Here is a 144179-nt window from a genome sequence, read left to right as displayed (position 1 = left end):
GCCCCCAGTCTGGGACTCACCTCTCAGCTACCACCCCCACGCTGATTGATGATGTCACTTCCGCCCCCATCATGGCCACTCCCACAACCACTTCAATCCCTCACAATTCCTCATGCATCACACCTGACATCACTTCTGCCCTCACATCATCGCTGATACCACACACTCAGTGATTTCCGCCACCCCTACTGCCATGATCACCACCACTTCCGCCCCCACCAGCGCCACTCACCTGCATTCTGCTGACACGGCCCCCACAGACCCCACTGTCACTATACCCACTCCCCAGAACCCCGAGGGCAACATCACCCCTGCACATGCCTCCACCCCCATTCCCCCCACCATCACACCCACTCCAGGTACTGGCTCCGCCCCCACTCCCAGCTCCACACCCACACCAGATCCCAGCTCCCGGCCCTGCCGAGTTTTCACCATCCCCCCAGACCTCCCCCTCACTGAGGACGAACGATCAGTCCTCAGCAAAGGACTCACCTTCATCCCCCTCCGTCCACGCATCAATGAATTTAATACACGACGTGACGCTGAACAATTCTTCCGTCGCCTCCGCCTCCGAGTTTACTTTCACAATCAGGACTCCCGCCCACCTTCCGAGGACCCCTTCGCCCACCTCCAACACACTGCATCCACCTGGACACCCCGCGCTGGCCTATTACCTGCCCTTGACCTCTTCATTTCCAACTGCCGCCGGGACATTAACCGCCTCAACCTGTCGTCCCCCCTCCCCCACTCCAACCTCTCACCCTCACAACGCGCAGCCCTCCAATCCCTCTGCTCCAATCCCAACCTCACCATTAAGCCAGCGGATAAAGGGGGTGTAGTGGTAGTCTGGCGCACTGACCTCTACACCGCTGAAGCCAAACGTCAACTCGAGGACACCTCTTCCTACTACCCCCTCGACCATGACCCCACCCCCCATCACCAAACCATCATCTCCCAGACCATACAGAATCTCATCACCTCAGGAGATCTCCCACCCACAGCTTCCAACCTCATAGTCCGGGAACCCCGCACTGCCCGGTTCCTCCTCCTTCCCAAGATCCACAAGCCTGACCACCCTGGCCGATCTATTGTCTCAGCATGCTCCTGCCCCACTGAACTCATCTCGACCTACCTCGAAACTGTCCTATCCCCCCTAGTCCAGGAACTCCCCACATACGTTCGAGACACCACCCATGCCCTCCACCTCCTCCAAGACCTCAGTTTCCTTGGCCCCCAATGCCTCATCTTTACCATGGATATCCAATCTCTCTACACCTCCCTCCGCCATGACCAGGGCCTCCAAGCCCTCCGTTTTTTCCTCTCCAGACGTCCCCAACGGTACCCTTCCACCGACACTCTCATTCGTTTGGCTGAACTGGTCCTCACCCTTAACAATTTCTCCTTTGAATCCTCCCACTTCCTCCAGACCAAAGGGGTAGCCATGGGCACACATATGGGCCCCAGCTATGCCTGTCTCTTTGTTGGCTACGTAGAACAGTTGATCTTCCATAATTACACCGGCACCACTCCCCACCTCTTCCTCCGCTACATTGATGACTGTATTGGTGCCACCTCGTGCTCCCGCGAGGAGGTTGAGCAATTCATCAACTTCACCAACACATTCTACCCTGACCTTAAATTTACCTGGACCATCTCTGACAACTCCCTCCCCTTCCTGGACCTCTCCATCTCCATTAATGATGACCAACTTGACACAGACATTTTTTACAAACTCACCGACTCCCACAGCTACCTGGATTACACCTCTTCCCACCTTACCTCTTGCAAAAATGCCATCCCGTATTCCCAATTCCTCCGCCTCCGCCGGATCTGCTCCCAGGAGGACCAGTTCCACCACAGAACACACCAGATGGCCTCCTTCTTTAGAGAATGCAACTTCCCTTCCCACGTGGCTAAAGATGCCCTCCAACGCATCTCGTCTACATCTCGCACCTCCGCCCTCAGACCCCACCCCTCCAACCGTAACAAGGACAGAACGCCCCTGGTGCTCACCTTCCACCCTGCCAACCTTCGCATAAACCAAATCATCCGCCGACATTTCCGCCACCTCCAAACAGACCCCACCACCAGGGATACATTTCCTTCCCCACCCCTTTCCGCCTTCCGCAAAGACCGTTCCCTCTGCGACTATCTGGTTAGGTCCACGCCCCCAAACAACCCACCCTCCACTCCTGGCACTTTCCTCTGCCACCGCAGGAACTGTAAAACCTGTGCCCGTACCTCCTCCCTCACCTCTATCCAAGGCCCTAAAGGAGCCTTCCACATCCATCAAAGTTTTACCTGCACATCCACCAATATCATTTATTGTATCCGTTACTCCCGATGCGGTCTCCTCTACATTGGGGAGACTGGGCGCCTCCTAGCAGAGCGCTTTAGGGAACATCTCCGAGACACCCGCACCAATCAACCACACCGCCCCGTGGCCCAACATTTCAACTCCCCCTCCTACTCTGCCGAGGACATGGAGGTCCTGGGCCTCCTTCACCGCCGCTCCCTCACCACCAGACGCCTGGAGGAAGAACGCTTCATCTTCCGCCTCGGAACACTTCAACCCCAGGGCATCAATGTGGACTTCAACAGTTTCCTCATTTCCCCTTCCCTGACCTCACCCTAGTTCTAAACTTCCAGCTCAGCACTGTCCCCATGACTTGTCCGGACTTGTCCCAGCTGCCTATCTCCTTTTCCACCTATCCACTCGACCCTCTCCTCCCTGACCTATCACCTTCATCCCCTCCCCCACTCACCCATTGTACTCTATGCTACTTTTTCCCCACCCTCACCCTCCTCTAGCTTATCTCTCCACGCTTCAGGCTCACTGCCTTTATTCCTGATGAAGGGCATTTGCCCGAAACATTGATTTCGAAGCTACTTAGATGCTACCTGAACTGCTGTGCTCTTCCAGCACCTCTAATCCAGAATCTGGTTTCCAGCATCTGTTGTCATTGTTTTTACCTCCCCTCTCAGTGTCAGCCCCCAGTCTTGCACTCCCGACCCTGTGACAGCCCCCAGTCTGGGTCTCCCCTCTCATTGACAGCCCCCAGTCTGGGACTCCCCTCCCAGCGACAGCCCCCAGTCTGGGACTCCCCTCCCCGTGACAGTCTCCAGTCTGGGACTCCCCTCCCAGTCACAGGCCCAGTCTGGAACTCCCCTCCCAGTGACAGCCCCCAGTCTGGGACTCCCCTCCCTGTGACAGTCTCCAGTCTCAGACTCCCCTCCCAGTCACAGGCCCAGTCTGGAACTCCCCTCCCAGTGACAGTCTCCGGTCTGGGACACCCCTCCCAGTGACGGCCCCCAGTCTGGGACTGCCCTCCCTGTGACAGTCCCCGGTCTGGGACTCCCCTCCCAGTGACATCCCACATTCTGGGACGACACTCTCTGTGAGAGACCCCAGTCTGGGACTCACTCCCAGTGACAGCCCCTAGTCTGGGACTCTCCTCCCACCGACAGCCCCCAGTCTGGGACTGCCCTCCCAGTGACCGCCCCCAGTCTGCTACTCTTCTCCCAGTGACAGTCTCCAGTCTGGGACTCCCCTCCCAGTGACAGTCTCCAATCTGGGACTCCCCTCCCAGTGACAGTCTCCAGTCTGGGACTCCCCTCCCAGTGACAGTCTCCAATCTGGGACTCCCCTCCCAGTGACAGCCCCCAGTCTGGGAAACCACTCCCATTGACAGCCCCCAGTCTGGGACTCCCCTCCCAGTGACAGCCCCCAGTCTGGGACACCCCTCCCTGTGACAGAACCCAGTCTGGGACACCCCTCCCTGTGACAGCCCCCAGTCTGGGACACCCCTCCCTGTGACAGAACCCAGTCTGGGACACCCCTCCCTGTGACAGCCCCCAGTCTGGGACACCCCTCCCTGTGACAGAAACCAGTCTGGGACTCCTCTCTGAATGACAACGCCCAGTCTGGGACTCCCCTCCCAGTGACAGCCCCCAGGCCAGGACACCCCTCCCAGTGACAGTCCCCAGTCTGGGACACCCCTCCCAGTGACATCCCACATTCTGGGACGACACTCCCAGTGACAGCCCCCAGTCTAGGACTACCTCCCAGTGACAGCCCCCAGTCTGGGACTCCCCTCTCAGTGTCAGCCCCCAGTCTGGGACTCCCCTCTCAGTGACAGCCCCCAGTCTGGGACTCCCCTCCCAGTGACAGCCCCCAATCTGGGACTCCCCTCTCAGTGACAGCCCCCAGTCTGGGACTCCCCTCTCAGTGTCAGCCCCCAGTCTGGGACTCCCCTCCCTGTGACAGCCCCCAGTCTTGGACTCCCCTCCCAGTGACAGCCCCCAGTCTGTGACTCCCCTCCCTGTGACAGTCTCTAGTCTGGGACTCCCCTCCCAATGACAAGCCCAGTCTGGGACTCCCCTGCCCACGACAGCCCCCAGTTTGGGACTCCCCTCCCAGTGACAGGGTCCGGTCTGGGACACCACTCCCAGTGACAGCCCCCAATCTGGTACTCCCCTCCCAGTGACAGCCCCCAGTCTGAGACTCCCCTCCCAGTGACAGTCTCCAGTCCGGGACTCTCCTCTAAGTGACAGTCTCCAGTCTGGGATTCACCTCCCTGGAACAGCTCCCAGTCTGGGACTCGCCTCCCTTTGACAGATTCCAGTCTGGGACACCCCTCCCTGTGACAGGCTCCAGTCTGGGACTCCCCTCCCAGTGACAGCTACCAGTCTGGGACTCCCCTCCCACTGACCGACCCCAAACTGGGACTCCCCTCCCAGTGACATCCCACATTCTGGGACGACACTCCCTGTGAGAGACCCCAATCTGGGACTCCCCTCTCAGTGTCAGCCCCCAGTCTGGGTCTCCCCACCCTGTGACAGTCTCCAGCCCGGGACCCCCCTCCTTGTGACAGCTCCCAGTCTGGGTCTCCCCTCCCAGAGACAGTCTCCAGTCTGGGATTCCCCTCCCAGTGACAGTCTCCAGTCTGGGACTCCCCTCCCTGCGACCACGCCCAGTCTGGGACTCCCTTCCCAGTGACAGTCTCCAGTCTGTGTCTCCTCTCCTTGTGACAGCCCACTTTCTGAGACTCCCCTCCCTGTGACAGTCTCCAGTCTGGGACTCCCTTCCCAGTGACAGCCCCCAGTCTGTGTCTCCCCTCCCTGTGACAGTCTCCAGTCTGGGACTCCCCTCCTCACGACATCCTCCCATCTTGGAGATGTCCCTCTATTACCCTCTGAGTATCTTTAAAGTTAGAAGTTTGAAAACTGACACTTAGCCAAAAAAGGAGATTTAGCCTTTTATTTCTGACTCTAAATGAACAAACAAATACACCCTTATCTTTAGAGCAGTTCTTTGTGCGAGGAGACGCTGAATGAGGGAATGGGGTGAGCAAGTGGGTGAAGAGATGTGAGGAGATGGGTAAGGGGTGATGGGCTGAAGGGCAAACATAGTCCTGAGATTTAGTTTGAATTAATCCCTACTTATAATTCCCTTTAAACAAAGGTACCTTCCTTGAAGTGCAGACTGGACAAAGCATCCATTACATTTGACAGTAACACACTGGGGTCGGTAAAGACTCTCTGAAAGAGCATTGAGTCTTTCTGTAGTGCTCACATTCAATCATCACCCCACTCATGAGTCTAGTCTGACCATCAGCACTTCAGCAGTTAACCCAGTGCTCTCCCCACAGCATCACACAGCCACCCTCCCACTGGGTATCTCTGAGGGTGAGCAACAAAGCAGGGGCTTGTGTGAAAGGGGTGGGACACTGGAAGGGGATTGACTCTTTGGTGGTTTTTAAACTCAGTGCAGTTCAGTTCGAGGAGGTCTCTTTCTCAGTCAGAAGATTGTTTCTGCCCTATTTAAGACTTGCTCAATAAGCATGGCTGATTGTCCAACAGGGCAACAATTCTGCTGTCTTGAAGGTGGTATCTTTTGGTCAAAACCTCAAGTCTGTCCTCTCAAGCAGCCATTACAGATCATAAAAGATGGAGTTCATTGTTTATTTTATATGCTCAATTTGCCACACAACCTGGGGTGTTAATTTTCATTTATAGCTCTTTACAATGCCTGTGCAATCACAAAGTCTTCTCAGTGCGCCTCTAGGAGTTGTCACAGTGGCTCAGTGGTTAGCACTGCTGCCTTACAGCACCCGGGTCCCAGGTTCAATTCCAGCCTTGAGCGACTCTCTGTGTGGAGTTTGCACATTCTGTCTGTGTGAATGTGCTTCGGTTTGCTCCCACAGTCCAAAGATGTGCAGGTTTGGTGAATTGACCATGCTAAATTGCCCATAGTGATAGGTGCTGTAGTCAGGGGCAAATGTCGAGAAATGGGTTTGGGTTGGATATTCTTCAGAGGGTCGGTGTGGACTTGTTGGGTTGAAGGGCCTGTCCACACACTGTGGGGAATTCTAATTCTAATATCAGTTTCTGGTAGCTCTGTGTCAGCTTCCACATCCAGGTTTAACCAGTCAAGGGCAGCAACCTGACTTGAAATAATTGAAGCCAACTGTGCAGTTTGAAAATGAAGAGTGGAGTACTCCTCAGTCCCCGAGTGAATAGTTATTTCCCATTTAACAAAAGATCTGATCAAAATTACCTTGCTATTTGTGGGAGTGTGTTGTCCACCAAGTGACAGAGGCATTTCTTAAATGACATGACAGCAACATTGTATTGTAATGTCCTGAGGATATGAGAATATAAATGCAAGCTGTCTCTTTTTTGAGCTGGTCCAGTTGCTCACTTTCTATCAGGCTACCTTAGTTAAAACCATTCCCTGAAAACATTAACTCTCCGTCTGTAATTCACACAACTGTCTGTACCATCCCACTCAACAAACAACCGCAAATGGCAAAAATCAGAAACAAAAACAGAAACTGCTGGGAAAGCTCAGCATGTCTGGCAGCATCTGTGGAGAGAAAGCAGGGTTAACATTTCAGGTCCAGTGACCCTTCTTCAGAACTGATAGCAGTTAGGAAAAGGTTGGAAAAAGTCCTCACCTGCCATCCCACCAGCACCTACATCCAGAGGATCATTGCTGGCACCTCCAGTGGGATGCCCCCACCTGACCCTTTCTCCCCTCCCCTCCCCTCCCCTCCCTTGTCAGCCTTCCGCAGGGACCATTCCCCCCGGGACACGTGATCCACTCTATCTTCATTCCCACTCATCCCCACGCCTGCACTGCACCCTCCCCTGCAACTGCCCACTTACTTCCTCCATCCTCACGATCCTAGACCCTAGACACACCTTCCAAGTGAAGCAACAACATACCTGCACTGCACTCAATCCAGACTACTGTATTCACTGCTCACAATGTGATCTCCTCTACATTGGAGAAATGAAGCATAGACTTTGTGACCGCATTGCAGAGGACATTGAACATAGAACAGTTCAAGTCCTTTGGCCCACGTTGTCTTGATAAGCACTCATCTTCATCTAAGATCGACCTAACCTACACTCAATTTACTGCCGTCCATGCGCTTGTCCAGCAGTCACTTTAATGTCCCTAATGTCTCTGACTCTACTACCATGCATTCCACGCATCCACCACTTTCTGTGGAAAGAACCTATCTCTGATATCTCCCTCAGACCTTTGTCCAGTCACCTTAAAATTATGACCCCTCATGATAGCCATTTCTGTCCTAGGGAAAAGTTTCTGGCTATCTACTCTATCCATGTCTCTCATTATCTTGTACACCTCTACCAAGTTATCTCTCTTCCTTCTTCTCTCAGTGTGAAAAGCCCTAGCTCACTCAACCCCTCTTCATAAGACAAACCCTCCAATCCAGGCAGCATCCTGGTAAATCTCCTCTCCACCCTTTCTAACGCATCTACATCCTTCCTATAACGAGGTGACCAGAACTGGACACAATATTCCAATTGCAATCGAACCAGGGCTCTATAGAGCTGCTGTAAAAGCTTGCAGCTCTTAAACTTAATCCCCTTCTTAATAACCTTATCAACTTATGTGGCAACTTTGAGGGATCTATATGCTTGGACTCCAAGATCCCTCTGTTCCCCCACACTGCCAAGAACCCTGTCTTTAACCCTGTACTCAAATTTGACCTTCCAAAATGAATCACTTCACATTTATCCAGGTTGAACTCCATCTGCCACTCCTCAGCCCAGCTCTGCATCCTGTCAATGTCTTGCTGTAGCCTGCAACAGCCCTCAACACTATCTACAACACCACTGACCTTTGTGTCATCAGCAAAGTTACTAACCCACCCTTCCACTTCTTCATCCAAGTCATTTATAAAAACTACAAAGAGCAGGGGCCCAAGAACAGATCCCTGCGGGACACCACTGGTCACTGACCTCCAAGCGGAATACCTTCCATCCACTACCACTCTCTGTCTTTTTGCAGCCAGCCAATTCTGTATCCAGACAACCAAATGTCCCTGTATCCCATACCTCCTAACTTTCTGAATGAGCCTACCATGGGGAACCTTATCAAATGTCTGACTGAAATCCATATACACCACATCCACTGCCCGACCTTTGTCACATCCTCAAAGAACTCAATAAGGCTTGTGAGGCATGACCTACCCCTCACAAAGCCACACTGACTATCTCTAATCAAACTGTTTTTCCAAATAGTCATAAATTCTATCTCTCAGAATCCTATCCAGTACCTTGTTTACTACAGATGTAAGACTGACTGGTCTGTAATTCCCAGGGATTTCCCTATTCCTTTCTTAAACAGAGGAACAACATTCGCCTCCCTGCAATCATCCGGTACTGCTCCTGTGGAGAGTGAGGATGCAAAGATCATCGCCACAGGTGCAGCAATCTCATTCCTGGATTCCTGTAGTAACCTTGGATATATCTGGCCTGGCCCTGGGGACTTCCCAGAATTTCCAGCACACCCACTTTCTCAATGTCAATCTGGTCAAGGCCATTAACCTGATCCACAGTGTTCTCACTATGAACAAGGTCCCTCTCTCTAGTGAATACTGAAGCAAAAAACTCATTTAGGATCTCCCCTACCTCTTCAGACTCCAGGCACAAGTTCCCTCCACTATCCCTGATTGGTCCTACCCTCCCTCTGATCATTCTCTTATTCCTCATGTAAGTGTAGAACGCCTTTGGGATTTCTCTAATCCTTCCTGCCAAGACTTTATCGTGCTCCCTCCTAGTTCTCCTCAGTCCGTTTTTGACTTCTTTCCTAGCTACCTTGCAATCCTCTCAAGCTGTGCCAGATCCTTGCTTCCTCAACCTTAAGTAAGTTTCCTTCTTCCTCTTGACAAGAAGCTCGTCTTTGCTTGTCATCCAAGGCTCCTTCACCTTCCCACTCCTTGCCTGTCTCAGTGGGACAAAGTTATCCAACATTCGCAACAAGTGTTCCTTAACTAGCCTCCACATTTCTGTTGTACACTTCCCGTAGAACAGAACAGCTATGTTCTCTCTCAAAAAAGACCCTGAGCTTCCAGTTGCCTGCCACTTACCCTGTTCCCTGGCCAACATCTCTGACTCAGACTTGCTGCAGTGCTCCAGCAAGGCTCAGTGCAATCTGGAAGAGCCACACCTCATTCTCTACTTGGGGACCCTGCAGCCTTCTGGACTCAATATCAAGTTCAACAACCTTAGTGCTTGAGGCACCTTCTGCCATGTCCTTACCCCAACCTCCACACACCAGGCCTTGTCATCACATGATTTGGAGATGCCGATGTTGGACTGGGGTGTACAAAGTTAAAAATCACACAACACCAGGTTATGGTCCAACAGGTTTAAATGGAAACACTAGCTTTCGAAGTGCCGCTCCTTCATCCGGTGGTTATCAACTATTAACCTGGTTGGACTATAACCTGGTGTTGTGTGATTTTTAACTTTGTCATCACATGGTCTGCAAATACACAGACCCTGTTGTTAGCCAATAATAGCTCCCATTAGCAGCTATTCATTCCCCCAGATTGAACTTTAACCACGCCTGTGTGTGAACAACTGCTTTTCTCTCTCTTTGGGCTCTCCCTCTACCTATTGTTTACCCTCCCCATTCTCCATCTTCTGCATATGCACCAATCTTTTCCTAACTACGACCAGTTCTGAAGAAGGTTACACAACCCAAAACATTAACTCCGCTTTCTCTCCACAGGTGCTGCCAGGCCTGCTGAGTTTTTCCAACAATTTCTGTTTTTGTACCATCACAGTCTCCTCATAGAATCCCTACAGTGTGGGAACAGGAACTTGGCCCAACAAGTCCACACTGACCCTCTGAGGAGTATCCCACCCAAGGGAGAAAGCACAAACTCCACACAGCCCGAGGCTGGAATTGAACCCGGGCCCCTGGTGCTATGAGGCAGCAGTGGTAACCTCTGAGCCACAGTGCCGCCCCAACATATTTTAAAACCGGTAAACATTTTACGGGTTCCATGTCAACAGTGAGTGGCACAGAATTTCCACATTCTAACCATTCCCTTCAAAAAAGTAACCCTCTTCACACCCACTCAGTGCACAGTTAAATCCCCATCTCATTTTTCGATGTTGCTTACATATGCTGCTAACTAATTCAAAACATTTGAATGAATCTATGTTTAGTTAATTGCCAGACAAACCAGAGTTTTGATAAGGAAAAATCTTTTCACACAGTGGCATGTTACGCTCTGTATCGTACTATTAGAGAGGAAGGTGCAGATTTATCACTGGCTTTTGAAAAGGAATTGGATAAATAATTGGAAAGGAAACATTTCAGGGCGATGGTTAATGGAGACCAATTGGTTAGCTTTTTCCAAGGGACAACACAAGGGCCAAGTGGCCTCCTTTCTTGCTATAATATTCACAATGGCAAGTGTTGGGATCTCCATTGCTGATTGGTTGGTTAGAGTCATAGACACACACAGCATAGAAACAGACCCTTCAGTCCAACTCGTCCAAGCCAACCAGATACCCTAAACTTATCTAGTCCCATTGTTGTGGTTCTGTTCGCCGAGCTGGGAAATTGTCTTGCAAACGTTTCGTCCCCTGTCTAGGTGACATCCTCAGTGCTTGGGAGCCTCCTGTGAAGCGCTTCTGTGCTGTTTTCTCCGGCATTTATAGTGGCCTGTCTCTGCCGCTTCCGGTTGTCAGTTCGAGCTGTCCACTGTAGTGGCCGGTATATTGGGTCGAGGTCGATGTGTTTATCTAGTCCCATTTGCTAGCATTTGGCCCATGTCCCTATTCATATACCGATATAGATGTCTTTTAAATGTTGTTATTGTACCAGCCTCCACACTTCCTTTGGCAGCTTATTCCATTTACCCTCTGTGTGAAAACTTGCCTCTTAGGTCCCTTTTAAAAATTTCCCCTCTCATCCTTAACCTTTAGTCTTGGATACCCCTTGGGATGCTATGATTTGAAACTTACCCTGGGAAAAAGATCTTGACTATTTACTCTATCCATGCCCCTGATGATTTTATAAACCTCTATAAGGTCACCCCTCAGTCTCCAACATACCAGGGAAAATAGCTCATCTATTCAACCTCTCCCTATCATTCAAATCCTCCAACCCTGGCAGCATCCTTCTAAGGGCTGCACGGTGGCTCAGTGGTTAGCACTGCTGCCTTGCAGCGCCAGGGGCCCAGGTTCAATCCCAGCCTCGGGCGACTGTCTGCATGGAGTTTGCACATTCTCCCTGTGTCTGTGCTGGTTTTCTCTGGGTGCTCTGCTTTCCTTCTAAAGATGCGCTGGTCTGGTGAATTGGCTATGCTAAATTGCCCACTGAGGTCACGGAATGGGTCTGGGTGGGTTACTCTTTGGAGGTTCGGTGTGGACTTCTTGGGCTGAAGGGCCTGTTTCCGCACTGAATCTGATCTTTTCTGAACCCTTTCAAGTGTTCCCAACATCTTTCTTGTAGGACGGAGACTGGGATTGAACACAGTAAAATGAAGCTGATGGAGCAAAGCCAACTGGTCAGTACACAGTAACTGACCACTGCCTTCCAGTGAACTCTGCACTCTGAGCAGCCAGAGACTGTTGTGCAAAACCTGTGCCCACACCTCCTCCCTCATCTCCATCCAAGGCCCTAAAGGAGCCTTCCACATCCATCAAAGTTTTACCTGCACATCCACCAATATCATTTATTGTACCCGTCGCTCGCGATGCGGTCTCCTCTACATTGGGGAGACTGGGCACCTCCTAGCAGAGCGCTTTAGGGAACATCTCCAGGACACCCGCACCAATCAATCCCACCGCCCCGTGGCCCAACATTTCAACTCCCCCTCCCACTCTGCCGAGGACATGGAGGTCCTGGGCCTCCTTCACCGCCGCTCCCTCACCACCCGACGCCTGGAGGAAGAACACCTCATCTTCCGCCTCGGAACACTTCAACCCCAGGGCATCAATGTGGACTTCAACAGCTTCCTCATTTCCCCTCTTCCCCACCTTACCCCAGCTCCAAACTTCCAGCTCAGCACTGTCCACCTATCCACTCCACCCTCTCCTCCCTGACCTATCACCTTCATCCCCTCCCCCACTCACCTATTGTACTCTATGCTACTTTCTCCCTACTCACACCCTCCTCTCACTTATCTCTCCACCCTTCAGGCGCACTGCCTTTATTCCTGATGAAGGGCTTTTGCCCGAAACATCGATTTCGAAGCTCCTTGGATGCTGCCTGAACTGCTGTGCTCTTCCAGCACCACTAATCCAGAATCTGGTTTCCAGCATCTGCAGTCATTGTTTTTATACTGTTATGTGAAGCAAGGATTGCTGCTAGAGAGCTACAGTGAAATCTACACTCCATATCTGAATCAGTTCTGAGCAGTCTTTTAGTTACTGTGTACACATCAAGGTTAAGGTGTTATAAAGTGTAATTGTTGTATTCAGGTAACAAGGCTTGTATGTCCTCTCCTGGGATAGGCATTAGAATTTATCCAGTTTTACACCTCATTAAATTCCTGCCATGACTGCAGAGCCTGAAGGTAAGATTAGAAGGGATTATCGCATTCACTTGTTACACAGCACATAGAGCAGGAAAATTTCCACTATCATCCTTCATCTTATTGTTCAGCTGCGATCTTGAAAAACTAGCCAATGGAACGAGAATAAAGATGGGATTTGGAACAGTGTCTCGATTAACTGTTAGACTCTTGGATCAGAGAGTCATCTCAGTCTATCTTAGGATCTGAAACACAATTCACCATCATTGAGTCTTCTCCCTCTTCCTTGTGCACCTTATGAACAGTACGACCCATCTAAAAGATTCACTGCTGTTATCTGCTTCTTCCAGACCTTTCAAACCTGTGACCATTTCCATTCCGAAGGACAAGGGCAGCAGAAATACCACCTCCTGAAAGATCATCTCCAAGCAATTTGCCATTCTCACTCATAATTACATTGCTGTTCCTTTAGTGTTACTGGGTCAACATCCTGGAAATCTGTCCCTCACAGCTCTGCGCATGTCCCTACATTTTAAATACTGCAACAGTTCAAGAAGGCAGCATCCCTCCCCCCGCCCCTACACAGGTGAATGAAGGATGTGAAGTGAAGGTTAGCTCAGACAGTAACAATCATGCCCTGTGAAACAGGAAAGAGAAACTGAATCTGGGGGAAGCCTGCAATGTGTAAGTGTCGTTAAAATCTACCCAACTGTTTATCATCTCTCCATGGGTGAAGTGATGCACATTTTTAATTTAGCACTCATCCTCTCATTCACCCACTGAATACAAACATCGCCTGTAGATTGATTAATGTTACTGATGAGCACTGCAACAGTTTAACAGTTGAACAGGAGCTGGATGCATGTGGGTGTTGTTGCAGAGTCTCTGGACACAGCAGGCTGTGTTGTGCTGGCTGTGGAAGTTTGTACATCAATATATACAAGTTAGGGCCTGCAGGCCGACAGAAGCAGCATCTCCTTGTGCACTGTTACACAGAGAACTGCAGTTATGATAAGGCCCAATTACGAGTCTAAGTATAAGCACATGCACATCTGTATGTGTTTGTGTATGTGCATATGTGTGTGTGTTCCATGCAAGTATGTGTGAATGTGCGTGTGTGCATGTGTGTATGTGCATGTTAGTGTGTTTGCTTATGTACATGCATACATGTGTAAACCAATCAGTGCCTTTTGCATGCATGTACGCACATGCGTGTGTGTGTGTGCGCGCATGTGCACAGACATGCAGAATGTGAGGATGTGACTGAGCTTGACCCTGATGGCCCACAACCATTTAATTTACAGAGTCACAGACTCATAGAAATATACAGCACAAAAACAGACTTTTGGGTCCAACTTATCCATGCCGACCAGATATAGAGTCATAGAGATGTACAGCATGGAAACAGACCCTTCGGTCCAACCCCGTCCATGCCGACCAGAAATCCCAACACAATCTAGTCCCACCTGCCAGCACCTGGCCCATATCCCTCCAAACCCTTCCTATTCATATACCCATCCAAATGCCTCTTAAATGTTGCAATTGTACCAGCCTCCACCACTTCCTCTGGCGGCTCATTCCATACACGTACCACACTCTGCATGAAAAAGTTGCCCCATAGGTCTCTTTTATATCTTTCCCCTCTCACCCTAAACCTATGCCCTCTTGTTCTGGACTCCCCAATCCCAGGAAAAAGACTTTGTCTATTTATCTTATCCATGCCCCTCATAATTTTGTAAACCTCTATAAGGTCACCCCTCAGCCTCCGATGCTCCAGGGAAAACAGCCCCAGCCTGTTCAGCCTCTCCCTGTAGCTAAAATCCTCCAACCCTGGCAACATCCTTGTAACTCCTTTCTGAACCATTTCAAGTTTCACAACATCTTTCCGATAGGAAGGAAACCAGAATTGCACGTTATATTCTAACAGTGGTCTAACCAATGTCCTGTACAGCCGCAACGTGACCTCCCAACTCCTGTACTCAATACTCTGACCAATAAAGGAAAGCATACCAAACACCTTCTTCACTATCCTATCTACCTGCAACTCCACTTTCAAGGAGCTATGAACCTGCACTCCAAGGTCTCTTTGTTCACCAACACTCCCTAGGACCTTACCATTAAGTATAGAATCCTGCTAAGATTGCTTTCCCAAAACGCAGCACCTCGCATTTATCTGAATTAAACTCCATCTGCCACCTCTCAGCCCATTGGCCCATCTGGTCCAGATCCTGTCGTAATCTGAGGTAACCTTCTTCGCTGTCCACTACACCTCCAATTTTGATGTCATCTGCAAACTTACTAACTGTACCTCTTATGCTCGCATCCAAATCATTTATGTAAAGGACAAAAAGTAGAGGACCCAGCACCGATCCTTGTGGCACTCCACTGGTTACAGGCCTCCAGTCTGAAAAAAAACCCTCCACCACCACCCTCTGTCTTCTACCTTTGAGCCAGTTCTGTATCCAAATGGCTAGTTCTCCCTGTATTCCATGAGATCTAACCTTGCTAATCAGTCTCCCATGGGGAACCTTGTTGAACGCCTTACTGAAGTCCATATAGATCACATCTACTGCTCTGCCCTCATCAATCCTCTTTGTTACTTCTTCAAAAAGCTCAATCAAGTTTGTGAGGCATGATTTCACACACACAAAGCCATGTTAACTATCCCTAATCAGTCCTTGTCTTCCAAATATATGTACATCCTATCCCTCAGGATCCCTCCAACAACTTGCCCACCACCGAGGTCAGGCTCACCGGTCTATAGTTCCCTGGCTTGTCTTTACCGCCCTTCTTAAACAGTGGCACCATGTTTGCCATCCTCCAGTCTTCCGGCACCTTATCTGTGACTATCGACGAGGCCAGCAATCACCCCTCCAGCTTCCCATAGAGTTCTCGGGTACGCCTGATCAGTTCCTGGGGATTTATTCACCTTTACCCTTTTCAAAACATCCAGCACTTCCTCCTCTGTAATTTGGACATTTCACAAGGTGTCACCATCTATTTCCCTACATTCCATATCTTCCATATTCTTTTCCACAGTAAATACTGATGCAAAATATTCATTTCATATCTCCCCCATTTTCTGTGGCTCCACACAAAGGCCGCCTTGCTGATCTTTGAGGGGCCCTATTCTCTCCCTAGTTGCCCTTTTGTCCTTAATGTATTTGTAAAAACCCTTTGGATTCTGTTTGCCAAAGCTATCTCATGTCCCCTTTTTGCCCTCCTGATTTCCCTCTTAAGTATACTCCTACTTCCTTTATACTCTTCTGAGGATTCGCTCGATCTATCCTGTCTATACCTGATATATGCTTCCTTCTTTTTCTTAACCAAACCCTCAATTTCTTTAGTCATCCAACATTCCCTATACCTACCAGCCTTCCCTTTCACCCTGACAGGAATATACTTTCTCTGGATTCTTGTTATCTCATTTCTGAAGACTTCCCATTTTCCAGCCGTCCCTTTACCTGCGAACATCTGCCTCCAATCAGCTTTTGAAACTTCTTGCCTAATACCTTCAAAATTGGCCTTTCTCCAATTTAGAACTTCAACTTTTAGATCTGGTCTATCCTTTTCCATCACGATTTTAAAACAAATAGAATTATGGTCACTGGCCCCAAAGTGCTCCCCCACTGACACCTCAGTCACCTACCCTGCCTTATTTCCCAAGAGTAGGTCAAGTATCCTAACCTAATCTAGTCCCATTTGCCGGCACCCAGCCCATATCCCTCTCAACCCTTCTTATTCATATACCCATCCAGATGCCTTTTAAATGTTGTCATTGCACCAGCCTCCACCACATCCTCTGGTAGCTCATTCCATACATATACCACCCTCTGCGTGAAAAAGTTGCCCCTTAGGTCCTTTTAAAGTCTTTCTCCTCTCACCCTAAACGTATGCCCTCTAGTTTTGGATTCCCCTACCCTGGAAAAAGGAGCTTGGCTATTTTTCCTTTCCATGCCCCTCATGATTTTTAAAAACCTCGATATGGTCACCCCTCAGCCTCTGACACTCCAGAGAAAACAGCCCCAACTTATTCAGCCTTGCGTTATAGCTCAAACCCTCCAACTCATGTAAATTTTTTCTAAACCCTTTCAAGCCTCACAACTTGATTGTATTCATTGGAGACTGGTCATTTAGCGAGTGTCAGAGGAGGACCCAGCAGAATTCACCCGAAGAAAGTAGATAACGCTTCAGGAGAATGGGTTTCAAACTTAGGACAAAGATACACAACATTGTAGCAGGCAGTCACTTTCTAGGGAGGGTACAATTTGAACTGATCCTGACTTAGTGGCTTATGTTTCTTTCCTCTTACAACAAGGACTCAAATCCTTTGATTAAATGTGTGTCTGTTCCTGACCTCAAATGAGAAGTGACGTGTCAAAAATACAAATAACAAGACTGAGCAAGTCAGGCAGAACCTATTAATAACAGACACCACAAATGAAGGCTTCAGGATTTCTCGAAGCAATTTAAATCTTGTCCACATGCTCACAGCAATTTCTGCTGTCGGTTTATGGTCTGAGTTGTTGTAGTCAAGTTAAGAGGCAACACTGGGCAGGGTGGAGGGTCAGGTCGAGGCTGTTAGATGCTGATCTGCTTCACAATCCCCCCAAATTGGGGTCTCACACCGTTCAAACCTGTCACTTGGGGTTCATGGAAACTTACGGACTGTGCAGAGCTATCACTCTGGTCAGCGTGTAGCCATTCTGACAAGGCAACGGCATCACCCAAAGACAGAGAGAGAAAACACAGCAGTAGAAATAGGCCATTCAGCCCATCAAGCCTCAGTGCAATGGTCAACTCCACATTGAGAAAGAGAGAGAGCGAGACAGCACTAGGTTCACACTGAGACAGAGAGAGACAGAGCAAGGGGTTCACACTGAGACAGGGAGAGAGACAGCAATGGGTTCACATTGAGACAGAGAGAGACAGAGCAAGGGGTTCACATTGAGACAGAGAGAGACAGAGCAATGGGTTCACACTGAGACAGAGAGAGACAGAGCAAGGGGTTCACATTGAGACAGAGAGAGACAGAGCAATGGGTTCACATTGAGACAGAGAGAGACACAGCAATGGGTTCACACTGAGAGAGAGAGAGACAGAGCAGTGGGTTCACCCTGAGACAGAGAGAGAGACACACAGCAATGGGATCACACTGACACAGAGAGAGAGAGACAGCAATGGGTTCACACTGAGAGAGAGAGAGACACATGCAATGGGTTCACACTGAGACAGAGACAGAAAGAGCAATATGTTCACACTGACACAGAGAGAGACACAGCAATGGGTTCACACTGAGACAGAGAGAGACACAGCAATGGGTTCACACTGAGACAGAGAGACACAGCAATGGGCTCACACTGACACAGAGAGAGACACAGCAATGGGTTCACAGTGAGACAGAGAGAGAGACAGCAATGGGTTCACACTGAGACAGAGAGAGAGAGACAGCAATGGGTTCACACTGAGACAGAGAGAGACACAGCAATAGGTTCACACTGACACAGAGAGAGACACAGCAATGGGTTCACACGAACACAGAGAGAGACAGCAATGAGTTCACACTGAGACAGAGAGAGACAGAGCAATGGATTCACACTGAGACAGAGAGAGACAGAGCAATGGGTTCACATTTAGACAGAGAGAGACACAGGAATGGGTTCACACTGAGACAGAGAGAGACTTAGCAATTGGTTCACACTGAGACAGAGAGAGACACAGCAATGGGTTCACACTGACACAGAGAGAGAGACAGCAATGGGTTCACACTGAGACAGAGAGAGAGACAGCAATGGGTTCACCTTGAGACAGAGAGAGACAGAGCAATGTGTTCACACTGAGACAGAGAGAGAGACACAGCGATGGGTTCACACTGAGACACAGAGAGAGAGACAGCAATGGGTTCACAATGAGACAGAGAGAGACAAAGCAATGGGTTCACACTGAGACCGAGAGAGAGAGACAAAGTATTGGGTTCACACTGACACAGAGAGAGAAACAGCATTGAGTTCACCCTGAGACAGAGAGAGACACAGCAATGGGTTCACATTGAGACAGACAGAGAGAGACACAGCAAAGGGTTCACACTGAGACAGAGAGAGACACAGCAATGGGTTCACTTGGAGACAGAGAGAGAGACACAGCAATGGGTTCACACTGAGAGAGAGAGAGAGACAGAGCAGTGGGTTCACCCTGAGACAGAGAGAGAGACACACAGCAATGGGATCACACTGACACAGAGAGAGAGAGAGACAGCAATGGGTTCACACTGAGAGAGAGAGAGACACATGCAATGGGTTCACACTGAGACAGAGACAGAAAGAGCAATATGTTCACACTGACACAGAGAGAGACACAGCAATGGGTTCACACTGAGACAGAGAGAGACACAGCAATGGGTTCACACTGAGACAGAGAGACACAGCAATGGGCTCACACTGACACAGAGAGAGACACAGCAATGGGTTCACAGTGAGACAGAGAGAGAGACAGCAATGGGTTCACACTGAGACAGAGAGAGAGAGACAGCAATGGGTTCACACTGAGACAGAGAGAGACACAGCAATAGGTTCACACTGACACAGAGAGAGACACAGCAATGGGTTCACACGAACACAGAGAGAGACAGCAATGAGTTCACACTGAGACAGAGAGAGACAGAGCAATGGATTCACACTGAGACAGAGAGAGACAGAGCAATGGGTTCACATTTAGACAGAGAGAGACACAGGAATGGGTTCACACTGAGACAGAGAGAGACTTAGCAATTGGTTCACACTGAGACAGAGAGAGACACAGCAATGGGTTCACACTGACACAGAGAGAGAGACAGCAATGGGTTCACACTGAGACAGAGAGAGAGACAGCAATGGGTTCACCTTGAGACAGAGAGAGACAGAGCAATGTGTTCACACTGAGACAGAGAGAGAGACACAGCGATGGGTTCACACTGAGACACAGAGAGAGAGACAGCAATGGGTTCACAATGAGACAGAGAGAGACAAAGCAATGGGTTCACACTGAGACCGAGAGAGAGAGACAAAGTATTGGGTTCACACTGACACAGAGAGAGAAACAGCATTGAGTTCACACTGAGACAGAGAGAGAGACAGCAATGGGTTCACACTGAGACAGAGAGAGACACAGCAAAGGGTTCACACTGAGACAGAGAGAGACACAGCAATGTGTTCACACTGAGACAGAGAGAGACACAGCAATGGGTTCACACTGAGACAGAGTGAGAGGCAGCAATGGGTTCACACTGAGACAGAGAGAGACACAGCAATGGGTTCACACTGAGACAGAGAGAGACACAGCAATGTGTTCACACTGAGACAGAGAGAGACACAGCAATGGGTTCACACTGAGACAGAGTGAGAGGCAGCAATGGGTTCACACTGAGACAGAGAGAGGGACACAGCAATGGGTTTACACTGACACAGAGAGAGACACAGCAATGGGTTCAAACTGAGACAGAGAGACAGACAGCAATGGGTTCACACTGAGACAGAGAGAGACACAGCAATGGGTTCACACTGAGACAGAGAGAGAGACAGCAATGGGTTCACACTGAGACAGAGTGAGAGACGCAGCAATTGGTTCACACTGAGACAGAGTGAGAGGCAGCAATGGGTTCACACTGAGACAGAGAGAGGGACACAGCAATGGGTTTACACTGACACAGAGAGACACAACAATGGGTTCAGATTGAGACAGAGAGAGACACAGCAATGGGTTCACACTGAGACAGAGAGACAGCAATGGGTTCACACTGAGACAGAGAGAGAGACAGCAATATGTTCACACTGACACAGAGAGAGACACAGCAATGGGTTCACACTGAGACAGAGAGAGACACAGCAATGGGTTCACACTGAGACAGAGAGAGAGACAGCAATGGGTTCACAGTGAGACAGAGAGAGACACAGCAATAGGTTCACACTGAGACAGAGAGACACAGCAATGAGTTCACAATGAGACAGAGAGAGACACAGCAATGGGTTCACACTGAGACAGAGAGAGACACAGCAATGGGTTCACACTGAGACAGAGAGAGAGACAGCAATGGGTTCACACTGAGACAGAGAGAGACACAGCAATGGGTTCACACTGAGACAGAGAGAGAGACAGCAATGGGCTTACACTGAGACAGAGAGAGACACAGCTATTGGTTAACACTGAGACAGAGAGAGAGAGACAGCAATGCGTTCACACTCAATCAGAGAGAGAGACAGTAATGGGTTCACACTGAGACAGAGAGAGAAACATCAATGGGTTCACACTGACACAGAGAGACACAGCAATGGGTTCACACTGAGACAGAGAGAGACAGCAATGGGTTCACACTGAGACAGAGAGAGACACAGCAATGGGCTCACACTGAGACATAGAGAGACACAGCAATGTGTTCACACTGTGACAGAGACACAGCAATGGGTTCACACTGAGACAGAGTGAGAGGCAGCAATGGGTTCACACTGAGACAGAGAGAGACACAGCAATGGGTTTACACTGACACAGAGAGAGACACAGCAATGGGTTCACACTGAGACAGAGAGAGAGACAGCAATGGGTTCACACTGAGACAGAGAGAGACACAGCAATGGGTTCACACTGAGACAGAGAGAGAGACAGCAATGGGTTCACACTGAGACAGAGAGAGACAACAATGGGTTCACACTGAGACAGAGAGAGACAGCAATGGGTTCACACTGAGACAGAGAGAGAGACAGCAATGGGTTCACCTTGAGACGGCGTGAGAGGCAGCAATGGGTTCACACTGAGACAGAGAGAGAGACAGAAATGGGTTCACACTGAGACAGAGAGAGACACAGCAATGGGTTCACACTGAGACAGAGAGAGACACAGCAATGGGTTCACACTGAGACAGAGAGAGACACAGCAATGGGTTTACACTGACACAGAGAGAGACACAGCAATGGGTTCACACTGAGACAGGGAGAGAGAAAGTAATGGGCTCACACTGAGACAGAGAGAGAGACAGCAATGGGCTCACACTGAGACAGAGAGAGACACAGCAATGGGCTTACACTGAGACAGAGAGAGACACAGCAGTTGGTTCACACTGAGACAGAGAGAGACACAGCAATGGGTTCACACTGAGACAGAGAGAGACACAGCAATGGGTTCACACTGAGACAGAGTGAGAGGCAGCAATGGGTTCACACTGAGACAGAGAGAGGGACACAGCAATGGGTTTACACTGACACAGAGAGAGACACAGCAATGGGTTCAAACTGAGACAGAGAGACAGACAGCAATGGGTTCACACTGAGACAGAGAGAGACACAGCAATGGGTTCACACTGAGACAGAGAGAGAGACAGCAATGGGTTCACACTGAGACAGAGTGAGAGACGCAGCAATTGGTTCACACTGAGACAGAGTGAGAGGCAGCAATGGGTTCACACTGAGACAGAGAGAGGGACACAGCAATGGGTTTACACTGACACAGAGAGAGACACAGCAATGGGTTCAGATTGAGACAGAGAGAGACACAGCAATGGGTTCACACTGAGACAGAGAGACAGCAATGGGTTCACACTGAGACAGAGAGAGAGACAGCAATGGGTTCACACTGAGACAGAGAGAGACACAGCAATGGGTTCACACTGAGACAGAGAGAGACACAGCAATGTGTTCACACTGAGACAGAGAGAGACACAGCAATGGGTTCACACTGAGACAGAGTGAGAGGCAGCAATGGGTTCACACTGAGACAGAGAGAGACACAGCAATGGGTTCACACTGAGACAGAGAGAGACACAGCAATGTGTTCACACTGAGACAGAGAGAGACACAGCAATGGGTTCACACTGAGACAGAGTGAGAGGCAGCAATGGGTTCACACTGAGACAGAGAGAGGGACACAGCAATGGGTTTACACTGACACAGAGAGAGACACAGCAATGGGTTCAAACTGAGACAGAGAGACAGACAGCAATGGGTTCACACTGAGACAGAGAGAGACACAGCAATGGGTTCACACTGAGACAGAGAGAGAGACAGCAATGGGTTCACACTGAGACAGAGAGAGAGACAGCAATGGGTTCACCTTGAGACAGAGAGAGACAGAGCAATGTGTTCACACTGAGACAGAGAGAGAGACACAGCGATGGGTTCACACTGAGACACAGAGAGAGAGACAGCAATGGGTTCACAATGAGACAGAGAGAGACAAAGCAATGGGTTCACACTGAGACCGAGAGAGAGAGACAAAGTATTGGGTTCACACTGACACAGAGAGAGAAACAGCATTGAGTTCACACTGAGACAGAGAGAGAGACAGCAATGGGTTCACACTGAGACAGAGAGAGACACAGCAATGGGTTCACACTGAGACAGAGAGAGACACAGCAATGTGTTCACACTGAGACAGAGAGAGACACAGCAATGGGTTCACACTGAGACAGAGTGAGAGGCAGCAATGGGTTCACACTGAGACAGAGAGAGACACAGCAATGGGTTCACACTGAGACAGAGAGAGACACAGCAATGTGTTCACACTGAGACAGAGAGAGACACAGCAATGGGTTCACACTGAGACAGAGTGAGAGGCAGCAATGGGTTCACACTGAGACAGAGAGAGGGACACAGCAATGGGTTTACACTGACACAGAGAGAGACACAGCAATGGGTTCAAACTGAGACAGAGAGACAGACAGCAATGGGTTCACACTGAGACAGAGAGAGACACAGCAATGGGTTCACACTGAGACAGAGAGAGAGACAGCAATGGGTTCACACTGAGACAGAGTGAGAGACGCAGCAATTGGTTCACACTGAGACAGAGTGAGAGGCAGCAATGGGTTCACACTGAGACAGAGAGAGGGACACAGCAATGGGTTTACACTGACACAGAGAGACACAACAATGGGTTCAGATTGAGACAGAGAGAGACACAGCAATGGGTTCACACTGAGACAGAGAGACAGCAATGGGTTCACACTGAGACAGAGAGAGAGACAGCAATATGTTCACACTGACACAGAGAGAGACACAGCAATGGGTTCACACTGAGACAGAGAGAGACACAGCAATGGGTTCACACTGAGACAGAGAGAGAGACAGCAATGGGTTCACAGTGAGACAGAGAGAGACACAGCAATAGGTTCACACTGAGACAGAGAGACACAGCAATGAGTTCACAATGAGACAGAGAGAGACACAGCAATGGGTTCACACTGAGACAGAGAGAGACACAGCAATGGGTTCACACTGAGACAGAGAGAGAGACAGCAATGGGTTCACACTGAGACAGAGAGAGACACAGCAATGGGTTCACACTGAGACAGAGAGAGAGACAGCAATGGGCTTACACTGAGACAGAGAGAGACACAGCTATTGGTTAACACTGAGACAGAGAGAGAGAGACAGCAATGCGTTCACACTCAATCAGAGAGAGAGACAGTAATGGGTTCACACTGAGACAGAGAGAGAAACATCAATGGGTTCACACTGACACAGAGAGACACAGCAATGGGTTCACACTGAGACAGAGAGAGACAGCAATGGGTTCACACTGAGACAGAGAGAGACACAGCAATGGGCTCACACTGAGACATAGAGAGACACAGCAATGTGTTCACACTGTGACAGAGACACAGCAATGGGTTCACACTGAGACAGAGTGAGAGGCAGCAATGGGTTCACACTGAGACAGAGAGAGACACAGCAATGGGTTTACACTGACACAGAGAGAGACACAGCAATGGGTTCACACTGAGACAGAGAGAGAGACAGCAATGGGTTCACACTGAGACAGAGAGAGACACAGCAATGGGTTCACACTGAGACAGAGAGAGAGACAGCAATGGGTTCACACTGAGACAGAGAGAGACAACAATGGGTTCACACTGAGACAGAGAGAGACAGCAATGGGTTCACACTGAGACAGAGAGAGAGACAGCAATGGGTTCACCTTGAGACGGCGTGAGAGGCAGCAATGGGTTCACACTGAGACAGAGAGAGAGACAGAAATGGGTTCACACTGAGACAGAGAGAGACACAGCAATGGGTTCACACTGAGACAGAGAGAGACACAGCAATGGGTTCACACTGAGACAGAGAGAGACACAGCAATGGGTTTACACTGACACAGAGAGAGACACAGCAATGGGTTCACACTGAGACAGGGAGAGAGAAAGTAATGGGCTCACACTGAGACAGAGAGAGAGACAGCAATGGGCTCACACTGAGACAGAGAGAGACACAGCAATGGGCTTACACTGAGACAGAGAGAGACACAGCAGTTGGTTCACACTGAGACAGAGAGAGACACAGCAATGGGTTCACACTGAGACAGAGAGAGACACAGCAATGGGTTCACACTGAGACAGAGTGAGAGGCAGCAATGGGTTCACACTGAGACAGAGAGAGGGACACAGCAATGGGTTTACACTGACACAGAGAGAGACACAGCAATGGGTTCAAACTGAGACAGAGAGACAGACAGCAATGGGTTCACACTGAGACAGAGAGAGACACAGCAATGGGTTCACACTGAGACAGAGAGAGAGACAGCAATGGGTTCACACTGAGACAGAGTGAGAGACGCAGCAATTGGTTCACACTGAGACAGAGTGAGAGGCAGCAATGGGTTCACACTGAGACAGAGAGAGGGACACAGCAATGGGTTTACACTGACACAGAGAGAGACACAGCAATGGGTTCAGATTGAGACAGAGAGAGACACAGCAATGGGTTCACACTGAGACAGAGAGACAGCAATGGGTTCACACTGAGACAGAGAGAGAGACAGCAATGGGTTCACACTGAGACAGAGAGAGAGACAGCAATGGGTTCACACTGAGACAGAGAGAGACACAGCAATGTGTTCACACTGAGACAGAGAGAGACACAGCAATGGGTTCACACTGAGACAGAGTGAGAGGCAGCAATGGGTTCACACTGAGACAGAGAGAGACACAGCAATGGGTTCACACTGAGACAGAGAGAGACACAGCAATGTGTTCACACTGAGACAGAGAGAGACACAGCAATGGGTTCACACTGAGACAGAGTGAGAGGCAGCAATGGGTTCACACTGAGACAGAGAGAGGGACACAGCAATGGGTTTACACTGACACAGAGAGAGACACAGCAATGGGTTCAAACTGAGACAGAGAGACAGACAGCAATGGGTTCACACTGAGACAGAGAGAGACACAGCAATGGGTTCACACTGAGACAGAGAGAGAGACAGCAATGGGTTCACACTGAGACAGAGTGAGAGACGCAGCAATTGGTTCACACTGAGACAGAGTGAGAGGCAGCAATGGGTTCACACTGAGACAGAGAGAGGGACACAGCAATGGGTTTACACTGACACAGAGAGACACAGCAATGGGTTCACACTGAGACAGAGAGAGAGACAGCAATGGGTTCACAGTGAGACAGAGAGAGACACAGCAATAGGTTCACACTGAGACAGAGAGACACAGCAATGGGTTCACACTGAGACAGAGAGAGACACAGCAATGGGTTCACACTGAGACAGAGAGAGAGACAGCAATGGGTTCACACTGAGACAGAGAGAGACACAGCAATGGGTTCACACTGAGACAGAGAGAGAGACAGCAATGGGCTTACACTGAGACAGAGAGAGACACAGCTATTGGTTAACACTGAGACAGAGAGAGAGAGACAGCAATGCGTTCACACTCAATCAGAGAGAGAGACAGTAATGGGTTCACACTGAGACAGAGAGAGAAACATCAATGGGTTCACACTGACAGAGAGACACAGCAATGGGTTCACACTGAGACAGAGAGAGACAGCAATGGGTTCACACTGAGACAGAGAGAGACACAGCAATGGGCTCACACTGAGACAGAGAGAGACACAGCAATGTGTTCACACTGTGACAGAGACACAGCAATGGGTTCACACTGAGACAGAGTGAGAGGCAGCAATGGGTTCACACTGAGACAGAGAGAGACACAGCAATGGGTTTACACTGACACAGAGAGAGACACAGCAATGGGTTCACACTGAGACAGAGAGAGAGACAGCAATGGGTTCACACTGAGACAGAGAGAGACAGCAATGGGTTCACACTGAGACAGAGAGAGAGACAGCAATGGGTTCACCTTGAGACGGCGTGAGAGGCAGCAATGGGTTCACACTGAGACAGAGAGAGAGACACAGCAATGGTTTCACACAGAGACAGAGAGAGAGACAGAAATGGGTTCACACTGAGACAGAGAGAGACACAGCAATGGGTTCACACTGAGACAGAGAGAGAGACAGCAATGGGTTCACACTGAGACAGAGAGAGACAGCAATGGGTTCACACTGAGACAGAGAGAGAGACAGCAATGGGTTCACCTTGAGACGGCGTGAGAGGCAGCAATGGGTTCACACTGAGACAGAGAGAGAGACACAGCAATGGTTTCACACAGAGACAGAGAGAGAGACAGAAATGGGTTCACACTGAGACAGAGAGAGACACAGCAATGGGTTCACACTGAGACAGAGAGAGAGACACAGCAATGGTTTCACACAGAGACAGAGAGAGAGACAGAAATGGGTTCACACTGAGACAGAGAGAGACACAGCAATGGGTTCACACTGAGACAGAGAGAGACACAGCAATGGGTTCACACTGAGACAGAGAGAGACACAGCAATGGGTTTACACTGACACAGAGAGAGACACAGCAATGGGTTCACACTGAGACAGGGAGAGAGAAAGTAATGGGCTCACACTGAGACAGAGAGAGAGACAGCAATGGGCTCACACTGAGACAGAGAGAGACACAGCAATGGGCTTACACTGAGACAGAGAGAGACACAGCAGTTGGTTCACACTGAGACAGAGAGAGACACAGCAATGGGTTCACACTGAGACAGAGAGAGAGACAGCAATGTGTTCACACTGAGACAGAGAGAGACAGCAATGGGTTCACACTGAGACAGAGAGAGACACAGCAATGGGTTCACACTGAGACAGAGAGAGACACAGCAATGGGTTCACACTGAGACAGAGAGAGAGACAGCAATGTGTTCACACTGAGACAGAGAGAGACAGCAATGGGTTCACAATGAGACAGAGAGAGACACAGCAGTTGGTTCACACTGAGACAGAGAGAGATACAGCAATGGGTTCACACTGAGACAGAGAGAGACACAGCAATGGGCTTACACTGAGACAGAGAGAGACACAGCAATGGGTTCACACTGAGACAGAGAGAGAGAGACAGCAATGTGTTCACACTGAGACAGAGAGAGACAGCAATGGGTTCACACTGAGACAGAGAGAGATACAGCAATGGGTTCACACTGAGACAGAGAGAGACACAGCAATGGGCTTACACTGAGACAGAGAGAGACACAGCAATGGGTTCACACTGAGACAGAGAGAGAGAGACAGCAATGTGTTCACACTGAGACAGAGAGAGACAGCAATGGGTTCACAATGAGACAGAGTGAGAGACAGCAATGGGTTCACACTGAGACAGAGAGAGACAGCAATGGGTTCACAATGAGACAGAGAGAGATAGACTCAGCAATGGAAATCCTTTGTCAAGATTGAAAATTGATTGTAGGTTCCATCAATGGAAGTTTACTGATTGTTATGTCCTTGCCTGTTCGCTCATTAACATTCAGCAGATATTGTACCAGGAGTTGGAAGCACACCTACACCTTGTACAATATCCATTTTTGTCCCATGCTCCGGGCTGCAGGTTCCTACCATGGATTGGGGGAATAAAAATCAGGATCATTTCTGGGATCCAAGCAGGATGTGTTGGAAAGGGGGAAGAAGCTCAGAGGAGGGGAGTTATTTACTGGGAAATTGACAGGGTGCTCCCCCACTGGCAGGGACAGCAGGCACAATCTGCAACACAAGGACAGACAGAGGCTCCATCTTGTGGAGAAGGGACTTCAAAACTGAGGTGCCAACCATTCCAAATCCTAAAGCAAACAGTACATTAAAGTTGTGTGTCTGAGTGTGTGTGTGCACGTGTGCACGCATGTATGTGTGTGTCAGACAGTGAGTGTCGTGTATTTGAGTGTGCTTATGCGTGTGAGCATATCTTGTGCACGTGTCTGTGCATGCTTGAGTGTGTGTGCATTTCTGTGTGTGAGTGAATGTGCCTGTTTGTGTGTGCGTCTGTTCTTGAGTGAGTGTGTTTATGTGTCTGTGTGTGAGTGTGTCTGTGTATTTGAGTCTGTTGCATGTCTGTGTGTGTGTCTGTGTTTGTGTGTGTATCCATGTGTGAGTGAGTGTGCCCATGTGTAAGTGCATGTGTCTGTTTGAGTGAGTGTGTTTGTGTGTGTGTGTCTGTGTGTGAGTGTGACTGTGTCCATATATAAGTGCATGTGTATGTTTGAGTGAGTGTGTATGTGTTTGTGTGTGTGTCTGAGTGTGTGTGTCTGAGTGTGTGTGTGTGTGAATGGGTATGTGACTGTGTTTAAGTGAGTGTGTGGATGTGTGTATGTGTTTCTGTGTACTTGAGTGCCTGAGTGTGTATGTCTGTGTTTGTGAGTGCGTGTTTCTATTTGTGTGTGTATGTTTATGTGTGTGTGCAAGTATGTATGTGCAGCTGTGTTTCTGTGTCTGTGCATGTGTGGCTCTGTGTGTGTTTGTGTCTGCATGTGAGTAGGTGTGTCTATGTATGTGTGAGAGAGAGAGAATATTTATGTGTGTGAGTGTACGTGTGAGCATGTGAAACCGAGGTGTCACATTTTATACCTTGGATTGGACCCAGAGGTGGCAGCCATTCCCAGCAAACAGAAGGTTGGGAATGGGATGTTCTCTGATTGCTCTGGGAGCACCAACTCATTGCTCCATGATTTGCTGCCCATGACCATGACTTTTGCCTCTCCCAGGCAGGAACTGCCCCTCCCAAGAGATGCCAGAAGAGATATTGGAAATGGTAGCCAATGCTGGGACTACTATAAACACCCAAGAGGGTTGAGCTGAGTGGGATCAATCAAGCCAGGCAGACAAGACTGAGGGAAGGGTGTGTAATCAATAAGAAGGCAGGTAGAATGAGAAGAGTTGTTGCCACCTTCATGCAGGTATAGACTGACCAAGCAGACAGATGCAACTTAGGACAATGATGTGTAAAAGGATGCACTTTGGTAGGAAGAATGATGAGAGGCATTGGTAAAAGACGGTGCAAGACTAGAGAGACCAGAGGTTGAGTGTGCATCAATCCTTGTAAGTGTCAGAGAGTCGGACAGCACAGAAACAGACCCTCAGTCCAACCAGTCCATGCCGACCATAAACCCAAACCAAGCCAGTCCCACCTGGCTGCGTTTGGCCCGTATCCTTCCAAATCTTTCTTATTCATGTACTTATCCAAACGCCTTTTAAGTTTTGTAAATGTATCCACACCCATCACTTTCTCTGACAATTTATTCCACACACGAACCTCTCTCTTCTGTGAATAGGTTGCCCCTCGTGTCTTTTTTGAAACTTTCTTCTCTCACCCTAAAAATATGCCCTTAGTCTTGAACTCTTCAGCCCCAGGGAAAAGACTTTTAACTATTTACCCTATCCATGCCCCTCAAGATTTTGTAAACCTCTATAAAGGTCACCCCTCAGCCTTTGACGCTCCAGGGAAAACAGCCCCAGCCTGTTCAGTCTCTCCCTACAGCATGATCTCCATACAAATCATGGTGGGAATCTGGAACTTTCTCCCATAAGATGATGTGAATCAACTGGAGATTTCAAGACCAAGCTAAATAGTTGAGTACAGATATCCTGGAATATTGAATAAAGATGGATCAATAAACTTGACATTCAGGTCAGCCATGATCTAATTGAAAGGTAGAACAGATGTGAGGTATTGAATATAATTTTACTATACCTGAACATATCCTTCAGAAATGTACCGATGATCCTTAACTGTGAGGTGGATGTTTCCCCTCAGTAGGGAGGCAAAGACTCTTTTTAATTGGTATAGAAATGACCATGAAGAGGCCATTATAAAGGTCTTACTGATGAAGGACTGTTGCCCGAAATGTTGATTCTCCCGCTCCTCGGATGCTGCCTGACCTGTTGTGCTTTTCCAGCACCACACTCTCGACTCTTATCTCCACCATCTGCAGTCCTCACTTTGTCCCATCATAAAGGCTTCTCAATGCACAGATATTAGCCAAGTAGCAGTCAGTGTAATGTCTTCAGATTTTTATTTTCTCTGAGCTCTCCCACTGTCTTTCTTCCCCTCTCTTCTGTCTCTCTCTCTCTCTCTCTCTCGTCCCTCTGACTTCTCTATTATGCCCCATCCTCTTTTCTTTGTCTCTTCCAGCTTCACTATGTGGCATGAAAAAGACTAACCAAGCTTTATTTCTTACTTATCCTATTATAGGATATGGGTCGGGATTAATTCATGGGGTAACCCTTCTCCGTTTGCCGATGGGAAGGTCATAGTGAGCTGCCTTCCTGACTGCATTTGAGTGACATAATAGGCCATTGGGAATCAACCACATTGCTGTGGGTCTGGAGTCACATGTAGTCCACCATATAAAGATGGCAGATCACTAGTCCAGTAACAAAAACATCTCACGAGGGGCATAGATAAGGTGAATGGCCAGAGTCTTTCTCTTAGGGTGGGAGAGTTCAAAACAACAGGGTTTTAAGGTGAGTGGAGAGAGATTTAAAAGGGACCTGAGGGGCAACCTTTTCACACAGGGGGTGGCTCGTATGTGGGATGAACTACCAGAGCAAGTGGTAGATGCAGGTACAGTTACAACATTGTAAAGACATTTGGATAGGTACGTGAATATGAAAGGTTTAAAGGGATAGGAGCCAAACACAGGCAAATAGAATTAGTTCACGTTGGGAACCTTGGTTGGCATGGACGATTTGGGCCGAAGGGTCTATTTCCATGCCAAGACTCTATGACACTGTGACAAGGGAGCACAGTCTCAGGATACATGATGGGCCATGCATAACTGGACAGGAGATGTCTCTTCACTCAGAGAGTGGTGAAACTGTGGAATTCTCGATCATAGAAGGCGGGTGGAGGCCAGGTTACTGAATATTTTAAAGAAAGAACTAGAGTTTTAGAGGCTAAAGGTATCAAGGGATAAACGGTGTGAGTTAGAGGATCATTGATGATCACGATGAACAGCGGAGCAGGCTTTTCGGTCGAACAGCTTCCTCCTGCTATTATTTTCTGTGATTATATCTGTCTATGAATCAGTTTATAACCGAATGGAACTCACAACCAGGAACAAACACAAGCCAAAGGCAGAGAGTGAATTGTCTATGTCACATAGGCCTTTTTTGGTCACTCAGGATTTACCCTGGTGTGGGGACTAGGTGCATTGATTTTCTTGTGCCATATATAAATGACTTGGCTTTAGCTAGAAGGAATGCAATTTTGGCAAAGCAGTAAATAAGGCAGAAGAGAGCAACATTGGACATAGACTGTTGAAATATGCACAGGACAGATGCAAGTTGTTGGAGGGAATAAAACCTTGAAAACTGGGAAATGTTCACACTGGTCCTAACTGGAGTATTACTTTTGGGTTTACAAGTCCATGTGGAACTAGATGGCCTTATTTCCAAGCTAGCTGGCATCTTCTGATTGGCTGATCAGCTCTTGGCAGCGAGCTTTTCTTTCATTTTGGGAAGACCCTTCTGCTGCCCTGTCAAATGCCTGACTTGAACAAAATGCACTGGACGTCGTGGAAAGAGGGAATGTAGTCGTTGAGTCATACAGCATGGAAACAAGCCCTTCGGCCCAATTTATCCATGCTGACCAGGATTCCCAAACTGACCTAGTTCCATTTGCCTGTGCTTGGCCCAAATCCATCTAAACCTTTCCTATTCATGTATCTATCCCTCTAAATCTCTCCTATTCATGTACCAATGGATGTGGAAGTTGCCTCAAACCCCCAGTTTTGTGCCATTCAGAGAAATGTTAGATTTTCCTATTTCTCTCTCTCTCTCTCTCTCTAACTTCTCCCCTCTCCTTATTTCAATTTCACATTCTCCAAATGTCTTTTCCCCCCTCTGATTTTCATTGTCTGTTTCTGTGTCACCTTCTCATTACTGGCCCTCCCAAGTTAAAGGCAATAAGCTCTGTCTTTCTGTTTGATTATCTGCAGGAACTCTCTGTCATTGAGTCATAAGAAACCCTTATTTCCTAAAATAGCCTGCGACAGGTAAAAGATGTGTCAGTCAGGCTCTGAATGTGGGAGTTCAGCTTGCTTTGCACCGGGGTAATGGGCAGACCATCTGAACTGCCATTCACTCTCTCCCCACATCAATCAGGGCAAACCATGAGGAGAATTAAAAATCAACAATAAACAAAAAAGATGTGAAGACTAAGGCCGCTGTAGCCTCACTCAGAATATTTTAAATAAACAAAGTGTTTGATGAAGGAAGCAGAAAGAAAATCCATTCATATTCTGAGCTGGTCTCAGGCTTGGAGTGTTGCTGTTAATTGGCCCGATTGTTTAAACACATCGCCATTCAGACATGAAGAAGCCAGTGAAACTTCTCTTTTAATGAAACAAATCACTTTTTCAGACATCTCACATTTTGATCCCACAAGCTTCTGGCAGGCGATCGATCAGTGCAGAGAAATGAAAGCGTTTGTGTTCATGAAGTGCCTTCCACATTCTCAGGATGACCCTGAAAGCTTCACGGCCTGTGAAGCACTTTTCGAAATGCCGTCTCTGGCATTCTGTATTCATCAAACTCACACAATCTGCAAAGGAAAAGACAACCTACAGCTCATGATTTTGTAATTTGTGAGTACCTCTTTCCTTCTGCTGCTCCAGCTCAGAATGCTTCGTTCTCCTGAACACAAAGTGGTAATGTCCAAAGCTATTGAAGCGCAGGCCTTATTCCCACTGGAGCAGCACCATGGCGGCCAATCAGCAGTGGGCTGTTCCAGTTGCTAATAGTGCTTCTGGTATAGCAACAGCCTCAGGTAATAGTCAGGAGGGGCACTGAAGAATAATGATCTATGTATTGGGGCAGGAATGGATTTGGATGCGAAGGAGGGTTACTGGAGAAATGGGAATGCCTTGAAAAGGGAGGGACAAGGATCTCAGGGCTGTTCCTGAAGCTAAAAGTAGGAAGGGTTGAGAGGGATATGGGCCAAATGCTAGCAAACGGGACTAGATTAATTTAGGGTATGTGGTCAGCATGGACATGTAGGACCAAAGGGTCTGTGTCCATGCTGTACATCTCCATGACTCAATGATTCCAATTTATAGGGCAGAGTTAGGAGTGTGCGTGTGAGGGAGCTGAAGCATATTTCTGCTCTGTAAGGTACGTCCCTTTTTAACTGGGCAATTCCAGGCTCAGAACCAAAGACTTTGGGACAGTTATAAATGACTTCACCCAGAGAATGGTGAGCTTATGGAGTTGTCTGTGCAGAAAAACAGTTGACAACAAAATATTGAAGAAGGAGTTTGATGACAGTTCTGAAGTCTGAAAGGGGTCAAAGGGCTTGGCAAGAAAGCCGGAATAGGGTATGAGTTGGATGGTCAGCCATGATCGCATTGAATAGCAGAGCAGGCTTGAAGGACTGAATGGCCTACTCCTGCTCACAAGCTCGTTTCACTGAAGTTAAACTTTCCAGGTTGTTTTTCCCTTAGCCCTAGCTGCAGTGAGCAACTGAACTGCTTTTGACTTTTCACTAAGTTCCCAACATTGTGCAGTTCAATCTCCTTCTCTAGAGTACATACGGATGTCAGCACTCCTAACATGGAATCTGTCCCTGTATCTGAGTCTTCCTCCACTTAGACTGCTTTTCAGTGAATTGTCCTGAGAGACCCTATGAAAGCTTTCCAATGACTGGAAAGTCCTCTGGAAATCACCTGTTTGGGCATCACCGTGGCTCGGTGTCACAGCACCAGGGACCTGGGTTCAATTCCAGCCTCAGGGGTGGAGTTAACACATTGTCCCTGTGTCTGCGTGGTTTTCCTCCAGGTGCTCCAGTTTCCTCCCACAATCCAAACATGTACAGGTTAGGAGTATTGGCCATGCTGAAATCTTCTGTCATGTCCAGGGGATGTGGAGATTAGGCAGGTTAGCCACGGGAACTGCTAGGTTATGGGAATAGTTTGGGACTGTGGGTCTGGGTAGATGCTCTTCAAAGGTCAGTGAGATTCAATGGGCAGAACAGCCTTGATGTTTCTATGAACGCCTGCCCCTACAGAACTGAATGTCAGCATCTAGCAACTCGCTTGTTGTGAAATGTCACATCCTCACAGGATTGCGGAAATGGTTTGAATTGTCAAGGTCAAAGGTCAATTGGGGATGGACAATGAATGGTGGCCTTACATCCCAGGGAAGAGCGAAGAAACATCCTCTATGAACCTACATGTGCTTCTCCTCAACATCAGTGATCCTAAACTCAGAGTGGAGGGGATATATGGTCATGGGTAGGTTGATATGGGACACTGAGGGACAATGGCTAATTCTACAGGCACTGCCCCTCATTGTCTGTACCTCTGAAGCTCACGAGGAGAGCAGATGGGGGTCATGTCCAGTTGGCATTATGAGGTGTACGGTCAGTGCATTTCGATGTTACATGCAATGGGACTCATGGACTATGTGATTATTATGGTCTGTTAAAGGTGGTGTCTGTGCAACCTGGCTGCTTGCTCAGCTGTGTTCCTGGTAACTGCAGTTTTTCTGTCTCTGTGGACAGATTCCCATCTGTTTCACATCACCCTGCTGTTTGATGCAAGTTTGACTTTCAAAGGAGAGCAGTGTGAATGAAAAAGCAATGTTGATGGGGCAACGGGGAATATGTTCAATTGATGCACAACTCTTAAATGCACTTAAATTCAGCTCAGATTTGAGAGTGTTTCCCATTGAGAAACAGTTCCACTGAACTGGAGACCTGAATGAATAAAATATCACTGAACAAATCTTTTCCTTGCATCCTCTAAAGATTTTCAGATCATTTGAAATGATTGAATAACACAGACTGAATGTACTAACCTCCCCAACTTGCAAGTTGTCTTTCAGTTGAATTAATGCTCCTCCTACAGCTTTCCCCTGTCTACCACAGTCTCCAGCCAGACTGGCACAGCTTGTTCCTGCAGATTATTCAGGACCAACTCCAGTCTGCAGGCTTCTGTTTGTTTACTACAGACCGGTACCCCAACTCCATTAACTACCCTGTACCCAATTCTCTATGGTCTTCTACTTAACTCAGTCTTCAACCCATTTCCCTGTCCCCAACCACCTCACTCCCAGTCACCTATACACCCCACCCTCCTCTCCCATTCCCTCACCCTCAACCACTCTCTCCCACTCTCCTCTATACACTACTCTGTTGTATTCACTCCAATTTACACCCGCACCCCATAATGCTCTCTCCTGTAAAACCCTCAGTCCATCAGAAATAGGAATAGGACTAGGTCATTTGGCCCCCCCAGGACTGCTCCTCTATTCAAAAGGGGTATGGCTGATCCAATATACCTCACATTCACTTCCTCACACTTTCCCGTGAGCCTTTATTCCCTGAGTGAACAAGAATGTATCTAGCTCAGCCTTAAATATACACAGGGACTCTGCCCCCACACCTCTCTGTGATAAGGAGTTCCAAAGACTCACAACCCTCTGAGAGAAGAAATTCATCCTCATCGCAGTCTTAAATGCTTGCCCCTTTATTCTGAGACAATGCCCTCAGGTCCTAGATTCTCCCATGAGGGGGAAACATCCTCTCAGCATTTACCCTGTCAAGCTCTATAGGAATCCCTATATGTTTCAATGAGATCACCTCTCATTCACCAATGAGTAGTGTCCCACCCTTTGCCAATAAGACAATCCCTCTCACCTCAGGATCATTCCCATGAACCTCCTCTGAGTTGCCTCCAATGAAATGAATTCTTTCCTTAAATAAGGGACCAAACTGCTCATGGTACTCCAGTACTCCAGTACTCACCAGCACCTTGTACATTTGGAATAAGACTTGCCCACTCTTATACTCCAACCCCCTTGAAATAAGGGCCAATATTCAATCAGCCTTCCTGATTACCGGTAACATCTGTGTGCTAGCTTTCTGTGTTTCACGTACAGATATCTCCAAGTTCCTTTGCGTTGCAGCTTTTTGCAGTTTCTCTCCGTCTAAATACTACTGACCATAAGACCATAAGTCCTGAGAGAGTCTCAGCTGAGGCTATTACCAGACAAGTCTAATCCCAGTCAAGACCTTGGCTTGTGGGAGATCATATTTTAGTTTGGTTTTAAGGAAGTGTGACTTGCTGAAAGATAAGTGCACAATGAACATAGAGCATAGAAAAGTACAGCACAGAACAGGCCCTTTGGCCCACGATGTTGTGCCGAGGTTTAATCTTAATGTAAAATATAGTAACTTAACCTACACACCCCTCAATTCACTGCTATCTATGTGCATGTCTAGCAGCCACTTAAATGTCCCCAATGACTCTGCTTCCACCACCACAGCTGGCAACGCATTCCATGCATTCACAACTCTCTGTGAAAAGAATCTACCTCTGGTATCTCCTTTATACCTTTCACCTAATACCTTCAAACTATGACCCCTCATACAAGTCAATTCTGCCTCTATTCCTGATGAAGCGCTTTTGCCCAAAACGTCAATTTTACTGCTCCTCGGATGCTGCCTGAACTGCTGTGCTTTTCCAGCACCACTCTAATCTAGCCTGGAGAAAGAACACCTCCTCTTCCACCTCGGAACACTTCAACCTCAAAGTGGATTTCACCAACTTCCTCATTTCCCCTCCCACACCTTACCCCAGTTCCAACCTTCCAGCTCAGCACCGCCCTCATGACCTGTCAATCTTCCTTCCCACCTATCTGCTCCACCCTCCTCTCCGACCTACTACCTTCATCCCCACTCCATCCACCTACTCCACTCCAAGCTACCTTCTCCCCAGCCCCACCCTCCTCCCATTTATCTTTCCACCCCCAGGGCGCTCAGCCCTGATGAAGGGCTTTTGCCTGAAACGTTGATTTTCCTGCTCCTTGGATGCTGCCTGACCTGCTGTGCTTTTCTAGCACCAGAGTCCTGCCTTAAGTGCATCAGTCAGCCAGAGGTTGAATGTACTGCCCTCCATGTACCCTGCCACTGTTTGAAAACCTGCAGACGTGAGTAAATGGCAAGCATAGCACCTCCCACCATGCCAACCAATGTTATACACCACCCTCCCCTTCCTACAATTCCTCGGGGTGGAGTGTAAACCTTCAACCACAATCAGTGGAGCACCCATTGAGATGTGATACCACTCGAACCTCAAAGTGTTGCCTGTCCTCGCTGAATCAAGGCTGTGAAGCGCCCCCCCCCACCAATAATTACTCGCTCTTGGATGTGTGCACCACTGTCCCTGTTCCCTCCAAATGGTCACACCTTCCCTTGTCCAGCCTGGTTAGGAACACAGTGCCCACTGAGTGGTTTTATCGTGGAGTTCTCAGCTCCTTGAACAGCAGATGTTCTGGGGAACCTGGGTATCCCAATCCCAGGGCCTGAGCAGGGATTTATCAGGATTCCACTCAAAATCCCCCTCCCCTGACCAGTGTCAACAAGCCATCACCACAGGGCCAGAGAGATCCCAGCCCTGTACTGGGCAAGTGCTGCAAATTTTCAAACACGACCAACACCAGCCCACCCACACTGAGAGAGCCCACCCACACTGAGAGAGCTCACCCACACTGAGGGAGCATACCCACACTGAGAGAGCTCACCCACGCTGAGAGAGCTCACCCACGCTGAGAGAGCTCACCCACACTGAGGGAGCTCACCCACACTGAGGGAGCTCACCCACACTGAGGGAGCCCACCCACGCCAAGAGAGCTCACCCACACTGAGGGAGCTCACCCACACTGAGAGAGCTCACCCACACTGAGGGAGCCCACCCACACTGAGAGAGCTCACCCACACTGAGGGAGCTCACCCACACTGAGAGAGCTCACCCACACTGAGAGAGCTCACCCACGCTGAGAGAGCTCACCCACACTGAGGGAGCTCACCCACACTGAGGGAGCCCACCCACACCGAGAGAGCTCACCCACACTGAGGGAGCTCACCCACACCGAGAGAGCTCACCCACGCTGAGGGAGCCCACCCACACTGAGGGAGCTCACCAACACTGAGGGAGCCCACCCACACCGAGAGAGCTCACCCACACTGAGGGAGCTCACCCACACCGAGAGAGCTCACCCACACTGAGGGAACTCACCCACACTGAGGGAGCTCACCCACACTGAGAGAGCTCACCCACGCTGAGGGAGCCCACCCACACTGAGGGAGCTCACCCACACTGAGGGAGCCCACCCACACCGAGAGAGCTCACCCACACTGAGGGAGCTCACCCACACTGAGGGAGATCACACACACTGAGAGAGTTCACCAACACTGAGAGAGCTCACCCACACTGAGGGAGCCCACCCACACCGAGGGAGCTCACCCACACTGAGGGAACTCACCCACACCGAGAGAGCTCACCCACACTGAGGGAGCTCACCCACACTGAGGGAGCCCACCCACACTGAGGGAGCTCATCCACACCGAGAGAGCTCACCCACACCGAGAGAGCTCACCCACACCGAGAAGCTCACCCACACCGAGAGAGCTCACCCACACTGAGAGAGCTCACCCACACTGAGGGAGCCCACCCACACTGAGGGAGCTCACCCACACTGAGAGAGCTCACCCACACTGAGGGAGCTCACCCACACTGAGGGAGCTCACCCACACCGAGGGAGCCCACCCACACTGAGGGAGCTCACCCACACCGAGAGAGCTCACCCACACTGAGGGAGCTCACCCACACTGAGGGAGCTCACCCACACCGAGGGAGCCCACCCACACTGAGGGAGCTCACCCACACTGAGGGAGCTCACCCACACCGAGGGAGCCCACCCACACCGAGGGAGCTCACCCACACTGAGGGAGCTCACCCACACCGAGGGAGCCCACCCACACTGAGGGAGCTCACCCACACTGAGGGAGCTCACCCACACCGAGGGAGCCCACCCACACTGAGGGAGCTCACCCACACTGAGGGAGCTCACCCACACCGAGGGAGCCCACCCACACTGAGGGAGCTCACCCACACTGAGGGAGCCCACCCACACTGAGGGAGTTCACCCACACTGAGGGAGCCCACCCACACTGAGGGAGCTCACCCACACTGAGGGAGCCCACCCACACCGAGAGAGCTCACCCACACCGAGAGAGCTCACCCTCACTGAGGGAGCTCACCCACACTGAGGGAGCTCACCCACACCGAGAGAGCTCACCCACGCTGAGAGAGCTCACCCACGCTGAGAGAGCTCACCCACACTGAGGGAGCTCACCCACGCTGAGAGAGCTCACCCATACCGAGGGAGCCCACCCACACTGAGGGAGCCCACCCACACTGAGGGAGCTCACCCACACCGAGGGAGCCCACCCACACTGAGGGAGCTCACCCGCACTGAGGGAGCTCACCCACACTGAGAGAGCTCACCCACACTGAGAGAGCTCACCCACACTGAGGGAGCTCACCCACACCGAGACAGCTCACCCACACTGAGGAAGCTCACCCACACTGAGGGAGCTCACCCACACTGAGGGAGCCCACCCACACTGTGGGAGCTCACCCACACCGAGAGAGCTCACCCACACCGAGAGAGCTCACCCACACTGAGGGAGCTCACCCACACTGAGAGAGCTCACCCACACTGAGGGAGCTCACCCACACCGAGGGAGCCCACCCACACTGAGGGAGCTCACCCACACTGAGGGAGCTCACCCACGCTGAGAGAGCTCACCCATACCGAGGGAGCCCACCCAACCTGAGGGAGCCCACCCACACTGAGGGAGCCCACCCACACTGTGGGAGCTCACCCACACCGAGACAGCTCACCCACACTGAGGGAGCTCACCCACACTGAGGGAGCCCACCCACACTGAGGGAGCTCACCCACACCGAGAGAGCTCACCCACACCGAGAGAGCTCACCCACACTGAGGGAGCTCACCCACACTGAGAGAGCTCACCCACACTGAGGGAGCTCACCCACACTGAGAGAGCTCACCCACACTGTGGGAGCTCACCCACACTGAGAGAGCTCACCCACACTGAGGGAGCTCACCCACACTGAGGGAGCTCACCCACACTGAGGGGCTCACCCACACCGAGGGAGCCCACCCACACTGAGGGAACTCACCCACACCGAGAGAGCTCACCCACACTGAGGGAGCTCACCCACACTGAGGGAGCTCACCCACACCGAGAGAGCTCACCCACACTTAGGGAGCCCACCCACACTGAGGGAGCTCACCCACACTGAGGGAGCTCACCCACACTGAGAGAGCTCACCCACACCGAGAGAGTTCACCCACACCGAGAGGGTTCACCCACACTGAGGGAGCTCACCCACACTGAGGGAGCTCACCCACACTGAGAGAGTTCACCCACACTGAGGGAGCTCACCCACACCGAGAGAGTTCACCCACACTGAGGGAGCTCACCCACACTGAGGGAGCCCACCCACACTGAGAGAGCTCACCCACACTGAGGGAGCTCACCCACACCGAGAGAGCTCACCCACACCGAGAGAGCTCACCCACACCGAGAGCTCACCCACACTGAGGGTGCTCACCCACACTGAGGGAGCTCACCCACACTGAGGGAGCCCACCCACACTGAGGGAGCTCACCCACACCGAGAGAGCTCACCCACACTGAGGGAGCTCACCCACACTGAGAGAGCTCACCCACGCTGAGGGAGCTCACCCACACCGAGAGAGCTCACCCACACTGAGAGAGCTCACCCACACTGAGGGAGCTCACCCACACTGAGGGAGCTCACCCACACCGAGAGAGCTCACCCACACTGAGAGAGCTCACCCACACTGAGGGAGCTCACCCACACTGAGAGAGCTCACCCACACTGAGAGAGCTCACCCACACTGAGGGAGCTCACCCACACCGAGAGAGCTCACCCACACTGAGAGAGCTCACCCACACTGAGGGAGCTCACCCACACTGAGAGAGCTCACCCACACTGAGGGAGCTCACCCACACTGAGGGAGCCCACCCACACTGTGGGAGCTCACCCACACCGAGAGAGCTCACTCACACCGAGAGAGCTCACCCACACTGAGGGAGCTCACCCACACTGAGAGAGCTCACCCACACTGAGGGAGCTCACCCACACTGAGAGAGCTCACCCACACTGTGGGAGCTCACCCACACTGAGAGAGCTCACCCACACTGAGGGAGCTCACCCACACTGAGGGAGCTCACCAACACTGAGGGGCTCATCCACACCGAGGGAGCCCACCCACACTGAGGGAACTCACCCACACCGAGAGAGCTCACCCACACTGAGGGAGCTCACCCACACTGAGGGAGCTCACCCACACCGAGAGAGCTCACCCACACTTAGGGAGCCCACCCACACTGAGGGAGCTCACCCACACTGAGGGAGCTCACCCACACTGAGAGAGCTCACCCACACCGAGAGAGTTCACCCACACCGAGAGAGTTCACCCACACTGAGGGAGCTCACCCACACTGAGGGAGCTCACCCACACTGAGAGAGTTCACCCACACTGAGGGAGCTCACCCACACCGAGAGAGTTCACCCACACTGAGGGAGCTCACCCACACTGAGGGAGCCCACCCACACTGAGAGAGCTCACCCACACTGAGGGAGCTCACCCACACCGAGAGAGCTCACCCACACCGAGAGAGCTCACCCACACCGAGAGAGCTCACCCACACTGAGGGAGCTCACCCGCACTGAGAGAGCTCACCCACACTGAGGGATCTCACCCACACTGAGAGAGCTCACCCACACTGAGGGAGCCCACCCACACTGAGGGAGCTCACCCACACTGAGGGAGCCCACCCACACTGAGGGAGCCCACCCACACTGAGAGAGCTCACCCGCACTGAGGGAGCTCACCCACACCGAGAGTGCTCACCCACACTGAGGGAGCTCACCCACACCGAGGGAGCCCACCCACACTGAGGGAGCTCACCCACACTGAGGGAGCTCACCCACGCTGAGAGAGCTCACCCATACCGAGGGAGCCCACCCAACCTGAGGGAGCCCACCCACACTGAGGGAGCTCACCCACACCGAGGGAGCCCACCCACACTGAGGGAGCTCACCCGCACTGAGGGAGCTCACCCACACTGAGAGAGCTCACCCACACTGAGGGAGCTCACCCCCACCGAGGGAGCCCACCCACACCGAGGGAGCTCACCCCCACCGAGGGAGCCCACCCACACTGAGGGAGCCCACCCACACTGAGGGAGCTCACCCACACCGAGGGAGCCCACCCACGCTGAGGGAGCTCACCCACACTGAGGGAGCTCACCCACGCTGAGAGAGCTCACCCATACCGAGGGAGCCCACCCAACCTGAGGGAGCCCACCCACACTGAGGGAGCTCACCCACACCGAGGGAGCCCACCCACACTGAGGGAGCTCACCTGCACTGAGGGAGCCCACCCACACTGAGGGAGCCCACCCACACTGAGGGAGCTCACCCACACCGAGGGAGCCCACCCACGCTGAGGGAGCTCACCCACACTGAGGGAGCCCACCCCATTCACTACCCCTCCCCACTCACACCCCTCCCCAATCAGTCTGCCTCCTCTCACACTCCCCCTCCCCACTCTCTCCCCCTCCATTCACACCCCCTTCCCACTCACTAACCCCCACTCACTCACCCTCCCCTCTCACTGACCCTCCTCATTCATTCCCTCTCTCCACTCACACCCTCTCCCGACTCACTAAACCCCACTCACTCCCTCTCATCACTCACTGACCCTCCCCAGTCACGGACCCTCCCCAACCACTCTCCCGCTCCCTATACACTCCCTCCTCCATTCACTGACCCTCTCCACTTCCTCCCCGTCCTGCACACTCCCCTTCGTACTTTACTCCCCCTCCCCACTCATATCACTTCCACACCCACCTCTCTCCCCACTGTTATGGACCAGGCCAGTCCATTTCTAAACATTTGCAGAAGGTATCCCCAGACCCTAACGTTTCTGGTTGTTGTAAGTAGGTGGAAAGTGTATGGACCAGGAGTGATACAGCTGGCCCAACCACTTGGTTTTAAACAAAGCAGAATTTATTTATACACAAACAAAGGAGAGCAGAACATAGAATAACATAACTGATCTGAAAACCCAATCAACTCTATTGCAACGTAATGATGCTGTTCCAAATACTTCTAATAGCCCCTGCAGCCCCCTCCCCCAGGCAGAAAAGGTAAAACCAAACCCAGGTTCTTACAGGAGAGATGTCAGAGAGCGAGAGAGGATCAGCATGGATCTGTTTGGGTCCCACAGCTTCTCAGGGTTCCCAGTTAAAACCTCAGCAGCAGCTGCAAACAAACCAGCTTGCTAAAACCAAACCAAACCAGAGAAAAGCTGAGCTGGGAGAACTGGCCACTCCTCTTTCAATGTACAAGTGTTTTTTTTTAAACTCAAACGCCTTTTTCCTGAGGCAGTATCTGTTAGTGATAATTAAACTGGCCCTAAAACACATCCAAACCAGACACATTTGAACCTGTGTATTTATGACCCTTCTCAAAAATAAACCAAGGGGAGTATAACCTTGTCAAGAGAGTCACATCGTCACAGCACTCACTCCCTGTCCCCACTCACTGACTCCCCCCAATCACATTCCCTCCCCACTAATTGACCCTCCCCATTTACAGCCCCTCTCCACTCACTGCCCCCCTCCACTCACTCCCTCACTACTCACTCTCCATCTCCATTCACTGACCTCCTGACCCTTCCTCCTTCTTAATGACCCCCTCATTCCCCCTTGGCTCTTCCTCAAAACTGTCATTGGGAAACAAGGATTGGGAGGTATTGTCCCGCCCAGTGGAAGGTTTGGTGAAGGGGAGGCATTTACTCAGACAGGAGGCTGGCCTGTGGACTCCCTTTCACCTTCCTAATGATGCCTCATTTACCCCTGTCCAGGAGTGACTCGAAGGTAGATTTACTGGTTCTGTTACCACAAGGATGGCACTTGCTGTTCCAAAGTCTGAGAAGCCAACCCTGTTAGAGTTGCCTGTGGATTTTCAGGAAGGGGCCCCTCATTTAAAGGGACCTGGAATTGGGAAGGAAAAGTAGCCTGAGAGCCAACCTCTTGGTGTGGCCAGAGTCTGCCAATCCTCACCCTGTGATCTCCCTCCAAGCATCACTCACCTGTGGCCTGCTTCCCTCAGTACCCTGAGTATCGAATTGGTGTTCTACTAGAATCACAGAATTCTCACAACTAAGAAGGAGGCCATTCTACCCATTGTGCCTATACTGGTGCCATTATCTCCAGCCTTCCCCCGTATACCTGCACAGGGGGATCTCTAGAGGCCGGTACGCTGGCTCAGTGGTTAGCACTGCTGCCTCACAGCACCAGGGACCTGAGTTTGATTCCTGCCTCGGGCAACTGTCTGTGTGGCATTTGGACATTCTCCCCGTGTCTGTGTGGGATTCCTCTGGGTGCTCCGGTTTCCTCCCACAATCCAAAAGATGTGCAGGTTAGTGAATTACCCATGCTAAATTGCCCATAGTGTTAGGTGTAAATATAGGATAGGGGAATGAGGCTGGGTGGGTTACGTTTCGGAGGGTCAGTGTTGACTTGTTGGGCCAAATGGCCTGCTTCCTCACTGTAGGTAATCTCACCTAATAATCCTCCAATGCCCTCTTAAATGATGTATTACCAGTTGTTGCCACCACATTCCCAGTGGCACTGGCGAGCAATGAAGGCCTCTGACTGACTGGCAGGTGTTACGCCTGCCCCTGGGGTCCTAAATCCAGGGGATAGCCCACTGTTCCCTAATTAATTGTGTTTAATTCAAAAGGGCCTTCTCAAAAAGAGGCACCATGGAGATTTTACCAGCTCTCCAGGCAGTGGACAAGACTTCCAGTGTCGCCATTACGTATTGCCCAGGAACCAGGAAGCAGCATTACCTCAATGGGATGAATGGTCTGCTCCTGCTCCTAGCACGATCAGATCATCCTTCCAAAGGTAGACAGTCTGTGACTAAAGGTCCAGAACATCACAAATGAAAGAAGAAGTCATTCTCACTGAATTATTAAAACAGGCCCCGACAGTATTTAATGATCATTGACACCACCACTAGGAAGTAAAGAAATGTACCAGGAGTAAATGACTCACAAAGAAAGCTCCACATAGTGGACATTAGAAGCTGTACTGAACCCGAGGATCCACTTAAACTAAAATCTATCACCGCCAACTTAGAAGATTCCAGAGTCAAGTGGTCGGTGCTAGGCAACTAGAAAAGTCAGAATAATCTTAAAGCCAAATAAGACTTGGCTGGTGCACTCACACATCATCAGCATCAGATCAAAGCTCTTCTGTTCCTTGCTGTCAGAGTAAATGGAAGTCACGTTCAGTCATCTAGCTTGATCACAGACATTTCTTCATCAGCACCAAAGCACTGAGTGTCAGCCTCGATATGTCTCTGGGAAATTTGCGCAGATACATTTCTGTCGGATTTAATCTAGGCCATTTGCCACTGCAACTGACATGTTGTCCTCAACATTGAAGGTGGGTTTGATTCCTCTTGGCACCTTATAAGCAGGTTTCCCAGGTTCCTCAGCCTGCAGAGAATGGAACAATGTGTTCACTGACGGCCACCAATACATTGACCCCAAATCTACATTATCCACAACCAAGAGAAGTGGCAGCGACAATGAGAAATTCAGCAGCAGAACATTGGGCCTTGTTGACATCTGACTGAAACCACCCATTGTTCCTGGAGGTTCTCCTCTGACTTCCTTTGTCTATGGCCAACCATTTCTTTAAGACAGTAAGAAATCGGAACAGGAGTAGACCATTCAGCCCATCAAGCCTGCTTCACTATCCAGTAGAATCACAGCTGATCGGACATTCTTCGATCCACTTTACTGTGTTTTCCTTGTAATGTTTAACTCCGTCTCTCCTGCCACTTTCTCCCACAATTACAGCTCATGGACTTGGTTTTCAGTAAGAGTAAGATTATTCGTTCAGCTGTTTCTGCTGCTTGCTCCTCCTTCCTCGTTCTGACCTGCCCCTACCCCAGTGCACACTCTCTATCTACAATACACTTCTCTTGTTCCTACGTCATCTTCCTTCATATCCACTCAAGTCTTATCTCAGACACCTCACCTATTCCTAGCCCAAACCCTAACCTTAACCCATGTCAGCCACCTCATGTATTCCTAGCCCTAGCCCTAACTCTAATCCTTAATGCCATTTCCACCAACTTGCTGAAAAATTAACTTCTTTTCCTGGCAATCACGTTAGCAAACATTTTCAATGACTCCTGCTCCTCATATACCTATATCTTCTGTAATATGTAGACACAAGACTGTAATGTGCATACACAGAACTGTAATAAGTAGGCACAGGGCTGCAATATGTAGACACAAGTCTGTAACATGTAGACAGCGGGCTGTAATATGTCGACACTGGACTGCAATATGTAGACAGCAGGCTGTAATATATTGACAGTGGGCTATAATATGTAGACAGCGGGCTGTAATATGTAGACACAGGACTGTAATATGTAGGCACAGGGCTGTGATATGTTGACACAGGGCTGTAATATGTAGACACGGGACTGTAATGTGTAGACATAGGACTGTAATATTTAGACACAGGGCTGTAATATGTAGACACAGGACTGTAATATGCACACACAGAAATGTAATAAGTAGGCACAGGGTTGCAACATGTAGACACAGGTCTGTAACATGTAGAAAGCGGGCTGTAATATGTATACACAGGACTGTAATATGTCAACACTGGGCTGCAATATGTAGACAGCAGGCTGTAATATGTAGACAGCAGGCTGTAATATGTAGACAGCGGGTTGTAATGTGTAGACACAGGTCTGTAACATGTAGACAGCGGGCTGTAATATGTAGACACAGGACTGTAATATGTCGACACTGGACTGCAATATGTAGAGAGCAGGCTGTAATATGTAGACAGTGGGCTGTAATATGTAGACAGCGGGCTGTAATATGTAGACACAGGACTGTAATATGTAGACAGTGGGCTGTAATATGTAGACACAGGACTGTAAAATATAGACACTGGACTGCAATAAATAGACAGCAGGCTGTAATATGTAGACACAGGGCTGTAATATGTAGACAGCGGGCTGTAATATGTCGACACAGGACTGTAATATGTAGACACTGGACTGCAATAAGTAGACAGCAGGCTGTAATATGTAAACACAGGGCTGTAATATGTAGACACGGGGCTGTAATATGTAGACAGTGAGCTGTAATATGTAGAAACAGGGCTGTAATATGTAGACACTGGACTGCAATAAGTAGACAGCAGGCTGTAATATGTAGACACAGGGCTGTAATATGTAGACAGCAGGCTTTAATGTGTAGACACAGGACTGTAATATGTAGACACAGGGCTGTAATATGTAGATGCAGGATTGTGATATGTAGACACAGGGCTGTAATATGTAGACACAGGACTGAAATATGTAGACGTAGGACTGTAATGTGTAGACACAGGAATGTGATATGTAGACATGGGGCTGTAATATGTGGACACAGGGCTGTAGTATGTAGACACAGGACTGTAATATGTAGACACAGGACTGTAATATGTAGATGCAGGATTATGATATGTAGACACAGGACTGTAACGTGTAGATGCAGGACTGTAATATGTAGACACAGGGCTGTAATATGTGGACACAGAACTGTAGTATGTAGACACAGGACTGTAATAAGTAGACACAGGACTGTAATGTGTAGACGCAGGACTGTGATATGTAGACACAGGAGTGTGATATGTAGACACAGGGCTGTAATATGCAGACACAGGGCTGTGATATATAGACACAGGACTGTAATATGTAGGCGCAGGGCTGTAATATGTGGACACAGGGCTGTAAGATGTAGACACAGGACTGTAATATGTAGACACAGGACTGTAATATGCAGACACAGGACTGTAATATGTAGACACAGGGCTGTAAGATGTAGACACACGACTGTAATATGTAGACACAGGGCTTTAATATGTAAATACAGGACTGTAATATGTGGACACAGGGTTGTAATATGTAGACACTGGACTGTAATATGTAGGCACAGGGCTGTAATATGTAGACACAGTGCTGTAATATGTAGACACAGGACTGTAATATGTGGACACAGGCCTGTAATATGTGGACACAGGGCTGTAAGATGTAGACAGAGGACTGTAATATGTAGACACAGGGCTGTAATATGTAGACACAGGACTGTAATATGGAGACACAGGGCTGTAATATGTAGACACAGGACTGTAATATGGAGACACAGGGCTGTAATATGGTGTGATTTTGAATCAAAGCAAGATACGGCAGACTGACTTCAATTTTTCATCAATGTAAGTACAGACCAAAATGCTCTCATTTTGCATCAAATGAAGGTTAACATTTAATAATTGAGGATTTATTGCTCTTATACTTATTTTTTGTTGGCCAAAGGTTCTGAGATTCCAGTTGTCTTGGGTTTGCTATTGTTAAGACTCACTCCCCATGTTAACATTAAAACAGACCTGCTCCCAAAATGTATTGAAGGTTAGGTCCTGGTTCCTGGACTTGGTTTCCAACTATTGGAGTTTTGAAAAGGGCTTACTCTTGGTGATATCTCCTTCTTTCGTTCTGATAATGCAATAGAGCCCCCTCACGTTTACGCTGGTAAGAGCAACTCCCAATTATACTTTTAACACAGGCACTACTTACCAAAGTTGACATTGACAATTATTCAATAAATGTCTTCATTTCCTTCTGTTCACAAAACTAAACGCAAGAATCATTTATGACTCTAAATTGTCAGATGGAAGAGATTAAATGGTAACACCAGAATTGCCCCAATTCAATAGACTAATCAACACCTCAACCATCTAACCCTTTACACACACATTCATAATAACTGGGTATGATTGCATCATGCTTGCACTTAAAACATAGCTCTGTCATCCACACAGCCTATACCAGCACCCTGTAGACACACAACAATCTGCACACAGCAAGTTTAATGTAATATAAATTTCACAAGGGATTTTGTTTCCCAGGAACTTTGCCAAACAAGGTTTGTCAGAAAGCCTCTTGAAGAGAACATAGGATGATGGAACAAAACCCCTGTGTGTGAGACAGGTCTTAAGCAACATGATGGCTCACAGCACCAGGAACCCGGGTTTGATTCGACCCTCAGGCAACTGTCTGTATAGAGTTTGCACATCTGCCCTATGTCTGTTTGGGTTTCCTCCCACAGTCCAAAGCTGTGCAATTTAGATGGATTGGTCATGCTAAACTGTCCAGAGTGCCCAGGGATGTGCAGGCTCGGTGGAAATACAGGGTTACACAAAAGGGGGATAAAGTCTGATGGGAATGCTCTTCAGAGCGTTGGTGTGGATTTGATGGGCTGAATGACCTGCTTCCACACTCAAGGAATTCTATGATTCTCGATAGTAAACATCTTAAAGCATGAGGGGGAGACAAAGAGGTAACTTGGGTGGGGGGTATTGATGGAAGGTAAAGGAGATTTGAAGAAGCATGCAGTCTAGGATTTGGCGTCAACGTAGAATCATATAGCGCAGAAGAGGCCATTTTGGCCCATTGACTCTGCACTGACAAAAAGTGCTCTAACTCTACTCTTTCCTGCACTCAGCCCACAGCATGAAGGGTCTACCTAGAATGATAAGAGCAGATGAAGGTGGAGGAGAGACAGATCACAAGAGTTGACAGTGTGGATGGTGCAGAATTCCTAAACAATGGATGTTGTGGCATCAATGAAACTGATTAGCATTTACGAGACATTTTCCACAAATTCAGCACGGATTTGAGTGTTTGCAATTAATATTCATTTTCAAAGGGTGACTTGTTAAGAATTTTCTCACTAATAATTTATATTCAAGCTCTTCTAAATAATCTGAAAAACCAGGAAACAATTAAATGGCTAATGTAGCTGGTCATTTAAGTGATGACACATCAGAAAAAATGTGAACTGTATAGTTGTATTCTCTCTATGCTGATTGAAGTTAGCTCATAGTCCCCCTGGGCTTGAGCCTGTTGTATCATTTACATTGTTAGAAATATCCTACGGGTGTGATGATAACACTGCATATTATTACACTAATGTCTGTTCCATAGTCCTAATTATATCCTGAACATGATCTCTAAGAGCCTGTTTATAATACAAATGCTTGGTTTGAAAATGTGTATGTCGTTAAATATGGAGCAAGGGCAGGAACAAAGGAATTCACAAGGTAAAGAGTAGAGAAGATCCACTAGCTGTCTGCCTGAAAATTCACTCTGAGGATGTGAAAGCCCTTTTCACATGAATGTGGTTAGACTCTATGTGAAAGCAATTGATAATCATAGGGGAACAGAATCCATTTATTAAAACTATTGTATATTTCTCCAACTGGCAGCCTGTGTTCTTCTCTAGATATTGTTGGATGTGGAACTTCATTGATGTTCCTTCATTGCCGCTGTGTCAAAGTCCCGGAACTCCCTTTCCAACAGCACTGTGGATGTCCCGAGATCACGTAGGCCACAGTAATTCTGGAAGATATCTCATCACCACATTCTCACCACCTTTGGCGGCAAGGTGGCTCAATGGTTAGCACTGCCTTCCAGCGCCAGGGATCAGAGTTCGATTTCAGTGGCGGGTGACTGTGTGGAGTTTTCACATTCTCCCTGCGTCTGCGTGGGTTTCCTCCGGGTGCTCCAGTTTCTTCCCACAATCCAAAGATGCGCAGGTCAGGTGAACTGGCCATGCTAAATTGCCCATAGTGTTCAGGGATGTGTAGGTTAGGTGCATTAGTCAGAGGTAGATAGAATTATGGGGAATGAGTTTGGGTGGGATACTGAGGGTCGGTATGGACTTGTTGGGCCGAAGGGCCTGTTTCCACACTGTAGAGATTCTATGATTCTCAAGGACATTTAGGAACACCAATAAAGGCTGGGCTAGACTGTGATAGAATCATCTTATGCACAATTTTAAAAATGCACCTCAAACAATATAGAAGCTTGGATTTAGTGAGGACCTTTATAGGTAAAGTGGCAAGAGGAACATAGGAACAGAAGGAAGCCATTCAACCCTCCAGCCGCTTGCGTGTTATTTGTGAAATCATGTCTGATTTATGACCGAACTCTACATATAAAGGGCAAAAGTCCACGAATGTGCAAGATAAGTGGACTGGCCGTGTTAAATTTCCTCATAGTATCTAGGGATGTACAGGCGAGGTGGAATAGTCATGATAACCGTGGGGTACAGGGATAGGGTGGATCAGTGCAGACCTGATAGGTGGAACGGCCTCTACATGCACTATAGGGATTCTATGATTCTAATGCACTCCTTTGTCCAATTTCATTAGCACCTGTACTTAAAAATCTGTCAATCTCAGGTTTGAAGTTAACAACTGATTTTGCAACAATTACTGCTTGTGGAAGGGAGCTGCGATTGCTGCTCTGGCATCTGTCCCTCCAGTTGTCAAGATCCGAAATTCTGGAATGCAATCTCTAAGTCTCTCCCTCTCTCTTTGCTTCACTCATTGTGTCTTTCCCTCATTGGTACGCTCTTCAAAAACTACGTCCTCAACCAAGTTTTTGCTGTCCCGTCATAATCTCCTTTTTTTTGGATCAGTGTTAAACCTTCACTGATAATGTTCTTGCAAAGGGTTTTGTGATGTTTGAGTGCATTGAACATGCTGGATGCTTATAAGTTGTTGCCGTGGTGGGAGCATCGTCATGAGTGCTTTGCTGCATGTCTGCATTCACAACCTCGCCTTCACTGTGTCAAGCAAAGCAATATAATTGATTGACACCCAGACATCACATCATCAAAGTGTGGCCATTTATTAATAATATGGTCAGAAAGAGCAAGCGTGTGGGGGATAGAAAGTGAAATAGAGAACGTGCAGAGATGAAGAAAAAAAAGGATGGATAAAACTGTCCAAAATCTGAATAAAGACATTGTTGTCTGGCCAATCAAGCATCACTGCAGTCCCTCCTTCAGGTAATCTCTCTGGGCCTGTGATTGAGCCCAGGAATAATTCTGAGGTAAAATGGTTGCTAAGATAACAAATGCTACTCGACATCCCATCCATCAGCAATTATGTAAATAGATACATTTATCAGGCCATTAGATAAAGTAATGCACTTAACTCCTATTCCTAGACTTCTCTACAGAGACTCTTAAATCATAATCCCCCTACAAATTGCAGCATTAAAGTACTATGCATACACTCTTTAATATTAGTCTCTGCATTACATGTTCAGAAGCCCTGTGATCTCACCACACTGAGATTCATTTCAGAGCTGTGCTCCCACCAGATATGGAAGGAACCTGTCAACATTACTTTACATTATACTTCATGACAACACTTTGATGTTAAAATTCTTATCCTTGTTCTCAAAGCTCATCCCACCCTATTTCTAGCCTCCTCAAGCCTTGCAACCCTCTGAGAGCTGAAGTCCTGAGCAGCCCAGAACCTCATTTTCTCAGCATCATTGGCCAGCAACATGAAATAAATGCACCACGGTGTCATTGTTGCACTGGGCAACAAGGCTGGGGACGTTGATGCTGCTTGCCTGGAGACAGCCTTGATCCACAACGTGCCTTCAGATTCTCATGACAGCTGTAGTCTCGGTGGGGAGTCCTAGCCACTTTGTATCAGCATCACAGTGTGAGTACAAACATACCCCATCAAACATCAAGCTGGTCTGCTCCATATTCATGTGTGGAACAATCGAAGGAGGCAGGCACTCAACAATGTTTCCATATGGACGGAAAAAATAAAATGTTTTCAAGAGTGGACAGATAGAAGCCAGAGTTCAGGTACAACAAAAAATTGTAAGTTTGCATTTCTGTATCTGCAGCACTACGCAAAGTGTTTTGTAACCGACAAAATGCTTTGGAGTGTGCTCACTGGTGTAGGAAAGGAAATAGTGCACACAATTCCTGCAACAAGTCTCACTATCAGTATGATTGTCAGCATATCATAGAATCCATACAGTACAGAGGCAAGCCACACTGACCCCCCAAATGCGTCCCACCACTCCATCCCCTAACCCTGCATTTGCCATGACTAATCCACCTATCCTGCACACCTTTGGACTGTGGGAAGGAAACCGGAGCAACTCCACACAGACACAGGGAGAATATGCAAACTCTCCACAGACAGTTACCCAAAGCTGGAAGTGAACCAAGGTTCCTTTTCCTGTGAAGCAGCAGTGCTAACCACTGAGCCACTGTGCCATCCCTTGGTAACTTGTGACATTTTCATGTTCAACTCTTTCTCTTAAGATTTCAAAGGAAGGTTTCACTTTTGAAGCATTTGTACCCCTAAAACAAAATAAAAACAGCTGGCTCTGGTAGTGTCCCTACCTCACAGCCAGAAGTCCCAAGTTCCACCTGCTTCTGAGGTATGTTACAGCATCCCTAAGCAAGTTGATTGGGGGAAAAGATGTAAAAGCAATTATTGCCCTGGTGTCTGAGCACATAATTCTGAGTGGCCGAAAGTTCTAAAAACAAAGAAAAACTTATAAAAACAGTAATGACTGCCCTAATAAATTGAGGAAATCAGTTCCAAAACCCCAAGGAAGGAGCAATTCTTACAGCCATGATTCTCTTCCCTCCACCATTTTGGAATTTTTTTTTATGTTTTGGAATATTTTTTGCAGAATAGTAGAGTCCAAAAGTTGAAGGCATAGAATTAAGGTGAGAGGGGAAAGTTGTAATCTAAGGGACAACCTTTTCACAGAGAGGATGGCGTGTGTCTGGAATGAGCTGCCAGAGGAAGTGGTGGCGGCTGGTACAATTACATCATTTAAGAGGCATCTGGATGGGTACATGAATAGGAAGGGTTTGGAGGGACATGGGCCGGGTGCTGGCAGGTGGGACTAGATTGGGTTGGGATATCTGGTTGACATGGACGGGTTGGACCGAAGGGTCTGTTTCCATGCTGTACATCTGACTCTGACTCTAAGTTGCATCCTTTTACTTTTATCTGCTTTTCACGCCATTCCCCAACTCTGCCAAAGTCGGCGACCTTGTCTGAATATTTTATCAAGGCATAAACTCATGGGGTCAGCACACTTCTCAATCTAGAATGTTTCACCCGATTGCTTCAACATCAGTCTTATATTAGAACTGAACTCAAAATCTCATAACACATCTAATAAAAACCTTGTTCTCATTGTTAACAATGCACAGTGACTGTTCAAAATGTCTTAACAGTAAAGACATGGAAGAACAAGAATTTCTATAACGCCGTCCATGACCTGAAAGCATTTCACAGAAAATATACATGTCTTTATGAGATGTTTTAATGTAGAAAGCATCCTAGTTAATTTTCACACAGTAAGGTCCACATGCAGGAATGTGATGATGATCAGGGCACAGCTTGCAATGCTAGTTGAGGAATAAATACTGCCAAAAACACAATGCAATCTCCTCTGCTGTTCCATGGAATCAGGTGCATCCACCTGAGAAGACAGTCAGGGATAAAAACAGGTTGTTGGATATGTCTAGGCATCCAATACTTTCAGGCAACATTTGGTAATGTGTCACCAGACTGACAGTTCACCTTTATTTCTGTTTCCCCAGTTGCTGTCAGACCTGCTGAGCACCTTCCAGCACGTTCAGTTCTTATCCCAGACTTCCACAATTTCCAGCATTTACTGTATTTTACGTTTATAAAGTAAACAGAATCATGGTTTAAGGTCTCCTCCAAAACAAACAGATTCTTACAGGACTGCACCTTTCGGTACAGGAGTGTCAGCATGAATTAATTACACACTCAAGTGTCTGGTGTTGGAGGTAAAAACAATGACTGCAGATGCTGGAAACCAAATTCTGGATTAGTGGTGCTGGAAGAGCACAGCAGTTCAGGCAGCATCCGAGGAGCAGTGAAATCGACGTTTCGGGCAAAAGCCCTTCGTCAGGAATAAAGGCAGTGAGCTTGAAGCGTGGAGAGATAAGCTAGAGGAGGGTGTGGGTGGGGAGAAAGTAGCATAGAGTACAATGGGTCAGTAGGGGAGGAGATGAAGGTGATAGGTCAGGGAGGGGAGGGTGGAGTGGATAGGTGGAAAAGGAGATAGGCAGGTCGGACAAATCCGGACAAGTCAAGGGGACAGTGCTGAACTGGAAGTTTGAAACTAGGATGAGGTGGGGGAAGGGGAAATGAGGAAGCTGTTGAAGTCCACATTGATGCCCTGGGGTTGAAGTGTTCCGAGGCGGAAGATGAGGCGTTCTTCCTCCAGGCGTCTGGTGGTGAGGGAGCGGCGGAGAAGGAGGCCCAGGACCTCCATGTCCTCAGCAGAGTGGGAGGGGGAGTTGAAATGTTGGGCCACGGGGCGGTTTGGTTGATTGGTGCGGGTGTCCCGGAGATGTTGCCTAAAGCGCTCTGCTAGGAGGCGCCCAGTCTCCCCAATGTAGAGGAGACCACATCGGGAGCAACGGATACAATAAATGATATCAGTGGATGTGCAGGTAAAACTTTGATGGATGTGGAAGGCTCCTTTAGGGCCTTGGATAGAGGTGAGGGAGGAAGTGTGGGCACAGGTTTTACAGTTCCTGCGGTGGCAGGGGAAAGTGCCAGAAAGGGAGGGTGGGTCGTAGGGGGGGGTGTGGACCTGACCAGGTAGTCACGGAGGGAACGGTCTTTACGGAAGGCGGAAAGGGGTGGGGAGGGAATTATATCCCTGGTGGTGGGGTCTTTTTGGAGGTGGCGGAAATGTCGGCGGATGATTTGGTTTATGCGAAGGTTTGTAGGGTGGAAGGTGAGCACCAGGGGCGTTCTGTCCTCGTTAGGTTGGGCGGGTGGGGTCTGAGGGCGGACGTGCGGGATGTGGACGAGATGCGTTGGAGGGCATCTTTAACCACGTGGGAAGGGAAATTGCGGTCTCTAAAGAAGGAGGCCATCTGGTGTGTTCTATGGTGGAACTGGTTCTCCTGGGAGCAGATACGGCGGAGGCGGAGAAATTGGGAATACGAGATGGCATTTTTGCATGAGGTAGGGTGGGAAGAGGTGTAATCCAGGTAGCTGTGGTAATTGGTGGGTTTGTAAAAAATGTCAGTGTCAAGTCAGTCGTCACTAATGGAGATGGAGAGGACCAGGAAGGGGAGCGAGGTGTCAGAGATGGTCCAGGTAAATTTAAGGTCAGGGTGGAATGTGTTGGTGAAGTTGATGAATTGCTCAACCTCCTCGCGGGAGCACGAGGTGGCGCCAATGCAGTCATCAATGTAGCGGAGGAAGAGGTGGGGAGTGGTGCTGGTGTAATTACGGAAGATCAACTGTTCTCCATAGCCAACAAAGAGACAGGCATAGCTGGGGCCCATACATGAGCCCATGGCTACCCCTTTGGTCTGGAGGAAGTGGGAGGATTCAAAGGAGAAATTGTTAAGGGTGAGGACCAGTTCGGCCAAACGAATGAGAGTGTCAGTGGAAGGGTACTGTTGGGGACGTCTGGAGAGGGAAAAACGGAGGGCTTGGAGGCCCTGGTCATGGCAGATGGAGCTGTAGAGGGATTGGATATCCATGGTGAAGATAAGGCGTTGGGGGCCAAAGAAACGGAAGTCTTGGAGGAGGTGGAGGGCATGAGTGGTGTCTCGAACGTATGTGGGGAGTTCCTCGAATACAGGGGATAGGACAGTGTCGAGGTAGGTAGAGATGAGTTCAGTGGGGCAGGAGCATGCTGAGACAATGGGTCGGCCAGGGTGGTCAGGCTTGTGGATCTTGGGAAGGAGGTAGAAGCGGGCAGTTCCCTGACTGAGGTTGGAAGCTGTGGGTGGGAGATCTCCTGAGGTGATGAGGTTCTGTATGGTCTGGGAGATGATGGTTTAGTGATGGGGGTGGGGTCATGGTCGAGGGGGCAGTAGGAAGAGGTGTCCTCGAGTTGACGTTTGGCTTCAGCGGTGTAGAGGTCAGTGCGCCAGACTACCATTGCGCCCCCTTTATCCGCTGGCTTAATGGTGAGGTTGGGATTAGAGCAGAGGGATTGGAGGGCTGCGCGTTGTGAGGGTGAGAGGTTGGAGTGGGGGAGGGGGGTAGACAGGTTGAGGCGGTTAATGTCCCGGCGGCAGTTGGAAATGAAGAGGTTGAGGGCAGGTAATAGGCCAGCGCGGGGTGTCCAGGTGGATGCAGTATGTTGGAGGTGGGTGAAGGGGTCCTCCGAAGGTGGGCGGGAGTCCTGATTGTGAAAGTAAGCTCGGAGGCGGAGGCGACGGAAGAATTGTTCGACGTCACGGCGTGTATTAAATTCAGTGATGCGTGGACGGAGGGGGATGAAGGTGAGTCCTTTGCTGAGGACTGATCGTTTGTCCTCAGTGAGTGGGAGGTCTGGAGGGATGGTGAAAACTCGGAAGGGCCGGGAGCTGGGATCTGGTGTGGGTGTGGAGTGGGAGTGGGGTCGGAGCCAGTACCTGGAGTGGGTGTGATGGTGGGGGGAATGGGGGTGGAGGCATGAGCCGGGGTGATGTTGCCCTCGGGGTTCTGGGGGGTGGGTATAGTGACAGTGGGGTCTGTGGGGGCCGTGTCAGCAGAATGCAGGTGAGTGGCGCTGGTGGGGGCGGAAGTGGTGGTGATCATGGCAGTAGGGGTGGCGGAAGTCACCGAGCGTGTGGTATCAGCGATGATGTGAGGGCTGGAAGTGGCTGTGGGAGTGGCCATGATGGGGGGCGGAAGTGACATCATCGCTCAGCGTGGGGGTGGTAGCTGCATCAGACGCATGGCTAATGGGGTTTCCGAGGCCAGGGGAATCTTCTGGAATGTTTGAGGAGCGCTGGTTATGGAGGTGGGTGGATAAAAGTTTGTTGTACTTACAGTTTTTTGATGTTTGAGATGTAATTGAAATACTGTTTGTTGAGAGTATGAATTCTCCTGAGGATGTAGTACAGAGTGGATCCCTTGCAATTCTGAGAGAGTGTGGCCCTCAGCTGAGACAGGGATGACTGGAGAGAGGTTAGGTGCCGGCGCATTGCTGCACGCGTGGAGCGGAGGATCTTGAAGGAGAACTGTTGCTGGTGTTGTTGAATCTGTAGTCTGTACTGTTTGTCCTGTTCGGGTCCGAACTCTGGTGTTGGACTTAAATCAACAACTTTTTGACTACAAAGTGCTCCTACTAAGTCACGTCTGATACAGCAATAGGACTATTCAAAAGATTACAAATCGAAATGGAAGAAGTGAACTCAATCCCTCACTCTCAGTTAAGTAACCACATTTACAGAAAGCCTAAAATACAAGCAGTTTTCCAGCAACCACAGTCCTTTGTTTCATTACAGAAAGCCTTATATTGAACAAAGGACTACAATGTTTTAACCTTGCACTCATTCTGAACACAGCTCTCCTGAAATAGGTTATTAGTTTTCAAGAAAAAGGCACTTTAGGGAACATCTCCAGGACAGCCGCACCAATCAACCCCACCGCCCCGTGGTCCAACATTTCAACTCCCCCTCCCACTCTGCCAAGGACATGCAGGTCCTGGGCCTCCTCCACCGCTGCTCCCTCACCACCAGATGCCTGGAGGAAGAACGCCTTATCTTCCGCCTCGGAACACTTCAACCCCAGGGCATCAATGTGGACTTCACCAGTCTCCTCATTTCCCCTTCTCCACCTTACCTCAGTTCCAACCTTCCAGCTCAGCACTGTCCTCATGACCTGTCCCACCTGTCAATCTTCCTTCCCACCTATCTCCTCCACCCTCCCCTCTGACCTATCACCTTCATCCCCACCCCCCATTCACCTATTGTACTCTTTGCTACCTTCTCCCCAGCCCCACCCCCGCTCCCACTTATCTCTCTACCCTGGAGGCTCCCTGCCTCCATTCCTGATATAGGGCTTTTGCCCAAAACGTCACTTTTCCTGTTCCTTGGATGCTGCCTGATCTGCTGTGCTTTTCCTGCACCACTCTAATTTAAACTATTAGTTTTCAAAGACTGCTGGCAGTTACATACGCTGTCTATTCAATCTCTCAGTCCTCCTTGGGCAGAGACTGAACCATCGCAAATGGTTTGATCCTGAATACCTTTTGAGAACATTAGAGCAGGAGTAGATTATTTAGCTCTGCCATGGTTAAGATCACAACTAATCCTCAGCATTAACTGCACCTTCCCACATTATCCAAATATCCCCTTTGTCTACCCTGTTCATTACAGCCTTAAAAGAAAATTCCAACTGGATTTGTCAAACATGATTTTATTTTCATAAGTCTGCATTCATTTTGTCTAATCATAGTCATGATTTGGAGATGCCAGTGTTGGACTGGGGTGGACAAAGTTAAAAATCACACAACACCAGGTTAGAGTCCAACAGGTTTAATTGGAAACACACTAGCTTTCGGAGCGCTGTTCCTTCATGAGGTGGATATGATGAACCACCTGATGAAGGAGCGTCGCTCCGAAAGCTAGTGCTTCCAATTAAATCTGTTGGACTACAACCTGGTGTTGTGTGATTTTTAATTCTAATCATTGTGTCATTTTCAAAGTGCTTTTTTTTAATGAGGGACTTTTTTTTAACACAGGGTGATTCGCAGTGTGGAATGAACTTCCTGAGAAAGTGCTGGATGCAGGTACGGTGACAATGTTTAAAAGACATTTAGATAGGTACATGAATAGGAAAGGTTTGGAGGGAGATGGGCCAGTAGTAAGCAGGTGGGACTAGTTTAGTTTGGGATTATTTTTGGCATGGACTGGTTGGACCAAAAGGTCTCTTTCCATGATGTCTGACTCTATGACCCTATGAAATCCCTAATATTAGACTAGAGCATTTTCCTTACTAGCGATGCTGCCTAAATGACCTATGGTTCCCTATTTTCTCTCTCCCTTCTTTTTTTGAACAGTACAGTGACATCTGCAGCTCTCCAATCCACAAGGTCAATTCAACAAAATTGGGAATTCTAGTGAATCAAAACTGTGCTATCTCTAAAGCCACCTCCTTAAAACACAAGGACATAAATGACCGGGTCCAGGAGCTTGTCAATTTGGTCGTGTTTGTTGATATTTGCAGTACTATTTCTTGATTAATATTAATATTTTTAAGATTTTCATTTCTACTGGTTTCTCACTGCATCAAGAACAATTTCTGTATTTTCTGCCATAAAAACAGATACACATTATTAATCTGCTGGATCTATCATTTCTTTATTCCCCATTATAAATTTAACTGTCTGCAAGGGAACTGCGTTTACTTATTCCTGTTTATTTAAGAGTTGAAATTTTCACAATGTGTGTTAATGGCTCTTGTGAGTTCACTTTCTTATTATCATCTTATCCCAGGTCATTTTTTATCTCTAAATGGGAAGTAAATTTAGTGTTAGTTATGAAATATTTCCTGACATGCTCTCTGTTGCTCACCTATCAAACCCACCTCATCAATGATGCTTCACGTCTCCATAGCAACCTGCCTGCCCTATTCTCCCCCTCACTGTAAGCAAATGTTCTCACCACGACTGGAATAGCCCAAGATCCCTGACACGGGCACCATCTTTGAATCCCAGCCATACAGCCAGTCAAGCATTGGAAGTCTACAGTTGCCCTTCCTTGTGCACAGAATGGGAGTGCAATTGCAAAGTAAAACTCCTTAGGGCACTGTGTTGTCATGAGTGACACTTCATTGGTGATGCCAGTGTGCATCCCAGCTTCTACTGTTGTTTAAAACCACAAAACTTACCTGTCCTTAGGTGCATTCCACCTTCAAGCCTGTCTAAGTCACTGCTATTCTTTGTCCAGTGTAGTCCAGGACCTCCACATTAATTATTTTCCCCATTCACTCAACCTACCTTTAACCCCTTATAGACTCCTTACATCCTCATCACAACATGCTATCCCATCTATTTTTATAATTGCCAACCAAATTTAATACATTACACTCTCCCCCTCCCCACCCAAATCATTAATATATTGTAAACAATTGAGGCCTCAAGACTCATCCTTGTGGCACTTTGCTAGTTTTGTCTTTCCAATCTGAAAAAGACCCGTTAATTCCAACTCTCTAACTTCTGTGTGTTAACCAATACTCGATCCATGCCAATACCTTACCTCAATACCGTGAGCTCCTATCTTGTGCAATAATCCCTTTTGTGGCATCTTATGAAATGCCTTCTGCAATTCAAATACAGCACACCAATAAGTTCCCCTATATTCACTCCACTTGTATATCCTCAAAGAACTCCAACAAACTTATCAGACATGATCTCCCTTTCACAAAACCATGTTGACTCTGATTGTGTTAAGTGATAAATGTTCTGACATTTCTTTCTCAATAGTGGGCTCTAGCATTTCCCAAGATGTTAAGCAAACTTTCCTATAGTTTGTTATTTTAGTCTTCCTACCGTCTTGAATGGGATTCCTGATGAAGGGCTTTTGCCCGAAATGTCAATTTTACTGCTCCTCGGATGCTGCCTGAACTGCTGTGCTCTTCCAGCACCACTAATCCAGACTACCATCTTGAACCTCTGTTGTTATATTAGCAGTTTTCTGATCCATTAGAAGTCTCCTTGAATCCAGTGAGTTCTAGAATATTTCAATCAAAGCCTCCACTATCTCTTCAGCAACGTTTTTCAGACCATTCAGATTCAGGCCATTAGGTCCTGGTAACTTGACTTCCTTCAGTACCACTAGTTTGTCAAATATTTTGTGCCTTGTGTTAGAGACTGTTACATGACCTTTCCTCCCTTTAGTACCTAACTTCACTGATATCTTAGATTTTCTCCACCATGAACACCGATGCAAAATATTGCTTTAAATTATTTTCCATTTCCCTGTTCCCCTTTAATAATTCTCCAATTGCATCCTCCTAGGGTCTCATAATAACTTTAGAGACTCTCTATTCTTATATACCTGTCATGTGGAGGTGCTAGTGTTGAACTGGGGTGAGTAAAGTTAAAAAAATCACATCATGCCAGATTATAATCTAACAGGTTTATTTCGAAGCTCTAGCTTTCAGAGTGCTGCTCCTTCTTCAGGTAGCTGTGGAGCAGGACCATAAGACACAGAATTTATAGCAAAAGAGCCCAGTGTCACACAACTGAAATGATGTATTGAAGTTACCTAGATTGCTATCTGTAGATGGTCTTGCTGTTTTCTTTTATATTTCTCGCCAATTTACTTTATAATCAATTTTCTCCCATTTGATGAACTTTTTAGTCATCCCCTGCTCATCCTTAAAATATTCCCAATCCTCTGGTCTATCACTTATTTGTCTGCCTTAGCTAATGATTGTAAACTTTCTTTGACCGTCTTTGTTAACCACGGGTGGTTCATTCTTTGTAACTGAGCTTTATGAAATATCCATCTAAGTTCTTTTCACTGCTCGTCCCCTTCGTCTATTTTCTCAGCACACTTTAGACAACTCTTTCGTCATAGCTCAGTAATTTACTCTCCCTGCATTGGCTTTTTTTCTCTGAGGCACTATTACCATTACAACCATTGTTCCAGCCTTTTTACTCGATTTGTCTTAAGGGAAAATGTCACACTGCCCTGCCACCTTTAGTTTTATGTTTAGATATAGAAATCTCTCTTCATCTGACACCTCCCGGTATTTTCAGTTTGATCGATAGACATAGTTACAGGTCTTGCTAGGAGATCAGTCCCAGTCTGTTTAGAGAAAGGCCTGTTTCAAGGAAACAGCTTCCTCTTTTCTCAGCACTAGAGCCAATGCCCATGAATCAAAACCACAACCGCCCACACCACACTTTGAATCATGCAATCACCCTGCTAATCAGTTTGACCCAAAGTCAATTTACACAAGGTTCAAGATAGTAATTCAATGATTGCTACCTAGAAGGACCCTACTTCCAGAAACTCCCTGAATAGGACCTTCTGTCTAATCCTGCTAACGCTGTTTGTCCCTCTACATGGACCAAAATAATTAGATTCTTCCTATTTCCCTCCGGCTCCTTTTCTTAAAGAGTTGGGAAACATGCCATTTACATTCTTCTGGAGAACTGGGAAGTCAATAATAAGGGCCAATATGATTATGTGGAGTTGTATTGCCTGAATACTCATGTTGAAGTGTACAATATAGGCTTGGTAAAGATAATGATTATATTCTTATTAAAACCTACATCCTTATTTTAACAAATGAAATGAAATAGAAGAAAGCACTGGAGCATACAGTGTTTCAAGGTCCAAGATGGATCCAGTAATCAAAAAGATTCAATAAGCCAAAGATCTAATATCCCAGAGGATCATATTAACCAAAAGAATCTATCATCCAAAGGATACAATATCACACGGAATCAAAAATATAGGATTGAGTCTTCCCATATTTAATGTCATTTTCATGGAGTTTCATGGAGGAGACTTTGCTGTGAGACAGCCCTCAGTAATTCAAGACGACACCTCTACAGGATTCCTCTTGTCCAATGCTGGCCCAATTCTCCTAGCAATTCTCATCACTGCTGGTGTATCCCGGGATTCCTGACCTTGGTGTTGGTCCCATCCTTAAAGACTGTTGGGCACTCAATGAAGTTCTATCATCCCAGAGCCACAAAAAGAGCTGTAAGGTAAGATAGAACATGAGAAAAAGCTAGCACAGAATCTAAAGTCAGATAGCAAAAGTTTCTGTAAACATATAAAATGAAACAGAGTCCTTTACAGGATGAGAAGGGGCATTTAGTTATGGGATATGATGAGGTATTGATCAGATATTTTGTGTTGGTCTTCACAGTGGAGTGCAGGCAGTAAATGAAAAAGAGACAAAAGTAGGTGAGGACCTGGAAACAGTCATTATTACGGAAGAGCTCGTGTTGAGCAAGCTAATGGAGCAAGGGGTAGACAAGTTTCCTGGCCCTAAGGGTACTAACAGAGATGACAGGAGAAATAGCAAGTGCACTTGCAGTAATTTTCCAAAATTCCCTGGACTCTGAGGCAGTTACCGAATAGAAAATAGCAAATTTGATGCCACTGCTTAAAAAAGGCAGTAGACAAAAGATGGGCAATTATAGACCAGTTAGCATAACCTCTGTAGTGGGGAAGATGCTTGAGTCTATTATCAAGGAAGAAATAGCAAGGCATCTAAATATTAATTGTCCTGTTGGGCAGATGTAGCATGGGTTCATGAAGAACAGATCATGCTTAACTCATCCATTGGAATTCTGTGAAGACATTATGAATACAGTGGACAATGGGGACCCAGTGAATGTGGTATGCCCAGATTTCCAAAGGCCTTTGACAAGTTGCTGCACAAGATAAGGATGCACAGCGTTATGGGTAAAGTATTTGCATGGATAGAGGTTTGGTTGACTAACAGGAAGCAAAGAGTGGGGATAAATGAGTGCTATTCTGGTTGGCAATTAGTAACCAGTGGTGTGAGAGATCAGTGTTGGGACCACAATTATTTACAATTTACGCAGATGTTTTGGAGTTGGGGACCGCGTGTATAATGTCGAAGTTTGCAAATGACACTAAGATGAGTGGCAGAGCAAAGTGTGTAGAGGGCTGGGGAACTTTGCAGAGGAACATAGATACATTGAGTGAGTGGACAAAGGTCTGGCTGATGGAATACAATATTAATAAATGTGAAGTCATCCATTTTGGTCAGAGTAACAGTAAAAAGGATTATTACTTGAATGGTAAAAAGTTGCAGCAGGCTGCTGTGCAGAGCGACCTGGGTGTCCTTGTACATGAATCACAGGAGGTTGGTCTGTAGGTGCAACAGGTAATTAGGAAGGCAAATGGAATTTTCTCCTTCATTGCTGAAGGGGTTGAGTTTAAAAGCAGGGAGGTCATGTCGTATAGGGTGCTAGTGAGGCCACACCTGGATTTCTGTGTGTACTTTTGATCTCCTTACTTGAGAAAGGATGTACTGGCACTGGAGGGGGTGCAGAGGAGGTTCACTAGATTGATTCCAGGGTTGGCCTATGAGGAGAGATTGAGTAGACTGGGATTATATTCATTGGAAATTAGAAGAATGGGAGGGAGATCCTTTAGAAATATCTAAATTTATGAAGGGAATAGATATGATAGGAGTAGAGAAGATGTTTCCACTGGCAAGAGAAACAAGGACAAGAGGGCATAGCCTCGAAATTAGGGGGAGCAGATTTAGGACTGAATTGAGGAGGAACTTCTTCACCCAGAGAGTTGTGAATCCATGGAATTCCCTGCCCAGGGAAGTAGTTGACACTACTTCAGAAAATGTTTTTAAAGCTAAGATAGATTTTTTTTTGAACAATAAAGGAATTAAGTGTTACAGTGAGTGGGTGAGTAAGTGGAGGTGTGGTCATGAAAAGATCAGCCTTGATCTTATTGAATGGCAGAGCAAGCTCGATGGGCCGGACGGCCTACTCCTGCTCCTGGTTCTTATGTTCAGAGTTGCACTATACGGTTTATACAGATATGACAGACCAGAGGAAGTTGGTGCCCTGCCTTTGGCGAGAGAGACCTGGAAGTCCTGGTGGATGGGATGGTGCAGAGGAGGGACATTGTCTTCCCTCAGGACCAGCAGAGAAGGCCACAACATCAAGCCCTGCCAACCTGGCCCGACATTGCCAGCTGGGTCTGTTCAGTCTCACCCGCCTGAAGGAATGCCCTACTGTAGGAAGAAGGTCATCTCCAGGATAAGTGTAACCGTGTTCTCTCTGCTACCTCACATTCATGGAAGCATAGAATCCCTACATGCAGTGGGTAAGAGGCTATTCGATCTATTGAGTCTACACCAATCCTCTGAGGAACATCCCGCCAAGACCCAGCACAGCCACCTTATTCCTGTAACCATACATTTTACTGTGGCTAATCCATCTAACCCACACTTCGCTGGATACTACAGAGCAATTTTTTTTTAGCATGGCCAATTGACCTAAACTGTACATCTTTGGATCTTGGGAGGAAATTATCTCTCTACCGCACCCATTGTCCCACAATTGTGTGAGACTACTCCATGGAATTGGAGGTTTCCTTCAGCCCAGAACTGGGAAACATGGTTCTGAAATTTGAGGTGGCCATTTTCAGCCCGACTTGAGCAGAATTTTGTTTTTCTCTCTCAGAGAGATATGTTACTTTGGAACTCTCTTCCTCAGAAGGCAGTGAGAACAGGTTAATTGAATTTTTGTAAGACGGAGGTGAATATTTTCTTGCTAAGCAGGAGGCCAAATGTTATTGGGGGTGGATGGGAAAGTGGCACTCAACACTTATTGAGTGGCAAAGCAGGAACAAGGGGCCTACTTCATGTTGGTATGATCCAATCATATAAATGCTATGATCGCAAGAGTAGATCAGAGGCTGGAGATTCTAAGACATGTAACTCACTCCCTGATTCCCCCAATCCTCTCTGCCATTGACAAGACATGTGTCAGGAATGTGATGGAATACTCCCCACTTACCCAGATGAGTGCAGCTCCAACAACACTCACAAATCTCAAACCGCCATCAGGGATGAAGCAGCTCATTGAAGAGGTTCCCAGTCCACAACCTGAAACATTGAACAACTTCACCGCCCACACAAGAGGGCAGCAGTGGGTACCATGTACCACGATACATCGTGGGAAATCATTAATGCTCCTTGGCCAGTCCACAACTATTCAGCCTGGCCCAACAGCCAGAGACATGGCAACGGCACCTTTTCTGTGTATCCCTGCAAACCATCCTGACTTGGAACCATGGCTCTTTTTTTTTCATAGTCACTGGGCCAAAATCCCAGAACTCCCTTCCTGATCACATGTACCACATGGGCTGCAGCAGTTCATGAGGGCAATTCAGCATCAACCCTGCAATGGGCAATAAGTACCAGTCCAGTCAGTAATATCCACATCCTATGAAAGAGTAAAACAAATCCAGAGATCCATCAATCTAAGACGATCGATAAACCAGCTAATCCAATCATTCAGGACATCCAATGGACCCACAGGATTGATACTCCAGCTGATCCAATCCATCAGGGGATCCAATTGGCTGAGGGGATTTGTTTGAAACCTGAGCATGAAATTAAAGGACCAGTGTCAAAGTCAAGCTACCACATAGATCGTAGCTCATTGGGCATTCTTGTTATATTAATGTACTTTACTACAAGATGAGCTTGTTATAATGAGGATGAAGCACAGAGCTCTGCAGAGTCCTACCAAAGGTTACAATCATCTATAACAGAGCACTGAACTAAATTATTGCAAAGGACATGTTATTAACTATTCAATCAGTCTTCCCCATGCACTCAGTGAATTATAGCAAAGCAATCAGCTAAGGATGGGTGAAAGAAGTGAAATAATGGGGAGAAAACAAACAGTAACATTGCAAAAACCCCAACGGCTGACTGATGATTACATTGAAGAATGTAGACCACACTTGTCTCCCTCTCCAGGTAGAAGACAGTTACAAAGTCAATGACAAAGCAGACTGACTGCATCAGAGAGCTACAGTCTTCGAAGGATTTGAAGGGCAAGAGATTTTAAATGAGATGCACAATGAAAATGCAATGTTGAAGAGATTAAGACATGTCGCATTAGATTGTGATAAAGGACTTCCATTAAATAGCAGGAGGGCAAGCTAGGAATGAGAAATACGTTGTGTCAGGAAATGTCACTGGGGTGGAAGAGAGCTCAAGGTGGTTGAAAGGGAAATCAAGAAGACAGAGACAGTACAGGTAGCTACTGAAAGTAGAGTCGAACGAATAATCATTTTATACAGCATTATGGAATATGACAATACTCATACAGTCTTTATACTGTTCACTGCAATACAACATTACTCTATAACACGTCATTCTATAGAATCCCACCAGAATGTGTCGATGACTGAGTTGCCGCATCTGAGTCATGTGTGATTAAAACCATTTTTTTCTATGTCCGATTGTATCAGGGAATACAATATCCACTGTGAAATAAAATATTTATAGCCCACACACTTACAGAATTGCTAGATAGAAATTTTCAGTTTTGCCCTGTGTTTGGGATAGGGTTTATTGCAAGGTTGTTCATAGGTCTATCAGGATAGTTCCATGGTCAGAGATATTTGGAGAAAGAGACAGAGACGGACCATATGTTAGGAGTCCTGCAGGGAGTGAGTCAGGAACATTGGCTGGCTGTGTTCTGTTTGAATGTAGAGAGCAGTTCAAGGGATTAGTAGGAGCAAAGTATTGGAGTCAGGACCTGGAAGACATCCTGGGGAGCTGATAAGTGGGAAACTTGCTGGCTTTGTGTTTGGGAGAAGTCATGAAGGTTTCAGAAGAAGTCTGATCTACCTCAATGCAGTTGAGAGAATGAGAATTGAAAAACTCATATTAACTTCATATAACTGAGCAAGATTAAAGGTCAGGGAAATCCAGAAGTCTATCAAGCTAGTTGTTGATGAAAGATTGGAGTTGTGCCAGTGAATACGTTCCAAAGTGTGGTTTTAAACTCGAGGCAGCATAGACACAGAATGAGCAAAATCTACCAGAACTGGAGCACTCACTGACCCAGTTCATGATGAAACAATTCTTGAAAAAGAGTTTTAGGGCCAACTTATTTCATGACCATGTGTCAGAGCCCTGAAGTATGGCAGACATTTTTAACTTCTAATTTGGAACTGTGTTTTTTACAAAAAGGGTAATATAACAAAAATGTAAGTTAATTAGCTATCTGAAGAAAATGTCACATGTACAGATGTGAAGGGAACTTCAAACATTATCCTTCCAAAGGGGAAAGAGGCCAGACAAAGCAGACTGAATTGTGATCTCTTGTGACTATGAAGATAATGAGAAGAGATGACAGTAAGCCATCCTTTGTAGATTATGTTCCAAAATGCCGCCACATTTTCTGGTTTCCCTCTGAAAAGGGCACCAGGACAGGAGTTTAAAAGGCCAGTTTCAACTTTACTGGAGTGCACTAGTGGGACTGAACATTCTCCTGTGTGCCCCTGGGTTCATGCATTTGCATGTTATGGAGGTCACGTTCAAAGCACTATGCTGTAGTGAACATTATGTTATCATTAAAGACTCTCACTCTGGGTCTCAGATATCATCAAGCTCACAGCCCAACAAAAGGAAAACAGGACAATGAAAATATTTTTTTCACTCTGAATCACAGTCAAGAGGAATCAGACTGCAGAATCTCAACCAATCTGCAAAATTAAGAAACCCAAAACCAGCACGCCAGGGACCCACATTCAATTTTTAAACGTTTACTGATCTCTTATCTCTAATTTGTTTGTTTCCTTTGTATTTCTTGTGATCATGAAGTCATTAATAAACTCACTCTCTGTTAATTTAAGATAGCCTGGTTTAATGTGTTTCTTTTAAAACAGAAGTTAATTTGGGTCTGGTCAGAAAGATATACACAAGGGAAGGAATCGTTTTTTAAATTGATCTTGTTGCAACCAACTAATGGAGATGGAGTGATATGAAAGTGGAGTCAATTCATCCATCCTTACCAGGTCCCTAACAGTATGGGGTATCCCATCCGGAATCATAATGAATTGAGGAACCTCTCCTGTGTCTGAGACTAACAGTTGGCAAAAGTGGAGAATTGTAATCCCATGTGAAGTTTAATGAGATTTGCTGACTGATTGTGTCATTCACCTCTGGGAGGAGTTGCTGAGAAATTCATAGCATCTGATGTGATCATATTTGAGATGTTCAGGTTCGAATTTGTAGTTACGCTTTTTGTTCAAAACTGTGGATTTTTGCAGGTTTATTCTGTTCATAAATCACCTGCAAATCACCTTGTGCCTATTTTAATTTAAGAGGTTACTGTTCCTGAATCAGATTGCAATGTAATTTAGTGGTCTCAACCAAGATCTGAACAATAAAGTTATTGGTCTGGCCTAGGAGCACAACAGTGTTATGTTTTGTCTTTTATACTCCTCTTGTTAAGAGTGCTATGCATAGATAAGTGGTTGTAATAACTCCATAGAGGCTGGTATCCCATCACCAAGTCACCCTTTATTTACATGTGCAGAGTACTTGACGCTGGTTGAGCTTCCTCTGAGCCAGCTCAGGGCTGATTGAGCCCCAATCAGGGAACTCATACACTATGAGGTCCACCTGGCTGACCTGTTTAACAATCACTGCAGTTGCTATTTTTGACAAAGTGGTCAGGGTTTAAGCTGTACTCCAGAAACCTAAATACAAAATCTGCGCCAGCACTCAAAGACAGTACTGAGGGAGGGCTGCACTGCCAGAGGTGCCATCTTTTGAACACAGCATTAAATTGAGACACTTTCTGCTCTGTCAGATTAAGGGGGAAAAAGCTCCCCATTGTAGTTTGGATAATATTCATCACTCAGTGAATATGCTAGCCCTAACTCCAAACCAATATCACACCATTATTTTGCACTGTCAGTAACTTATTGATTTATTTTTAGAGAGCTTGCTACGTATAAATTGACAGGTACGTTTCCTATTACAGTGAGTACTGTGTTGACTGTAAAGAGCTTTGAGATATCTCAATAAGAATGCAAAAGTCATTCTTTCCTGCTTTGCACTATGTCCCGCCTAACTGTACCATGTCACACTGTGCAGTTCCACACTAACGTTTTACATTGTAATGCTCGACATTGGTTAGGCCACAACTAAGATACTGTGTGCAGTTCTGGAACCCACATTATAGGAGGGATGGGAGAACACTGGAAAGGGAGCAGAGGAGATTTACCCAGGATGTTGCTGAGGCTGGAGAGTTTCAGTCATGAACAGAGATTGGACAGGCTGGGGTTGTTTTCCTTCGAGCAGATATTGAGAAGGCAACATGATGGAGATGGAGAAAAGCAAAGCTTTTCATGGAGCTTTGACAAAGGGTCAGTTAGACTCGAAATGTCAGCTCTTTTCTCTCCTTACAGATGCTGCCAGACCTGCAGAGATTTTCCAGCATTTTCTCTCTTGGGGTTGATGATGGAGATGGATGCAACTATGAGGGGCATAGAGAGAGTAGGCAGGAAGAAACTTACCCCCTTGATGGAGGGATCAATGAGCAGGGGATATGGATTTAAGGTGAGAAATGAGAAAATGAGAAAAATGGAAAACCTTTTTCACCCAAAGGGTGATAAACATCTTTAAGGCTGGTAAAGAGAAAGTCTCATAACAGTTAAGATGTATTTAGATCTGAACTTGTGATGCCAAGGCACACAAGGCTATGGGCTGAGTATTGCAAAGTGGGAGGAGTATAGATAGGTGGTTGTATTAGCCAAGATTAGAGTGGTGCTGGAAAAGCACAGCAGGTCAGGCAGCATCCGAGGAGCAGGAAGATTGACGTTTCAGGCAAAAGCCTTTCATCAAGAATGAGCTCATTACCGATGAAGGGTTTTTGCCCAAAACGTTGATTCTCCTGCTCCTCGGAATCTGCCTGACCTGCTGTGCTTTTCCAGCACCACTCGAATCTAGATTCTAATCTCCAGCATCAGCAGTACCCAGTTCTGCCTGGTTGTATTAACCAGGGCGGACATGATGGTTGCAAGGCCTTCTTCTGTGCTCTATTATTCAATACATTCTCCTAAAGAAAGAAAGGGGACACGGTGAAATTATTTTCAGATTCTCTTCGCTTCGACTAATTTTGAATCAAATCCTTCAGGGTTTGAACCAATTCACCCAATTGCTTTAGAATTATATGAAGTGTACAGCACAGGTACAGACCAATCAGCCCAATTCCTCCATGTTAGTTTATGCTTCACAAGCAATCTCTCCCAGCCTATTGGTGTATTGGTGTAATCTGCCAGTCTTTTCTCCTTAATGTCTAAATCTGAATTCACCAGTCCTTCTATATGATGCATTTCAACTACTCCCTGTAATCAGGAATCCACAGTCTGAACACACACTGATTACGGATTTTAACTTTAGTAACACAAAGGACTGCGGACGCTGGAAATCTTTAACGAAAGCAATAATTGCTGGAGAAACTCTGTGGATCGGGCAACACCTGTGGAGAGAGAAAGCAGAGTTAGAATTTCCAGTCCCGTGAGCTTCTTTTGAACTAGTTCTAAAGAACTGAACTCAAACCATTAACTCTGCTTTCTCTCCACAGATGCGGCCAGACCTGCTGAGTTTCTCCAGCAACTTCTGTTTTTTTGTGAAGGATTTCAGCTGCCGATTGAAACTTATCAGTAGCTGGGCTACATTTATGAAGTTGAGGCGGCTTCCCACCCAGACCCACTCTCTTATCCTCTCCCTGTAACTTTGTATTTCCCGTGGCTAATCCACCTACCCAGCACATCCCTGGACACTGTGGGCAATTTAACCTGCCCAATCTTCCAAACCTATACATCTTTGGACTGTGAGAGGAAACTGGATCACCCACAGGAAACCCGCATGGACACAAGGAGCACATTGCAAACTCCACACAGAGATGGAATCGACCCAAGTCCCTGGCTGCGTGAGCTACCGTTACACCCATGTCCTCGAATCACTTCTTTTTAACTGGACCGGGATTACTGCAGTAATCAGTCTGTAACAGCAACAATCAGCTGAAACCTATCACATAGCAAACTGCAGTAGATTACGTGTTGTAAAGAAATTACAAGTGAAACCCGCCTGCAGTTCCCTGTCAGAAATTAGCACGCTGTAAAATAACATTAATCAAACACACACGTATCAAATCCCCACTGGGTTAAGATATTTACACAGGCCGTAGCAATGGTTTGGAGCGTCTGTATCTGAATGGTAATTTGGTTTATTACGGTGAACAGGCCTTCAGGGTACAGGCTGATGGTAAATGAGCACTCAGTGAACTGCAATATCAAAATATCTTTCAATATTATTAAAACAAATTAACTTCTTGCTTCTGTGGGATATTTAGTGTTTAAATAGTGGTGTTAGAGACACTGTTAAATGTGATATCATTAATTACAGATGCAGCCCTCCTTGTGGTGAGAGCCCACAGACAGAACTAGACGAAAATAACAGAGGAGGTGGGAATTGCAAACGTGGGAAACCGAGAACTCAGCAACTGGAACTCATGACAAATCTTTACCTGGTTACTAGGCTCATAGAACAATACAGCACAGGAAGAGACCAGGCAGATGACACATGGTTACTCAGAGTCTTTGGTAGAGCTCCAATTAGCTCCATTCCTCATTTGTTTCTGTGTCATCCTGTATACCTCTTCTTTCCAAGTAAATATCCAATCACCTTGGGAAAGTTTCCACTTCACCTTGCTTTCTGCCGGTACAGTTTCAGATCATTACCCCATTTCAGATCATTACCCTATTTTAGATCAGTTTCAGATCATTACCCCGTTTTCCCCTCATTTCCTAAAGTCACCATTGGTTCTTTGTGCTGTTATCCTGATCAGTAACAATCATGGTGGCTCAGTGGTTAACACTGTTGCCTTACGGTGTGAGGGACCCAGATTTAATTCCAGCCACAGGCAAATGTCTGGGTGGGCTTCCTCTGGATGCTGCAGTTTCCTCCCACAGTCTAAAGAAGTCTAGGTTCGGTGAATTGGCCGTGCTAAATTGCCCATAGTGTCCCAGCATGCGCAAGCTCGGTGGATTAGTCATGGGAAATGTAGGGTTACAGGGATAGAGAAGGGGCGTGGATCTGGGTGAGGTGCCCTTCGGTGGGTCAGTGGTGACTCAAAGTGCAGAATGGCCTCTTTCCACACTGTAAGGATTCTATGAATCTGTTTCCCCTGATGTCATAGCTGTTTCACTATTGTCTCCAGGTAACTGAAATGCTTTAGCCCGTTACCATTCCAGCGAATCCCCTTCCATGCTTTCACTTATGCCTGTGCATTCTTCCTAAAGTGCGACAGCACTGGCCCCCTCAAAGAGGGGAGATTTACTCCAGCTAGTCACAGTCAGGCCCATTTGACTAGAAGAGGGGTCACACATTTACGTCCCTCAACTAAGGTGAAGACAAGAATGGCCCAATGTAAATACGGCAGGATGGCAGTGAGGTTCTTTGTCGATCTGACATCAATTACCCCTGAACCCACTGGGATTTCATGGTAACTCTGCAAAAAATAAGGGACTCCTGTGGTGCAGTATAGTGCCCCTATTTCTGAGCCAGGCAGCCCGGGTTGAAGTCTAACCTACTCCAGACATGTGTCAAAATGTATTTGAACTGTTTGATTTTAAGCAAAATCTAGAACCAATGCACTGATTACAAATGTGGCATTTTGTGTGACATGAAGGTTGTGGCTTCCTACCTGTTAAAACTTTAGGTTGGCTACTCTCAAGAAAACATAATGCTGGCTCAGGGATAAATTTTAAGTGGCACGGCTTTCTTGTTCCTTCACACAATTGTGTAGAGAACAATGCATTCCGTCCAACAGCCTATCTGGGACTGACTGAGTGTTTTAATGAAGGATTGATGCAATTTTTTTCATATTTGTGCATCACTCTATCCTTTGTAAAGCCAATGACCCTGTGTGCCTTTTTAACAGTATTCACAACATATCCTGCCACCTTGAAACATACGTGTACATATGCAGAAGTGTCTGTCTATGCAGCACCACATAAAATAATACTATTTAATTTTCAAATTATCTCTTCTTTGTTTTCCAACCAAAATTTCCAGCTCTCTTCATTCTCTCTGTCAAATTTTATGTGATTTGTAAATGCCCATTTCCACAGACAGGCTCTCCTCTCCTATTCACCAAGGCTCCTTACAAAGCAGCTTCTCAACTCACAACCACTTTCAGCATGAACAGAAGAGGTTTAGAGGGGTATAGGCCAAATGCAGACAAATAGGATTAGTTTGGAAAACATGGTCAGCATGGATGAGTTGGACCGAAGGGTCTGTTTCCATGTTGCATAACTCTATCTAGAAGGACAAAGGGTAGCAGAAACATAGGAACACCAGCACATGCAAGATCCCCTCCAAGCCACTCCCCATCCTTGGAAATATATCATTGTTCCTTCAGTGTCACTGGGTCAAAATCCTGGAATTCCCTCCCCAGTGGAAAATGAACTGCTACTATTCAAGAAAGCAATGCACCCACCTTTACTCCCCTCTGCATTAGGGAATCAATTTGATACAAAATATGGTTACTTTTCTACTTGGAAGTATGTTTGAGGCTTGTTTGAAATGGTGCAATCTTTCTTTATGGTACTTCTGCTGTCCCAGTGTGATATAGTCTAGGTAAGTGACCCTTCCTACATCATCCCCTATTAATTGTTCCTCTCTGCCCCAACACCTTACATGGTCTAGTATCACAACTGTAAACATTTATGGGTTAGAAAGACAGAGCATTAATTCACAAGTCATTTGCTGTTCACCCTTCCATTGTCAACCATGACACCATTGAAATTAGAGTCTAAGGTCAACACAGTCGAAACAACAAAAGTATGAGGAACAAGAGTATGTAATGAATTTGGAAAATACAGTTAGATATCTGATTGAAGACAAGCAAGGACCAGTAGTTAAAGAATTAATACATGATTAATGACAAACTTACATTTCTTTAAGGCACTAAAACCCAACTGGGTGCACCATGGCCAACAAAGGATGTTAAATATTGCATTATAGCAAAACATGAGGCTTCTAAAGTTGACAAAAATAGGTAGCAAGCCTCAGGATTGGGAGCATTTTTGATTTCAACAGAGGAGGATCAAGAACCTGATAAAGAAAGAGAGATTAGAATATGAATGCAACAAGGAATATAAAACATTCTGTGGAAACTTCTATGAGTATGTGAAAAAGGAAAAGATGAGCAAAGACAAAGGTGGCTTCATTACATTAATCTATAATTGAAAATAGGAAATGACGGAGATACTTGAACATGTACTTGTTTCTAGCTTCCTTGGGGGAGATACAATAAATCTTCCAGAAGTAATAGAGCTCCAGGGGACTAATGAGAGACTGACGAACTGAAAGAAATTAGACTCAGTAAAAAAAATTGAAGAAATTAATGAGACTGACATTTGGCAAGTCCGTGGGACCAATAATCAACGTCCTAGAATGCTAAAAGAAGTGACAATAGATGCACTGGCTACTATCTTTCAAAACTGGATTGATTCTAGAATTCAACTTTCTGCTTTGAAGCCTAAAAATGTAACACACCTAGAAAGGACGGAGACAAGAAACAGGAAACTGATACCAGTAGCAGGGAAAAGACCAGAAAGTGTTATAAAGGATCTGATAGCTGAACACTTATAAAATAATTAACTCTTTCAGCAAAGCCAACCTGGATTTATGAAATAAAATCATGTTTGACCAACTTGTTTGGGTTTATGTTTCAGTTGTTACGAGCAGCTTTGATTATTGGGAAACGATAAATGTGGTGCATTTGAATTTTCTGAAGGCTTTTGACAAGATCTTACATAGGAGGTTAGTAACAAAATTGAAGTACTTGGCAAGAAAGGATTGAGGTTAGGCCACTGGAAACTAAACAGAGTTCAAAAGTCAGTCTCAGGTAGGCAGGCTGTGATCACAGTGATCAGTACTTCGGTCCAGACTATTCACAATCTGTACTCTCTGGTTTGTATGTGGGAAACAAAAGTCACTTTTACAAATTTGCTAATTACATAAAGCTTGCTGAGAGTTGTGAAGATAGAGCAAAGAGGATTCAGCAGCTTTCAACAGATTGAGTGGGTGGACAAGGACAATGCAGTTAGAATATAATGTTAAATATTAGTCATGATTTGGGGATACCGGTATTGGACTGGGGTGTGCAAAGTTAAAAATCACACACCAGGTTATAGTCCAATACGTTTAATCAGAAACACTAGCTTTCAGAGCACTGCTTCTTCCTGATGAAAGAGCTCTGAATGCTAGTGTTTCTGATTAAACCTGTTGGACCATAACCTGGTGTTGTGTGATTTTAAACGTTAAATATTAGGGTAGCCACTTGACTAGGAGGAATGAAACGGCACAGAATTTCTAAAATGATGAGTTTTTGGGAAGTGCTGATATCCAAAAGGACCTGGATGGCCTTATGCCTAACGGAGCCAAGAGTTAAATATTTTCTAATGAACTCGCTCAGGTTAAAGAGTGCACCTTCACTGAGAGCTAACATGCAAGTGCAGAGAGCAAATGGCATGTTGGAGCTTATCACAATAGAATTTGAGTGCAGGAGCACTCTATTAATGATATTGATTATCTAGAGCCTTGGTGAGATGGCACCTGGAGGACTGGGGATAGTCTTGTTTCCACCACTTGAGAAATTATAGATATGTTTTAATCAGCCTCTTCAGAAATGTTAATACACACTCCTGGAGAACTTGGACTTGAGCATTGGCCTCCTGTCTCAGAGGTAAAGACACTATCACTTCACCACAAGCGCCCTCTTATAAGGAATTATATACTTGCTGTAGAGAGAGAATAGTGGACATTCACCAGACTAATTACAGGGCTGCCAGTTCTGTATGATTTGAGATTGAGGGAACTGGGACCGGATTCTCTGGAGTTTGGAAGAAAGACAGATGATCTCATTGAAACTTGGAAAAAGAATCATAATTGGGGCTGCACAGAGTAGACGCAGAATGGAGTTTCCCCTGGTTAAGGGAGCATGGAGAGTGTGCTTGGGGATCCCTCACTCACTGTCTCACAGTAAGGGGCCTTTTAGGACTGGGATAAGGAAGATTTTTTTTTCACACAGATGATAATGGATCTTCCCACAGTAGCACCCCCCACCTCTCACTATTACCACCCACACACACACATATACACCTACACACCCACCCACCCATCTATACACACATACACCCATATACCTACACACCCACCCACCCATCCACACACACCCATATACTGACATACCCACACACATATATACCTACCTACCTACAAACACACCCATACACCGACATACCCACAACACACACCCACGCACACATATTACCACACATCCATATACCTAAATACCCACACACCCATCCACCCAAGCTTATACCTACATACCCATCTACACACCCAGCCACACACCCATGTACCTACAGACCCACATACACACCCATGCACCCATATATCTACAAACCCACCCACGCACACCCACACACCCATGTACATACATACCCACCCACACACCTATCTACATACCCATGCACACGCACACACCAACACACCTATATACCAACATACCCACACACGCACCCACCCACACACCAATATATCTACATACTCACACACACCCATCCATATACCCATGTACCTACATAGCCACACACACACCCCCACTCACATACCCATATACCTACACACCTACACACACCCACACACACATCCATATACCTTCATATCCATTCACACACCCACCCAAACACCCATATAATTACATACCTACACACACACCGACACATCCATATTTTTACATGCCGACCCACACACCCACCCACCCACATACCTGCATACCACACACACATGTGCACACACGCACCCATATATCTACATACCCAACCACACACCCATACACCTATGTACCCACACACATAAACACACACACACCCTTATATCTACATACCTACACACACACCTCCACACACACATCGTGCACACATGCATAAACCTACATACCTACACACACACACACACCCATAAATCTGCATACCTACACACACACTCACCCACACACCCATGTAACTACATAACTACACACAACCACCCACACACACCCATTCACCTGCAAGCATGTACATACCCACACACCCACATACCACATACCCACACACTCACACGCACACACATCCTCTCACACACCTAGATACCTACATACCCACACACTCACACGCACACACATCCTCTCACACACCTAGATACCTACATACCCACACACCCACACGCACACATCTTTCACACACCTACACATCTGCATACCTACACACCTACATACCCACACCTGCATGCCCACACACACACATCCACCCATCTGCATACCCACACACTCACACACATCATCCCATATACCCACACCCCTACATACCCACACACACATCCTCCCACACAACCACACACTTACACAAACACACCTACATACCCATACACACATATGGTCCCGTTTACCCACACACCTACATACCCACACACACGCACCCACAAACACACATCGTCACACACACCCACACATGTATCGTCCACACAGCCACACACCCACGCACACACCCTTTCATCTACATATCCACACATACACCTCCATACAGACACATGATCCACACACTCACACACCTACCCACTCACCCATAGACCTACATACCTACACACACATATCCTCCCACATACCCACGCACCCACATACCCACCCACACACATCTTCCACACACTTACACATCTGCATACCCACACATCTACATACCCACATGCACACACACGCACACAAACACACACACACGCAATGTCCACACAGCCACATACCTACGCACACACCCATATATCTACATATCCACACATACACCTCCATACAGACACATGGTCCACACACTCACACACCTACCCTCTCACCCATAGACCTACATACCTACATACACATCCTCCCACATACCCACACACCTACACACACATCCTCCCACTCACCCATACATCTGCATACCCACACAATTACATGCTCACACACACATCATCCCATACATCCACACACTTACATACCCACACACCCACACACACATCCTCCCACACCTCCATACATCTGCATACCTACACATCAACATACACGCACACATCTTTCACTGAGTTTCTGTCAATAGATCTAATAGACTGACAGTGGCCCAGCTCCTTGAGTGATTTGACCAAACCCCCAGGATGTGTCCTGACACTCTCCTGATGCCCGTACCTCTCGCCCACTGTCTTAGTCTTACCTCCTGCACTGTCCATGATGACTAACTATCAGCCCCTTGTCAGATTGCAGGAGTATGGACCCCTTGACTGCGAACATCCCAATTAGACCCTGACTGTGGTCAGCCCCTGGGTTGGTCTCAGACCCTGCCCTTGACTGACTGTGCCAGGAGCCCCTGCCTGAGGACCACTGCCCTTAGGCTCTGAGAGAGCATGGTGATGTAGTGTGTTGGTTATGTAAACTGCTGGCACATGGAGTGGAGTGAACAGAGGGAGATTGATGTAGCGCACTATCACACAGCAAGATGTCAGTCCCCTAGACTGAGGACTGTTGAGCAGTGGGCGGCACGGTGGCACAGTGGTTAGCACTGCTGCCTCACAGCGCCTGAGACCCGGGTTCAATTCCCGCCTCAGGCGACTGACTGTGTGGAGTTTGCACGTTCTCCCCGTGTCTGCGTGGGTTTCCTCCGGGTGCTCCGGTTTCCTCCCACAGTCCAAAGATGTGCAGGCCAGGTGAATTGGCCATGCTAAATTGCCCATAGTGTTAGGTAAGGGGTAAATGTAAATGTAGATGTAGGGGTATGGGTGGGTCACGCTTCGGCGGGGCGGTGTGGACTTGTTGGGCCGAAGGGCCTGTTTCCACACTGTAAGTAATCTAAAAAAAAGCAAGGTAAGTTGCCTGGTCGTGTGGCTGTAGCGAGGTGAGACAGGGATGGTACAAAAATGCAGCCATACCAAGTGTGGGAGTGATAAGAGAGGAGTTAGGGATCCATGAGATGTAGCCTGGTCCTGACTATGAGCTGAGGATCTGTACCTGCACCCAAAGTGCCTTGATGAAGCAATATAGCTCTGTATTTCCTAAATGTCCTGGAGGTAGATCAGAAGGGTACCATGAGGTTCCTGAAGGGTTGGAACATATCTGATAGCAATGTCTATGGATAAGCATCGTAGAGTCATAGAAATATACGGCACAGAAACTGACCCTTTGGTCCAACTCCTCCTTGCCAGCCAGATATTCTAGGCTAACCTAGCCCCATTTGCCAGCACTTGGCCCATATCCCTCCAAACCCTTCCTATTCATATAGCCATCCAGATACCTTTTAAATGTAATTGTACCAGCCTCTACCACTTCCCTTGGTGAGTATGGATAGACCCCATGGGTTGTGTTCTGAGCTGATGCTGTGTAGTCAGCCATACAGAGGCATCTCAAAGCCAGCGACAAGCTGAATTCATCAGGAACATGCTCCAATTTTCGTGTCCAGCTGATTTGTTCAGCGTGGTTGGTGAGAACGAAAGCTGAACATTAATGAGACAAGAACCGAGAGTGTGGTGCTGGAAAAGCACAGCAGGTCAGGCAGCAGTTGAGGAGCAGGAGAATTGACGTTTCAGGCCAGATCCCTTCATCAGAAGTGAGGCCCTGGTCATGGCGAATGGAGGTGTAGAGGGATTGGATATCCATGGTGAAGATGAGGCGTTGGGGGCCGGGGAAACTGAAGTTTTGGAGGAGGTGGAGGGTGTGGGTAGTGTCCTGAATGTTTGTGGGGAGTTCCTGCAGCGGGGGAATAGGACAGTATCGAGGTGGGTGGAGATGAGTTCAGTGGGGCAGGAGCATGCTGAGACAATGGGTCGGCCAGGGTGGTCAGGCTTGTGGATCTTGAGAAGCAGGTAGAATCGGGCGGTGTGGGGTTCCCAGACTATGAGGTTGGAAGCTGTGGGTGGGACATCCCCTGAGGTGGTGAGATTGAGTATGGTCTGGGACATGATGGTTTGGTGATGGGGCATGAGGTCATGCTCTGCTCTCCTCTCTCTCTCTCTCTGTCTCTCTCTCTCTCCCCTATGTTTTTAGTCACTGATTAATGTGTATGTGGTCCCTTTAGCACGATCATTAGACATTTATCAAGCCTGCGGAAACAGGATTTGAATGTTCAGGTGTTAATCAAGGTCATGTTTAAAACATCTTACTGAGAAAACTGTTTGGAAAACGTCAGTAAAAAGACCAAGGTGGGAGAACAGAATGTAAATATTGTGGAGGGCCACACACAGAAGAGAAAGCGGGGGGGAAGCAGTTCTGTAGCCACAAGTTGATAAATCATATTGCACGGATGCGTTGAGCTAAGAAGAAACAAAGCAAGCCTATAAAGGTAGATGAGGCATGTCATAATTTTTATCAGCTCTTGTGGTATGTTGGTAGTATCCCTACCACTGAGCCAGGAGGCCTGGGTTTAAGTCCTACCTTTTCCAGACAATATGCAGTAATGTCTCAGAACAGGTTGATCAGACAATCAACTTCCCGCAGTCAAGCAGTCAAGGTGGATTTCCAGGGATTAAATGTTAACCCAGCCAGCAATTCAAACACCCAGAGAATGAATTTGAAAATATATTAAAAATAGATATTTGGGACTGATTCTGGGTGTGCGAGCAGTGAATGAGCAGTACCCATGAATGACCTGAGGGTCATGCCTTTATTTGATCACATTCCCCCCCATCCCAAAACAAAGCCCCCACCCCGCCATCTATAATCAGCCCGTGCTGTACTGTCACCTTGGAATTTGGTGAAATAGTGTCGACGGACCCTAATTCTGTAGCCTACCAGCCTTGAGGGTGATTGATCAGACATTACGGAGGGAATATTACTCCACATCTAACCCCTGGTCTAGTTAACCTGTGTGCTGTACACGCAGCTGTGCTGAGTACCTCGACTTGATATTTAACACTAAAGCTTGGACTGGGAGTGCCTGTTGTTGGCATGGCATGGCCTGCTTGTACTGGGGAGAAACCTGTATTCTATTCTGCACTAATCACACTCCTCATTCTCTGGCAAGCATTAAAGATTCGCAGAGTTGAACATGATAAAATGAAAAACTTAACTATTGTCACCCAGTACCATAGGATGAGCCATCATCCATCCACACAGAGACTGTGCATTCAAAGCAGCATGCAGTCAGAGAACAGAATAATCATCTCACACCTAGTTATTACCAGGTAAACTGCTGTTGACAGGATCGTGTTCAGCTCGTCTGCTCTGTCTCACACAGCCTTGCTTCATTCTTCAACCTTATCAAATAGATTCCAGCTAGTATTTTAAGATGCAACCTTCTGAATTAATTATCCATGATTTTTTGCTACAATGAATCGCAATTCAATAACATCGCTGTCCTGAGTAATATCAAACAATACAAGACCCCTGGGTCACCAGAGTTGTACGCTGCTCCCGAATCAGCATTTTCTGTTCTATACTGTAACTGCAGATCAGCAGAAATGTTTGTTGAAGCAGGCAATATTCCACAATTTACCAATTTCACTAGGGCCCATTGTAGTTAAGTCACTTCAATATTACCATTGCCATTGTTCTTTTTCAGTAACAGTTAAACAACATTCGATCACATGGTGTTCACTATGGCAAAGATCAGATGTGCCCTTTAAGATATTCATAAGACCATATGTGTGAGAGGGAAATATGTACATGGAGATAGATAAACCTTATTTCATGACATGCACGGTTTACTACAATCTTCAGAGTCCAATATCTTCAAAAGGAGACGTCAATTCTCAGTGGCTAACTCAAAGATATCATGTTTTAAAACTTTTACTATAAAAAACAAGCAAAATTCAACATTGACCATAAGATGAAGGAGCAGAAGACCTTTCAGCCCATCGAGCCTGCTCCACTATTTAATGAGATCATGCCTGATCTGATAATCTTCAACTCCACTCTCCTGCATCTTCCTTCTAACCCTCGATTCCCTGACTGAGTTAGAAACAATCTATCTCAGCCCTGAATATACATAGCGACCCGACCTCAACAGCCCTCTGAGGTAAAGAACTCCACAGATTCACTACCTTCAGTGAGAGAAATTCCTCCTCATTTCTGTCCTAAGTGACCAACCCCTCATTTGAAGATGTCTTTGAGTCCAAGTGATTCATTTGAAGATAGGGGCACGGGGAGGATAGAGATTTCCTTGTCTGTGTTTAACCTGAGGTCCTAAGATGTCTTTGAGTCCAAAGTCAATGTTGATGACATCCTGGTTAACTCCCTTCTGACTGTATCCCACTGTGCCACCACCTCTGCTGGGTCTGCCCTGCCGATGGGACAGGACATATCCAAAGATGGTGATGGTGGTGTCTTGGACATTGTCTGTAAGGTATGATCCATGTTGCTCGGCTGGTCTGGCAGACAGCTCTCCCAATGTTGGCACTAGCCCCCAGTCATTAGTAAGGAGGAATTTGCAGGGTGGACAGAGCTGAGTTTGTTGTTGTTTCCAATGTTGCTGCTGAGGTCAGTACTAGGAGCTCTGTCCAGTATCATTCCTTTGAGACTTCAACAGTTTGATGCAACTGAGTGGCTTGTGAGGCAATTTCAGATGGACGTGAGGAATCAGCTACATTATCATGCCACATGTCAGCCAGATCAGGACAGGGTGACAGATTTCTTTTCCTTAAGAAAGGACATAAGTGAAACAGATGGGTTTTAGCACGATGGTTGGAATGGTTGTAATGAAGCTTGTTTTTGCATTGAATTTAAATGTCATCGTATGATATGGTGGGATTCAAACCCATGTAACAGACATTATGTGAGGGTTCTGGATTTGTGTGTGTGTGTGTGTGTGTGTGTGTGTGTGTGAGAAAGTGTATGTGAGAGAGAGAAAAAGTGTGTATGTGAGAAAGTGTGTGTGTGTGAGAGAGAGAGAGAGAGAGAGAGAAAAAGTATGTGTGAGGAACTGTGTATAAGAGAGTGTGTGAGAGAAAGTATGCTTGCGAGTGCGTGTGTGAGAAATTATGTGTGTGAGAGAGAGAAAAAGTGTCTGTGTGTGTGAGAGGGTGTGTGACAAAGTGTGTGAGAGAGAATGCATGTGAGAAAGTGTGTGTGAGAGAGAGAAAAAATGTTTGTGTGAGAAAGTGTGTGAGAGAGAGAAAATGTGTGTGTGAGAAAGTGTGTATGAGAGAGTGGCTGTGTGAGAAAGTGTGTGAGAAAGTGCGTGTGAGAGAGAGAAAAAATGTTTGTGTGAGAAAGTGTGTGAGAGAGAGAAAATGTGTGTGTGAGAAAGTGTGTATGAGAGAGTGGCTGTGTGAGAAAGTGTGTGAGAAAGTGCGTGTGAGAGAGAGAAAAAATGTGTGTGTGCATGAGAAAGTGTGAGTGAGAGAGAGTGTGTGAGAATGGGTGTGTGAGAGAGAGAAAAAGTGTGTATGAGAAAGCATGTGTGAGAATGTGCACGAGAAGGTGTGTGTGTGAGCAATTGTGTGTGAGAGAGAAAGTGTGTGTCCGTGAGAAAGTGTGACTGAGAAAATATGTGTGAGAAAGTGTGTGTGAGAGAGTATGTGTGAAAAAGTGTGTGTGAGAATATGTGTGAGAAAGTGTGTGAGAGAGAGAAAAAGTGTGCATGTGTGAGAGAGTGTATGTGTGAGAGAGAGAGAATGTGAGTGTGTGCGCGTGCATGTGTGTGTGTGTTCATGTGTGCATGTGCATGTGAGAGAGAAGGTGTTTGTGTGTGAGAGAATGTGTGTGTGTGAGAGACAAACAATGTGTGCAAGTGTGAGAGTGTGGACTAATGGAGCAGAGATGAGAATACAGTGTTTATTGATATGGTCAATGATTCCAGCAGAGGGGGTGGTGCTCATTGCCTCCTCAGCAGTTGACCATTCAGGGGTACGGCTGTCCCCTAAAGGCCAGCAGACTCTGGGCTGATGTTATGGTTGTCAAGCTGTAAGGTGTCTCAAGTTGTGGTTTCTGCCCCCCGTGTGGGAAAAAGAGCCTTCTGGAGAGGGGCGGTCACTCTGCTGTCCCTGCAGGAACCAGCCAGAATTGCCTGGAGTTAGTGGCAAAGCTGGTGGGCACTTCACCCAAATGATTGTGTGTCCCCTGGCACCAAAAAAACTCCAGCACTGATGGGAGGAGACCCCTCACCCACTCACTGCTGATGGAGCAATGAATGTTCTCTGGAGTTGTGGGGGGGGGTTGAGGACTGGGTGGTGTCTGTGGTGGGAGGGAGCAAGGATTGGGTGGTCTCTGGAGTTGGAGGGTTGTGATGGCTGGGTGGTCACTGGAGTTGGGGGGTGTATATTGCCTGGGTAGTCTCTGGAGAGAGAGCTTGTGAGGACTGGGTGGTTGCTGAGGTGGGAGTGGGTGAGTACTGGGTGGCTTGTGGGGTTGGGAGGTAAAGACTGGGTGGTCTCTGTGGTGGAGCAGGTAGGTGAGGACTCGGTGGTCTCTGGGGGGATCTACATGCTCTCTGGGGTGTGTTGGGGAGGGGGGAGGGAAAGATGTTTTTCCAGAAAGTGCTGGCTTGTGTCCATGACAACCACTGACTCTAGCCACAAGGGGAATATCCAATTAGAGTCTTAGGTCAGAGTGGAATCCAGTTTATGATTTAATAACAACATAAATTACCCACCAATCTCATTTCCTTTAAGTTGTAGTTTTGTGTAATGAAGAGCTGAACTTGACTAATAACATGAGATCTCAAGGAGACCACTGTTCCAGGGTCTCATTAAAGCAAAGATCACAACTATTCTGCTTCTCTCATTCTTGATTAGGTTCTGTCAAAATATTTTTGCATTTTAAATTCCATTAACTAAGTGTACTTGACTTGTGTGGAAGGGAGTTTATTGCAGGCAAACAATTACTGTCTATAATGTGACATGAATGCGGCTGCTCAGAATGAAAGAGATAGGGAGACAGGCAGTGGATTTCATCATGTAACTGTTCAGGACTTTGAGCACATAACCTGGCCTGACGCCATACCCTACTGTAGGGGGGCATCATTATCGGAGACCCCAGCTTCAGGGGTCAGGCTGTGTTTCTGTTTGCTGCCCTGGTGGGCGTGAAAGAAAAGCAGAAGATCTCTCCAAATCAACATCATTGAAACAAAGTGACATTGTTTTCATTCATGGGATGATGGCATCACTGGTCAGGCCAGTATTTATTGCCCATCCCTAATTGCCCAGAGGCCAGTTAAAGTTCAACCCTATTGCAGTGGGTCGGGAGTCACATGTGAGCCAGATCAGGTAAGGATGGCAGTTTCCTTCCCTAAAGAACATTAGTGAATCAGGTGGATTTTTCCTGACAATGGTTTTATTGTCATCATTAGCTTTCTATTGAATTCAAATTCCACAATCTGCCATGGTGAGATTCGAACCCAGGTCTCTGGAACATTACCAGGGTCTCTGGCTGAATCATCTAGCTAAAGCACCACTCGGCCACCACCTCCCCTTATCTTGTTGCCTGTCCAATCCCCTCTCTTACCTACTCTTAATAGTTTGATGCCTGTTTTCAGCTGCTCTGTTCCCCATCTTGCCCTAAACATTTCATTAACTTTGTTTCAGATGTTCACTATTCCCTTGCCTTCCACTGTATGTCTCTGAGTTTGCTCTGTAATTTCTTGAATCACCTGTTCTCATGTCAACCAACATTAACTACAAAACCACTGACTCCCACAGGTACCGGAATTGAACTTCCTTCCACCATGCTTCTTCCATGGTCCCAGTTCCACTGACTTTATTTCTCTGTCACTTCAGTTTTGAGAACATGAGCTTCTACAACAGAGCTTCCACTGTGTCTTCCTTTCTCCTCAGTCAAGGATTCCTCTTCATCATGTTTAGCAGATCCTCCAACTGTGTGCATTTCATTCTCTGCATTTCTGATTTCGCCATTCCCCTCTCCTTCCCACAACCAATGGTAGGATTGCCCTTGTGGTGGTTTAACCTGAGGGTCACCACACCTCAGACAAGGGGGAGAGGTTGGAAAGGGGAGTCCTTCACATTAATCTCAGCCAACACAGGAAGTGAACCCACGCTGTTGGCATCACTCTACATTGCAAATCAGCCATCCAGCTAATTAAGCTAAATTGACCCACACCATCTTTGACAATTTAATATGCTATAATCTTCACGCTATGTGCCAAACAGGGGAGACAAGGTTCTGACTGGCTGACCACTTTGTTAAAGATCTGCACAAGCGAGTCCCTGAGCTACTGTCCTTAGCCATTCTAATTCTTCACCACACACTCACCCACTCTGATCCTTGTCCTCTCTCTCCAATACATTGCTATAGACATTCATTGAAATCTCAAGGAACAGTCCATCATCTTTTGTGCAGACTTATTCCATCCTTCCAGACATAATGTTGAAGTCAAGCATTTCTGCCTGTGACCGCTGCTGCCATGATTCCTGACAGAAGTTTGCAGTATTGCCAGTGCCTCTGGAGTCATTTCTCATTTCTTTATTTGTCCATATTTTAAAAGAAAATCTCCTATACACTGTGTATACACTGTGTATACACTGTGTATACACTGCGTATATACTGTGTATATACGCAGTGTATACACTGTGTATACACTGCGTATATACTGTGTATACACTGTGTATACACTGCGTATATACTGTGTATATACTGTGTATACACTGCGTATATACTGTGTATATACTGTGTATATACTGTGTAAATACTGTGTTGGCTTTAACGCGATTGAAGAATTTAGGCTGTTATTTGGAGAACATGAACTCTCCTTACCTGCTTTGGCTTTAATGTGGTTTGGGGCCCATTAGTTTCAATGGTGCTGCTATTGTGCACTTTTCCAACAATGCGAGATCACACGAGAATGGAACTATTGTGTTATATCAGAACTGACTGTATGCGTCACTGGCAACCCGAGCATTTGTTCGCCATCTGTAATTATCCTCGAATTGAGTTCCTGGCTAGGCTATCTCAGAGGACAGTTCAGATTCCACCACATTTCTGAGGGTTTGCTGTTAGGTGTAGGCCAGACCGTTAAGATTAGATTACTTACAGTGTGGAAACAGGCCCTCCGGCCCAACAAGTCCACACCGCCCCGCCGAAGCGCACCCACCCATACCCATTCCCCTACATTTACCTAAAGGATATTAGTGAACCATTTGGGGTTTTTGCAATTAGCAATGATTATGTGGTCACCATTAGAATATCTTTTAATGCCAAATTTTATCAAATGCATATTTCACAATCTGCCATGATGGGATCAGGCCCATTTTTCCATGACAACAGCCTTCTCCTCTGGATCACTAGAACTTGTTGGGCCTGTTTCCACACTGTAGGGAATCTAATCTCATCTAATCTAACACAAGAACATAAGAACTAAGAGCTGGGGTAGGCCATCTGGCCCTTCGAGTCTGCTCCACCTGGTGGCATTTCCACTATTCCGCTGCCTTCCACTGTCTTGCCCCATTAAGAACCGCTTGTGTTTTGCATGTTATCCCTTTTGTCATTTTGCTTTGTCCTATTTGCAGACCCTCCCCTTTGTTAGTTGTTGAGAATTGGAGATGGTGGGTGGTGGGTGGTGGGAGATCGGGGAGAAACTGGTACCAAGCAGGAGTGTTTTAAACTTGCCACCACGATCGCATATCCAATCTGATCAAACAGCTGCACTTTATTTCCATTTGAAGAAGACCAGTAAGTTTCCTCACTTCCTCCTTCCTCAAATATCACCCTTCAACCCCCACCAACACTCAAACTAAAATCAGCATTTCATTTGTGCATGTGTGTCAACACCTCTGTTGTTCAGAGATGGGTTAGAAATGTTCCTGAACCATGCAATGTGTGCTGTATCAGTATACAAGTCAGATTTTTGCTATCCATCTGCCAGAGAAATGGCAAATTAAATCTATTTTTGGAAGAAGCCACTGGTTATGATTAAAACAGATAAGGTCCTTTGGGGGAATTGTATAGGATACTTTCAAACAGTAATGTATTTGCGTATTGTAGTGAGAGAGGTAAGCATTACTAATGAATTTAGTGAAATTGAAGCACTTGGAATATGCTGATAATCAATCTCATTTATGATAGATTCTTGTTTCAGCTCTGGACATCAAGTATTCCATCCATTATTCATCAAAGTATGACACACGTTGCCAGAGTAGGAGGGTTATTGGGTCAGTTTTCCACCAGTTTCACAATATGAGCAAAACTAATCCCAATCAGTCAAGTGCTGTAAGGGGAGACTGGAACAGTGGGAGTGAGTAAGAAAATGTCACTGGTCGTTATGTGCTATTGGACCCTAAGAACAGAGATTATCAAAAGTGTCTTGTTCAGAAGCTTGGCTCACCTAATACTAACAGAGGAGGAGGCCATTCAGCCAGTCATGTCTGTACTTTCTCGTCAGAAAAGCAATTCATCTCGGGTCACTCTCCTGTCTTTTCCCCATAACCTTGGAGATATTTTCTTTTCAGGTAATTATCCAAAGCCCTTTTGAAAGCTGCAATTGAATCTACCTCCACTACTCTCACATTCTGAAGGAAATTGCCATCCTTAAATGTTCTGGCCTCTATGCGACTCCAGACTCACGACAATGCGATTAACGTTTAACTGCCCTCTGGGCAATGATTAGATTAGATTAGATTAGATTTACAGTGTGAAAACAGGCCCTTTGGCCCAACAAGTCCACACTGACCCGCCGAAGCGCAGCCCACCCATTCCCCTACATTTACCCCTTACCTAACGGGCAATTTAGCATGGCCAATTCACCTGACCTGCACATCTTTGGACTGTGGGAGGAAACCGGAGCACCCGGAGGAAACCCACGCAGACACGGGGAGAACGTGCAAACTCCACACAGTCAGTCGCCTGAGGCGGGAACTGAACTCGGGTCTCTGACGCTGTGAGGCAGCAGTGCTAACCACTGTGCCACCGTGCCGCCCACAATGAATGCTGGCTTAGCCAGGGACACCCAGACCCAGGAATGAATGAAGGAAAAAGTCTGTGATAGAAATTAACCTTGAACCATTCATTCAGGTGCAGAAAGCCAAATCCATGTATCAATAGAGAGCTCGGCATCACAAGAGGCACATGCTACTTAATGTCAAGAGTGTGGTGTTGGGAAGGTACAGCAAGTCAGGCAGCATCCCAGGAGCAGGAAAATGAACGATTTGGGCAAAAGCCTTTCATCAGGAATGAGACTGGGAGCCTCGAGGGTGGAAAGATAAATGGGAGGGGGTTGGGGCTGTGGGGAAGGTAGCTGCAATTAGTGGATGGAGGTGGGAGTAAAGGTGATAGGTTGGAGGGGAGGATAGAGGGATAGGTGGGAAGGGAGATAGACAGATGGGACAGGTCATGAAGACAGTGCTAAGCTGGAAGTTTGGAACTGGGGTAAGGTGGGGGAGGGAAAGAAACTGGTGAAGTCCACGTTGATGCCATGGGGTTGGAGGGTCCCAAGACAGAAGATGAGGCGAACTTCCTCCAGGCGTCAGGTGGTAAGGGAGCAGAGGTGGAGGAGGCCCATGACCTGCATGTCCATGGCAGAGTGGGTGGGGGAGTTGAAGTGTTCGGTCAAAGGGCGCTGGGGTTAGTTGGTGCGGATGTCCCAGAGATGTTCTTTAAAGCACTCTGTGAGTAGGCGTCCAGTCTCCCCAATGTAAAGGAGAACGCATCGGGAGCAACTGACAAAGTAAATGACGTATGGAAGTGCAGATGAAACTTTGCTGAATGTGGAAGGCTCCTTTGGGGCCTTGGACATTAGTAAAGGGGGAGGTGTGGGCACAGGTTTTGCAATTCCTGTGGTGGCTGGGGAAGGTGCCGGGAGGGAAAGGTGGGTTGTTGGGAGGCATGGACCGTTCCCTCTGTGACTATCTCGTCAGGTCCACGCCTCCCAACAACCCACCCTTCCCTCTGGGCTCTGAGACCATCAAAGGAGGCAGCCCACCCACAGACTGAACAGTGTAACCATCCAGGCACTGTCTCCACCCCCCAACCCGAAACTCTTCGGGTAGAGTGGAAAACGGCCTTTAAAATAGCCTTTAGTTACACATTCATGGGCAAGAGCTCTCCACCTTTCTCCATCCCACACTACAGTTGAAGAAATATTGGGATGAGTGGAGGGTAATTGAGGAATTTTACAGGCCTCCCCTGTAAAACGTCAATGGTCTCACGTGAGTAGCCAAGGTGGGTAAGTGGTATATCCAGTATCCTCATGTGCTGCTTAATTCACTGCTTTCTATCAACAAATCTTACAAAAACACACCCACAAATTTGGGGTGGCACGGTGTCTCAGTAGTTAGCACTGTTGCCCCACAGCGCCAGGGACCTGGGTTTGATTCCAGCCTCAGGTGACTGCCTGTGTGGAGTTTGCACATTCTCCCCGTGTCTGCGTGGGTTTCCTCCAGGTGCCCCGGTTTCCTCCCACAGTCCAGGGATGTGCAGGCTAGCTGGATTGGCCTTGCTATATTTCTCATAGTATCCAGGGATGTGCAGACTAGGTGGATTAGCCATGGGAAAAGCAGGGTTGTAAGGATGGGGTAGGTTTGGGTGAGATGCTCTTTGGACAGGTCAGTGTGGTCTTGATGGTCCAGATGGCTTTCTTCCACACTTTAAGGATTCTAGGATTTGATTAATGAGTCCTTAACCTTAAAATTTACTTTTTGTGCCTCACATGCATGCATTTAGCTCTACTGCAAGCCTAAATCTGCAGATTTTTTTAATGTTTCTTCATTGCACATGGGCATCGCTGTCTAAACCAGTGTTTGTTTCCCATCTCTAATTGCTCAGAGGACAGTTAAGATATAACTGCATTTCTCTGGACTCGCATGCTGGCAAGAGTAAACATAACAACCTTCTTCTAAAGGGCGTGACTGGACCAAATTAACTTTAAACAATAATCATCAATGGTTTTATGGTCTCCATTAGGCCAGCTTTTAATTCCAGATTTGCTTTTTTTATTATTGAACACAAACATCACCATCTCTGAAGGTGGGAATTGCACTCATACCTACAGACCATGCACCTGCATTTCAGGATTACTAACTCAGTGGCATTACTATTGTGTCACTACCTCCCTGATGTAATGACTGCTATTCAACTATAAGAGCCTGTTATGAACCAGACTAAAACTCCTCTCAAAATATCTGAATAGATAGTTCAGACCCTAATTTTTTCTTATTTTAAAGGCAACCGGTAGACATTGTATTCCAGATGCAATCTGATTGGTCAAATTACCAGTCTTGAAGCAAAGCACTCTCTATCATATATTATAGTTAAAATACAACAATTGAAAGAAGAAATGGGTCTAACTTTAACTCTACTAGAAAGCTTAGTAAAATAATAGATTATTCAACAATGAAACAACAACTGTTCCAATATAAGGCACCAGTATCCTTGGGGGGAGGTTTGCTAGTGCTCTTGGGGGGGGTTTAAACTAACTCTGCAGGGGCATGGGAACCCAGACTGTAACTTTAGGGTGCAGGACCTGGAGTGTAGGGAGGGTAGGAATATGGTATCAATCTTAAAGGATCGTGCCTGTAAACAGAAGAGTGGCTTGAAGTGTGTATACTTTAATGCCAGAAGTATACGAAATAAGGTAGGTGAACTCGCAGCGTGGGTTGGTACCTGGGACTTCGATGTTGTGGCTATTACGGAGACATGGCTAGATCAGGGACAGGATTGGCTGTTGCAGGTTCCAGGGTTTAAATGTTTTAGTAGGGTCAGAGGTGGGGGTAAAAGAGGGGGGGGTGTGGCTTTGCTTGTCAAAGATAGTATTACAGCGGTGGAAAGGAAGATGGATGAAGATTTGCCATCTGAGGTAGTTTGGGTTGAGGTTAGGAATAGGAGAGGTGAGGTCACCCTGTTAGGAGTCTTTTACAGGCCTCCTAATAGTCCTAGAATCGTTGAAGAAAGGATTGCGAAGATGATTCAGGAGAAGAGTGACAGTAATAGGGTGATTGTTATGGGAGACTTTAACTTTCCTGATATTGATTGGGAAAGCTATAGCTCAAGTTCGTTAGATGGGTCAGTGTTTGTGCAATGTGTGCAGGAGAGTTTCCTGACACAATATGTAGATAAGCCAACAAGAGGTGAGGCCATACTGGATTTGGTTCTGGGTAACGAACCAGGCCAGGTATTAGAACTAGAGGTAGGTGAGCACTTTGGGGACAGTGACCACAATTCGGTGATTTTTAGTCTCGTGATGGGGAGGGATAAGTGTGTACTACAGGGCAAGAGTTATAGCTGGGGGCAGGGAAATTATGATGCGTTGAGGCATGACTTAGGATGTGTGGATTGGAAAAGTAGATTCCAAGGCAAGAGCGTAATTGATATGTGGAACTTGTTCAAGGAGCAACTATTGAGTGTCCTTGATAAGTACGTACCTATCAGGCAGGGAGGAAAGGGTCGTGTGAAGGAGCCGTGGTTTAATAAGGAGTTGGAATCCCTTGTTAAATGGAAGAGGGCGGCCTTTGTAAAGATGAGGCGTGAAGGTTCAATAGGGGCGATTGAGAGTTATAAGGTAGCCCGGAAGGACCTGAAGAGAGAGCTAAGAGCAGCAAGGAGGGGACATGAAAGGTCCTTAGTTGGTAGGATTAGGGAAAACCCTAAGGCTTTCTATAGGTATGTTAGGAATAAAAGAATGACTAGGGAAGGAATAGGTCCAATCAAGGATAGTAATGGGAAGTTGCGTGTGGAGGCTGAAGAGATTGGGGAGGCGCTGAATGAATACTTTTCGTCAGTATTCACTCAGGAACAGGACATTGTTGTCGATATGAATACTGAGGCACGAATAAGTAGAATGGATGGCTTTGAGATATGTAGAGAAGAGGTGTTGGAAATTCTGGCAAGGGTGAAAATAGATAAGTCCCCTGGGCCTGATTGCATTTATCCTAGGATTCTCTGGGAAGCAAGGGAGGAGATTGCAGAGCCATTGGCCTTGATTTTTGTGTCCTCTTTGTCTACAGGAGTAGTGCCAGAGGACTGGAGGCTAGCAAACGTGGTTCCCTTGTTCAAGAAGGGGAGTAGGGATAATCCTAGTAACTATAGGCCAGTGAGTCTCACTTCTGTTGTGGGCAAAGTCTTAGAGAGAATTATAAGGGATAGGATTTATGCACATCTGGATAAGAATGATGTGATCAAGGATAGTCAGCATGGTTTTGTGAAGGGCAGGTCGTGCCTCACAAACCTTATTGAATTCTTTGAGAAGGTGACGAAGGAGGTAGATGAGGGGAAAGCGGTAGATGTAGTATATATGGATTTTAGTAAGGCGTTTGATAAGGTCCCCCATGGTAGGCTACTGCAGAAAATACAGAGATATGGCATTGAGGGTGAGTTGGAGGTTTGGATTAGGAATTGGCTCTCTGGAAGAAGACAGAGGGTAGTAGTTGATGGCAAAGATTCATCTTGGAGTGCCGTCACTAGTGGTGTTCCGCAAGGATCTGTTTTGGGACCATTGCTGTTTGTCATTTTTATAAATGACCTGGAGGAAGGGTTAGAAGGTTGGGTGAGCAAGTTTGCGGATGATACGAAAGTCGGAGGAGTTGTAGACAGTGAGGAAGGATATGGCAGGTTACAGCGGGATATAGAGAAGCTGCAGAGCTGGGCAGAAAGGTGGCAAATGGAGTTCAATGTAGCTAAGTGTGAAGTGATTCACTTTGGTAAGAGTAATAAAAAGATGGATTACTGGGCTAATGGTAGACTACTTGGTAGTGTGGAAGAGCAGAGGGATCTTGGTGTCCATGTACACAGATCTCTGAAAGTTGCCACCCAGGTAAATAGTGCAGTGAAGAAGGCATATGGCGTACTGGCTTTTATTGGTAGAGGAATTGAGTTCCGGAGTCCTGAGGTCATGCTGCAGTTGTATAAGACTCTGGTGCGGCCGCTTCTGGAATATTGTGTGCAGTTTTGGTCGCCATACTATAGGAAGGATGTGGAGGCACTGGAACGGGTGCAGAGGAAGTTTACCAGGATGTTGCCTGGTATGGTAGGAAGATCCTATGAGGAAAGGCTGAGGCACTTGGGGTTGTTTTCTTTGGAGAAAAGAAGGTTTAGGGGTGATTTGATAGAGGTGTACAAGATGATTAGGGGGTTAGATAGGGTTGACAGTGAGAACCTTTTTCCGCGTATGGAGTCAGCTATTACAAGGGGGCATAGCTTTAAATTAAGGGGGGGTAGATATAGGACTGATGTTAGGGGTAGGTTCTTCACTCAGCGAGTCGTAAGATCATGGAATGCCCTGCCAGTAGCAGTAGTGGACTCTCCCTCTTTATGGGTATTTAAGCGGGCATTGGATAGGTATATGGAGGATAGTGGGTTAGTGTAGGTTAGGTGGGCTTTGATCGGCGCAACATCGAGGGCCGAAGGGCCTGTACTGCGCTGTATTGTTCTATGTTCTATGTTCTATGTTCTATAGTAACATCACATAAAACACAGTCTTGGCAAAGGCAAATTCAGTAAAATAGATTGTTTCGCATACAATTCTCCAGTCCAGGAAGAAAAAAAACAAGAGTAAATCCTGAGAGAGAGAGAGTAGCAGGGAGCGATGTACTGTATTCTCCAAACCCAACTTCAAGACCCCAGCAACAACTACTGAAAGATTAAATCTGAAAAGCTAGTTCTGTGGCAGCTTCACTCCACCCATCCAGGCTGCTTCTTTTGTTCCAAATTTAAAAATAGTCCAAGGCCTCACAAGTTGTTTTCTTCATTGGATTCAAATGGACACCGCTGTCTTAAAACCTCTCTTCATAAAAAAAGGACAAAATATACCTCCTAAAGCCATAATATTGTCACAAGCCATATCATCCAAACATGTTGTACAACACTCACAGCATCTTTTCCTTCCTTCTTGCAGGAGTACATGCAGCAGCAAGGAACTGGAGAAGCCTAACTCAGTACAATCCTGAACGTATATTTCAGTCTGGTCTGCCAATGAAAGGGCCACATATGTTACAGATATGGATGAGCCCACTTATTGCCTTGAAATGTATTCAAACTCATTCTGTTCTCCATCTGACATTTAGCCAAACCCACAAAGTGCATGAAAATGTCTGTCTGAGTTTTTTTTTAATGAGCCAAAACTGTTCATTGACCAGCATTGAGCTGAGCAGAGCAAAGCCTAGTGGAGATTAGTTGAAAATTGTAGCATTCAGTCCAACTGGATGAACACTGAGCTATTAGAAAAGACAGTAAGAATAAGATTCTCACTGAGGCAGAGGATAGATTCACCACTTAAAGTAATTTAGTGAACTGTTGTCTGTTCATTATCCTGGACTCAATATCAGAAAATTATCCATGTGTCAGAGCCAATTAAAACACTTCCAGGACTGCACAGAAGAAAAATTCATAAAGGAAATTAATCTAAAGTGCAGATTCCAAAATATTTGGAGTAGAAAAAAAAATAGCCAAAAATGTAACAGGCCATCTGTCATGAATATCAAATATAAAATTGTAATTTCACTGCCTGTATTCATATATTGGAATCAAAAAAGGCAGGTTTTTTTTCAATCAAGTGACTGAAAGGTAAGGTGGCCAAAATTCATTGACACCTGTGAAGCTACAATCCAGCTCTTGGAAATGCAATCTTTATAAAGATCCCAACAGAGACAATGGTACTCTGGAAGTATGAATACTTCCTCTCGATATCATCAAGACCTCGTCTGCATCACTCAACATTGAGTGGCTGAGATTTTGTTTTAAAATGTCAAAGAAGTGTTCAACTCAGAAGAAGGCTGTCCAGACCATGGAGTCTGCCCCCTTCCTCTCCAAATGAGCCTTTTAACTTGGTGCAATTCTTCTGCCTTTTTGCTTCTGTGTACACTTGCACAATACTTCGATTTAAATAATAATCCAACGCCTGCTTCAATTGAACCTGCAGTGGGTCTTTTTAAAATATCAAATATCCTCAGTACTTGGGTCCTTGTCATAGTCATCACATGTTTCATTTCCTATGTTTTGGACTGCGGAATAAAAAGGGAGGCATTGCTTTAAACAAAGGAAACTAAACGATAGTATTGTGAGTGGCGGATGATGTTGCCTTCTCCTGAAACAGTAAGAGGAAGGACAGTTAGCACAGAATGGATGGATTCCCAACAAGGGAACAATTGCTTAACAACAGTGTTTTCATTGGCTCCTGACCAGGTGACCATGGCTCTTGTGCAGCCAATGGACATCTATCCTGAAAAGATAAAGCATCATTGCTCCAATAAAAAAGAAAAGTATTGGAAGCGCTCTACAGGCCCGGCAGCATCTGTGGAGAGAGAAACAAAATTAACATTTTGAGTTCTGTCTGTCTCACACTGGACTCAAAACGTTGACTTTGTTTTTCTCTCCATAGATGATGCTAGACCTGCTGTGTTTTTCCAATATTTTCTCTTTCAGATAGTGCTTTTATTATGAAAATCAGTGTGTGTGTGTGTGTTGCGGATGATACGAAAGTCGGTGGAGTTTAGATTAGATTACTTACAGTGTGGAAACAGGCCCTTCGGCCCAACAAGTCCACACCGCCCCGCCGAAGCGCAACCCACCCATACCCCTACATCTACCCCTTACCTAACACTAGAGGCAATTTAGCATGGCCAATTCACCTGACCTGCACATCTTTGGACTGTGGGAGGAAACCGGAGCACCCGGAGGAAACCCACGCAGACACGGGGAGAATGTGCAAACTCCACACAGAGAGTCGCCTGAGGCGGGAATCGAACCCGGGTCTCTGGCGCTGTGAGGCAGCAGTGCTAACCACTGTGCCACCGTGAGGAAGGATGTGACAGGTTACAGCGGGATATAGATAAGCTGCAGAGCTGGGCAGAAAGGTGGCAAATGGAGTTCAATGTGGGTAAGTGTGAGGTGATTCACTTTGGTCTGAGTAACAAAAAGATGGGGTACTGGGCTAACGGTCGGATACTTGGTAGTGTGGATGAGCAGAGGAATCTTGGTGTCCATGTACACAGATCTTTGAAAGTTGCCACTCAGGTAAATAGTGCGGTGAAGAAGGCATATGGCATACTGGCTTTTATTGGTAGAGGAATTGAGTTCCGGAGTCCTGAGGTCATGTTGCAGTTGTATAAGACTCTGGTGCGGCTGCATCTGGAGTATTGGTCGCCATACTATAGGAAGGATGTGGAGGCACTGGAACGGGTGCAGAAGAGGTTTACCAGGATGTTGCCTGGTATGGTAGGAAGATTGTATAAGGAAAAGCTGAGGCACTTGGGGCTGTTTTCATTGGAGAAAAGAAGGTTTAGGGGTGACTTGATAGAGGTGTACAAGATGATTAGGGGTTTAGCTAGGGTTGACCGTGAGAACCTTTTTCCACGTATGGAGTCAGCTATTATGAGGGGGTAAGGGGTGGTAGGTATAGGACAGATGATAGGGGTAGATTCTTTACTCAGCGAGTCGTGAGTTCATGGAATGCCCTGCCAGTAGCAGTGGTGGACTCTCCCTCTTTATGGGCATTTAAACGGGCATTGGATAGGCATATGGAGGATAGTGGGCTAGTGTAGGTTAGGTGGGCTTGGATCGGCACAACATCGAGGGCCAAAGGGCCTGTACTGCTCTGTATTTTTCTATGTTCTATGTTCTCTCTCGTGTGAATATACCAGAAAATGTCCATGAACAGTTAACTCCCTTTCAATCATTTTCTACTGAAAGATCACTGTTGGAGGAGAAAGAAGATCTGCACAGATACATTGAAAGGATGAATTCTCAACCAGTGAGTAAAACTAGCGACATCGGTGCACCAGAAAACCAGTCAACAGCAAAGAACAAACAGGATTTGCAAGAAACCAAAAAAAACTTGTCAACTTCTGTAGTTTAGTCTGGTGCTACTGAACTGTGTTCCACTGACTTCTCTCTCATTTTCTGTGCTTAATATTGATATCATGTCTGTCTGTGTGCGTCGGCATGTGAAAGGAGATTCAGGAAGGGGCATTTTCTGTTCTTTCAGTGGATAGGGGCATTGCTGACAGGGCCAGCTTTCATTGCACATTCCTAGCTGCCCTTGAGACGGTGGTGCTGAGCTGCTTCCTTGAACCGCTGCACTCCAGTTAGTGTAGGTAGGCCAATGCTGTCATTAGGGAGGTGACTCTGCAATAGTGAAGGAATGGCTATATATTTCTCAGTCAAAATGGTGAGTGGTTTGGGGCATAACTTGCAGAGGATAGTGTTCCCATGTATCTGCCGCCCTTGACCGTCTGAATCGAAGCAGTCATGGGTTTGGAAGGTGTTATCTTGGAGCATCTTTGCAGTACAACAGTTAGGTGACACATACTGCTGTTTCAGAGCGTGGTGGTGGAGGGAGGGAATGTGGTGCCAGTCTTCTTCACAAGAAGAAGAGTCAAAGAAAACTGCAGATGCTAGAATCCAAGATGGAGACGTAGGAGGCTGGAAGAAGACAGCAAGTCAGGCAGTCCTGAAGAAAGGTTACACCTGAAATGTTGACTTCTTTACCTCCTGATGCTGCCTGGCTTGTCTACATTCTACAGGAGAAGAGTCATACCAGACTTGAAACCTTAAGTCTGTTTCTCTCTCTGCAAATGCTGCCAAACCTACAGAGATTCCCCAGCACTCTCTGGGTTGGGAGTCACACAACAGGTTCCATCTTTAAGACAGTGTACCAGAACTTCACGCACATTGAGAAGCAGCAAATTGCCAAGCACCTAGATACATTGGGCTCTTCTCCTCTAAGCAGAGACTTGAGAAAGTGAATAAAATTATAAACAATTTTTAATGGAGTACACAAAAAGAGCAGTTTGTGTACTGTCATGGGTGGTGCCTCAGCCTCTAAGCCAGGAGCTTCTGGTTTGAGTCATGCTTTCAATGACCAGGGACCATAAAGCAACCAAATTGCATCAACCACCAAATCCTTCCAGTACAGTCAGAGAAAGAATGTCTCCTGGGCGGCTTCATCTCATGCAGAGGGGTAGCCCTCAGCTTATATCCCCCAACTTCTTGTGACTGAGCCTTTGCAGGAGAAACGGAAACTAACAGAAACAGCGTGACGGTAGACAAGAGAACAAAATAAAGGGAAGCAGGTTCCAGGGGGCGGAAGGTTTAATAACCAGGGGACACAGATTTCAAATGATTGGCAAAAGAACGAGAAGTGACATAAGGAAACACATTTTGTTTGACCCGGTTTCTATTCTGGAAGGCTGTGCCAAATAGATCTTGGAAACAAATTCAGTAGTAACAGCCAAAAGACAATGGCAATAACCATCTGTATTCAGAGAGCAGCTTTACCCTAGCAAAATGGCTACAGGCCATTTGAACTATTGAACAGAATTTAACACTGAAACATACATGGAGATAGTTGGACACAGGTTTAGTCCAAGAAGCAGGCTTGCGAAGTATCTTAAAAGTGGGAAGACTGAGAGCGTCGCAAGGGAATTACAGAGCTTAGGGACCTGGCAATGAACAATGTCACCGGCAACGGTAGACAGAGTCAATAGAGAAACTCAGGAGAGCAAATTTGGAGGAGTGCATATAGAGAGGGAAAGACAAGGACATGAAGAATTTGAAAACAATGATGCAAACTTTAAAATCCATGTGTTGCTTAATCAGGATGCAACGTAAGTCACTGAACAGAGGGGTGGTGTAAGTTAGGGTACAGGCAGCAGAGATTTGGGTGAACTCACATTTATGGAATGTGAAAGATGGGAGGTCAACCTGGAGCCTGATGGAATCATCAGTCAAATGGCAAAATCTGAATGGAACATCTGAATGCTTCAGCACTGATGAGCTCTGGCATGGGTGTGGGAATCAGTTACCTTACACAAGACATGGATACTGTCAGACATGTACCTCAAGGTCAGACAGGACCCAAGAACACAAACAGCCTGATTCAATAACAGGGATGAAGTTGGCAACTGGGAAACGAAACTTTTTTTCAGCGACAGAAGGCAATGGCTGCTATCTCAGGAACTCATAAGAAATTGGAGCAGAAGGAGGCCATTCAGCCCTTTGAGCCTGGTCTGCCATTCAAAGCAATCATAGCTGATCGACTTCCGCACCATTTCCCTTCACTGTCCCCGTATTTTCTTCGTGTGCCCAATATGGAGAAATCTATCAATCTCAATTTTGAACATATGGCTGAGCCTCCACATCCCTCTGTGGTACAGAATTGTAAAGATCCGCCACCCTCTCACTGAAACAAATCCTCCTCATATCAGTCCGAAATGGTCTGCTCCTCTTTCCTGACACCGTATCCCTGGGTTCTAGACTCCCTAGACAGGAGAAACATTCTTCCTACATTCCCCCTGTTCATCCCTTTAAGAATTATGTCTGTTTGAATAAGATCACCACTCATAGTGTCATAGAATCCCGACAGTGTGGAAGCGTGCCATTTGGCCCATTGTGTCCAGACCAACTCTTCGAAGAGCATTCCGCCTGGACTGTGCTCCCCTCACTATCTCTGTATCTGCGCATTTACCACAGCTAACCCATCTAGCCTATGCACCCCTAGACACTAATTTCCCACGGGCAATGCACTTAACCTGCACACCTTTGGACGGTGTGGGAAACCGGGACACCCAGAGGAAGCTCACACAGACACAGGGAGAACATGCAAACTCCCCACAGACAGGTAGTCAAGGCTGGAATCGAACCCAGGTCCCTGACCCTGTGAGGCAACAGTGCTAATTACTCAGCCAATGTGCCACCCACTCCTTCTCTTAACTTCTAAGTGTATAAGTCATGCCTACTTAATCTTCAGCTACCCTGTAACTCAGGAATCAGTCTGATGAACCATCTCTGCACTCCATCTATCCTTTGTTAGATAAGGAGATCAAAACTGCATATAATAATCCATGTGCTTCACCAAGCCCTTATACAATTCTGGTGAGACTTCCTTGCTCCTAGCCTCACATCCTCCTGTAATACATGCTAATATAAAGCTTGCCACTTAATTGCTTGCTTTATAAGCCTGGTAAAGTTCAGTGACTCATGAACAAGGGCACATGGGTCTCTTTGAAGCTTAACACTTTCCAACCCCACATTAATTAAGAAATATTTTGTATGTGTTCAAAGTGTTTAACGCCACACTCACAGGAATCCAATTCAATAGAGAGGAAGAAAAGGACAACCAACTCCCATTCCTAGACGTGATGGTACAGAGAACACCGAACGGAGAATTCACCACAAAGGTATACAGGAAAGCCACACACACAGACCAAGTCCTGAACTATGAAAGCAACCACCCCAACATACACAAAAGAAGTTGCATCAAGACACTATTCAAGAGGGCCACAACACACTGCAGTACACCAGAACTGCAAAAAGAGGAAGAAGAACACGTATACAATGTATTCGCCAAAAACGGATATCCCCACAATTTCACCAACAGATGTCTAAGGGAAAGACAACGGAACGAGGACATGCCATAACCTAAAGGACTAGCCACACTACCATACATCAAGAACATTTCTGAACTGACAGCCAGACTACTGCAACCATTAGGACTCATAACAGCACACAAACCAACAGGCACGCTCAGACAACAACTCACCAGGACAAAGGACCCGATACCCAGCATGAGCAAAACCAACGTAGTGTACAAAATCCCATGCAAGGACTGTACAAAACACTACATAGGACAAACAGGAAGACAGCTAACGATCCACATCCATGAACACCAACTAGCCACGAAACGATACGACCAGCTATCCTTAGTAGCCACACACTCAGATGACAAGCAACATGAATTCGACTGGGACAACACTAATATTATAGGACAAGCCAAACAGAGAACAGCCAGGGAATTCCTAGAGGCATGGCACTCATCCACAGATTCTATCAACAAACACATCGACCTGGACCCAATATACCGGCCACTGCAGCGGACAGCTGGAACTGACAACCGGAAGCGGCAGATACAAACCACTATAAATGGCGGAGGAAAGATCACAGAAGCGCTTCACAGGAGGCTCCCAAGCACTGAGGATGTCACCTAGACAGGGGACAAAACACAAATTCCCAGCTCGGCGAACAGAACCACAACAAATATTTTGTATTTCCATTTTATTTACTAACACCAATTTCCACACGATGGGGAAATAACACAAAAGTGGATCTATGAAGGGTTAATTGAATCGATGCTCTGACACTAGCTTCTGAGCAGGTATGTAAGAGGCTGCCTCCTGAGGCTGTCAGAACACAGGAGCTGTGACATGATGGAAGGAAGCGTTAACATTGCCCTACTCTGTTCTTCTCCAGTTATTCTCTTATTCTTTTTACATTAAAAAAACCATTGAGTTTTCCTTTATTGCATGTGTTTTCTCCTACACTCTCTGAGCTTTCCTAATTTCCATCTTAAAGACAGTGCATCTGACTTTCACAAAAGTTCTGAAGCATCAAATTGCAAGAATTTTTTAAGTTCTTGTCTGCTCATTTTAAGTGCCTCTAAGAACTCTGCCACATTGACCCCTCAATAGCTGCCATAAAGGTGTCTATTTTTCTTAATACAACCTCCAGTGTTCTCCAATCTCATTCTTAAACTTGGCCTTTACAAGAACATATTTGCTGAAAATGCGTTGCTGGAAAAGCGCAGCAGGTCAGGCTCATGCCCGAAACGTCGATTCTCCTGCTCCTTGGATGCTGCCTGACCTGCTGCGCTTTTCCAGCAACACATTTTCAGCTCTGATCGCCAGCATCTACTTTCTCCAAGAACATATTTGCCTTTACTCCTGGTTTTCCCTCCTTAATACCTCCTTCTGCTCCGACACAGTTTTTGTGTGCATGTAGCTGCTCCCAGTTCACTTGAGCCAAATCATATCTCATCTCAATGTCACTGACTTTTCCTCTGTTTAAAACGGAGGCTCATCACTGTCCTTTTCCATAACTATCTTACATCTAACTGCATTATGGTCACTATCTCCGAAAGGCTCCCCTGCCTAGTTTTAGAACTGCCACCTTCCCTTGTTGGGCTTCCAATAACCTGGCTAGTCAGCCAACATGGTAATATTTCTTTTCAGATTTTGGTCCAAACTCAAGAGCTTTACTTGATGGTCCTTTCATTCAAGACAACCCTAACCCTAACCTTAATTCTAACCTTAACCCGAACCCTAATCTTAACTCTAACCCTAACCTTCACTCTAACCTTAACACTAAGCTTAACTCTAAACCTAACCCTAACCTTAACTGTAACCCTGACCCTAACCCCAACCCTAACCCTAAACTTAACTCTAATCTTAACCCAAACCCTAACTATAATCATAACCTTAACCTTAATCTCAACCTTAACCATAATGACAACATGAACACTAAGGCTAACGCTAACACTAACCCTAATCTTAAACCTAACCTAAGCACAAACTTAACCCTAACCCTAACCTTACACCTAACCCTAAACCTAATGCTAACCAACATCCTAACTTTAACCCTAACCCTACCCCAACCCTAAACCTAATCGTAACACTAACTATAACCTTAACCTTCTCACAAACCTTACCCCTAACCTTAATCCTGAACCAAACCTAACCCTTATCCTGACCCAAAATCAAACCCTAAACCTAACCCTAACCCTACACCTAATCCTAACCCTATTCCTAGCCTTAATCCTAATCCTAACCCCAATCTTATTCCTAACCCTGATCCTGACCTTAAATCTAACCTTAACCCTAATGCTAATCTTAATTCTAATTCTGAACCTGTCCAAACCTTAACCTTAACCCTATTCCTAACCCTGACTTTAAACCTAATCCTAACCCTAATCCTGTTCCTAAACCTAATCCTGACTAATCCTAACCCTAAACCTAATCCCTAAACCTAGGTGACTCAGTGGTTAACACTGCTGCCTCACAGCGCCAGGGACCTGTGTTCAATTTCAGTCTCGAGTGACTGTTTGCACGTTCTCCCCGTGTCTGCGTGGGTTTCCTCCAGGTGCTCCAGTTTCCTCCCACAGTCCGAAGATGTGCAGGTCAGGTGAATTGGCCATAGGTTCAGGGATGTGTACGTTAGGTGCAATAATCAGGGATAAATGCAGTGTGATAGGGGAAGAGGTCTGGGTGGTGTATTCTTTGGAGGGTCAGTGTGGGCCTTTTGGGCCAAATAGTCTGTTTCCATACTGTAGAGATTCTATGAATCTATGATTCTAGGTCTAACCTGCTGCCCTTGTCCTTCCTGGTAGCAGAAGCTACATGTTTGGAAGATGTGTTCCCTGTATTATGCCAGCTGATGTTCTAATGTGCCACTGAAGGACCACTGCATTGTTTGGTCTTACCACCTTTGATACAGAATTTGCAAGTCCTACTTGCATAGATAGTCTTCATTTTATTAATTCTCAAGACATTACAGACACTAATGTCACAGTTGCTTTCCAAAGGTTGGAGCACGGTCTTTGAAAACCACTGCAGCATCTTGCGGTGATGATGCTCTCACAATAGTTGGTAGGATTTTCCAGGACATTGACCTAACGGTGATAAAGGCACAGTGATTAACAGGCCCCACTGTTTATCACTCACTGTCTGTGACTAATATTGATGTGAAAATGTATTTGTTCAATGAAAGCCCACTACTATATTGGCTCACTTCTGTTTGAAGGAAAATTACTTGAGATAGATTGTTTAAAAACCAGCAACAGAACATTGCTACGCCATGGACACACTGTAAAAGACCACTGGGCAGAGAATCACCAAAACAAGAGGAATGAATCAGAATCAGTTGGAAATTAGTTTGGACACATGGACATATTGCATTCCAAACACCGGTAAATAAAGCAAATGAAGTTTGTCTGGATTTTAAAACCAGTAAAACTTGTAAATAACACAATCTGCTCAGATTCATCTTGTCCCTATCAAGACCGTGGTCTGGTATGTCTAGTTCATTTTCCCTCTGAGATATTAATCAGCTGTGGGTTGTATTTCTGGGAAGCCGTTGCGGTTAAACTATAGCCACAGAGCGGTGATTCCACATTATAAACTATAGGGGGAAGACAGAAATACAGAAACCCTCTCCATAAACCCCAGTCTCTTTGACAGAAATGCAACACCAGCTTCCAACTCCTCCATGGAGACAAAACCTGGCTGGAGGGTCTCTGTGAATACACGATTAAACAACATTCAGCAAAACACTGGCAATGGGAGAAACCCCAGAGCAGTGGGAATGTTGTCTGTCTGTACTCGGTGTGGTCAGTACTTCTATGTATTTCAAATATTGATGTGTTTGCATGCCAGGAATGGCAATTTGAGCTCTGTGTGCTTTTTCTATAGAACTCAGGAGGACCTGCTGTCTTTACCCATTAATGGTTTCTGATGAAGCTGTATTTTTCCCTCTTATGCTAGGCGCATGTTTCTCCTGTGGAGTATGGGTGCTTTGCAAAAGAATTCAGCTCATAGACGTATGCCAGAGTCAGATACAAAACGGTCCATTGGTTCCAATTGCATATGATTGGAATGAAAGAAAACCAAAAGGGTTCAGCCAGCCTTGATGCCTGGTGAGTCAGCTGAGATAAGCCACAAGCTGTTCTTCCCATTCATTCAAATGGAAGCAAAGTCTGATGGATTTTGTTAAAACAAGTATCAACTTGCATTTTTAGTTTTCACAACAACTGGAGGTTTCAAATCATTTTACATCCAAGTAATTTCTTCTGTGGCAACGTGGGAGCATTCACTGTGAAATTCTTAGGAAGGAATTGGGTTTAGTAGGAAGCAGAATAGCCACCTATATTGTTAAAATGTGATATTCTTTACTCTCAATCTAGACTCCCTCTGTTGGTATATGTGTATGGTGAATATAAGTGGGCAAAGCGCCCAGTATAATTTTCAATAGTGAGGAAAGGTTACTGGACCCAAAGCATTAACTCTGATTTTTCTCCACAGATGCTGCCAGACCTACTGAGCTTTTCCAGCAACTTCTGTTTTTGTTTCAATTTTCAATACATACTGTCTTAGTAAATGAGAGCGACAATATATTTCAAATCGAAAGAGAAAATGCTGGAAAATCTCAGCAGGTCTGGCAGCATCTGTAAGGAGAGAAAAGAGCTGACGTTTCAAGCCTAACTGACCCTTTATCAAAGCTAAAAAAAAGGGAGAAATAGGGAGGTATTTATACTAGGCTGAGAGAAGGTGAGCCATGGCTCCAGAAGCAAAGGTAACAATAAAGAGGTGATAATGACAGTTCATAGAGAGACTATAGGGAGATTAGGAGCTGTGAATGACCAAGGCTGAAGCCAGTGCTATGTGACAAAATATGTGGGGAATGGGGGGGGGGAGGGTGGAATGGGTGAAGCAGAGGCAAAATGGAAAACAGGGGAGAAGGGTAGCAAAGGGGGAAGAGGCGAGGAAAAAGGTGATGAGAGAGTGGGGAGCAAGAGAAAGAGACACAATCAAGAAATAAAAGGTACAGAACCGTGAAAAAATATATTTTAAAAAATGAAATAAAATTATGGAGCAGAATGAAAACAGAGGGGTCGAGATGGGATAATCATCTGAAGTTGTTGAATCCAATGTTGAGACCGGCAGGCTGTAATGTGCAGAGTCGGAAGATGAGATACTGTTCCTCCAGTTTGCATTGAGCTTCACTGGAACATTGCAGCAGGCCAAGGACAGACACGTGGGCATGGGAACAGGATTGGGTGTTGAAGTGGCAAGTCACGGGAAGGTCCGGGACCTGATTGCGTACAGACCGAAGGTTCTCAGCAAACTGGAGAAAGAGCATCTCATCTTCCAACTAGGCACGTTACAACCTGCCGGTCTCAAATTCTCTTTTGGTGTCAGATTCCAGCATCCGCAGTAATTTGCTTTTATGATATATTTCAAATGTTTGTTTCCAAAAATGTAAGCAAAATATTTAGACAGAAATTGAATATCCAGCTTCACCACTAACCTCTTTTAGATCATTTACTAACTATTTGATTCATTTGAAAATGCACTTAGTCGAGCATGATAAAATGATTTATCTGCCAATTGAAAATACTTCACTTCTTAGTGTGATCAGTTACATGTGACAAACATTTTCTCTCCCAGTTAAGGTATCACAACATTGTGTGTGCTCTCATTTGATCTTGTTCTCCAGCTGAAATGTTGATATTAGAACCAGATCAAATAATGTTTTCAGTGCTTTGGAGTTTCATTAACTGTTCTTAACGGTAATCATTGATCATTTTGTGTTGTTCACAAGAAATGGTTGGATATCATATGGAGTTGTTTGCACTCTATCCCATTTTACAAGCGCTCCACCTCCTGGTTTTAGTCAGAAAGGTTTATTTATATTCAATCCTTCTATTTGCATACATGGAGACGTGTATGCATAGGATGTGTGTAGTTGAGTATAGCTAGAAGCTCTCCAGTAATCGAGTGATCAGTCATAGTGTAACTGTGGGAAAGACAATACGGTTGTAACTGCACCAATCACCTTTTCAACATGCACGTCGATGTCTCAACCTTTCTATTAGCTCTTGGTCAGTTGGGCCTGATGTTTTGATAGGTAAAGCCCAGGCAGTTTGTAGATCTGCTGAACTCATTGCTGTTGTATGGGGCTCCATTGGCATTTGTCACCATTGGAGAAATTCGGAGCAAATTCTAGTCAGGCTTTGAGATGACAGCTTGCACTGAAGTGACTACTTCTACAACTGGCCATCTGCTGTGGCCATCATTGATAACAAGCTAAGGTTCACCATTAGGCAAATCTGAGGAATCAATATTAACTTCAATCCATTGGCAAAGGTCCAAAATACACAGAGGCAGCTAACAAATCCATCCTGAGATCCCCAGATCGCCTGAAAAATCCTCTCACAGGGTTGACCAATCAAAGAAAAGTCTGTGAACAGAATGGAAGCAATAAGTGAGAAGCTGTTCTTTCAATCAAAGACCCATTCTCAAGGAAAGGAAGGGAAGCTGCAAAGAGAAGAGACCAACTTCAAACTTATCAATAACAGAACATCAGACACGCTCAGAACTACGAAATGTTGAAATTGATGAGCTAGTGAATTATATGCAAATGAATGTGGAATCACCAGTTTAAGGCTGCAAATGTTCAGGAATTACATTGGAAGAAATGTAATAGATACTATTTTATGAACACTGGGTAAATTTGTGAATTTAAATCTGAGTTTGAGATTTGGCAAGCTCTAGAGAAAGGTAATAAATGCCTGATTAAAGTATTCCTATTTTGTGCAAATGTAATGAAAACGCATTTGTTGTGACCTCATAAATCTATACACAGCATGGCTTAGGGTGATAACGTTTTGTGTTTAGAAGTATGCATCATTTGTTTTGAAATCAAAATGTTTTATTTCTAGGAGGAATTTATTGCAGATGCTGGAATCTGAACTGAAAACAAAACTGCTGGGGATCAGAAAGGGTCAGGCAGCATCAAGGAAAGAAAACTGCTTGACCCATTTCTTTTTTTAGCTTATTATCCATGGTCTTACACAAATTTAAATAACCAGACAATTTCCCTAAAAGTTCTTTGAGTTTAATAATTCCCTAGAGACCTTAATGTGTTATGTCAACAACAGATTCCCTCAATAACTGTGGAATGGCAATACAGTTTATCACATAACACAAGGTTAGGTGTGGTTGTCATCTTGAATTGATTTGAAGTATTGTGAAGAGGTTGTAATGGGTTTACGATTGCATTTTCAGACATTCTGTTAATCACATCGTTTCAGTTTTGTGATTCCAGTATGTGATGCCTCATGGTATTGCTGTTTTGATGTCAAATGGTCTTAGTAACGTTGGCTCCACATTGAGGTTCATGTTGGTTCAATATCCACATTAGGATATTGTTCAGCTATCATTTCCTCATGCCTGGTAAACTGAATGGTGTCCACTTAGGTTGCAAAAGATAGTCTTGCTTGGCAGATGCTCAACATGAACTCATGCTTTTGTGGGTTTACTGCTGGAACTCTCTATTTGAGTTGACAGTTTGTTAAGTGAATAGTTGAACAAGCATACAAATGGGTGATGATACATTGTTACTTCCAACTTGCTTTGATACAAGTGAAAATGAAAGTCTAAGATAACTAAAGTGATTGAGTGTTTGCCAGTATCATTGCTTCGTGAGTGTTAATGCTTGTCAACAGGATGATTTTGCCTGCTTTATCTTTCTGGATGAGAATTGCACCTAAGCACCTTGTGTTTCTTTCTATGACTAAAAGGTGGTTTTCCTCAGGTCGAGAGAGGCATTTATATGACTCCTTGACAGCAATATGGTGTACAGTCTGCTTGTGAAAAGTCACTTGGGTGTATCTGTTAGATCTTGGTGAGATGGGGGAGGGTGTCGTTAGAGGGTGGAGATGGGTGGGGATATGGCCAGAGGGTCGGCAAGTGACAATAGGGTGGGGGTAGGGTGGGGACATTGCAGTGTTTTAGCTTGCAAAGTGAGGTCTGGAATAAAGTAGCCACAGTACATAATCAAACTGAGCAGGCTCCAGCCATCATGTACATTTATAACAGCTTCAACTTTCTATGATTGGCTGATGCTCTTTCATCACTGGACACAGAAGCAAAGAATTTGATTCTGCTTTCATTGATCAGACACTTGTCCTTTTTTCAAGGTGCAATTCCATTTTCTAAGACATTGTTGCAGGTACACCTCAACATGATCCACAGCGGCTCAGTGGTTAGCACTTCTCCCTCACAGCACTGGGGACCAGGGTTCAATTCCACCCTGTGTATGGAGTTTGTACTTTCTCCCTGTATCTGTATGGGTTTTCTCCCACAGTCCAAAGATGTGCAGCTTTGGTGGATTGGCCATTGTAAATTGTTCGTAGTATCCAGGCTACATGGGAAATGTGGGGTTTTAGGGTAGAGGGATGCTATTTGGAGAGTCAGTGTAGGCTGAATGACTGTTTCCACACTGTTTTAGTGTCCCTGTCAATGTGTATTCTAATCTGATTCTCTCTTTTGGGTCTCTTGGTCACTTATTAAGAGTGAGGCCCAAGGAATGGGCTCATCTGCAGCTTTTTGAACAATGACAGGGTCAGGTAGATGCTAACATTCCTTCCCTCTCTCCTTTCTCCAATGAAATGGTTTTCATTCCCTCTGATGAGCAACCAAGACATCAGAAGATCCATGCACAGTTTTCTGAAACACCTTGCACCTTTCTGATGATGATGAAGCGCCAGCAAATATTTGTTGGTATGCATGTTACAAGGGGGCATAGCTTTAAATTAAGGGGGGGTAGATATAGGACTGATGTTAGGGGTAGGTTCTTCACTCAGCGAGTCGTAAGTTCATGGAATGCCCTGCCAGTAGCAGTAGTGGACTCTCCCTCTTTATGGGTATTTAAGCGGGCATTGGCTAGGTATATGGAGGATAGTGGGTTAGTGTAGGTTAGGTGGGCTTGGATCGGCGCAACATCGAGGGCCGAAGGGCCTGTACTGCGCTGTATTCTTCTATGTTCTATGTTCTATGTTCTATGTGTGACAACAATCATATGTAGTTCTGTTTCTGTGTGGAAACTGAACAGTGTGTTGCAATTCCTAGATATGCCACACAATACAGCATTCATCCTGGTATCTTTTGTCATGATATAACTGGAAAGTGTGCACCGCTGATAAAATGTATCAAATACCAGTCAAACCAGCAAGATGATCAGTTTGCCTGACTGACTGCTATTCAGAACAAAAGCAATTCTCTCCAGGTTTCACCAGTAAAAATAAACTCTATTTATTATAACATTCTTAATATTAACAGATGACAGAAAAGAGGGGAGTAGCTAGGTGGATTAGTTATCGGAAATGCAGGGTTACATGGATAGGGTTGGGGAGTGGGTCTGAATGGGAGGCTTTTCGGAGAGTTGGTGAGGACTCGATGGGTTAAATGACCTGCTTCACACTGTAGGGATTTTCTGATTCTAATCTACGACGATGCAATTTAAACTTACATCTTTAAAAACCCCAAGTACGCACACTCACACACACACTTATTCATGCACACATGTGCACACACACACATGCTGAAAATGTGTTGCTGGAAAAGCGCAGCAGGTCAGGCAACATCCAAGGAGCAGGAGAATCGACGTTTCGGGCATAAGCCCTTCTTCAGGAACACATGCACAAGCTCACGCACACATAATCATAATTAAGACAGACAAAAGACAGATGATTTGACAAAAATATCATCAGTAAAAAAATAAAGCTGTACACAGAATAAGATTCTGAAGAACAAAAGTTCAGATGTCAACAGTGGGTTAAATGGTCTCCTACAGTTCCTTTTGATCTTAGCAATGAAGATATCTTGTTGTCTGTAGTGCAATGGCCGTTCTTCACTTCAAATAGTTGATCCAGTGGACCTAGGTCTTTTGAGAATTCATTCTTTAAAGTTTTGTTGATTTTTCTGCACTTTTCCCCACACAAACGCAGTGAGCAAGAGAGAGAGAGAGAGAAAGGGAGGGAGAGACGCTTTCAATTCACAGGTACTAAATGTTTCTGCTGCCCTTGCATTTTGAGCTTTTATTAAAAAACAGCAAAAACATTGATTTGGCATGATAAGCAACATGAAAGCGACAGGGAGTATGGAGGTAAATGGAAAGATAAGCAGCAGGATAGCATGTTTCCAGGCAGATTTAAAATTGAGGCAGACTGAGAATGCAGAAAAAAGCAAGGATAACTTAGGACATATGACTTCCAACATCTCTAATGATAAGGAAGTTAGCATTAAGGCACTTTACCTGAATGCTCGTAGCATTCATAACAAAGCCGATGAACTAATGGCACAGATAATAGTGAATGATTATGATGTAGTAGGCATCACAGAGACTTGGTTACAGGGGGGTCAGGACTGGCAGTTAAACCTCCATGGTTTTTCAACTTATCAAAAAGACAGGGAGGTGGGCAGAGGGGGTGGGGTTGCCTTGTTAGTTAAGAACAAAATTAAATCTTTGGTATTGAATGACATAGCGTCGGATGATGTGGAGTCTGTGTGGGTGGAATTGAGGAACCACAAAGGCAAAAAAACCATAATTGGAGTTGTGTACAGACCTCCTAACAGTGGTCAGGACCAGGGACGCAACATGTACCGGGAAATAGAGAAGGCATGTCAGAAAGGCAAGGTTACATTGATCATGGGTGACTTCAATATGCAGGTGGACTGGGTAAATAATGTTGCTAGTGGATCTAAAGAAAGGGAATTCATGGAATGCATACAGGATGGCTTTTTGGAACAGCTTGTCATGGAGCCCACAAGAGAGCAGGCTATTCTGGACCTAGTGCTTTGCAATGAACCAGACTCTATAAAAGATCTTAAAGTAAGGGAACCCTTAGGAAGTAGTGACCATAATATGGTAGAGTTCAGTCTGGAGTTTGAAAGGGAGAAGGCAAAATCTGATGTAATGGTGTTACAGTTGAATAAAGGTAATTATGAAGGCATGAGAGAGGAACTGACTAAAATAGACTGGAAGCAGAGGCTAACCGGGAAGACACTAGAGCAAAAATGGCAGGAGTTTGTAGGTATAATTGAGGACACTGTACAGAGGTTCATTCCCAAGAAAAGAAAGATTAACCGGGGAGGGATTAGACAACCTTGGCTGACAAAGGAAGTCAGGAAATGTATTAAAGAAAAAGAGAGATCCTATAAAGTGGCTAAGAACAGCGGGAAATCAGAAGATTGGGAAGGATACAAAAGCCAACAGAGGATAACAAAGAGTGTAATAAGAAATGAGAGGATCAAATATGAAGGTAGGCTAGCCAGTAATATTAGAAATAATAGTAAAAGTTTCTTTCAGTACATAAGAAACAAACGACAGGCAAAAGTAGACATTGGGCCACTTCAAACTGATGCAGGGAGCCTAGTGATGGGAGATAAGGAAATAGCAGGAGAACTTAACAAGTACTTTGCGTCAGTTTTCACAGTGGAAGACAGGAGTAATATCCCAAAAATTAAAGGGTGTCACGGGGCTGAGTTGAGTATGGTTGCCATTACGAAAGAGATAGTGCTAGAAAAGTTAAAAAGTCTTAAAATTGATAAATCTCCTGGCCCCGATGGGATACACCCTAGAGTTCTGAGAGAGGTTGCTGAGGGAATAGCAGAGGCATTGGTTGAGATCTTTCAAGAGTCACTGGAGTCAGGAAAGGTCCCGGATGATTGGAAGATGGCTGTAGTAACCCCCTTGTTCAAGAAAGGATCAAGGCAAAAGATGGAAAATTATAGGCCAATCAGCTTAACCTCGGTTGTTGGTAAAATTCTAGAATCCATCATTAAGGATGAGGTTTCTAAATTCTTGGAAGAGCAGAGTCTGATTAGAACAAGTCAACATGGATTTAGTAAAGGGAGGTCATGCCTGACAAACCTGTTCGAATTTTTTGAAGAGGTAACAAGTAGGTTAGACCAGGGAAACCCAGTGGATGTGGTCTATCTGGACTTTCAAAAGGCCTTTGATAAGGTGCCACACGGGAGGCTGCTGAGCAAGGTGAGGGCCCATGGTGTTCGAGGTGAGCTGCTGGGATGGATTGAGGATTGGCTATCTAACAGAAAGCAGAGAGTTGGGATAAAAGGTTCTTTTTCAGAATGGCAGCTGGTGACGAGCGGTGTCCCGCAGGGTTCGGTGCTGGGGCCACAGCTGTTCGCATTATATATTAATGATTTGGATGAGGGAACCTGGGGCACTCTAGCGAAGTTTGCCGATGATACGAAGTTAGGTGGACAGGCAGGTAGTACTGAGGAAGTGGGGAGGCTACAGAAGGATCTAGACAGGTTGGGAGAGTGGTCCAGGAAATGGCTGATGGAATTTAACGTGAGCAAGTACGAGGTCTTGCACTTTGGCAAAAAGAATAAAAGCATGGACTACTTTCTAAATGGTGAGAAAATTAATAAAGCCAAAGCACAAAGGGATCTGGGAGTGCTAGTCGAGGATTCTCTAAAGGTAAACATGCAGGTTGAGTCTGTGATTAAGAAAGCGAATGCAATGTTGTCTCTTATCTCAAGAGGGTTGGAATATAAAAGCAGAGATGTACTACTAAGACTTTATAAAGCTCTGGTTAGGCCCCATTTGGAGTACTGTGTCCAGTTTTGGTCCCCACACCTCAGGAAGGACATACTGGCACTGGAACGTGTCCAGCAGAGATTCACACGGATGATCCCTGGAATGACAGGTCTAGCATATGAGGAACGGCTGAGGATACTGGGATTGTATTCATTGGAGTTTAGAAGATTAAGGGGAGATCTAATAGAGACGTACAAAATAATACATGGCTTGGAAAAGGTGGATGCTAGGAAATTGTTTCCGTTAGGCGAGGAGACTAGGACCCGTGGACACAGCCTTAGAATTAGAGGGGTAAATTCAGAACGGAAATGCGGAGACATTTCTTCAGCCAGAGAGTGGTGGGCCTGTGGAATTCATTGCCACGGAGTGCAGTGGAAGCCGGGACGCTAAATGTCTTCAAGGCCGAGATTGATAGGTTCTTGTTGTCTAGAGGGATTAAGGGCTACGGGGAGAATGCGGGCAAGTGGAGCTGAAATGCGTATCAGCCATGATTGAATGGCGGAGTGGACTCGATGGGCCGAATGGCCTTACTTCCACTCCTATGTCTTATGGTCTTATAGGAGAAAATGAGGACTGCTGGACAGTCAGAGTTAATAAAGCATGGCACTCGAAAAAGCACAGGAGGTCAGGAAGCATCTGAGAAGCAAGAGAGTCAACATTTTGGGCATAACCCATCTTCAGGATGTAGCAATAGTGACCTATGAATGATCTAGGATTATGTTCTTTTCAAAGAAAATCTCTTTGCAATGATCCATGTTTATTTCTTTCTTTGAACAATTATTTTGGTCAAGGTCAGGGTATCCATTCATCCAAAGCTGCAGTGTCTTGTTGTTATCTTTAAATTTTCAATTAAACATTTCAATGGAAAGTAAGCAAAGACTATAGCAGAAAGTATGTCTCCAATCTTTCACCCTCTTTCTCACTACTGTGGAAGAGGAGGATTCAGAAAGAAGAAAACTTTTAGAACACAAATTCTTTTACTCTCCTTCTAGACTCCCTCTGCTGGTATATGTATATGCTAGTTGGAAGGAGACAAAGTGTACAATTTTTTAAAAACATGTTACACTCCCTTCACTACTCTCTCCCCAGATGATAAAGATGAAGATCGATCAGATTGTGTTGGATTTCAGCTGTGACCCAAGAAGTAACACCCTCACCCCCAAAGGTTATAGATTCAAGTCCCATTCCAGAGATTTAAGTACAAAATCCTGTCTCCTCATTTCCCCTTACCCCACCTCACCCCAGCTCCAACCTTCCAGCTCAGCACCGTCCTCATGACCTGTCCTACCTGCCTATCTTCCTTCCAACCCATCCATCCCACCCTCCTCTCTGACCTATCACCTCCACCCCCACCCCCATTCACCTATTGTTCTCTATGCTACTTTCTCCCCACTCCCATCCCCTCTCATTTATCTATCCACTCTGCAGACACCCTGCTTCTATTCCTGATGAAGGGCTTTTGCCCAAAACGTCGATTCGCCTCGGATGCTGCCTGACTTGCTGTGCTTTTCCAGCACCACTCTAATCTAGACTCTAATTCTTCAACTAACAGAGCACCTAATGTTTTAAATCATTCCAGTTTTTAGGAGCTTTCTATATGCTCCATACTTATAAAGTATGTTATTTGCTTTTAAGTCTTTTTGAAGGCTTCAAATAGTGCATGATGATCTCCAGTACTTTCCATTATTGCTATTAAAGGCCACAGGGATACTCTGTTATATCCCAGAATTATGGATATTCATTCTCAGACTTTACAATAGTCTCGAACTTTCTTGCTCTTGTGAAGTATTGGCTTCCAGAATTCCACCTTCCTCTTTCAGCATTTGAATGACCATCAAGCTTTACAGAGTCTTGCCTGCAAGCCAGCACTCACTTGTATCAATCCATTTTGTTGTCGGGTACAGTCTAAAGATTCAGGCAGTAATCGACCATCACATTGATGAAAAGAAGGGTGCGGAATGTGACTGTAGCATCAGGAATGAAAGCAAAGTTAATCCAGGTGACCAAGACCATGTTAAGAAAGTTGAAACAATAGGTTTTTATTGCATAAGTCAATGGCCTGAAAGGGTTAGCTCATAAGTTTTGAATAGATCTGCCCTGACATATAAACCACTACCTCTGGATGGATTAGTCCTCCTGTTTCAGTCTGCAGTTAGAATTTGTAGTCTATTATCATATAGTTTAATTCAGCTATGATCTCATTGAAAATAAACATATGCATTAATTAATGTATTTACCTACCCTTACTCTACTGTAGGTACCTTACTGATATATAAGAAAGTGCTTGTTACTCAAGAACATGCCCCTTCAGCCTGCTCCTCCTTCACCATGCTGTGTTAGTGAACCTTAGCTTGGCACCAGAAGAGGACTTGGTGTCAGCCTTCTGCCCCAAACTCTCAAACATCTTTAAAGGTGAACACTTAGCAAAGCTCCCCCTTGCAACACGGTACCAATTGTGAGCATCTCTTACAATAGTGTTGACAGAGCTTCAAAGTCACAGAGAGATATCCGCTCAGTGCTGTCTGAGAGGGAATGCCTGGATTTTGGAGATGTGAGATGGAGGTACTCACATAATGCTGTCCGAGGAGGATTTCCAGGATTTTGTAGACATATGATACAGGCCACTGTATCTGGTTAGCTCAGTTGGCTGGGCAGCTGGTTTGTACTACAGGGTACCACCACCTGCATGGGTTCAATTCCTGCATCAACTGAGGTTACAATGAAGGTCCTGACTTCTCAACCTCACCCTGTTGCCCGAAGCATGGTGGTCCTCAGATTATGCTTACCATTGTTAGTCCCACTCTAATGGGAGAGCAGCTTTACAGTTGGCGAGATAGAAGGTTTGCTTACACAGCAATGTCAACAGTATGGGACCAATTCCTGCACCAGGTAAGGTTAACATGAAGGACTCACCCTCTCAACCACTCCCTTTGTCTGAGGCATGGTGACCCTAAGGTTAAGCCACAGCTGCCAATCATCTCTCTGTCTCAGGAGAGAGCAGTCAGGTGGGACTGTGGTGACTTTATCTGATGTAGGTACTTGCAAAATGCTGTCTGAGAGCGAGTTCCAGAATCTTGGCCATTGACACTAATGACCCACTTTGTCAGTTCCCCTCTGTGAATTTTATTTTACTTTGGTTAGCAAGCAATGCTGGAGCTCAATGTGAAATATATTGGAATAGCTCATCGCCACAATTTCTGCTTCTGAATCAATAATCGCTTCTCAATGTGTGTCCATATCAGAATCATAGGACTATAGAACCATAGAATACAGAAGAGACCCTTCGGTCCATTGAATTTGCACCAACTAAACTATCCTAAATCAGTACTAGACTCACTCGCCAGCATTTCTCCCATAGCCTGGAATAAGAACAAAGAACAAACAAAATCTATAGCTCAGGAACAGGCCCTTCGGCCCTCCAAGCCTGAGCAAATCCAAATGTACTGTCTAAACCTGTTGCCCAATTCCTAAGCATCTGTATCCCTCTGCTCCCCAATTACTCATGCATCTGTCCAGGCGTATCTTAAATGAATCTACCTTGCCTGCCTCTACGACCTCGGCTGGCAACGCGTTCCAGGCACCTACCACCATCTGTGTAAAGTACTTGCTGTTGTATCCCTCTTCAACTTTCCACCTCTCACCCTGAAAGCGTGACCTCTCGTTATTGAATCCTTCACCCTGGGAAAAAGCTTGTCTCTATCCATCCTGTCTATACCCTTCATGATTTTGTAGGCAGGTCCCCCCCTCAATTTCCTTTTTTCTAATGCAAACAAACCTAACCTACCCAACCTCTCTTCATAGTTAGCACCTTCCATACCAGGTAACATCCTCGTAAACCTTCTCTGCACCCTCTCCAAAGTGTCCACATCCTTTTGGTAATGTGGCGACCAGAACTGTACACAGTATTCTAAATGCGGCCGAACCAATGTCGTGTACAACTTTAACATGACATGCCAGCTCTTATACTCAATACTTCAACCGATGAAGGCAAGCATACCAAATGCCTTCTTGACCACTCTATCCACCTATGCAGCAACCTTCAGGGTACAATGGACCTGAGCTCCCAGATCTCTCTGCTCATCAACTTTTCCCAAGGCTCTTCTGTTTACAGTATAAGTGACTCTAGAATTAGACTACCCAAACTGCATCACCTCACATTTGCCTGGATTGAACTCCATCTGCCACTTCACCGCCCAACTCTCCAGTCTATCTATAATCTCCTGTATTTTTTGACAGTCCCTTATGCTTTCTGCTACTCCACTATTCTTTGTGTCATCTGCAAACTTGCTGATCATACCAACAGTGCCCTCTTCTAGATCATTTATGTATATCACAAACAGCAGTGGCCCCAACACTGACCCCTGAGGAACACCACTGGTCACTTTTCTCCATTTCGAGAAACTCTCTGTCTCCTTCAACTACTACTCTCTGTCTCCTGTTGCTCAACCAGTTCTTTATCCATCTAGCTAGAACACCCTGCATACCATGTGACTTCACTTTCTCCATTAGTCCACAATGGAGAGCCTTAATGTTATGACATTTTACTTTTATAAAGTTTATGAGGTTTCTCACCCCTGAGGCAATACATTCCAGATTGTCACCACCTTTGAAGTGAAAATATTAGCTGCTTTCTATCCATCCTGTCCATTCCCCTCATAACCTTATACACCTTCAACCCTCTAAAGAAAAAAACTCACACCTGTCCAGCCTCTCTTCAGAGCTAAAGTGCTCCATCCCAGGCAACACACTGATGAATCCCCTCTGCAACCCCTCCACTGCAATCACATCTGTCTGATAGTGCAGTGACCAGTATTCCACCTGCGGCCTAACCAGAGTTCAATACAACTCCCGCCAGTCTAATTGGACGTACAATCTGATTAATGTGCAAATTCTCACCTTGTCATGCGATGTTCACCCTTAGATACAAGCAACGACATTAGAACACGACTGTCCTTGTCACATTCAGAGAAGGCTGAGCCAAGCAGCCATTCTTGAGTCAACCTCAATGCCCCAACCATTTTGAAGTCATGTCATAATGAATGGCATTCCAGACAGCATCTCGAGAGCTGGACCAGTTGTATGCTAATCTCTTTTACCGTTGCACATTTTAATTAATGAGCCTCATTATCTGCATGAATTTCATATCCTGGCAGATGACAGATGAAGCAATGCCTTGTCCTTATCCTGTTGTTCAATATCATGACCTACTTTAGCGTAGGACTCGAAGCTGGCAATTTATCTGAACAGTCAAGTAGCAATTAAACCCCGCTGCTCGTCACACCAATGTTCATGCTGTTTTGGAAACTTGGTGATTTATGCCAGAGCTGTAAGGGTTAATATTAGAAAGCACAGTGGTTGGTTTCAATGACAATTAGGTTGATGAATGAGGTAATAAGTGGTTTACCACAGTGTGTGTGATAACCAGCCAAAGCAGCAGGCCTGACCAAGAGGGGCAGTTTGGGGCTTCAGAGTGGAACTGTAAGGAAAAGGAGGTGCAAGTGATTTTCTTTCAGCCTTTAATTCATACATTTTCACACAGTGACTACTTAGAATATGGAATATGCTGTCTGGAAATGTGATGAAGATTGGTTCAGTTGAGGCTTTGAATAATTATTTGAATACAACAGTGATATGGGAAAATGCAGTAGGGGATAGAACCAGTGTTGGCACAATGGGCCAAATGGCCTTCTTCTGTGTCATGACTGTTCTGTGACATACTGACTGATCAGGAGTGTGATGCTGAAAGGAAGGATTGGGAGTACTGGGTAGTTGGAAGGCAACAAGGAAAGGTTTTATGGAAAAATCTATTTTATGTTTGAGACCAATTTTGTAGCTAAATGACAGTTTGCAACGAATCTGTTGCATAGTTTGTACCTGGAGAATGTCAACAAATCAACAAAGATCAATTGCATGAGTGTACCACTATCATCACAAAACATAGCAGTATGTAATTGTAGGTATCTATCTGTTTGATGATTCTCTGCTTACCTCCCCTTTAGTTATTGCTGTGGTTTTTGTTATCAGGGTTCCTCTGTGGAATTCTGAGTGAATGTGATTTAACACCATTCCAAGAATGAAATTCATAGAGAAAGGATGATGTAGTGACTCATGGTTGGGATAAAAGCAAGATGACTGGAGGGAATTTGAGGTGTTTCATCTTGTGGTTCAGCGGAGCAATTGTGTTGAGAGGTACTCCCACAGACCATCATGCATACTGTCTTTTACATTCCATCTGATAAACTCTGTAAGTGAGCTCTGATTCCCAGCACAGAAATATAACCTTTCTTTCCCAATTACTGTGTTACTTCTATTGATTGGTGAGGGGTTAAAGAGCATTCAGCTGGGCTGTTAGGGAAGTAGGAGAAATGTGAAAGGCACTGTTACCTTGGCAGTTCTTGGTGAGGTTGTTACAGAGGGTAGGTTTTGATTCCTCATATCAATGGGGGTCATTGATTTTTGAATAGCAAGTGTCACAGTCATATTAAGTAGACAGTACTTCAAGAAACACTTTAAAACAATATTATAGACAAAATCTGCCAATTTAGTCCAGAGTCTCAAACATTTCACGGTTGTTAAATTGTTAGATTTGAACCATATGTATTTGATACAGCCCACGTTTTATGTCTGCATTTCACTCCTACATGATAATCGACACCATTCTGCATTTCATAATACAGCTTTCTAAAGGGAGAATTTTAATCAACTTGATCAGCAATGTTAACAAATTAAAACTCGTATAATGTCCTCATTTTGTTCAATAGATTCATTCTTGTCACATATCATTGCTATTCCACTAAATGAGATATGTAATTAAAAGTCTGTCCATGATTCAAACCATATCGTCCCAGTGTATTTGGGGATCTCTCCTCCTCCAAAATGAATAGTTTTTACAAAAGTTGATACCAACTCCTTTGAAACGCATTGACACATCAAAATTCTGCTGAACGGTCACACAGCTGGACACTGCTTTCATGTCAATTTTCATTCAAACGTTCAATGGTCACTGTGTTTAAATTGGCTGATACTTCCCAGTCTGACAGGCAACAAATAATGGGTTAATATTCTAAGAGAAATCAATAGCAGTATAACACCAGGAGCCTTCAGAACAGTCTGATTAACTTTTTACAAGCAAATTAAGTTTTGATTTACACTGCAGCCAGGTCTTAAGGGAAATGCCAATGTCACTTCTGTTTTGTGCTATCTCTCCCATTTCCCATTGCCTCAGCACCCTTTACACATTAGAGGTTTAAGGTGACCTCCAACCCGTTCAACCCTATCACTGCAAAGTCACATTGGACTATGTGGGACATCACTGTGTCTGCCATCTTGCTGGTCACTGACACAAAATTTTTAAAAACACCAAATCCTCATTGAAGTGCCTCTGTCTGTCTGACTGATTCCCACCTATCCTCCTGATTTGTCTGTCTCCTAAGCAACAAGGTAGGAATGTGTTCTGTGTTGGCAACTCTCCCAAATTAATGTCAATTAAATGCAACCGTGCAAATAATTCCTTTGGGCATAGCCCCAAGCACCACCCACTCAGCATGAGTACCGCATGAACGTTGCCCCCAGGAGGCCTTTTGTCACTCTACAATTTACCTGACAGAGCAGCTGATGATAGCTGAAGATTTGCCACTAAACCATTTTGACACAGAAAGTTAGATCCTGTCTTGTGCTAATGTTGACCACAGCTGGAGATATGCCAGTGATTTGCGAGATGAGATTTTATGAAGCTTTTGATGACCGCGTTGATTATTTTATGGCTGTAATTTACCATATCTGTTCTTAAATAAATGATCTTTTAAGTAATATGAGGTACATCAGGTACTTTATATCTCCAGGGCAAGCTAAGCATTAATTGGTGCCATCTATCAGTCAGCAATGTAATATGACTTGTTATTGTCTGTGAACTTGCATCTTGCTGATTTTATATTGGGGCTGTTCTGAGATGGTAATTCAATTTCATGAGTAAATAATGGACTCTGAATCCATCACCCAAACTGATGGTTTTTGCATTTTGCTATTGATCCTTTTTTTTATATTCAGATCAACTTTCATTCCCAGCTAACAGATCATTGTCTGTACCTTATGGAATGTGTCAATTACAGGAAGGCCTATTACTTGTGAGAGTCCTTCTTTAATTTCACATGTACCATGCTCAGAGGAATGCTCGGCCTTCAACCTTTTGTCTTGCTGCTGTCTGCACTGTTGTCCTTGCAACTTACCAGGTTACAGCTCTGGATTATGTTGACAAGTGCTGATCAAGCTCAGAGCAAGTGTGATGTACAAAGAGGTGAAGGAACTTTAAAATAAAATACACTCCAGGGAGATGTGGCTACAAAAGGCTGACATTTATTGCCCTTGGTAGTCATTGGAAAAGTGCATTATGCATTATACCTCTTTGAGGCTGTCATACACTCATGCACCAGCAGTGGGTATCTGCTCAGCAAAACCATAATAAAGGATCCATGTTTAACAGTTTGTGTAGTTATAATTGTAAATCTCACTGGTTGATTCTGGAAATGTTTCTCTTCATCAGACTTCACACCCATCATGGGTTATCCTGAGAAGGTGGAGGTTAGAGTTGACAGTTCTTCTTGCTGTGTTGGTATCAGTTCGATCCACGAGGTAAAAACAATGACTGCAGAGGCTGGAAACCAGATTCTGGATTAGTGGTGCTGGAAGAGCACAGCAGTTCAGGCAGCATCCAAATATTTGCTCTGCTGTGCTCTTCCAGCACCACTAATCCAGAATCAGTTTGATCCATCTGAATTTGCTGGTGATTGGGTGGTTTCCCGTCGCCCTTGTTGGTGTGGAACCCAGACTGGGTAAAGCCACTCGCTTGCTCTCCTCAGGGACTGGTTTTACGATGAACCTGGCAGATTCCTGATCACCTCTTACTGATACTTGCTTTTTTAAATTTCTAGATTTTTTAAAAACTGAATTATTTATCAGTACTGGGTGCTGTATGAAAGCTCTGTTTAGCTCTCTGCAAAGATGCTGTTTGAAGTGATGAGGCTTTCCAGAGTTTCCTGATTTTACTGATGATTTGCAGCAGTCCTTAAACCTCCTTGGCCGTACAGCTTTGTTCAGAAGCTGCGAACAAGCCTGAGCTTTACATCTAAGAAGGAAGCATTTCGTCACTTGAATTTAATCTCCTGCCTCTGGTACATTTGTCACTAGACTGCGCACGGATGGTGTTAGCAGGATTCCCAGCCCATTCCGAGGTTTATGAAAGGATTAACACTGTAGCAAACAGAATTTAATGGCCGAGAGATTAAGTAGGCTCTTTTTGAAGGCGTAAATGAAAGAAATATGTAATTATCTAAAGCTGTGGTATTCGCACATTTTTAACTGATAGGTGAATAACAAAGAAAAACATAGCTCAAGTTAATTTAGCTCCCGAGCAGAAATGGCTAACACAGAGTGTTTGTGTATGATTCACACTACGCAAAGCTACTTATTTACTCACCACCTCCACTGAATTAATTTATTAAAAATCTTGTTCTTGCTGACTTTAACTTCTGTTGTATTATAAAATAATGGCTTGCTCGATACTGTCTGTGTTGCTGCATAAATGGATGTTAACATTTTACTCTCAAGATTTCCAGCTGCATTCAAATCCACACATCTCGGCTTCCAGGGGTCTGAGGAAGATTGCTTTTTCATTACAAATTTTTGAAAATGCCAAAGTAAAATTAACTTTAATCTCTCCAAAGACGGCTGTGATATGGGAAAATGTTACCGTACTTTTGCGTTATGTGACACATGGACTACCTTATTGCGAAAGGTTACACGGTGGGCTATCGTCTGCCAGGATCGTGCTCTGCGTTTTATCAGAGTGGCTCAAAAGCAATGTGTACTTTTTTTGTTGTGTGAATATTGAGTTTGTCATGGAAGCTTAAGGTAATTGGGGTGGGATGCTGCCACAGTGGTTAGCTTGGCTTCCTCACGGTGCCAGGGGCCTGTGTTCAATATCAGCCTTGGGTGTCTTGATTTCATTGAGGATATCTGGACTGATTGGACCAAAAGGTCTGTTTCCGTGCTGTGCATCTTGATGACTCCCCATTGGGTTACCTCCAGCTGCTTTTGCTCTCTTCCCACAGTCCAACGATATGCAGGTTAGATGGATTGGCCATGATAAATTGCAGAAGCAGGGCTTATACCGAAAACATCGATTCTCCTGCTCCTCGGATGCTGCCTGGCCTGCTGTGTTTTTCCAGCACCACATTTTTCAACCCGTGATAAATTGCCCACCATGTCCAGAGATGTGTGGGCGAGGTGGATTAATCATGGGAAATGCAGGGTTATGGGCATGTAGAGTGGTGGGGTCAGATATTGCTCTTCAGCAGGTCAGTGCAGACTTGATGGGCCAAATGGCCCCGGTCTGCACTTGTAGGGATTCAATGAGTATTAGAAGAATTGAAAATGGAGAACATTTTTCTTTAAGGCAGTCAGTGTTAATACTTGTCCATCTCTGGGTTAGTCTGGGTCAGGTGTAGAGGAAAGCAGTTTCTCATCATTCTGTTAAACACTCGCTGCTCTTGTTTCGTGTCAGTTTTGGCTCAGTTGGAAGGAATTGCGTCTCCAAAACAGCAGATTGAGTTCAAATCGGGCTCCAAGCATTTGAATACATAAAATCTCTGCTCAGCATCAACTGTCTTAACTCCTTCAGTGCTCCTAAATCATCAGACTGCTTGTTTGATGTTCAGTACAGGATAAGTAACATTTTCTCCCAGTTAATGACTATGAAGATCAAAGTTGAGCTCCTGGTACAGAGACTGCCCCTTAGACATTGATTGCACCATCTCCCTGAGCACCACAGGCTGAACCAGGCTACTTACAACATCAGACTCTAAGATAAAATTCCAACCAGATTTCTATCCTAGTACTGCCTTTTTCTATCACTATTGCTCATTCTGCACCTGTCTCAGCAGCTGCTGCTCACGTCCTGTGTATGCCTTCATTTACCAGGAGACTTCACTATTCCCATGCACTCTTGACTGGCCTCACATCTCTGACCCAATGTGAATTTAAAATTATCCAAAGCTCTGTTGCTGTGTGCTTCAGCTGCACTGAGTCTCCTTCCACTCCTATCCCTGTGCTCAATGACCAACGTTGGCCCCAGTCAAGCAGCACCTTAGTTTTAAAATTCTCATCCTTCTTTACAAATCAGATCACACCCGCCGACCATGTCTTCAGTGACCTCGGTCGTAAGCGTTAGAATCCCCTCAGTAAATCTCCCTGCCTCTCTACAACTCTCCCTGCCTCACCCCATCTCTCCCCGCCTTTCCCCACCCCTTTCCCCACCCCTTTCCCCACCCCTCTCCCCACCCTTCTCTGCCTTTTCCCATCTCTCCTCACCTCTCCCATTCTCTCCCCGCCTCTCCCCATCTCTCCCGGTCTCTCCTGGTCACTCCCCATCTCTCCCCACATCTCTCTACCTTCTCCCATCCCCTCCCCGTTTCTCTCCACCTCTCTCTGCCTTTCCCCACCTCTCCCCACTTTTCCCGGTCTCCCGCCATCTCTCTCCATCTCTCCCCATCTCTGTCCACCTCTCCCGGTCTCTCCCCATCTCTCTTCACCTCTCTCTGCCTTTCCACTCCTCTCCCAGTCTCTCCCCATCTCTTTCCACCTCTCTCTTCCTCTCCCCACCCCTCTCCTCACCCCTCTCCCCACCTCTCTTCACCACTCCCTGCCTCTCCCCATCTCTCCCTACCTCTCCCCATCACTGATAATGTGTTGCTGGAAAAGCGCAGCAGGTCAGGCAGCATCCGAGGAACAGGAGAATCGACGTTTCAGGGATGAGCCCTTCTTCAGGAATGCCTGAAACGTCCATTCTCCTGCTCCTTGAGCTGCTGCGCTTTTCCAGCAACACATTATCAGCTCTGATCTCCAGCATCTGCAGTCCTCACTTTCTCCTCTCCCCATCACTCCCTTCCTTTCCCCAAGTCTCCCCACCTCTCTCCATCTCTCCCCATCTCTGTCCGCCTCTCTCTGCCTTTCCCCATCTCTGTCCACCTCTCCCTGCCTCTCCCGGTCTCTCTTCACCACTCCCTGCCTCTCCCGGTCTCTCTCTGCCTTTCCTCTCCCCTGCCTCTCCCCGGCCTTTCCCCATCTCTCCCCACCTCTCTGCCTTTCCCCATCTCTCCCCCTGCCTCTCCCCCTGCCTCTCCCCATCTCGCTCCGCCTCTCCTGGTCTCTCTCCACCTCTCCCTGCCTCTCCCCATCTCTCCCTGACTTTCCCCATCTCTCTCCGCCTCTCCACCTCTCCCGGTCTCTCCCTGCCTTTCCCCATTTCTCCCCACCTCTCCCTGCCTCTCCCCACCTCTCCCTGCCTCTCCCCATCTCTCCCTGCCTATCCCCAACTCTCTCCGCTTCTACTTACCTCTCCCCTCTCCTCACCCCTCTCCCCGCTTCTCCTGGTCACTCCCCATCTCTCCCCACATCTCTCAACCTTCCCCCGTCCCCCTCCCCATCCCCCTCCACCTCTCTCTGCCTTTCCCCACCTCTCTCCACTTTTCCCGGTCTCCCCCCATCTCTCTCCATCTCTCCCCATCTCTGTCCACCTCTCTCTGCTTTTCTCCATCACTCTCCACCTCTCTCTGCCTTTTCCCCCCTCTCGACACCTCTTCTGGTCTCTCCCCATCTCTCCCCACCTCTCTCTGCCTTTCCCCACCTCTCCCGGTCTCTCCCCATCTCTCCCAATCTCTCCCAATCTCTCTCCACCTCCCTCCATCTCTCCCAAACTCTCTCTGCCTTTCATCATGTCTCCCCACCTCTCTCCGCCTTTCCCCTCCTCTCCCAGTCTCTCCCCATCTCTTTCCACCTCTCTCTTCCTCTCCCCACCACTCTCCTCACCCCTCTCCCCACCTCTCTTCACCACTCCCTGCCACTCCCCATCACTGATAATGTGTTGCTGGAAAAGCGCAGCAGGTCAGGCAGCATCCGAGGAACAGGGGAATTGACGTTTTGGGCATGAGCCCTTCTTCAGGAATGTCCGAAACGTCCATTCTCCTGCTCCTTGGATGCTGCCTGAGCTGCTGCGCTTTTCCAGCCACACATTATCAGCTCTGATCTCCAGCATCTGCAGTCCTCACTTTCTCCTCTCCCCATCACTCCCTGCCTTTCCCCAAGTCTCCCCACCTCTCTCCATCTCTCCCCATCTCTGTCCACCTCTCTGCCTTTCCCCATCTCTCCTCTCCCCTGCCTCTCCCTGTCTATCCCCATCCTCTCCCTGTCTATCCCCATCCTCTCCCTGTCTATCCCCATCTTTCCCCACCTCTCTCTGCCTTTCCCCATCTCTCTCACCCCCCATCTCTCTCACCCCCATCTCTCTCCCCCACCATCTCTCTCCCCCACCATCTCTCTCCCCCACCATCTCTCTTCCCCCCCCATCTCTCTTCCCCCCCATATCTCTCTTTCCCCCCCATATCTCTCTTCCCCCCCCATATCTCTCTTCACCCCCCATCTCTCTCACCCCCCATCTCTCTCCCCCACCATCTCTCTCCCCCACCATTATCTCTCTTCCCCCCATTATCTCTCTTCCCCCCCATATCTCTCTTCCCCCCCATATCTCTCTTCCCCCCCATATCTCTCTTCCCCCCATATCTCTCTTCCCCCCCCATATCTCTCTTCACCCCCCCATATCTCTCTTCTCCCCGCCTCTCCCCGACCTCTCCATCACTGAGCAATATTTAGTGAGCGAAGGCCCTGTCATTGAGGCCTCCCCCTAGATTAAAGTACTCCTTTGGACCAGCCTATTTTGTATCTTGCATCGCTTTAAGCATTTTTATCAATACATGTTCATTTTTAAATATCCTCCGTCTCCTTCAGCCCCATTCCAAACAGATAATGTAGTTAAATTTAAAGATCGATGCAGCCCGATTGAGATGGTCCCTATAGCAAACCTGCAGCTGGGGTTTTGTTGCTTTTGATCTGAACAGGGTCAACTGAACCTTCTGTTAACCAGAGCAGAATTCACCAAAAGTCACCATTTTCACATCCAGAGGTGGGGAGGGTCTGGACATTTCAAGAGTAAAAATTCACTGAGCTTCCAATTGCCCGACAGAGTGCAGCAGATAGGGCACTTGTCAAAATGTTTGAATTCCAGTTTTCTATCACTGTCTGGTGTTCCAAATACTGGCATCAACGGTGCTGGGGGTATGGGAGAAAAGGTGTCCTGCCCTCCCTCAAACGATACACACTACCACAAAGCAATTCAATGCCGTTTCTCAACCACGGCAACCGAATCCTTTTCGGACATTTCTTTCCTTCAGAAGAGCCCTTTCAGAGCTAATTATGTGCTCATAATAACTTCACTCTCAGAGCTAATAAAGTCGTCTTAACCTCTGAGAGCAATGTGAACACCCGTCAGAAATCTGTTGGGATTCTTTGAGGAGCTATCGAATTAATGGATGAAGGATAGCCAAAGCATACAATTTACTCAGGTTTTCATCAAATATTTGAGGCTTTCAGAGAAGATTAAAGCTCGTGGAATTAATGACAAATTAAGCAGCTGGATTTGATAGGTAATTAGGAGAGATTCTCTCTCTCTCTCTCTGGTGGAACTCGCGAAGTCAACAAAGGGTAGCTTGAGATCCAGTGACAGATGCATTGTTGCGAAAAGAATAGGAAATAATTTAATGCAACATTACTGCTGATGTCAAAGCTCATGGATTGAAGATGAGTGAATGGGGGACTGGCATCATTAACAATGGATTAAACAGATGAGCTAAGGAAAGCCATGTGATATTGAATGTTCGTTACAATATGGACCAGACCAGACTCCTGCAGTATATTTGAAGAAGGTAGCCTTAACCCTAACCTTTTCTTATTTTAAAGGCAAATGTAAAGTGCTATGTTCCAGGTGTAATTTGATTGGTCAAACTACTTGACATTAAGGAAAATACAATTTATTTAAACACTGTCATTACAAGAAAGAAGAACTTAGAATAACTTAACTCTATTGGAAAACCTAATAGAAAAGTAGATACAATAACTATTGCAAATTAACTGTCCCCATATAGTAACATCCCATAAACACACCACTCGGCAAAAAGGCAAATTCAGAAAAATAGATTTGTCTCACAGGTAACCGAGCAGCAGAGAAAAATCTTAGCTTCTAGCTGTAACTGAGAGAGGGAAAAAAAGCTTCTAATTCTTCAAGTTCACAACAGCAACTGCTGAGAGCTCATTGAAAATCCTTGATCTGTGACCATACCCACTCAGGATGCTTCTATTGTTTCAACTTTTTAAAAAACCCAAGGCCTCTCAAGCTGTTTACTCTTATGGTTTTGGTAGACTCCTCCGTGCCTCTGCTTTACAACCTCTCCTCAAGAAAAAAACTTCTTAAAGCCACAGATTCATCACAGTTAATGTAACCTTATGAACATGGCTAAAGAACTCTGCACTGAAAATGGAAAACGGGCTGTTTAGTTAATATTCAGTTTGTTCTGTTTTATGAAGCTGTGTGAGTAAAGCCAATCATGGAGTGATAGCTACAATGACTTACTCTATCTATTGGAAAGTTCATTATCAGAGTCATATTGACAGATGTTTTGTGCACGTTTGCCTTCCTAACCTTGAAAAACACGATGCAGAAAACATCTGAAGATTCAGAGAAGAGACGAGGATGACTGGGGCTTTAATTGATAAAAGGAATGCCGCATTGAACTCAACCCCAATGGAGGAAAGACAGGGTGCAGGTTTGCTCACTGAGCTAGAAGGTTCATTTCCAGACGTTTCATCACCATACTAGGTAACATCTTCTGGAAGCCTCCGGATAAAGCACTGCAGATGATTCCTGCTTTCTATTTATATGTTTGGGTTTCTTTGGGTTGGTGATGTCATTTCCTATGGTGATGTCATTTCCTGTTCTTTTTCTCAGGGGTTATAAATGGGGTCCAAGTCAATGTGTTTGTTGACAGAGTTCCTTTTGGAACGTCATGCTTCTAGGAATTCTCGTGCATGTCTCTGTTTGGCTTGACCTGGGATGGCTGTATTGTCCCAGTCGAAGTGGTGTCCTTCCTCACCCGTAATGAAGGATACTAGTGAGAGACTCCTGTCATTTTGTGGCTAGTTAATGTTCCTGTATCCTGGTGGCTAGCTTTCTGCCTGTTTGTCCAATGTAGTGTGTGTTACAGTCCTTGCATGATATTTTGTACCATGTACAAACTTTTTCAAAACTCTGAGGAAAGACATTTCCCTCCTACTTTCAGAATGTGACTAATAGTACCAAGGTTACAATTCATCTTCCTCCTTCACAGCCCTCATGTACAAACTGACTGGATTTCTAGGCAAAGCATGAGGGTATTCAGGTTCTGGATTAGTGGTGCTGGAAGAGCACAGCAGTTCAGGCAGCATCCAAGTAGCTTCGAAGTAGATTTCGAAGCTACTTGGATGCTGCCTGAACTGCTGTGCTCTTCCAGCACCACTAATCCAGAATCTGGTTTCCAGCATCTGCAGTCATTGTTTTTACCATGAGGGTATTCAGGGTTTAGCGGGTAGGCTTAGGTCACGCAGATAATAATGGGTGGCAGAGCATCTGTGATCCAGCTGGTTTTGACAGCAATTTGCCAATTCCTTCTGTTGCCTTCTAAACTGATTGTTGAATGCATTCAAATCACCTCCATAACACCTTTGACCCCATATCCTGCTTGGCATGAATGTGAGGCACTGCCACTGTGTTTGTGAACAGTTTGTAACCATGAACAGATGCGCCTAAGCTGGTCATTTAAATTGACACGGATTTGAGATCTCGGGGATAAATGCAAAATGTGCAATCCTTGCATGAGAATAGGCAAGCTTCAGTGAGGGAGACATCTAAATGCAGAAAAAGAGTTGGTTCAATGTCTGATTGCTGGAGACATGTTCCAGTCACCTTTGACCTTCGCCCTTTGACAATTTTCATCCTTCAAAGACCTTGCTCCTTCCAACCTCCATACACTTGCTCTGTCCTCTGGCACTCCCCTGATTTTAATTTCTTCACCATTGGTGAATGGGCCTTCAACTGGTTAAGCCTTAAATTCTGGAATTTCTTGCCTAAACCTCTCTAAATTCATACTGGCCTCATCTCCACTAATATCTCCTTACATGGCTCAATGTCTTGTTTTAATAATGATGATCTGGTGAAGTGCCTCGGGGCTGTTTTTCACTGTGAAAGATGCTAGATAAATCCAAATTATTATTGTTGGCAGCTGCAGCTAAAGTAAGAGGTAAGAATGGGGTCACTCAAAACTCTGTAATGCAGATAATCTCTGACCTGCTGGGGCCGAAGTCGATGAGGCTTCAGAGCTAACATAGACATACTTACAAGAGTATAAACATTACATTTCTGCAGTATTCGTAACTGTATCATTGGCATCTTAGTCAATGAGGTGCTATAAATGACCTTGATTCAACAATTCCTGGCAGAATGTGACCAGGTTGAATAATAAAGGTTTATCCAGGAAGGGATGAAATCTGCGGAATCATGTGATTGCTTCCTCCTCTCAGCACCTTTAAATAAATCAGTGTTCACAGTTCACAAATGTACCATTCAGAAATGTACCGTTCCTAGATGGTCTGCCCCTGCCTTTTTAAGATCTACATTCAGAACAGGAATGGCCTGTTTGGTTTTATTTCTCTTTCCATCATTTTCACTTCTCAACATAAACACTGATTCATTCAGGCACACCTACCTACAGACATGTGCACACATTAGAGACATCTAGGTGCATTCCCTTTCCTGTCTGAACAAGCATACATACACACACACACACCCATGAACTACACATACACAGAAAGACACAGCAAAACATAGAAAGACACATCCACACATATATGCATACAGACATATAGACCCACACATAGATAGATACACATCCTGATATTCCTGATGAAGGCTTTTACTCAAAACATCGATCCCCCTGCTCCTCAGATGCTGCCTGACCTGCTGTGTTTTTCCAGCACCACACTCTCAACTCGAATCTCCAGCATCTGCAGTCCTCACTTTCGTCTACACATCCACACATAGATACACATGTACAGACAGACACACCACACACATAGAGATGCATCCACACATGGATACATATACATACACACACACACTCACACAGAAGCACATCCAGATGCACATGCACACACAGAAACAGATATGCGCACACATAACTGCAAATACTCATACACCCACGCACATGGCGACACACCCACAGACACACACAAACACAACTAAACATACATGGTGGCACAGTGGTTAGCACTGCTGCCTCACAGCGCCGGAGACCCGGGTTCAATTCCCGCCTCAGGCGACTGACTGTGTGGAGTTTGCACGTTCTCCCCGTGTCTGCGTGGGTTTCCTCCGGGTGCTCCGGTTTCCTCCCACAGTCCAAAAGATGTGCAGGTCAGGTGAATTGGCCATGCTAAATTGCCCGTAGTGTTAGGTAAGGGGTCGATATAGATGTAGGGGTATGGGTGGGTACGCTTCGGCGGGGCGGTGTGGACTTGTTGGGCCGAAGGGCCTGTTTCCACACTGTAAGTAATCTAATCTAATCTAATCTAATCTAATCTAATCTAATCTAATCTAATCTAATCTAATCTAATCTAATACACTTTCCTCTGTTCATGTCTATCCTATTCTTTACATTCATTAATGTGCTCGGTCACGTGTACCAATATATTGCTTTGTCATTTTCCTTTTTGGTGCCTGTCATTTTCAATTGTTCATTGTCAGATTCAATTGGTCTATGCCATTATTTTCCTGTGTTATGTACTCAGATGTTGTTTCTCCTTATTTCTGTCTTCTTTTTCTTAAACAAACATTGTCTTCCTGTAGGAAGAGCTGGGCCAATCAATGTTGAAATGTAGCCGCGAGTTATATGTTGGATCCATGCAGTGAGTACATTGTAATTACTCACAAAGTGGAACTGCCCATAGGTGATTAGTTGACATCGAGGAACCCTCCAAAAACATCCCCAATTCTACGTCTGAGCAAGAGACTTCACAAGGTTCTGACTTACTCACCTGAAGATTCATCCGGGAAAGATCAGTGGGTTAAAATTTGCTCTAACACCTGATAAAACTGACCCCCACTCCCAATTTCACCATTGATCCCCATTACCAACTAACCCTGACTTCACACAAATGCATGATCCCTACTCCCAGACTCAACCCTGAGCCGCAGACCCAACCCCTAATTCCCTCCTGACCCTCACAAACATCTGACAAGTATAATGAGGGGTAATGATAATGCGTATAGCAAAGATCTCTTCCCTATGGTTAAAAATCACACAACATCAGGTAATAGTCCGACAAGTTTATTTGGAGGCACTAGCTTTCACAACGCTGCTCCTTCATCAGGTGGTTGTGCCTAATCCTGTCCCTGATGAAGAACAACGCTCGAAAGCTAGTGCTTCCAAATAAACCTGTTGGATTATAACCTGGTGTGGTGTGATTTGTAACTTTGTCCACACCAGTCCAACACCGGCATCTCCAAATCATGACTTTCCCAAGTGGGAGAGATCAAACTAGGGGGCATATTTTTAAGGTGAGAGGAGAAAGATTTAAAAAGCTTATGAAGTGTAACATTTTCACACAGAGAGTGGGTCACGTGCAGAATGAACTGCCAGAGGAAGTATTGGATGCAGGTACAATTATAATGTTTAAAAGACATTTGGAAAAGTACATCAATAGGAACGGTTTGGAGGGATATGGGAACTTGGTGGGTACAGACTGGCTGGACAGAAGGGTGTGTTTCCATGCTGTACAGCAATGTCTCTAACTCCCAACAAACACAGGAGCCTCCATAGACCCAACACATCCTCTCTCTAGTTTAGATTAGAGTGGTGCTGGAAAAGCCATTCCTGATGAAGGGTTTTTGCCCGAAACGTTGATTTTCTTACTCCTCGGATGCTGCCTGACCTGCTGTACTTTTCCAGCACTACTCTAATCTAAACTCTGGTTTCCAGCATCTGTAGTCCTCACTTCTGCCTACATTCTCTCGTCCCCACTGCCCCGATCACCCCGTGGACCCGAAAACCCTTCCTTGACTCAACCTGAATCTACCTCACTAATCATAATGGACCCAACACTCACTTACCCGACTCCCAACCCTCTCTGAAACCACCAGTTCTCACCCAAACTGAGCCTATCTGCACTAATCCTCCCTCCCCACCATCCAGATCTCCACAACCACCCCTCACATTCCTGACTGGACTCATCCTAACTTCTTTCCAACTACCTTCTCACCTTGACCCTCAAGCTACCTTTAGTCCTCACCTACTGAAGGGCCACCTTATCCTTCCACTCGGTTCCCCTGCAACCGGAAAAGATGCAAAACCTGCCGGTACACCACCCCTCTCACCACCATCCAGGGCCCCAAACAGTCCATCCAGGTGAGACAGAGGTTCACCTGCCTCTCCTGCAACCTAGTTTAGGTGCTGCCATTGAGGTCTTTTCTACATCAGGGAGACCGAACATAAACTTAGGGCATGGTTCACCGAGCACCTCAGCTGGACCGCAGGGGCCGATCGAACCTCCCAGTCACCACCCATGTTAATTCCCCTTCCCACTCCCTCTCCAACATAACCATCCTCTGCCTCCTCTGTTGCCACAACAAGCTAAACCGCAAATTGGAGGAACAACTCCTCATCTGGGCAGCCTACTGCCAGAGGACTCAACACTGAGTTCTCCAATTTCAAATAACCTCCTCTTCCCACCCCCCAACTCCCTTTCCAGCCACTCCCCCTCTCATCCATTCCCCTGATCTACACTTCTTTCCAGGTTTCTACCAACCGGATTCATTCCTCCTGTTGACCAATCAGGTCGTACCCTCTACCTGTCTTCACCCATCCCTACTGCCCCACCCTGCTTATCCCCCTCCCCCTCTCCCCTTTTATCTGCAGCTCCCCCCACCCCCACCCCTAGTCCTGAAGAAGGGTCACACACGAAGCATTGACTTCTCCACCTCCTGATGTGGCCTGTCTTGCTGTGTTCTGCCAGCCTCCTGCTTGCCTACTCTCAATCCTTGTGTTCAATTTCGGTCCCTCGTGCGTTCTCTTGCTCTCTTCGTTTCTCTCTATCCCTGTCAGACTATTACAATAATCACTCAGATTTTCAGGAAATATCTGACATCTGAATCTATTGAGGAGAAACCATTACAACAATGAGGTTTGCAGGCTCTGTCATGGTGGAAGAGCACAGATTTATTGGAACCATGACCTGCCCTGCTTCTTCTTAATAAGGAAAGTTGGGCAAATGAAATCATTTTATTTCCCGCAGAGTGACAGACTGGATGAATGATTACTCAAACACGCAGGGGTTTGTGTGATGGTAACAATTATTATTAGGTGTCAATTCTAGTTGTCTTTGCCTGATTAATCAAAAGGTTTAAGTTCCACTCTTGTGTCTGGTACTTGTTGGACAGCATTGTGGATCAGTATTGAGAGTGTGCTGCAATGTCAGTGGGGCTGTCTGTCAGAGCACTTGGTATAATATACTTGGATTTTCAGAAGGTGTTTGATAAGGTAACATCCTTCCGGCTACTTACTAGAACAGGAGCCTAGCGTGCTGGGGTTAGCATATCAGCATGGACAGAGGCTTGGCTAACTAAGAGAAGACAGCAAGTTGGGGTAAAGCGGGCATTTTCAGGTTGGAGACCTGTAACTAATGGAGTGCCAACAGCAATCAGTGCTGGGCCACAATTATTTGCAATATATATTAATAACTTTGATGAAGAAAGTGATAATTCAATAGCCAAGAAAGTGATTGTACTATAGCCAATAAAAAAAATAGTTTGGAAAGCAAGGATGAGACCAAAAAATCTGCAGCTGCTGGAATCCAAGGTAGACAGACAGGAGGCTGGAAGAACAGAGCAAGCCAGGCAGCACCAGGAGGTGAAGTCAATGTTTCAGATGACACAAAGAATAAGGTAAACTTGGCAGGTGGTATATAATATGAGAAACTGTGAGACTTTGGTAAGAAAAATAGAGGAGGTGAATATCATTGAAATGGACAAGTACAAAGTTACAAAATTGAGAGATTTGGGAACCCTCAACCATGAAAGGGGGAGGCAATGGCCTAGTGGTATTATTGTTAGGTTATTAATCCAGAGGTACAGAAAATGTTCTGAGGGCCCAGCTTCAAATCCTGTCATGGCAGGTGGTCAAATTTGAGTTCAATCAAAATCTTGAATTAAGAGTTTCACGATGACCATGAACCATTGCCACTTGACAGAGAAACCCATTTGGATCCCTAATGTCCTTTAAAGAAGGAAATTGCCATTTTTACCTGGACTCAAGACCCACAGCAATATGGTTGACTCTGGGCAATTAGGAGATGGGAAGTAAACGCTGGCCCTGCCAGTGGCACCCACATTCTCTGAATCAATTTTTAAAAGTTACAAAAAGCTGGTGTACAAGTTTAGTGGTAATATGGAAGGCAAATGGTATGTTGGCCTTTATTTCAAAGGGAATGGAGTATTAAATAGGGAAGTTTTGCTAAAACTATACAAGCACTAGTCAGAGTGCAGCTGGAACACTGTTTTGGGCCACTTAGCGAAGGAAAGTTATTCAATGATTGGAGGCAGCCTAGAGATTAATTATTTGATGGATAATAGGTATGGAGATATGAAGAGAGGTTGAGTATGTTTGGCCTGTCCTCATTGTAATTGAGAAAAATGAGCAATGACTTTATTGAAACACATGAGGCTTTTAAGGGACTTGGCAGGGTAGGTATGGAGAGGGTCAGAAAGTCAAGGACCTGAGGGCTTCATCACAGAGTGATGAGGAATGTCTTCTTGTTAAGGTTTGTAAATCAGTGGAATTCTTTACTACAGATGGCTGTTGAGGCTGGGTTATTAAGTATATTCATATCTGAGATAGACAGATTTCTAATCAATAAAGGAATTAATGGTTGTAAAGAAAAAGCTGGAAAGTGGGGTTGAGGATTATCAAGTGAGACGTGATATCATAATAAAGACAGAGCAGCCTCGATGGGCTAAATGGCCAATGTCTGCACTTAGTCTGATAGAACCATTAAACCCAGGACCTGGCTGTTCATGGGATGGATTTTAAAGATCCTGAGATACTACTCAAATAAGAGCAGTGCAGTTTCCCTGATACCGTGGGCCAGTATTGAAAAATCACCAGAATACCAAAAATGGCACAGTGATTAGCTCTGCTGCCTCACAGTGCCAGGGTCCCGGGTTTGACTCCACCCTGTCTGTGTGGAGTTTGCACATTCTCCACGTGTCTGTGTGGGTTTTCTCTGGGCGCTCCAGTTTTGTCTCACAGTCCAAAGGTGTGCAGGTTAGGTGAATTGGCCATGCCAAGTTGCCCATAGTGTCCAGGGATGTATAGACTAGGTGCATTAGACTAGTCAGAGGGAACGTAGAATAATAGGGTAGGGGACTGGGTCTGCATGGGATATCCTTCGGAGGGCCGGTGTGGATTTGTTGGGCCAAATGGTCTGTTTCCACACTGTAGGGATTCTATGATCTTCAGACAACGCCTTCTGAGCCCACGACCATTTTCATCTCGAAGGACAAGTGCAGCAGGTATCTGGGAACACCACCAAGCTGCTCAACATCCTGACTTGGAAATTTATCTCCATTCCTTCAGTATTGCTGGGCCAAAATCTTGAAATTTCCCTCCTAAGGGCATTGTGGGTCAACTCACAGCAGGTGGACTACAGCGGTTTAAGAAGGCAGCTCACCACCACCTTCTCAAGGGCAACTAGGGACAGACAATAAATGTTGGCCCAGCCAGTGACACCCATGTCCAAAAGTGAATAAACAAAAACCTCAACACGATCTCAAACAGATAGCAGTGGCAATCAATTCTGGAAACCCTCAGCAGGTCAGGACAGATGAGTGCAATGAAACAGAATTAACATCTCATGTCTGATCAGGAAAAGGGAGGGTGATGGATAAAAATTGGTAAGAAAGTTCTGTGACAGAGAGAGAAAGACTAAATCACAAAAAGTATGGTAGCAAAAGGCAAAAAGAGCATTGGAATGAGATGAGTAAAGAAAGAAAGGATGGGTCCAGAGGAGTTACAGATGGTCATTGAAGAGTTATTTCTCTCTGTCATTGCAGCAGCATAGAGTGAGGTTTTGTGTCAGGAAGGCTACAGGAAATGCTTGGGAAGTTGAAATGTCTGATGGGGAATTACCCGGAATCTGAAGCCTTCTGAAATCATTCCCAACTCCAGGTTAGACACACAAATGTCAGAGGGCTCTGACTGATTTGCCCGTACAGTTCGGTGGGGCATTTCACAGATTCAAACTTCCTCTAAGTCCCGGGTGACAATTAAACCACCTTCAGGGCAGTCAACATCCAGTCAAGTGGCATGCCACCCTACACTGACTAACTCAATAAGCTGGTATACAACCCAAAACCTGGTATACTGCCCCCCCCCCCCCCCCCCCACACCTGGTATACTAACCCCACGCCTGGTAAACAGCCTATACAACCCCTACGCGAAAGTGGGTACTGCAGATGCTGGAGATTAGACTCAAGATTAGAGTGGTGCTGGAAAAGCACAGCAGGTCAGGCAGCATCCAAGGAGCAGGAAAATCGATGTTTCAGGCAAAAGAACCTTCATCAGGATTTATCTGCTTCATGAATGCTGCCTGACCTGCTGTGCTTTTCCAGCATCACTCTAATCTATACAACCCCTAAACCTGGTTTTTAATCCTTAATCCTGGTGTGCTACCCTCACATCTAACACAGTACCCCTTCACTCACCTGGCACCTGAATACCACCCTCCATCAGCCTGACTCCTACTCCTGCACTTACGTCACATACTTCTGTTCTCTCAGGAGCTGTCAGTGGCTTCAGGACCTTTGTTCCTGAACTATGAGAGGAATTAGCCAGAAAAAGCAACATGGTTTTAATGTCAGTCCATTCCACTGCTGACTCTGGGGAAACCTGGACTATGCTGGATTATTTCCCTCAATATGTGTCGAACTGGGTCACTATCTGCTCACATATCTTACATCGAGTGGCCTCGATAGGCCAAATGGCCTTACTTCCACTCCTATGTCTTATGGTCTTAACTGCCTGCGGGGTCTCCCTGTGCATCAATAATCAACTTTTCCTGCAATTCAACAATATTATATTTGCCGTAAAGTGCTTCAGGATGTAAAGGGGTTACGATGGGTGTTACATAAATGCAAGTAGTTTTGTTTGCCACCCTGGAATTTGAAGGTGACCTTTAAACTGCTTGGAGTCAAGAAGTATTAAATTAGTTGGCAACATTGAATGTTTGACAAGTGATGGACGGGAAGCCTTTGTGATGATGCTGCCTGGAGTCAATTACCCGGATTAGTGGCAGAGGGATGGCATGGTGGCTCAGTGGTTAATACTGCTGCTCCACAGGGTCCCAGGTTTGATTCCAGCCTCGGGCAACTGTCTGTGTGGAGTTTGCACATTCTCCCCGCGTCTGTGTGAATTTCCTCCGGGTGTTCCAGTTTCCTCTCACAGTCCAAAGATACGCAGGTTAGGTGGATTGGCCATGCTAAATTGCCGAAAATGTTCAGGGGTGTGTGGGTCAGGTGTGCATTAGCCATAGGAAATGCACAGTTAATGGGATGAGTACTGAGTCTGGATGGGATGCTCCTTGGTGGATCAGTGTGGACTTGTTGGGCTGAATGGCCTTTTTCCACACTGTAGGGATTCTCTGGATGCAACAGTCCCTAACCTAGAGATAATGCAGAGAGGAGTAAGAGATTGTGTGTGAATCTCCAGCTGTCTATTCAATTGAATGTAAAATATCTCATTGCTCTCTCAGAAGAGCAGCACAGTTTACGTGCTCTCATGGTCAAAGTTCATCCTTCAATCAAGCGGTTTCTGCTGAGAATAAGAGATTACCATTGTGAGTTCCAGATCAGTATCTAATTTATTGGTTTATGTAAAAAGAAGCAGATACCTTATGGCCAGAATTAAGATATCACACAACATAGGGAAGAAGTTATGTGCTGTAAACTTGAGGGTTTCAGGCAGTTCATGCTTTTTATGACCCCCCCCCCCAACCCCAGGGAAAATTTGTACCAAGAATGTCAAGCTGGCTGACAAAACTGATTGGGTCACTGGGCATCAGTAACATCACTGGGACTAAAGTACCTTCCTGATCACCTTTTAATGCAGGTTCAACAAATAATGCAATTTGATATTGCAGCTTGAATGTGCTGACTCTGAGCTGACTTCAACTCAAAAAGCTGAAGGACTGGAGCTAGGAGCAATGTTTTCGAAGCTGCCACACAAACAGGTTAGCTAGTATGGTGCAATCTCAGGGGAACGGAGGAGACGGAGTAGTTCAGAACATTATTGAGAAAGGTTGCAGTGCAAATAGACTGCAGTTCACTACCTATAGCGGTTAATGATGTCCAAAGTAACTACAGGGTGTCAATCAACTTGCTGGTATTGGCAGCTTTGTCAATAGCCATCAGAAAACACTGCCTGGACTGTGAAAATGCTTGGATATTTTTAAAAATAGACTCAAGCAGAAATTTCTAAGTGATATTTACATTGCTTCAAGATTGTCCAAAGGGACTTGTTCACTGACTGTTTGCCCACCTGTAATTACCCCATTCTGTTTGCGTAGGAAGCTTTAGAGCTCAGTCTGCAAATGAACATCAGCCAAAACTGTAGGCAGCTATCTGAGCTCGCGACTAGCAAACATAAAAAGATCCATTTGCTTCACTGGCTACTCAGCCATTCTATCGCTTCTTCTGCATATTAGAAGAAGAAAGTTTTCCCCTTGATGAAGGGGACTTCGATTTGAGGTACAGGGCAGAAGGTTTCAAGGAGACATGGGTAAAAGCATTTTTGCCCAGAGGATGATGGGAAGCTGGAATACACCGCCGATATGGGTGGAAGAAGCAGAAATCCTCATGACCTGTACGGAGTGTTTAGATGCGCACTTGTGATGCTAAGGCATTCAAGATTATGGGCCAAGTGTTGGAAAATGGAATTAGAATGATTAGGTTGTTCGTAACATCATAGAATCCCTGCACTGTGGAAACAGGCTATTTGGCCCAACAAGTCCACACCGACCCTCTGAAGAGTAACCCACCCAGACTCATTCCCTAATTACTCTAAATTTACCCCTAATGCACCTAACTTACATGTTCCTGAACACTATGGGCAATTTGACATATCCCATTCACCTAACCTATGCACCTTTGGATTGTGGGAGGAAACCGGAGGACCTGGACACTGGAAGAATATGCAAGCGCCACACAGACAGTCGCCCGAATCGAACCCTGGTCTCGTGAGGCAGCAGTGCTAACCACTGAGCCACCATGCCATTCAGTTGTTGGCCAGTGCAGACGTATTGAGTCAAAGTGCCTTTTTCTGTGCTGGAGATCTCTATGACTATGATTTCTGAGCTTACAGAAGGCCCTGCTCCCCCTGCCTTTGTCATCATCTTCTTGTGTAGACAGCCACAGTGAGCATGATGTCAGCAGTGGCAGTGTCCATCACTCTTGGGCAATAGAACCTCAATGAGAAATAGAAGGAATGAAAGAGTTTCTTACTCCTCAAAACAGCCATTGGTGCAGAGCCAGACTGGGCACACTTCACCAAAGACAGATAAAGAGGGACGTATCTGTGTCATCCACCCACAATCGGGCTCAGTGTGTACAGCAACTTGGGAAAGGTTAATACTGACTGAGAGATCACCCAGTGGCATTGAGGAGGGAATCCCTTATTCCCCCTCCTCCAGACCCTCACCAGTACGGACCAGTGTTACACTTTCAAGTTTGATGAGGAATTGATGTTGTGTGGCTCACACTGAATCTTTGGAAGTTTAACAAATTGTGATTCCTCCTCAGCCAGCAATGGTCTTTAGTCCTGTCATTGCAGCAATTTCTACATTACCGAGATGTTCAATTTGGAGGCACCAATGGCATGTAATGAATTGCCTTTGACCCATATCTAATAAGCAGCCTTGTTCTATTGCACAACAAATGGGCAATGAAGTGGTCATTGATTCAATGTAGCAATGCTTTCTAAATGGCTACTTCATGTATTAATATCTAGTGAACTGGATCCTGTCCTTTTGTCAATCAAACTGTCATCTCCACCCACCCTGAGAATTATTCCAGGTTGTCAGTCTTCCGATATCTCACATTACCCTAACAACCCACTTCAATCTGTATCGCCATATGGAGAC

The sequence above is a fragment of the Chiloscyllium punctatum genome, chromosome 27 (genome assembly GCF_047496795.1).
Source record: "Chiloscyllium punctatum isolate Juve2018m chromosome 27, sChiPun1.3, whole genome shotgun sequence".
In the NCBI taxonomy this organism is placed as follows: domain Eukaryota; kingdom Metazoa; phylum Chordata; class Chondrichthyes; order Orectolobiformes; family Hemiscylliidae; genus Chiloscyllium; species Chiloscyllium punctatum.
Note: the sequence above shows the minus strand (reverse complement) of the source record.